The 144179-nt window shown below is 38.4% G+C and overlaps 1 protein-coding gene and 1 long non-coding RNA gene across 19 annotated transcripts; both read left to right on the forward strand.

Moving 5' to 3' along the window:
* Positions 1-9491: 9491 nt before the first annotated feature.
* LOC124213101 (uncharacterized) lies at positions 9492-115580 on the forward strand. Of its 18 annotated transcripts, XR_006881816.2 has the most exons (11): positions 10169-10661; positions 11330-11469; positions 11999-12539; positions 69521-69596; positions 80076-80202; positions 96497-96632; positions 97415-97548; positions 110091-110203; positions 110607-110680; positions 114697-114894; positions 115020-115580. XR_006881816.2 is itself a non-coding variant. In XM_046614004.1 (10 exons), exons 3-10 carry the CDS (start codon positions 12494-12496, stop codon positions 114780-114782), a joined length of 792 nt encoding a protein of 263 aa, XP_046469960.1. In that variant the 5' UTR covers positions 9492-9951; positions 10101-10144; positions 12158-12493; the 3' UTR covers positions 114783-115580. The 18 variants fall into 18 exon arrangements, 16 of the variants coding, with proteins under 16 accessions (XP_046469960.1, XP_046469947.1, XP_046469956.1 ...); XM_046614004.1 differs by lacking the exons at positions 10169-10661; positions 11330-11469 and adding exons at positions 9492-9951; positions 10101-10144 and having other exon boundaries at positions 12158-12539; positions 114697-115580; XR_011176299.1 differs by lacking the exon at positions 115020-115580 and having other exon boundaries at positions 10166-10661; positions 110091-110198; positions 114697-114711.
* A 16412-nt stretch (positions 115581-131992) lies between these two features.
* On the forward strand, positions 131993-134407 carry LOC124213105 (uncharacterized). Its single transcript, XR_006881819.2, has 3 exons — positions 131993-132205; positions 132538-132656; positions 134287-134407. It is a non-coding gene; the product is annotated as an uncharacterized lncRNA (long non-coding RNA).
* Positions 134408-144179: the final 9772 nt, after the last annotated feature.

Consider the following 144179-nt stretch of genomic DNA (forward strand, 5'->3'; position numbering starts at 1 on the left):
TTCAGCTGGTGATGTTTTCATAAGATTAAAAAAATGGTACGAGACTTCGATTTGATTTCAAGTCACAACAACGCGATGGTGCAAAGTTCCTTCTGCTGTTAAAGAGACGTGTTGCGCCAATATCGTGGCTGATCCCGACAATTTCGATATCCTGTATCCTGCTTTTTTCTTTCCTTTTTTGCGCAGGAAACGATTGAAATGGAGGCCATCTTGCAGGCAGGAGTAGGCAAGCGAGGGATAAATTGAAAGACAAAGATGCGCCCATTGGATGGATAGAAAGTTGAATCCGGCCAGCCGGCCAGCAGCCCCTGGGGTCTTCGCGATAGATTAACCGCCGAGGAGAACCGAGTTTGACCTGATTGTAGAACCAGCTCGCGTAGAGGAATCTTATCCACTAATTCCTTACCAAGTCCAACTTCACTTTTCTATCTACGAAGGCCTCAATCAATTTCTTACCGACAAATCGCTCCTCTTTAACTCGGGCTATTATGTCTTCCAATCACCGTGTTCCTAGACTTTTATTCAGGTTTTCACAAGCATTTTTTTCACTTTTGAGTGCAAAAAATCTTCCGCGAGATCAACATTTCACTTAATTTGAACAAAGTTCGGTATTGTTGCATTTGCATTCCGATATAGAGTGAAATCATTCGCATTTTATTGACGGTATGATCGGAGGTTGCGTCAAGGACAGCTGGCGGTGACTTTGGTACGATACACCACATGATTTTGTCAGTAAATTTGATTTTTGATAAAGTTTTACGATCTTTTAAATCGCATAAAAATTTTAGTAGGTAGTAACGCCAGCGGATCAGACAATATTTGAAACTGTACTGTGAAACTGTGTTACAAGGTGAGTGCACGGCCGAGATCCTTGGGTTGCAATATGATCAACGGGTGACCGATGATCTCATTTGAAAGGGTCATGAAGAAGAAGTTATAGCAGAAGAAAGAATAGACGGAAATGAAATAGAAGAAGCAGAAAAATAAGAAGAAGAAGATAAGAAGATAAATGAGAGGATGTAGAGGAAGCAGAAGCAAAAGAAGGGTTAAAAGTAGAAGAGGAAGCAGCAGAAGAAGAAGTAGAAGAAGAAGAAGAAGAAGAAGCAGGCATCATTGGGAATGAGCGACGGACGTGTATCTCCAGTGACGTTCAATTTGTCGTCGACATATCCATCCCCTCTTTACTAGCTCGATCCAACCCTCCTCTCCCTCTTCAAAGAAGTGGCACGGGGGTTGGTCTCACGGGTACTAACGACACCTTCTGAATCTCAAGCAAACTACATTATATAGCCTTTGCCTCGATCTCAGCCTTAGAGTCCTCTTCTTCCCGGAGACGGCCACGTCGCTTCTTATTTCTACCGTGAGCCAGGAGATGCTACGTGAGACCGGTGATAACGGAACGAATCTGTCGAAAATAAGCCGTATTGTAAATGCATCACCATCCTTGGCTGACCCGGCTCAAGTGGTAACCGGTTTACACCGGTTTCCCGGTTCGACGGAATTAAGTGACAAAGGTCCCCGGAAATAGAATGAACGTTCGGTAGATTGCCGAACCAGGTGACCCGGGTGAAAATTGATATTTGGAACCTTACCAAGAGGATTATTCAAGACTTGGCAGATGGTCAAGAGAACAAGCTTACGGCTAATTTGATGATTGCGTAAAAGCTTCGCCGTCACAGGTTCTTGGTTCAATATTGTAACGAACAACAAAAACGTTGGACCTTTGAATCGAGGACAGAATTTGAAACGATATATTCCAGAGATTCCGTGGAATAATTTGTCAGAGTGATCCTCACGTTGTTCGACTATCATTTATTCTAATAAGTATAATCCTTGGTAGTACATGGTAGGACATGCAATATTCTTGAAAACCATTCTTGGATGGTGCATTCTGCTCACTTCGCTTGTTCTAACACACAGAATATGCAGATACGGTAGCGGTTCACGATCAGTTTGTTACGGTAATAGTCTACCAAAAATGTTACGAATGGTCTCATTTTTACCCCAAACGGTATGATAATCATGCCCGCTGCAAGAAGGAATTATCCAAAGTAGCGGTAAAAGCCAAACATGTTAAAGAATGTCGACGTCTCCCCAATTTTCTAATTTTCCGCAAAACGTGAGCAGTCGCAGACTGGTCTGCAGCCGTTAACACAGACGATCCTTCCGTCTTGACGAAATGCATTACTCGCCGGCTAATTTGACTCGGTGTTTCATCGCGACTCCGAGTTGCTGTCGCGGTGCATGCTACACGGTGAATGGAAAGTCGGGACAAATAGAAATCTAAAACTGGAACCATAGAAGAAGAGTAACCTAATGTAAAGAAAGCCAAAGTGCGGAGAGACTGACAATGAGGTGCAGAGTTGGTTGATGAAGGGGAACAAAGCCTTTACTTTATCCAAAGTTGGAAACATATCAACCGTAACTCAACCCGGCCGTGAGCCACAGTGTCAGCTTACCAGAGATTATAAAAAGAGATAACGCGGAGGAGGACTGGTCTCGCGACTCGTGTCAACCTCCGGCAAGGACGAGGACCGTGACAACGAGTTGGCCGGAAATGTTTTTGCATAATTGATTAAAGAGCGTCACTGTATGCCATTCGCCATGTGGATGTGAGACCGTACGCGCGCGTTGGTCTCTCCGACGTCGACGAAACGGGTGTACGGTTTGTGTAATTAGGGGACAGAAGCTATCTGGCCACCCACCTCTGCCCCATCATTTTGGTCGGCCAAAGACCGCAAGGCAGGCATTCCCGACAAGCTGTGAAATCTGAGACGGGCTATTTTGCATCGCATGATTTCAACCGATGCATGTGTATACGGGACACCCGCACCCCGTATTAAATGGCACAGAAGATTATGTCAATGTTGTGTCTACCCGCGGTAAAAGGATTTCACGGACTGCAAAATTGGGTCGACTTCTCACAAGGGTACGTGGTTGCCTGGTCCCTACTTGGTTTGTTGAGCTCGACTCTTACGGGAACCAACCAACCGATTCTCAAAGCAGAAAGTGGCCTGTGTTTCTTTGCACATGTGGAAAAGACCTTCCCTTAGTATCAACGGGTCCAATCAATTTACGTGAGCTACGTCAGCGTTTGGTTTTAATTCGTTACGTATCTGTCGTTTATTTCCGTAAATAATACTTTGTATCGACATATAGATAGACGAACTTTGCCGTAGACTGGAATTTAAATCGTGCCAATGTATCCTTGTAAGGAAAAATACGAATGCGTTCACACACATGTAAGAGAGAAGGAGAGGCTTGGCTGAGCAACGATTATGGTCAGCTAGTCAGTTGGGTTTAAAGTCTGTAGCTATCATGCTTGGCCAAGCAAAGTATAAAATTTCTGCAATACCATTTTTCTTATATTCATAATTATAATAATTTCGATTTAAAAGAATTCTTTTGTATATACCCGGGTATATTCAACATTTGGAAGTTTCTCTACCAGTTTATATGTATGTGTTGTGAGGATGAATGAAGGTAATTAGTTAGATGATAGCAAAATGTCGGTTTTTAAACGAGCCATCACTGAATAAAGTTGATTTCAAGTAAATAAATACAGGTCTGAGAGAAATCTGGATTATTTTTAATTTCTTACGTGCATTATTTTAGTAAATTCATAAATTTATTCATTGTATATTATTTAAATTCGATTACAATTTTTTGTCGCATTTATTGTTAGCTCCAAAGAAAACAGAACTACGTAGTGTCGTATCGCGAATACGATAGGTATATTCACTTACACGATTCATTAAAGTGATCTGATACCGTTAGATGGTGGTGTCAATTGGTCCCGTAAAAAAAATTAGGCTTAGTTTCGTTCAATGAAATGTCACGTTGATCCTAAAACCAAATTTATATTGCTATCTAGCGGCACAAGATTATTTGCTGTGACAAGAATATTCTATAAAATATATTTCACGGTGGTACATTTATAGTCCTTTAGAATATGACACAAGGATGTTCAGCCAAACGATTATCTTTGTTTGTATGACGTTCTGTTGCATAGCGTCTGACGAATGATCGTGGCTCAAGTGTTCAAATGATACAAGTGTTTAGATGATAATCGATAAGATACAGAAATGCATTATGAAGACATTGAACGTTGTCGTTATCGTTGTTGCTGTTGCTGCTGTTGTTGTTGTTATATAACGATATTAAAATTGCTCGAGCAATGTAGTAGAACGATACCATTTTATTGTATTTCACCACCTTTAACTTCACTGCGAGAAAATCGCCAAAACTACGATCTTTCCAATCAGAATAATTATAATATTTGGTAGTATATTCGAATGATGTGGAGATATTATCCAATTGCGCGTTGAAATTTTAAGAAGGTATATTCAAAAGATTTTGGGCGCAATTAGTTTTCCTTGTCTCGTTTCATTTTCCACACAACGGATATTGAGTAAAATCGATTGTTCAAGGGGTGAGAACTATCGAGTGCGGTGCTAGGCTGACATAATGTTTGATACGGATGATGGATCGTAATAAAGTGACTGTGGAAACCGGGAATCGCGTGAGCCAGTGAAAATCAATTGCCTTGGGAAAGGTCAATACGATCATCAAACTCCGTAAAGAAATGGCGCGTGGATTTTTCAGCAATGCTCAGCACGTCATCTCGGCAGGCAGATTTCGTGCAACTTCTATGAATATGTTAAGAGGGTCACATCGCCCCGTTGGGATAACGACTTTTTTGCTAAGGCCATTGCTGTAGCGAGGAAGGAGAAAGGGCTAATGACGGCTAAGCGAGAGAGTCATAAAAACGCAATCAGCCTCGATCTGCCGGGCACAATAAAACATCGGGACTAAATAATGTCTAATGTGTATAGAGGGAGATAAGATCTGTAGTGGGAAAGTTGTGCGTCGCTGTTGGCAGACCTGCCTCCGTCCGATAACAAATACTCCACTTCCGGAGGACTGAAGATATAGAGTCGTACTACTTTGCATGGATAAATAGGCTCGCTTCGTTTCAGCCAAGATACTATCGCGCTCTCTCGCTGCCCTCTTACGTCGCGTCACTTCGCCTCGTTCTTTCACTCTTCCAGGTGATCGAGTTGCCTGCGCTGAAAAATATAAGGAGCAAGCGTTAAGTAGAGGCTACGTGAGCCTCCCCAAAGTGGCAACGGTTATCGACACGAACCATTAATCAAGAAAATAATCTCTTCGGAGTAATTACGGTGAACGGTTCTCAAATACATGTATTTGTTGCAATAGTTGTTACGACTATTCGTTACTTTTTCAGCTATAAAAAAGAACTCGCTTCAATTACCCGACACCCAGAGCTTGATGTTAATATTCAAGAAACTGAATCATTCTCACGTGATCGTAACTCAGTTAAATAACCACTTTCAATCGAATTGTGTTTTATTACATTCACCACTGTGTGAATTTTCAGTTCAGAAAAAAAAAAACTGCCAAATCAATAGCTTTGATTACAGATCTTGCCAACGGACTCTAATTCCGGAAAGTATGTTTCTCGCGTGTTTATCGGTTAAAAAGTACGAAAATCCAACGAGAAATTGAAAGTTAAAATGATGAAAAAAAAAAAACGTAATAAAGAAAATATCCATCGAAGACGAAATAGGGACAAGCTTTCATCCGAAGGATTCTCTCTCGCCTCTTCCGCATCTCTCAGTCCCCCATCAACATCGAGATATTCAATCTAACGGACTAATTTTACCGAGAAATGCAAAGAGGTACTGTATCAAAGAAACGCTTTTATCATCTGCATCGCGTTACGAATGATTCGGAATCTGCTCTCTCCGTCGTTCCGCCATTCTAATGTTTTTTTTTTTTTTTTTTATTTCATTTTTCAATCAAACTCAGCAGTCGCCTACAACCCTTGACACGTCTTTGTCTTCCAGTATACCATGTCTTCCGGAAAAGCTCGAACCCAAGACAAGGACTACGGATTATGGGTATTATATTTATAAAAAAGATAAATGTTACCAGCTATTGAAAATTACTGCTTCTGTTAATTGGCCGGCAGGAAATCTCGTCAAATAATGCTTGAATGAGCTAGGCATGGATTCAGCGGATCTATTTCATTCCGGCGCCGGTTATTAGCCGAGAATTATAGCCAATACGGTTCAGCGTGCTGGATCAGAAAAGAGATAAGCTTGCTGAATAGAAAAGTGTGGCTACGTCCCTTGTGTCAGCAATGTGGAGTTAAAAATCAATGATTTAATCTCACCGGTCGAACCGTAAGATGAAAAATTAATTGACCCGCGGATTACCAGACCATTTCAAAAGTTCGCGATACGCGCAATTGGAATCGAATCATTTTGCAAATCAAAATTTTGGCAAATGTTTTTCATGTTTCCACATGGTTCGATTAAATTGTCGGTACGATTTGTAAAAACGATGGCTTGACTTTAACGACTATTCCCGACGGAATTGTTGAACCTAAAAGTGATTTATGCGCGATTTTGCACGGACATAAATAACAACAGCCTTAGTTTGACCTCGTGTACTTCGAATTCACGAGCTCCTGTAATCAGTGGTACAGGTAGTACGACCTTCACCCTCAGCGAAGAAAGAGAAAACAGCGTAAACAGCACGAAACCCCGACGTATAAAACAAACCGTACTCCTCATTCAATATTACATAATATTTCTTTGTTTCTGAAATTGAACAATTTCGAAACAGCAGAGTGTATGCGTACCCTCATAATTTCCCCAATGGCTTACCTCGGGAGTGGGAAATTTCAACAACGCAAAATATCTGCGGTCTTCACTTTATCGTAACCGCAACGCCCCGCTGAAAGTCATCAATACCTCTGCCAGGCAAAGGGGCGCTTACCTGTCAGCCGTACGTGTACCGCGACTTCCCCAACTCCATTTTTCCGTTTTCAAATTGAGCTGTTTCACGAGGGTGCGCAGGTACGATGTACATTTTACAGGGAGAGATTGTTGCCCGGAGGTAAAATCTTTCCTCGACGCAGTTTCATTAAAGCTTACTCCATTGGTCTTTTCGGATATAACAAGCTGACGTTACAGATCCGAAAGACATCGCACTCGGATTTTGATGCATGAAAAGTTAGACTCGTAGATGTTGTTCTGATAAATGGAGTGAACGAGACGAAAAGGGTTCTATCGAATGTAATAGCTGTAATATTACGTATTGCGAAATTTCTCCATATTTCCAACGAAATTAAATGAGAACTGGATACACAAGGATAAGACTACATCTACATTCTCTTTTGTAAGACGTGTACCTACTCTGCGTCTCACAAGCAGCAGTTTATTACCCTTCGACTACGTAGGATTACGAGTGAGATGGTTCAAAGGTACTAGACTGCCTCATTATTTTCCAGCGAACTATCAAATGCTACTTTAATTGAACTGCTCTGTTGAAATATGACCTATATCGGCAAGAATCTTTCATTTTAATACATGTAACTCTTGTACAACGTAATTGCAATAATGACGTGACATCGAATATAGTGCTTGATTCGCTTGACTAAAAATTGTTTAATAACGGACTGCATTGCGTTATAGATTCGTTACCATTTATATCCTGAATAAATGAAATACCGTAGATAAATTATACCTACCGAAGCGAACGATATAAGTGATTTTCTCCGATCTAAGCATATGTTGACTTGAATATTTCACGAAAAAAATCTGTTGGCTGTTTTCAACAGTTCGTTGTTCCTTACGCTCCGCAATAGCACGACGATAATTGTCGTTGTTCGGATCAAAGGCAAAGCGCAAAATTTTGCATGATTGTCATCACCGACGAAAACTCGAATGTATATTCCGCTAGATTCTCGTTGTAATTTGCTTCGCGAGCACGTCCCACTAGCTTCTGTTTTACTCTAGTGTCACAACTCGATTACTGTGTGCAAATAGAATCGATAATTTTCGTTAGCCTGACAAAGCAGTATTAGGCGTTGCTACGATTGTGTCCAAAAGATAAAACCATTGTATTCCGGTGAATTTTGTTCAGTAAATTTTTCGGCGTAATTCCGCTGGATATTCTTTGCAGAATTCAGTCGATTGAGTATTTAGGTACTGGGGATGAAAATCGCAGAAATATTTAAAATAATTTTCCGATACACTCGGTATTACTTTCATTATTAACATCTCAACTCGCGATTTCATCGCCGGAATTATCGATATCATTTTTGTTTCCATTTTTAAATAGTTTTAGGTATAGTCCTCTGTACGACACTCCGATGCGAATTACGACTTGTAAGTTTTCAAATCTCTAGCATCGCAAAACTTCGAAATACTTGGATGATTACAGTTGTTTGTTTGAAAGGAAATGAAAAACAAACACCTGCTTACATCTACTTTGATCTCTAGGGTTGAATAACTATACTCGATTTGATTGAAGCTTGCTATTCAGATCAAGTGAAAGGCCAAGTTGAAAGAAGAAATTCGATTCATTGATCCTTTTTTAGTAGTACACTGCATATACCACATGGTGTAACAAACAATCTTAATTTCCTTAAACTCAAATCAGATTATTGCTTTCTGACGCGATAAACGACCATCCTTCAAGCCTTTCTAAATTCCATTACACTGGGTGATAACACCTGAACTCATTCTTTGCAAATTTGCGATTGTTGTATTTTCAGAATCTTCTGTTTGATGATATATTGGAATTGGTTATTGGGTTTACCGTCAATTTAATCTCTTGATAATTATTTTGTAAATCTACAGCAAATTATTAGTTGCCGAAAATTGATTCGAAAGGGAAGAGTGTGTTAATATTTTATATGATTTGTTTGCGTGAATGATAATGCTTCAACTTGTGGAGTTCAAATATCTAAAATCTTACCTAATAGATGAAAAGCTGTACAAAATTTGTTAAAAATATTCTTTGAACATTTTGACTGAAGAATGGAGAGCGTATGTTTCGAAAAATCTTACACAGAGTTCAGATTCTTTCAAGATAAAACGACGAGACGAATCTCACAAAAATATCAAGATTCTCAGGAAAAAAAGTAGCGAAACCTAAGTAATGAATTGATTAATGTTTCTTACTGAATCATGAAATCAAAATCGACTTGCAATCCTTATCACCGTAAAATCATATCAAAAGTCACCATAAAAACATGCCGGTTCCTCTTAGAATTTTCGTGAAATTTCTCACACTTTTTCTCCGAATGTATGCCAAACTTTGCGAAGCAATAAAAGATAGAAGTCGCATTTACTCGACGCGGACAATTCAGGATATTTTTCTGCTGCGGTCACCTTGAATAACAACGATAAGACATCGATAAATAATAATGATTTATTCTTTGGCAAACGAAACTTAGACGCAGGTATACAGTGTGAAAAGTCATTGGAGATAATTTGCCGGCCGCAATTTGTGCACTGTGAGTTTAACTCGCCATACATACCCGAGTGCCGCAGGTATTCGAGTAAATAGGATATAACTCAAGTGCATACTAAGTGCATGAAATTGACGAAGACGCAGGCGCGCAGGTGGATTTCGCAGGCGCCGCGGCGTCAGGCGTCGCAGTCGGCAGTAGCCGCTCCTGTCGACAACCTGCAGCGTTGCGCGGAGGACGAATCGAGCTTGAAAGCTTGAAAAGTCGCGTGCGCGTGCCGGATTGTTCAAACGTCGCGAATGTCCGTATTAAAAGTGATATCGATCCTTTGTAAAGCCGAAAATAATTCTGCCAGAATCGATGCGATAGAAAGAAATAAATAAATAAAAATCGCGTGAATTAGGCGCGTGGCGGGAATTTGGTTTCAGGTGAATTTCGGACTTTCTAATTCGTTTGGTGGTACACAAAGTAAAACACGAAACCTAAAAGAATAAAATTAATCTGTAATAATTCGGGGTCGAATTTAAGGGTGACAAGTTTTTAAATCGCCGGAACGAACGATGGGATTATAAACGAAGTACTGTACGATAAATGATTTCAAAAACGAGGAAATTATGCGGTCTCAATTTCTACTACGGCAAAGAAATTTTGATCCCACATTGGTATGATCGTTGGTATTTAACCGTTGTTCGTAATTAGTCCACGAGCATTTTCGATAGATAATTAAGAAAAATTTCTGTAGCGATCGACGGCTAATTTGAGGTATTATGTGCGATAGGACTGTAATTTTCCAATTATTTGTGACCAGCAGCTAACCTTCGTTTGAAGTATGTATTTTCAATGCGATGATCAGAGGTCAGTGAATAGATAACGATATAATAGAGGGTCAACGACGACGGAATTTTGTTTTTTATGCTTCACTCATTCGACTTACAGTGTTTGTAATGTGTACCTGTTGTAAGTGCGGATCGACGTCGTCAATTATTCAAAATGAGTCTTGACCAGTAACGAGACTGCACGGAATTGTGGAAATCTTTGTACGCGGAGAGATGAGATTACTTTTCATTTGAGTTCCGGCGGTTGAAAGAGAAACTCTCCGAATTCGAGGTGTAAAGCTTTGACTCAAAGCCACGTGGTTCCGAGCTCCGTGCAAGCCTTCCGTTCAAGACGAGGCGGGTGGCTTTGTAACGCCGAGTGATATCGGACTTACTTCATTCTTACTATTTTATTTTTGCTATTTACGAATCGCGCTGTTTGCTTTAGATTAAGGCTAAGAAAATCCCGAGTGCTTCTTCAAGAAATACTCAGACCAAATGTCGGTTTCGGTACGTGAAATCCGGCTCGCACTTCCACGTCTGGGTTTGAATGAAATGTAAATTTGCATCGTCTCTAAATCTTTAAGTCAGCCCTTAAACCATGTTTACATTACGCGTTCATCAAACAATTTGTTTCTCAAAGTAATTCGCAACTGCAGTGTAACGTTGTACGTTTATAGCGAAGCAGCCTTGTTCGTAAGTTAGAATTATACACCGCGATTATAATTGAATGTTTTTCTTATCGTAGCTTATTGGAAAAGGATTTTTTGAATTTTTTTTTTTTTGTTCCTTCTCTTTTCATTTATTTATTAATTTTTTTGCACTTCTGTAGATGCAGACTTCCCGAGGCGAAATAGGAATCATATTACTTGTAAAAAAGCCACAAAGCTTTGAACTGCATTTCACCGGCGAAGTCATTAGTCGAAATATTTTTAAAACGGACTCGCAATACGGAATTCGTTACGGAGAAGAATATATTCCCGGAATTTAAACGATTTCTAATACGGTCGTTCTTTTCGAACCGTAAAATATTTTAAAAGATCAATTCCGCTCTATTTGGGGAGTAGAATTTTTTTTATTTTCAATTTCCTTTCATTCCTTCCTCCATTCGGTTCACGTTGACGGCAAATGTGGTTATGGTAACGGCTACGACTTATTTGCGTCAAATATCGATCATCGCGGATTTAAAGTTTGGTGAAATTGATTAAAACTTTTTTCCCTGTAGTCGGAATCGCTGTGGGAAAATTGGAAGGTTAACAAATTGAAAAACATTCCACAGCGTATTTGCACGAACAACTTGATGATTAGATTAATTGAATCCCACGAATTCCCAGCAGGGGATGAGCAGAAAGTAATTTTCAAAAAGTAAACAAAAACCACCAACACACACATGCGGTGGTAATAAAATACCTTTCATTCACCACATTTGAAATTTCCTACAGTCGTGAGTTGGCTTGTTTTTTCATAAAATTCAAAACACCCACATGATTCACGATAAATTCGCGTCCATGGTTGGTTGGAATCCGCACTCTATTTTTCATATTTTCCACATCTGTTACTACTATCGTGTTCCATTGTTTTCCTTCCTCGTCCATTCGTGGCAAATGTGATTTCCGAGAACGCAACGGCGAGTGGAATACTCCGCGATCTTGATCCAGGTAGACCGTAAAAGCTTTTGATAGCCTTCACTGTGCTTTGTACATATACCGATTACGGCAACAAACATAACGCGACGCAGCCCGGAATGCTTTCTTGGTCAAAAAATCAGGCATTCGGTATACGGTATTTTATTACGACTGCGACGTATTAGTTTAACATGAGAATTATAACGATGTTTGATGGATGTATAACTTGCTTTCTACCCGCCTATCGCGTTATCCGACGAATGTACCAGGCACAGGGATTGGATTATGCGTTGATGAAACAGCACAACAAACAAAGTTATCATTGTAACAGTAAAGCGGAATAAACATTCATGTCTATGATAATGATAATGACAATTACGAGAATAACAGTACCAGCAATAAAAACGATGATATGAATTTGTATACAGGGTCTTAAGTACCACCGCGAGTCATGAAATTTAATCAGGGTTTAAAGGCCGGTGCATAAAGCTCTGTACGGAGGAGGGATTCCATTTTATTAAAGTGTGTGTGTACCGGTGAAGGTATCGAATGTTATCGATGCATTTTTAGAAATAATCAGTTTTCCGTTAAACGAAACGTGCACAAACAAACTGCAGTGCGTGTTTCGGGTTCTGTAATCTTGTGGAATGAGTTGAAAATCGCTCAGCCCTCGCAGAAACTAAAGCGACTAACGTGGTTATTAAAGAGACAGCAACTAAAGCTCGTAGAAAAAGCTAAAAAGTCACAAGAGTGTCATCTCAAAAATGGATTTCACCTTCGTTCTCTTCATCATTCTGCTCAGACATCAAGGTAAGCTTTTTACGGAAATATACACTGTGCGTACAAGTGTGCTGAGGTACGTATACGTTAATCGAGGTGTGGATGAGGCAGGCATATGAATTCAGCTTCCATGCCACGCCGGAACTATGAAATTTCATGGGCAAACATCCCTATCCGGCTCGCTGGAGGTCCTTTGACACGAACAAAAAACTGGCAAACAAAAACCTCTCAGCTGCCTGCTCGAAACAGCCAGTTGTGTGTGCATATCGTTACCATTTCAAATAAAACCTGCACGGATTCTTGAACCCTGTTACGGTTCGGATGAAAAATGAACTGACGCATACATGCCCGCAGAAATTAGGGATTGCACCTCGGAAGGTTATTTTTGTGTTTCAGCACACAATTTTGATATCAACACAACATATTCGCATAAAATGTCGAAACACTTTTACATCAAATAACAACGTAACGTATATCAACATAGATTTATATTCTATAATTCAACAATTCGATTATATTCTATAAGGTACTGAAGAGGTGAACTATAAAAAGTAGTTACTGATATTTGAAAAAAAAAAAAATCTGTAGAAAACATTTGTCTTGGCAGATAATTACATTCTAGCGATTTTTTTTCTTTTTAAATGGCAATTACAGCCTTTTTTAACTCCCGTCTTCAATTCCACGTCATATTCTTAAAACGGACACGCTGACGATGAGTCTGGGATTTTCTACCCGACTCCGAGGTGCAATATATTTCCCTATAAGCCATGTCAGTCCGTACCGCGCTGTCCGGCAGCTGCAGCCAGCACACATCTGACAGTACAATCTGCTCACTCGGGAGTTTCCAATTAAACAAGAGATACCTTTTTCGACAATGAATCAAGATCCAAAAATTTCATACACGCGTGATTCACGATTCAGGCTTTTCCCGTTTTGCAACTCTCACGATCAGTTGGTCGACAGATGTGGATGGTGACTAGACTGGGCAGCGTGGTTGCGAAAGGGCTGCGTATTGTTTAATCACAAGAATATAACTCACTTATTTCCCAATTTTTTACGACAAACAAATTCACCGACCCCCTACTACTTTCCAAAAGCAATTTCCGTGACCAATCCAACCAATTAAAATCACCTAGATGTGACACCGTTTCACCCGTTCACTTTCCCAAAACACTTTCTAACTCTTGCTTCGCTAAACTAACGTAAGACAGTTTGCATCAATGTTTCAAATAGACAACAATTGTCAAACTACTACAACTATTTTCGACCACCTTAGTACTTTCTGTGGTCGTTCATTGATGTCAATGAGAACATGGCCACAAATGGTGTAATCTGTTGAATCAGCTTTGATCACTCTTAGAATTGCTATTAAAATAGTTGATTATCGAAGTAATATCATCTACAGAGTAAGCTTTCGTAATAAATTCAATAATTGGATAGATTTATAGCACTAGAAACAAGTAAAACGTCATAAAAGGTGGCCAAAAATGGTGCAGTGGCCAAAAATGGTGTTTCTACGATATCTAATAATCAAATACCAAATGAAAATTCTGTTTGAAACCTGAATCAAAATTCGGCAGATAATCTGTTCAGCAAACAACATCTCATGTACATATAATGAACCGAAACTGTAACCAACCGTTGATACGTGCAATTTGTAATCCTGTGATCAAATCTCCCAAATTCAATATCTAAATATATAATTATATTTCAGCAAATTCCATCAACCAACTAATTACAAGAAAAAATCACCCTACTCCGTTTAAATTGTATTGCGAGACAAAGGACCTACAATTTGAATCGTGCTGTGATAAAATATGAGGGAAACTAGCAATTAGAAACAGGCAAACCAGTAATTATTACGAAAGATAAAATTAACATCATCTTTCGCAACCTGCCTTAACAGTTTGGGAAATTTGACCATTTGCACCGTGAATGTAGTATTATTCGTATATCGCAAAGAGGGAATATGGGATAGAGTGGATATTTGGCGGATATATCTGCTGCTAACGCTATCTCTCAGTTGCAAAGGCACGACTTTTCCTTATATTCGATAACATGGTAGGTATCGGAGTATATTTGTATGATGGAGTTGCCGGCGCAGTCAATTGTGTTACACGACATATATGTGAAAAAGGGGGATCTCATGCATTCTCAGACCCGATGAGTGGCCCTAAAATTTATACGTGAAGAAAAATTCATTTTGGCCTTATAGAAGTATCCACTTTGTACTATATACAGAGCGAACCAAAAAAAAAAAACGGACCAATGTAAAACGTGAACAAAATCTGAAGGCTTCAACGGATTTTTATTTATTTTTTTCTCAAAACGAGAAGATCAAACCTTTCGTACTGCGTCCGGAAAGCCGAAAAATCTTCATTCCTTACTGAAATACACACCCTTGAAAAACGGGTTTTCAAATACGAGTAGTCGCTTGGAGGATGAATGGAATGAATATTGAAAAAAGTTTTTGAAAATCAGTAGACGCATTCAGATTCTAGTCACGTGTTAAATTAGACACGTTTTTTCTCAGCCCATCCTGTATATTTTTTTTTAGCCATTTCCTGCAGCAACTAACAAGTACGACTCGCCAATATTTGTCAATCTTAGCATACTTATAAAGCCGTAAGAAACGTTCAAAAAGTGCTTTTCAATTTTGAGAGTAAAAATCGCTCATTCTTCATTTCGCGTTGCGAATTGCCGCGTAACTCGAAAACAAGGCATTTCAGAAAAACTATTTCACACAAAAGTTGTAAGGATTTAAATAACGAATCAACTTGTGGTATTCGATTGACTTTGGTCAAAGGCGTCAATGTCAAGTAAAGTTCAACCTCGAATACTCAAAGAGAAATTTTCGTTTTGATTATGGTTTCAGTCCCATCATCATTTTCAATTTTGTAAATGTTATCCGAACGTACGTCAAACTTCGATTTCTTCAGCTTGATATTTTTACGGACGATCAGCAATTTTGTTTCCGAAACGATAAATTTTTGCGAAAAACCTGAAGAGAGTCTTTTTGATCCCATCATCCATAAACTGAGATGATTGAAAGTCTTATGCGGTACAAGATCAGGAAGATATATCTCAGCGTATCTAGTAGTTTTTCAGTTGGCAAAACTTGTAAATCACTTGACCACAATATTGCTTTTTCGATATTTAAGCGTGAAAAAAAATCATATTACTTGAATCGTAAAAAGATCTACTTCATCTTAGGTGTATATGAGGCATTACACACCAAATCGACCCATGTATGTGTATCCATCGGAATTTAACATTTTTTTAACTACGGTTTTGAGTATACAAAAAACATCTTTCACCGGGTTTTGATTCTTGCTGCTCCCATTAAACATCACGATAATGTCTCGACAATGTCACAGCCTGCGCTTTTAGAATGTCTGCGGTGTAAATATTGAATTCGAACTGACGACGCTGGATGGTGCAATTGGATATCCAACCAGACCATTGTCTCGCTAACAACGCTCGGTGGTTCGTTTCTAAGCCCATGTATTCGAAAATAATTACTCCACGCTAATCATCCATTAAGAACACGTTGAGAGTTTTCTCCCGTAAATACCGATCCTCTTTTATAATTCGACATCAGCAGCGTATTCCTGGGAAATTGCAGGATTCTACTGCACTGTTGAAACATTAACCACTGCGACTGGAAGTTTTATGTACTCCATGCACCGGATTAAGGCAATATCGTGAACTCGATCAGTGTGTGAACGTTTTACAGTAAACTTTCGCGAACTTGGGGTTGTTTACTGGGATATCAGTCTGTTGGAACAGTTCATCCGTTGACATGTTCACTCTACGGTTTGAGCGGATGCCGAGGCTCCACACGAATGGGAAGTATTTGAAAATGCTTTCACCGGATGCCATCCGTTGGATGATTTCCCCCAGCACCGAAGCGTTACTTGTTTTCGTCGTGAGGTGAGGCAGTTACTTCGAGTCAAGTGTTTCCCTCGGGGTAACAAGTCACCGGGCATAAAAAAAAAGGAGACAGGATGGTGAGGGAAAAAGAGAGAGAGAGAGGGTGCGGAAGTTCCAAGGCAAATCGTATTACGGTAATTGACCATCATCGTCCGTTGAGCTTAGATATCGATCGATCTAAGCCGGAGAATGAATACGTATAAAGCGCCCCTATTCATGCATGGATGTGTACAATATGGGCGACGTGGAGTCGATGGAATAAAACGAATATTTGAAAAAGGGGGGTGATGGTAGGTAACCGATAGGACCACGGTAACAGCTTGAATGCTTTGGTATTCCCGAAGCATATCGACTCACGGGTAAGTGCATTGAGCCCCATACACATATCGATATCAATATCGATATTGATATTGCGATGGAAAGTAATATGGAATTTTAAGACGGGAAAAACTTTGCCGATGAGTTTATCATAAATAAATAAAAGATGAACCTTCGCCATATAATAATAGAGATCAGGAGTGCAATGGTTCACCTCTCAAAATTGAATGATACACCTAGCGTCACCCTTATGGGATGAACAAGTCATCTCCCATTTTTCTACATCCGTGAAATTTCGATTGCCTGTAAGACTAGACTTCCGCCTCGACAAGTTGCCTCCAAAGCTCATCGCCTATGAAATCAACTCCGCAGCTCGCATGACATAATTTACTATCGCGTCTCCATGTTCGGACTGACTTGCGTGCGAGTCTTGCCTCGTTGGCTGCTTTATCTGCACTCTTGATTATAAATTGCTTTATTTTCTCAAGGTAGTTATAAAATTAGCCTCACCATACACGCGTGCAACGAACCGACTAACAATAAGGCACACATCTTATCGGTCGGCACGGATTCGGAACAACATACTTGGGGTGATGCATTATTTTTTTTTTCTTGTGAAATATTGAAACCGTTCATGCGGAAAATGTGATCTCATGTTCAATAGCGACGAAATTTTATTATCGTTGATCCTCTTTGGTGCGAGATTTCACAAAATTCGACGTAACCTTGAAACGCTACGCAGCTTTTCAAGGTCTGCTACGGCTCAAGTAAGTCTGTTCTATAATTTGGACTGTGATTGTTTTCGTAAGGTTTAAAGTTGAAAAGTAGTTCGAAAACAACAGTCTTGACGATAGACCGAAGAGGTCTTGTGAATCTCAAGACAAGTGACAATTGGCTGCGGTTTGTCGTAGGTAAACTCAACAGTGGCATTCCTGGATTGACTAAGAGCAAAAGCATGAACGAAGCTTATTTTCGGCGAAGTAACCAGTTAGAACAACATTGATTCAGTACTACACTTGTGTTTCTACTTTACCGTTATTCTTGAAACTATTTTTTCTATAAAAACAAAACGTTTTTGAATAAATACAGTTTTTATTCGAATAGCGGTTTATCAAGGTCTGTAGCTCCGCAACTACCAATGAATGTCAGAAAAAGTGTTCCTAAATTTTTTCTTCCATTTGCAATGATTTATATTTATAAATGTTCAGGAATGGAAAAATAAAATGCTAAACTCAGGCAGCATGAAGATTGAAAGTTTCCCGATGAGAAATTTAGTCAGGGTTCAATTCAGGCCCTGGATAATTAACCACGGTTTAGGTTTAGTGCATAGGGAATTCACTTTATCAGTCTGACAGCGCTACAGCGCCCCAGCAGAACTGCGATTTTTGGGTGACTTAGTTTGTCAAAATGATTTAGTCAAGCGAATTCATTTATTCATCTGAAGCATTTCTTGTCGCGAACGAGTGAATTAGTGATTCGAGAGAAACTTTTGATGTGTTTCCGAAATAGAGTGAACTAAATACCATTACATTTAAAGTTTATATATTGTTCCTTCAAGTCGTATGTTCGTTGACAGAAACAATTAGGTACTTCGACTAAGATAAAAACATAAATCTAGCCAACAAAAAATTTACATCTATTGAATGTCAGAATTTGTTGATCTAACCGGAGCTTGTTCGGCGTAACTGGTTGAATCAGTTACATCAATTTATTTACGAGGTAAAAGAAACACATGCTTTGAAACAAGTAGAGAATATAATATTCGTCGTAATTATCAGTATACTAGTACTAGAAACGGCCACTAGGAGAGAGGGCCACCTCTCTCACTACGGAAATAGTATTAGAGATAGTTATAAAACCGGGTAGTCGGCTAGGAAGTTAGATACGAATAACATTAAGTAAGGTTGTCATCAGACCTATTACAAACGAAGAGAGCGTAATACCAAGTTTCGAGTCATTGCAATTTATATTGACGTCAAATAGACAAAAACTATTGACACCTGTTCAATTTATACTCCTACGTATACAACAATAATTTTTCGGGTTATACCCATTAAACATAGAATAAATCCCATTAAATTTGGACTCGACAGAATTATGAATAACTCTAGTGCAAAAGATTTTTGCAACCACAAATTTCATTACTTGCTTCAACCATTGAACTCTTGACGCAACAAAACCTAAATGAAATCAAGCTTCATTTGTTTTGATACAGCAATTCGATATTTTCCAGACAAAACAGTCGAGGTCCGTTCAATCAAATTGTTTTGACATTTCAATCATACATTTTATTGATACGAAATTCACATTACCGCAAGGAATTCACGCCGTGTTATCTAGAATGATTTGATAGTTTGCACGATTGTTCAAGTTGTCACAAGTATTTCGTCCGAAAAAAGTATTTTGTTTGCAGTAAGTAAATACTATTCGCGTCGCATTGGACTATAGCATTTAGTCGAATCAAACGAACATCACTTAATTCAAATAATCCTCTCCCTCCGCGCAGTACTCCCAAAAAAATACCATTTAGTGCCTCTTTTTCAGATGCGGCCATATTTTTTGAAGCGATGGTTCAAAAGCTAAAACTTCCATCCGAAAGTGTGAAAATCCTGAACGTCATGATTTTCCAACCGTCGTAACTTTAGCAGAATCAATCCATATCACTGGTTCTGCCTGATCAACGTTGAGTGTAGCTGGAGTCGAGTTATGGATGAACCAATTCGTCCGTGGAGTGTTTCCTGGCCGATTGATCTTCTTCGCCGCGCTCTAGTGCCTATAACATGGGAATGATTCGGAGCCAGCTCACGATTGCACAAAGTCAAACTTTGGAATCACGGGCGTATGCCTTACTAACACAAACGCAACTAGGTTACTCTGGAGAGCAACAGGTTGCAAGCTCTGCGGCAGCTTCTCTCGCCGTAGCGTAAACAGAATTTTTATATTTTCATTTTGGTTGACGGGGAAATTTCATTGGTGTGCATACGCCTTGAGCAAAAATTAAAGGTGCGAGCTACGAATGCATACGCTCCTCTACACTGGAAGCAGTTGCTTCTTGTGGCGGTGGAAAATCGTTGCTTGCTGCCTCGGGCATCCTGGCTGGACTCGAAATCACAGGGATGGGAGAGAGCCGATAACGGAATTACGCTAATCTCAATTTGATTCACTTTATCGAGTAATTAGTCATTCGGTAAAAACCTCCTTCCGACCCGCACCTCAACTCTTCCTTCTTAAAGCCGCGTCTTTATCGCGCAGCTACCCTCGTTTCTTCCGCAAGTTATTTGATAAGTTTATGAAATTACACCGCAAAGTTAGACACCCTCGCCGATGATTCAAACGTCTACTGAAATTAAAGGTTTCTTTTTAACCCTTGCATCGAATGTTCGACGATTCGTCGAGATTCTTACAGCCGGAGAAAAACTTATTGGCATTATTTTTCAGCCAAATATCTAACGTATTTGTCAACTTTTAATGCTCCAATAAACGATTTGAAAGGTGACTAAACATTCCTCAGCATAAAAATTATCGATCAGTCTATATTTTGTGGAAAACGGAGTCAAAGCACAATCGATGCCATTGAAATCTGAGCTATTCCGAGAGTTTAGAAATGTGCTCGGCAATTAAAGCACCAATCAATTTGCATTCAGTATTTATCACGCCACGTAGTTCTTAATAGTGGTTAATTCGTGTACTTAACGCTCTCTAATTATCATGATTAATACATAAGATTTTCCTGTCAAATGTCATTCGTATATTATGAATCTTAGTAACGGTTTTTCCTAATTGATCAATAAGCTTTACGTGTGTAGAATTGTTTAATCTCTTCTGTTTTTTGGTGGTGATGTTATCGCAATGATATTTTAGGTTATATTCTCATATACCATTGCATATACGTGGATTATAGTAATTCATGTTTCAGAATAATTTTCTTACCCTCAAAATATAAAAAAAATATATATAATATACATATATTGGAATATTCGGTTATGTTGGTAAAGATATTGCATACAGTTGTTTAGCAGTTACAATCAAGTTGGCAGTTCATTATACAATGCACTGACTTAGATTCAGTTAGGCTGTGAAAGATTCGTTTTCGAAGTAAAAGGAACAAGTTTTTCTTTTGTATTTGTGTACTGATAAGCTACGATGTGCAATACATTTTGATACAGTTTAACAGACGTTGCATAATGCTCAGAGTAATTTGCAACGTTTTTCACTGAATAATTTTCTGAATGTCTAACTGATTGCTTGAAAGTGATTAAGAAAACGAGGAATTGTGTACTTCGTCGATTTTCATCAGAATTGGAAACTCACTTGCAATTCAAGTTGTCCTTAAATTTCACTTGACACTAGTGAAAGCTAGGCTATTGTGTTACATTCAAAATTGATAATTTCTCGAGCCCGATCAAAGGATATCCGTGAGCCGAATACAGAAGCCTGTAGTTCTATAAAATTATCCTTCATCGTTTTTCCGACAAAATCTTCCTTAACCTTTAACTGGCACCTTTATCTGGTATAACATTACTGGCACCTTGGGGTCATGCACGGAAGCAACTTAATATTTTGACTTGAATGTTTTCTTGTTGGAGTATTCACTCAAGTGTGTTTTACCAGATCAAAAAACTCGTAACAATAATTTTTAATTTTAAGGTAGTAAAACACTTTTTAAAAGGCAGAAACTTTCAAGTCACGAAAATCACGCTTAAAAACCCTCAGGTCACGAATCACCCCAACGTACCAGCTAAAGGTCAGTGAAATTTGAACTGGATCTTGAATGCGGAGAAAAAGGCCCATACCTGAGGCATAAATGTACATCTGTAGTTTGGAATCGGATGCGAACCGAAATAGATAAAGAGAGGAAGCACAGTGTAACCTGGCGTAGGGTATTTTCCCCGAAGTCTGTGAAATGTAAAGTTGGAGTCGGTCTCATGTGCACCCATACACTGACATTCGGAGTTTGATAGTGTTTAGGAGAGGGTGACGGGTGACGGAAACACCCGCGGAAGCGAAAGACGGGGGTCGAGTGTCTGCAGGTCACCATCCAGACTCTAAAATATTCACGTGACCACCAGCTCCAGCCGAAAGGAGTCCCATGGGTGAAACACTGTTCGGCCGCATCCTGTCCCTGTTCCGGGCGGATACTCCGCATCTTTAGGAACGAGTTGCTCTCCCATGGTCTCTGCAGCACTCCAAGAGTCCATTCGTTCTGCGAGGTGGGACCTCGAACGAGTTTGCGATATTTGTTGAATTGACCGTCGATGGCCTTTAATGCCCTATACGAATTTCAGTGGATACTCTTTTCTGCATCTAGGCGTAAAGCCCCAGCATGTTTATTTATACGGTAACTACTGCAAGTTAACCAAAACAAGTGATAGTTTGGCGACGAGAAACTAAATTACTACAACTATACACGGAGGGAGAGGAATTCTTGAACTAATAAAATAGATTTTGTTGGAGTCCATTCATTCCAATCTAGTATCACTTATTTTTTCAAAATACAATGACTTCAGTTCAACGATTTCGATTTAGATAGTTTGTCAAAATGATTTAGTCGAGCGAATCCCTCGATTCAATGAAAGTCTTCCTTGTCGCGTTCGAGTGAACCTTTTGATGTGTTTGTAAAATTGAGTGAACTAAATATTATTTCATATAAAGTTTATGTATTGTTCCTCCAAGTCACATGTTCGTTTGTAGAAACAATTAGCTTCTTCAAATACAATAAGTATGCGTTGAAACAAGTAGCGAATACATTTAAGTAAGCATCAGTACTCTAGTGCTATAAACGGCCACTAGGCGGTGAACTTTCTCGCTGCGAAAGTAGCCTCAGAGACATTTGTAAGGCCGGGTAGACGACTAGGGAGTCAGATATAGATAACGTGAGATAAATTTATCGTCAGACTCATTACAAGCGACAGAAAGCTTAATTCCAAGTTTCAACTCATCGAAACTGGTATTGACGATTCGTCGCCGCGAGTATCGCCGAGTATCGACGAATTCTTTGAATAGATGAGCAAAATAAGTTAAATAAGGTAACTACCTTAAGTAAGAAGCGACTATACTCGGGAGTGACTAGCCCCTTGTCAGGATCTAGAGAATCGTCGCTTACCATTTTTGAGTGGACGTTCGTGTGTGCGTGCGTGCGTGTCTGTGATTAAATATTTGAAATAATCAGTAGTAGTTTTCGAGTCACATAACCAACCACATCAAGGAAAAAAAATTATGAGATGTCTCGAAAGTGGATCAACGGAATTTATTGATTCTGGGCTCAATCGACGCAGTTTTTCTTGGTTTAGGAAGTGAACATTTTTCTAATTGAATAACGAAACGAAAAAATTGAAATAATTCCATTTGTAAATATTTCGTTAGCCAAATCAACTACTTATTTACTTTTGTACTGCACTTAGTATGAACTGACATACACAGCCATCGATAATGTGATAAAGAAGTTTCGGGAATAATTCAGAACGGGAGTCGAATAACGTTAACCCTTTTGTATCCTATCAGCAGCTGCGATACCTGTAACGTATTGTTAATTGCATGTATAATTGTACAGCAGAACACAATTGCAAATGAGACACATACCTAATTTTAAGTAATAGAAACCAGCGAGTCTCAAAGTAAATTTTTCGTTTTCTTTTTTTTTTTTTTTTGTTTTTGTTCAAATGAGTTTGAATCACTCAAATAAAATACGTTTCACATCTGTGCTGAATACGGTTGGCTTTGTACATTTCTCGTACGAATAATACTTCATAGGTTTCTATAAGAGCAATTTCTTTTATACGACGCGAGCATGGCTTGCGGACTTTTCCATGCGTGCTTGCCGTACACAAAGTACCCGTTTCTATGACGGTCGAGTGAATCTGCGAATGCGCTGTCGCGAAAAAATCTGACATTACGCGACCCTAACCTCAATTTCGTGCTTCGTGAACAAACGCGTAACATACCATTGTTATGTAAAGAATCGTGCGCAACAAGGAAGCAACGGTCTTTTCGCCTCGCGTGCTTGCAATGTTCGTTTTCGGATCACTTACGACTCATATTGCTAACTTGCACTAGACCCTCATAGACCGAGTTTACCTACTTGCTACACGTTATGCTATTTTTCAGTGTGATCTCGTATCAATCAGCCCATCATATTTTAGGATATGTCCAGTTCAGTTGCATGATCGCTCGTTAGAATAGACTCGGACACTGATCATGACGAACGATTCCCATCCTTAACGCGTAATGATCGGTCTAAAATATACATTACGAGTATATGATCATAAAGTTGGCTTGACAAAGACAAAATAGAACGAAGTTCACGTAAATCGATGTTAATCGTCGAGGCACAGTCTCGACTAACCTGTGGCTGATCATTACTGCCAGGAAGCTCGAGTGCAATGCGCCATACCTCGGAGTCTGACGATGGTATAACTCCAGTAGAAAAAGTGATTGTATAGTTGGACGTAAATATGTTTACCCTGTTTGGCATGATTGATGGCATGTAATAAAGTCGGAGTGGATTTTTATTTGAATTATGTAGAGAAACCGCCAATATACAGGCGGGACGCGATCCTCTTTGATAAATTCCACCCTTGTACGTTCTGCAGACTCTGTCATACCACGCGCGTCATATCGACATGAACGTTGTTAAGCTACTTTACGAATGAGCACAAAATTCATTTCCACCAGTTAATCTGCCGTCTACGTTAAACGTTGAAAAAAAAAGAGAAACCGATCGGAGAAAGAAAAGTGGCTCCTTTTTCATTTCCCATTTGCCTTTTTCGATTCTACTTTTATTGGAATCTGCGGTTGATAGCTGACCGATGAACGCAGGGTTATTCATTGTGATGCCGGAGTGACTCCATATTCGCTGATTCGAACGTCCGTCACGAAGCTCTATTCGAGTCGGGACGAAAATAGCTGATTCGGAAAAAGACTGGTTCGATACTTGCAAACGAATCGCGCAACGTTGTACCACGTACATCCGTACTTGTGCTGTAACTAATGGTTCAAATTAATCATCTATTCAATTGGCCTCGATCTTACCCAAAATTATCAAATCGCCAAACTGATTACGCCTCACAATCGACGTTGCAGCGCGTTGTTTTCGATATGGAGTCGATCCGGACAATATTGTGAACGATAATTCAGCCCCAGCATCCAACGTGCGAAACATAAAGAGGCCCAAATTGAATTATGAAAATCGGGAAGCCGACTATTTGAAAAGCAAATGCGGACAATATCCACCCGGCTTGCTCCAGATATCTGCCTGATAGACTATTAATGGCCTCAGGCATTCTCCCCATTACTTTTTTGTTTTATCCCCCCGGCTCTGGAGAGGTCTTCCACTTTTCTGCTCTACTCGGCTCTTTATTTTATGCCTTATGGCTGGAGATTTCGGAAAAATGGGACGCGGTTATCACCGTTGGGTGTAGCTGGGGTGTCTTTTTCATGTCATATAGCCAGTTTAATTGCCACCTATGTGTTTCCCGTTTCGTCGGTGGTTCGCGGGGCAATATCTTGGATATGCTTGTTACGCTGTACCGACGAACTCGTAAACAGTTTTTTCGCTGATAAAAGTAACACTTCGCAAGTCGCAAAATATACCAAGGGGCTTTCAAGTTTTCATGAAACAGGATGTGGATGTAAATTGGCTTTTCCCACCGATGTCGGGAAGCTCTACAGCCACGTACCGCGAACGGCACTAGTCAACCCGCGTGAAAGACGCAGGTTAGCCAAATCGCCACAGCATCCACAGATTATACAGAAATCTGTAATAACTTTTATCTCGGAACGGCGTTCACATTGTTCCTGGAAGGACACGCCGAATGAAACAGGAAACCGTGGAGAAATTATATTACCTCGAGCGGAAATCAAGGAGGGTTCCACCGGCTATTCAGCCAGCCGAACGCCTGCGATTCAAGGGCGGTCAAGTGTGTGTAGAGCAGATGCGCGAGGCGTGAGATACCGAGGGGTGACTCGGGGTCGAGGCGACGTTCAACCCCAGACATTAGACGTCTTGGGACGTAAGAGATTCCGGCGTGCACCATTGGCTGAGATTTTAATCTCGACTTCATTGAGCTTCGCGTGCAGATTTAATTTTACTAGCCCTTCAGGGTGGGCTGATATTTGAAATGGTTTCATTCTCAATACGCAGGTAAAATGGAAAATGTCCTTTCCTATTTTTCATGCATTTCAAATAATCTCCGATTTATACCGTTTAAATAGGAAAGTGCTCGCTATTCGATTTATTTTTTAAGATCTTAGAATGGCGAATGGTTCTTTTAACCGTTAAAAAATCCAAATTACTTGTACGTATATTGAAACATTTTTCTTACACACGAAACGTTATATGTTCTGGTGTAAAAACCGATGTAAAAAGTGTACGACAAGAGTGGTGTCTTCTTTCCTTTACGTTGAAATATTTATGAAGACTTTTAGAGGATACTCAGAAAATTTCAGGGGGTTTTCGAGAGATTACAGGACAACAAATACTCATAACATATGCGTAATGCTCTCGGTATTGTAACACTGATCCAACCCACTTCTAAAATTATGCTCTCAACATCTGCTGCAAGATTGAAATTGCAGTAGTCTTCGTTAATATTCTAGATATGGCCACTTGAAAACAGGTCTTAAAGATACTCAAATTCAAAGTTGAAAAAATCTCAGATCAAGAACTATGAACAGTAGATTCAAGGGCGGTTAAAGAAACCAATAAAAGCGGACGGAACAACAACAACGAATACAGAAGAATAAGAAAACTGCACTACGGAAAACGTCCATTCAATAGTCTTAGAAACAAAAGTAATTTGCAAAGAACTTTCAAAATGGCTTTTAGAATTCTCGCAACTCATCTCCAACGGCTTAGCTGTGCAGAAATAGTTTCAAAAAAATGATCAATCAAAATACCCTGGTCCTGATACATTCAGGGTCAATTTTCTGTGGGCTGAAATGAATCGAATTGAATATATTCAATGTTCTCGATGCCCGTTGGACAGTGATATGCTCCGCACCGCGCCACGTTCGATATCCACGACAAACTGTTATTGGCACTTGATGTCATGGCTGGACAACCAACAACGTCCTGAACGCTCTTCATATACCCCAGACCGCATGAGGCTGACAGAGATGACACTCGACAGTTCTCGAAATTATTGCCCCGCGCCGTTTTCCTCCCCAAATCGTTATTCCGGTACCAGGGGTGTAATGGCTTGCCATAATAATAATAATCGATCATCGCTCAAGTGGATGTTATTCTGCACGAAATGAATTTTCGGCAGGGCTTGGGTTTCGATATTTCACTCTATAATTTTCGATAAAATCAAGCAGCTGTTTTGCGCATATTCTTATGCTATGAATCATTGCTGCATGGAGTTTAGCGTCCAGTATTTATTTAAAGGATCCGCAATGTCAAGAAAACCGATTATCTTGGGAGGCAAATATCGAATTTTGCTCAATAGTGAACGCGTATCGTCGACGTTTGCTGATTAAACATCATAAACCACGTTTTACATAATATATTTACTGGCAGTATAAAGTTCAACGCATAGGCACATTTTCCTGGTTTAAAAACAGTTGGTTGTCGTAAAGTCGAAAGTGCATCGTCGGTACAATTTTACTTAACAAGGCGCGTATTTGCCAGAAAACATACCATTGTCACTACGGTGTAAAAATCTGCAATAAATAGTCTTCATAGAAAATACCGTCCGCTTCCTATTGACGAACAAAATTCCCAAGAAAATACACGTTCAAACGCATCAAAGTGTCACAAAATAATTAAAATAGTTGTTGGATCACAAGTAGCAGACTGCCGTTAATATAAGAAAAACTCAAATAAGGCCGTATAAGAAATACGAAATTTAACACGAAACTCGATCTACAAGAAATGCCGTTCACTTTTTACCTAGCAATGGATTATAGGGATAAGTGTTATTCAGCTGGTGCCGTGATGTATTTTTCGTTTCATCGTTTATTTTTATGGATTGACGTGGCTATTCGTCTTTAGTAAACGGTAAGGTATCTAAGGAACAGAATTATATAGTTGTAGCGAGACTTTTTTTTGCCGTGAAGACGTTCTAAACTTATAAAGAAGTGAAAATGTAACGCAAAGTCAAAAATTTGCATGAAATTTTGAATTATAATGTCATTTAGAATTTTTCTAGGAACAAAAAAAACATGATAAAACAGTCGAAGATGAAAAAACAATTGATATCAACGTCTAATTCCATCATATGCTTGGACGTTATGTAAAGCAGAAAAGTCTCGAGTTTTACCGTTCGTTGGGTGAAAGTATCGGAAAAGAAGATACCTCGCTGAGAGAAAAAAAAAAAAATTAACGTGAAGAATAAAATTTATTATCAGATAAAAAAACTCTTTCCCAAAAAATGCGACTGTGATAAATACGATACCAGTCGGGGCCTTAACTCTGAACGACCTGCACAAAAACAAAGTGCCTCACTACATTTCGCTTTCAAGATGAACTCGCCTTTTACTGCGAGTAGGATTACATTATTAAAATTCCTCACCAAGTGTGAGTGCAGGTAACTTTACGGCGTGAGAGAAAAAAAGATCGAAAATAGCGCAAAATATACTTTAAGGCTATTATTACGAGACAAATGATAAAAATTACCCATTCAGAAGGTACGGGTGTTACGTGTATATAAGTGAAGTTCATTAATTGGTACGGACTTTCGGCTTCGAGCCGACTATCATACCAACATAAAAGATGAAGAATACAAGTAGATAATAATTCTCGACCATGACAGGCTTTCAGCAAGGTTGCAAAAATATACGCGATGTATTATAGGCTGATATTTATACGGTGGATGAAATTGCTTGTCAGTTGTGAAAATCTGGTAGCGATTACCCACCGTGTGCCTATAGCACCCATAATCCCACCGCCCGAAGAGCAGTCCATTATCCGAGCGAAGTGGGGGGATACATGCGATTTGCTCTGGTTGATTTACTCTGGGGTATACTTTTCACCTACCGCCATGCCACGCTGTCACACACATCTTGAGGCGTGTGCGGAGCTCACCTACCACGGTATCGATATTGATCAGAATTTAATAGCAATCTCCCGTACGAGATTCAGGGCATATTCACAAATACCTCCTAGTGGCTAAAATATCGTTGCGAAAGGAATTTTTTTTTTTTTCCTAATCCTCCTAAAACAGTAGATTGCCCGCCACTAGTGCGCAAAATAGATGATTCCCGCACGTGTTGGGCTTACCGTTTTTTCTAACTAAGAAAATTAGATTTCTTGGGTACGGAAAATCGAACTTTGTACACTTGGTTAGGAAATGCCTATATTACGTTTCAGTGAGCCGAGTTTTTCGGCACGTATTGACCGGCCCATTTATAACACTGGACGCTTTCGAGCAATGCCTTCTCGATTGCAGACAGGGATTTTTGTTACAATACTTTGTATTGATCTGTACTATTATATTATTATTATTAAAACATTTTTATTAATTCACTTTTTTTTTTGTTTGTTTGTCTATTCGGTTGAAATTTCGCAATCGATTTTAAATTAACTTCTCGATGAGTTAGATACTCGAAACTTTAAACATTGCTCCGAACTGGATGACAATGCAATATTATTCGTTTTTCTGGAGCTCGAACCCAGATTGTTCGATTATATGTCGAGGGCCCTGTTCAATTGAGCTAACTTATCGAGCTCTTTTCTCAATTTATCTGTAAGCTATTATTTAATCAATTTTATTGTCATTAAACTAATTAATTATCTATTGCATGCAGCCCACGGTTTTCGTTTTGTACCGTTATTTTATACGTCTAAGTCTGTTTTAATAATATTTGAAATTGGAAACTTTATTTTCAATCAAATGATTGTTTTATTTGTATACCACACGACGAATCGCGTCAACACAAGGGTGCGTTTCACGGAGAGAATTTATTTATTGTGTTTCTTTACTTTTTCACAAAATAACGCACGCACGCTTAAAAAATGGCAGTTTGTTGTGAGCTGAAAATTTGTAAACATGGTAAAAGTTACGAAATTAATTTCTTATTGCACGCGTATGCGTCGATGAAACTGTATTTCAACTAGTAATTATTAATCATTTGCTTTGAGAGCACGCTCGAGAAAATGGTTCATTCAAACGGAAATCTGTGTCGTGGAAAAAGGTCTTTTAATTCTTGATTCAACTAGTTCGTTACAATTACGCAAAATCCGCACTTTTTGTTCACTGAAAACTTAATCCTGCAGTTCTTACTTTGATGCGAGTGTAAGTGGCCTTCCATACCAATTCAATATCTTCTACAGATTTTTGTTTTGCATCGTTTTCTCGAACGTTATACTGAGAATTTCAATTTTTTACTTTTGAAATCACACTCGGCATAGAATTCGCACGAGAAATCATTGAAATTTATAAATTTATATCGCAAAATACGTAAAATGAAAATGTGGAAACAAAGTCCGAGAACTAACTTGGTTCCATGGAACGTAATAAGAAACTCGCAAAAAGGGACTTGGTACGGAATGATCCATGAATAGGATCTCTATCCGAAATTGTCTCTTATGCATTATTATCACAATTGACGTCGAAATAATGTAAAAACTACGGATTAGACATAATTGCGTATTTTTATTAACTTCGAGATTCTCACTTCAATCGATAATTACTTCCTTGAAGTTGATGTAAAATTTTTTGGTTGTATAAAAATAGTATGTAGACTACGACAGAATAAATTATTCACTACATATTTTTTTTTATTGTGCTTTCACCGAGTACTACAGTTGCACACAGACGTAAATCCGGGTGATATTTACCGAGCGAATAACCTGCAGTGCTAATACTGAAGCTTTTTCTGTTGTTTGGGTGAGCGGCTTTTTCGCCTCTTAACTTGAGGCTGGTCTTGCGAACGGATGGAATTAGTCGGTTAATCATAAGCAGGGTAATGAATTCTTTGGGTAAAGACTGATTTACAAAATCAACATCTTAATTTACATTCTGTCGCAGCGGCACGTTTATTCCTTCATTATACATTTTTCAATATTCAATTCATGTATATTTATTCATTCGTTTTTCTCATTTCATTCTCGAATCTAATCTGTTTCCTTTCCTGTATCCTCTCCCAACAAAATGATAGCGATCAAACATATTCGCAAATCATGCTCCATGCTTTGGGTCAAAGCTGTGCATGGATGTCAATCTACTCAAAGAGTTTCAATGAAATAAAGTAAACAAAAAGAAATGTCAATGTTGGACCTAAAGTTGATTGTAACTTCATCGCCTTTGCACAGATAATTGAAATTAATGAAGGCTGAAGAATGATTCATGCTACCGATTTATTTCGTCTGCAATTCGGAGTACGGATGTTTCCAAAAAAAATGACACAAGCGTAACGAAATACTTACTCATTCATCACGCATAGAATTTTCAAATTTTTCCCTTACCTAATGCGCAGAATGAAGCAAAAATTTGATGAGGAAATGAAATGAGAGTACAAAAATTTCCATGTCCGTAAGATACACGTATAAATTTCTTCCGTTTCATCCGCACGCAATCACGCAAGAGAATTTTGACTGTGAACGGAAACGCTTGCTTCCGAATCGTGTGTACACGTATCATGCAGCAAAACGAGCGTTTCTTCGGTTCACTTATACTCATGCGTTGTACGTGCGCAAACCACCGCTTTTCATGCCGCCTAAATCCATTGTCTCAACTTTAACGTGGTTCATTTTTATTTTTTTTCCCCCATTTACCTTTTTTCTTCGTTTCGTATTTTCATCCTCTCGACAGTTTGCCAAGCGCAAATAAACCTCGTGTAGAAATACGTGCAGCGATGGTGCCTGTGCCTACGGCATACGTAGGTACACGCACCTTCTTCATTCACCTGAAAAATTATACCTACCCTGCTCGAATATTACACGAATAAATATCTCTCTGCCGTTGCACGCACGACCCTGAAACACGAGGTTCATGCCTTCTGTATATGTTCACTCGCATCCGCAGTACTATCAGGTATTATACCTTGAATGTAACATGAAGAAAGTGCGCATGCTAAAGCTCAACGTTTGAAAGTTGGAAGGGAAAAAAAGAAAAGTCGATTATTTTCATCCCACTTTTACGCGTGATGTCGAGGGAGCTATTAATTGAACTGGTCAAAAGTTACGAAATAACGTGTCACAGTCCCCAAACTCAAATACACTTCCAACCAACACTGACGGTGCACGTTGTACCTTTAACGACCTGACATGACATTAATGACCCTGGAAAGGTAGACACAATCGTTTGTGGCCGGAAACTGGGTGTCGCAGAGCCGAACTTCACCTTTGATTAAAATAGTCATGGAATAGTCTGATGGAATGTCGATAAAATGCTACGACGCTGCAGAGCACGAACTGTTTTGAACGATGGGATACCAGGAGTTGTTTTGAAGTGACTTTAAGAAGGAAGTTTATTCTTGATTCGGACTAATGCTATGCCTCCACGTGCCAAACTTGCACTTGTATTTTGTTTGACGTTATTTTCTTACATTTTCATCAAGAACTTTCGAACTATTTTCACAGTTTTCTTTTTAATTTTCACTAGTAATTCTTCACAAATTTACAAAAGTAAAATTCATTCGTCTGGACTTAACTGTGACGTTGAATGAAGATACGATTTCGAGCCAGGCTTAAGAATGTATTCAAAGTATTCTTGCTTATTTAACTGATTTCGAAAAACTCCGGCTAGATAGCATCGTGTTTTAAGAATGGATGAATCGTTGACGAATATTATTCTCGAAAGAAATCGTTAGAAGACTATCATTTTATATCTAAAGAGACATATTTTTTTATGATAATATTTTCATCAATCCTCACTGAAACATATTATTCTCGACAATTACTTTATATTGAAACATCGAAACGTCCGTTGACGCTCAGTTTGTTGAAATGACCATAATCGGTAAAAGGTATCGAAGAAATAATCATACCGTTGTTGAAAATGACTCGAAACAATAATTACCTAGCAGAGAAATTTTGAGTCTTTATTACTACATTACGAATCCAGGCCTTCGGTCAATATAAGAACAGACCAGAGGCAAATGAAGTTTCAGAAAAAAGAAAAGTTTGACGGCAATCTAAAAGTCAAAACACTGGCACAAAAGGATGAGTATCAGTTTCGTGAAAGGCAGAATTAAACATTAGTCCACTTCGCACGAAAACACTCGATGTTTTCTGTCCAAATGGCAGGAGAAACAGATGATTATTACAAAGAAGAATGAAAGGTTGGTATTCAGCATAATGAGAAGGACATTTCACTGCGTGGTTACTACTACAATAATTGTAACCCGAAAAATAAATAAGATATCTCACGGTATCGGTAAAATTTGAGGAATCCAATCACAACCAAAATAAAACATGTTACAAAAAATTTATCGCCCTCGTGTGTGTCTCGTTGATGAAAACTCAGTCTTATTAATTATGAACAAAAAGTTCCGTCAGATCCAGTAAAAATTGTTAGAGACCGAAATTTGAACTTCCGGTGGTCCGATGAGGAGAAATTTTACCGTCGCAAATGATCACCGAAAAAAGCTTCTCTTTCATTTTACTCCCCGTTGTTACGAGGCTAAAATTATACTTCTCATTTTCCTTCCTCTCCTTCCGTTATTGTCCTCGTTGTTTTATCCGGTGTTTCCTGGTTCCTTTTATATTTTATTAGCAAGAGTAGAAGGCAGGGACGGATGGTGGGGGAGGAGGGGGGTTAAAGGTTTTTCACATAGGATCGTGAATACTTGAAAAGCTTCTCACGTTTGTGAGCGGGCCGCGTCGTCTGCGGGATAAATTTTTCCAGTCGGCCTTGCATGTGAGCCGGTAATTAATATTAATGCTGCATTGTGTTGTAGCAATTCTGCGCCAGTGTGAGGGCTCGACCAGTGCGTGTGCCTTACTCTAAGGGTGACTCACAGGGGTGCAGAACCGACGGTTTTTGGGTGGTTGAAACCGGCGCGACGCCTCGGGGACGGGAAAATCGATAGTCGTAAAACACGTGAAAAACGGTCAGTAAAACGCGTCCGATGTTACACCAGAGGTGAAATGTTCAACGGTATTATAGCTATAGTCACGCTATAAATCGGAAGTTCGTCACCCAATCCCAGCCCTCCCCCCCATTCACCCGCCCCTAGAAACCTGACACATCAACGTCATGCACGTCAACATCACGTGCGAAGATAAGCGGTTGAAAAGAACGTAGGAGAATGAAGAAAACCAGATTAGATTAATGAGGGAATTAAAAATACAGAAATTATTTCACCACGTACATGAAGGGTCGCCATCGTTTGTACCACGTCGCGTCCTTTGTCAAAATTTTCTTACTTCAATTTCTTCTTCATTATTTTTCCCTCCGCTTATTTCTTCTCTTTTACCGGCTTATTCACGTATTGGACAAATTTTCTCACAGACGTGACAAGTATTCGTTCACCTATGTTCAACCGGCTCAGTGTCGGACTGCGCATGCGCGAACATTGTTATTTTTTCTAACAGGCTGGCCACCGCAAGCTTCAATTGCCAAACGAGACTTTCAGAGGTTATGTACGAGATTCAGCGTTTTTTTTTTTTTTTTTTTTGTTGCGCTGCGTAGTTTCTGAATAATTTATGCAGTGATTCGAGATAGCTTAGCAAACTTTTATCGTCAACACTGTCTGATGACTGATGATTACAGACGAATCACGACACGTTTTGAGTGAGTGTCGAAAATTGTACAATCTCGCTGAGCGATAGATTTCAATTATTCTGCGCATGAACAGTTAGTCACTCAGATTGTTGAGTTTCATCGTTTCCTTTCGGTATCTAAACCTCTTCTTCAGAGAAGTAATCGCATCTGTACCATGGCATTAATTTCTCATTGTTAAAAACGCGTAGATTTTTTAGAGTCAGACGAATGTTTCTTGAGACTAAAATTTTGTATACATGCAAAGTTTATAAATTTATTTTTTCGGCTACGCAAGTTTCGATTAATGGATACATTGAGAAGAATTCGTAACCAAAATTTAGGACATAAAAACTGGGATAAATCAGAATAGTGATGGTAAAAATAGAAATTGAAAGAAGTCAAGTTGTACGTTCTATCTTGATTTCTTACTCTGAAAATTTTCGCTTTAGAAGCTGGATTCTGCAGCTGATACCGCTATTTGACGAGAGGGCTAAGATCCTGATTGTTTTCCAATACGGGATTCAATTTAACAAACTTACCGGTACCTGCACAAACCTACGATGATGATACGATGAGGATCGAGATTTTCGATTTCCGCTAAGGAGCCCTGAGAATTCTGTAAATCGCAATAGTAATACTATCAATGATTTGCCCATGACTAATCAAAGGCATTGTCACACAATTTGACAGTTCACATCTTTTGTTTCGAAAACTTAAATGCATTAACAAATGCGCACCGAGGTCTTAAAGCATGGAGCACAATAAAAAATGTCTAGTCATCACGTGTTTTCCGAATTCTCAAACCAAGGTTTTCGGTTCACAAAAAAGCTCGTTTTTCGTTATGCTTTAGTGGCGAGTGATCATAATTTACAAGATGAATGATCATAATACATGGATATTCAGCCATAAACATCAATGCAACAAAGCTAAGGTCTTTATATCACAACAATCCATTCTGTAGTAAAATGAACATCTCAAATTTGTGAAATTTATAAGAAAAAAAATTAAAAAAAATAAATATAACAAGATAATTGGAAAAAATAATGAAGCAACTTTTAGTTGTTTCGAGACTGCCTATTTCAACAAAATGATTTTTCCCATCAACTTAGTTGTCGGGATACTGCATTTACTTACCGCCGCTGTGAAAGCGAAAGATTCGTCGAGTAGACCGATGCTGTATTTTGATAACCAAATGTGGCTATTACGTGAACGATGAAGCGAGTAAGTACCTTGTTTGAGAGAAAAAAGTCTTGAGAAAAAATGAATAAGTAAACAGAAAATCTATTTAAATAGAAAACGCGGTCTAGACGGTATTTTACATATTTTCAAAGGCAAAAGCTCAATCTACATACTGGGATCAAATGGAAAATAGGTGCCCGGTAGATACTTACAATTATTCCCGGCAGAAAGTGTTTAACTGATGGAAAAGATTTGTTCTCTGCACACGCGTGACACATGTGTACGATATTTCTGATACGCATCAACGTGGCGTAGCGTAGAATTCCATTCTCCTCGAAAAACGATATCACCTGTGCTCTCGGGGAATGAAAAAAAAAATGTATACACGTATATCACGTATATATACGTGTATGGGCTACGGTGTGCTAATAAAAAATTGATAGCTGTCATTTGAGGTGCGTCGAACGCCTGGGCATGAGGGTGATGTGGAAGTATACCCATAGTATCAACAAGGCTTATATTTTCACCGTAATCCGCTCGTTCGTCTGGAGGTTATTTACCGGATTTCGATATTGATTATTGCGTTAACCCGTACATCATACCGGGGGAGAGAGAGAGAGAGAGAGAGAGAGAGAGAGAGAGAGAGAGAGAGAGAGAGAGAGAGAGAGAGAGAGAGAGAGAGAGAGAGAGAGAGAGAGAGAGAGAGAGAGAGAGAGGAGAGAGAGAGAGAGAGAGAGAGAGAGAGAGAGAGAGAGAGAGAGAGAGAGAGAGAGAGAGAGAGAGAGAGAGAGAGAGAGAGAGAGAGAGAGAGAGAGAGAGAGAGAGAGAGAGAGAGAGAGAGAGAGAGAGGATATGAAAACAAGAGGCTAAAAAAGAAAGAGAATCAAGGGGAGGAAAAAGAAATTTTGATAAAAGTAAACAAAACTGGGAAAAAGATAATAATAAACGCATTTGACCGGCCATCGCGGTGGTTACCCATTCTATACGCGCACACATGGGAAATGTAGGCACGATCGGAATCGTTTCATGCACGCAAACTATTTACGGGCAACCCTCCGCAATCCAAAACATTGGCACGCTATGCACGGTGCTGCGCCTTTGTACTTTGGCCGTATATTTTGAAATGAAAACGAATAAAGAGGATGGCTACAAAAATATTTATTTCCAAACGCAAGGGAAATAGTATTGAACTCTGTGTACAAGATTTATCGGCAATCCATTTCTCCCTCTTTCTTATTCGATTGACGAAAATCGCCAAATGATTGTCAGATTGAATATTGATGCTTTTCTCTGTATTTTTATACTTAACCGTAGGGTATTGTGGCAGAAACGGTTTTAATTACCTTTGATTACAAAGAAATAGTATATTGTGTAACAAGGAGGCAAACTCGGAAGCTGGAGCTAAGAGAAATATGCGAGATGAAAAAACCGTTGCTTCCTCGTTGCAAACACTTCTTTACATAACAAGAGTATATTGCGTGTTTTTTAACGAAGCATAAAATTGAGGTTAGGGTTGCGTAATGTTAGATCTGTTTGCGACAGCGCATGCGCGCAGTACAGAAAAACCACTTTTGACCATTAGCAGTTGAAAGTGGTCCTTTCCGTACTTCGCTCATGCCTGTTTGCAGATTCTCTTTACCGCCATAGAAACGGGTAATTTATGTACGAAAAACATGTAAAACATGCTCGCGTTATATAACAACATATTTTTGCATTTGAACTTGCCAATAAGTAAAATACTGGACAGATCTAAGTAAACTTAACACTCAAGTCAGCATGCGCCAAGTTTATCGTTTGTTTAGACAGGCTGGCCAACTCAGTACGCTGAGAAAAATTTCGTTTGTCGTAGTAACTGGAAAAATTCAGTAAAACAGGTATCGTTGAAAAAACTGGTTAAATATTGCTGGTGTTGCGAAAAACGAGGTACGCGTAACCATTTTGCGATATTGTCGATCCTTTTTTGGTAATTGCAACGCAAAATCAGTGTTTTCGGTTTACTCTAATTTTTTAGTTAAATAAGGCTTTAACGTCAATTTATTGTTCCACAAGCATTAAATTTTCGCAACAGTTGCAAGAAAATATAGTAACAGTGATCGTATTGAGAAAAAATAGTAACTGACACTAGACTTTCTGGTAACAGCTAGGAAACTAATTTTCATTTTGTACCTAGAACTATATTTTTCGATTATGGTAAATAATGAAAATAATGCAACACCACCTTCGTGTACTTGCAAATTTGAATAGCTAAAGATCGGCGCGAATTTGTTGAATGTACTAATGGAATCTCGCGATTTGGCTCATGCCTATTTGGGTGTTCAGTTTCCTGAAACTGTTACCGTATATGTGTTCGTGTTCATTGTCAAAAATTTATCTCAATTTTGTTTCAGCACAAACCAAACGTTGTCTACTCCAGAAATATATTTGTCAGTGGAATTCTGGATAGTTTTGTTGGTCATTTTCAAACCAAATACGTAGAGCAAAGTGGTTTGCAACAATGCTTTTACCTATCGCTGCAAAAACATATCCTGAACACTGATCGAGGTGCTGTTTTGTTCAGAACTAAAATAACCTGACCCCAGAGGTCTCTTGATAGTTACACATTCGGATTTCCAATAACATAAAAGGAACCCAAAGAAACATCCAGTTAAAAAGTTGTTTTTTGCCTCAACGAGTTCATCTTGGGTCTAGACGATGAAATTGAAGAACAAGGGTGAAAAGTAGCTATCGAAAAAAGCTGATAGCTACGAAGCCGAATAAATCAGCGAAATTTACATGTTCGCATCTATTCTCCCTAAAGAACCGCCAATTTACTGGGTAAATTTTTTGAGCATATTTACCTTTCGGAGGTACTTTCAAAGATGTTAAACGATACGAGTGGGCGGTAAAGAGGGAAAAACACGCAGAAATAATAACCGAACTTGAAATTTACGGGTTGAATAATCACGGTGGATTCATCCGCTACCGATTGGTACAATAAATATTCCACGACGGTTTTCGGTACCCACGGATTTCTAAACCACTTCAGCCATCGTTATTCGGCTTTCGGCTCATTCGTCACCGATTTTCAGCACTGCAGCCAGTAAAACTAAATAATGAAACGAGTGGAATTGGGCCAAGATAATACATGTTTTTTTTTTTTTTTCCGAGAGCACTACTCAAGGTGTGGGAACCAGACGGTGCAGAGAGGCACGTTCCTGCATTCTCTATGTATGTGTGAAAATAATTCTGCTGCCTCATGACAGTGATAACGTGAGCTATATTTCACCCCGGCAGCGTTCCTCACTGCTGCGTGAAATCTACCCAACAGTTATTACACGTATATACTTCGCTCGTATAAGTGAAACGCGAGTAGCGTGCTGCTCACGAAATGTCCGCCTGCCTTATGACTTCTGTCCTTATGTAAGGCGTCATAATTCATTGATAGTTCGGACCTTAAATTGGATTCGTGCAGTGTTTGATGCTGGCTAATAAAGATGGTAGTTTTATTCATACGAGAGAAAATGTTCAAATTACAAATCTTACCTGTAAACTATTCCATTCGTTAGTCAACCAGGAATTGTCCTGAATTAGTTAAAGCTAATTGACGAACTTGAACGGAATTCACTTGTAGAACCAAGTATTCAATGAATATTTGACTCGCCGTAAACCTTTTTACTCTTTCGAAACTTCAGGTCACAGGACAAAACCTCTCAGAATCCTAAAACAATGAGGTGTAATAAGTGAATGAGAAATTGAAGGTGAGATTAGAAGACAAAGAGATTTTTAAGATACTTGGCGAATCACTTGGATGCATTATTCGTGTGGTTAATGGAAGCACAGTTGGGACTAGAAAAGAAGATTAGAATATTTTTCTGTTGAAAGTCAGCTCATTGGTAGTTGAAGGTGGAGAAAATCGAGGTCGAATGGCGGTTATTTCTAGATAGCCATCCTAAGCCGTTTGTGGAAAATCTTCACCCTGAAACAGGTGAATAATTAACGAAGATCGTATCCAAAGGTGGACGAAAACTGTCCCCGACTACTAACCCAAGCTTGGCTTATCCAAGCGACACCTGTTTAGCGACACTTTCCCGACCAACGACCACGCCACTCCGTGACCATATAATAGGCCGAAATTAGGGGACGTGGGTTTCGCCAAACGACAACCGCGTATCACCGCTGTTATCCTCTTAGCGGTAGATGTTGACCGCCTCTTATCGCTTTGAGATTGGATGGCTTGATAGGGCTGGGTTGCGTATACAGTCTTGTGGACGAATGTGCGAAGCTATGGGGTAAGGATGGGAATTGGAGAATGCCAAAAACACAAGTTCGGAAAGAAGTATGGGAAGTGATATCGAGTCAAGAATGTGTCAAAGTGAAAATTTGAATGAACAAAGGTTTCAAAGTGGGACTGAAGACAATCAAGTGAAATATAATTAAAAATTTAAGAAAGATATGAGAAACATATAATTGAAGCTTCGAATTTCAACCGTAGAAGACTTCGTATTAACGAGGTGAGGGAAAAATATTCAACTATTATTGAAACCAAGAATCCATAAATTCGTCCGATTTTGATCGACGTGAGTTTATTTTACTTATAAACGCATGTACCAAAGACTGTCTGACGATGAGGCAAGTTTTTTATTGCTAGCTCGTTAGTCGGTAGGAGCCCAATATGTAAGTACATTAGTTGTAATTTACAGATGGTAAACCTTTGACTTAGCAATACATGCAACATTTGTACCCAAAGCATAATTCAGAAGATATATAGAAAATTAATTCACGGTAACTCGTCAAATAGCAAAATTCTACGAAATGAAATAACAATGATAGTATCTTGAGAATAGGTGAACGGATTTGAATAAAATCTGTATAGTCGAGTTTTTTCAGATCGGTGATCACGAATCTGAAGATAAAGATGCAAAATTTAGAGTTGCCATATTCCATATGCTGAAAAAAAACTAAAAATATTTAGATTTTTTTAGAATTTTGTTGCCGATTACGAATCTGAGATCAGATTTGCAATATCTAATATGGTGGAAAAAAACATTAGCTCAATTCTCTCTACAAAACAGAACTAAATTGTGTACTTATACCTAGCACTAGATGTTATCCGGCTAGAATAGATACAACGCAGCGGCAAAAATTTACTTCGACGGGTATAATCTGATAAACATACCTACATATGTATGCGTAATACAGCGAATCGTGATTTATCGCGAAAGGTGGTTCGAATCAGGAGCCAGACACAAGAGCAATGTTGGTTATACCGAGGTGCACAAGGTGAAACTTTCATTCGCCAGTAAGATCTAGGAGTTCGAGAAGTACTTATCGACTTTTATTCAGTCTTTTCGTGTAGATAAACGGACGGGTATAAATCCGTCGTACGGCACAAGAGACAGGAGCGCCTTTTTTACCGAAGAAATAAAACCAACTTCATGCCCGACGCCAATGGAAAGAAATTTGCCATTTTTTCATAACTTGGAACTGAATAGAGAGGATCACTGAAAATGATCATACGCTGAGGAAAATTTCATTTGTTACAGTAAATAGCAAAATTCAGTGAAACAGGTATCGTCAAAAAAAACTGTTTGAATATTGTTATAATATTGTTGTTTTCATTTTGTATCTAGAACTATATTTTTCGATTGTGGTAAATAATGAAAATAGTTAAGGACCGAGCGGTAACCGGAACTGAAAATTTCTCTCATTGTCAGTGTAGCTTACTCAAACAGATGATGAATGTCGATGACTTAAGAACTTTTTTCAGTCACGCTTTTTGTTTTTCGTTTCTATTCTTTCTCCACAATGAGTCACATCGGGCCTTGAAATAATCTAGCAAAAAATTTCACCTTCAGATTTTTGGCAGGTTAGAAAATTTCTTTTTTCTCCACCCGACGCGCCAAATAAGTCTTTGATACTAGGTTGGAAATTATCAGATAAAATATCGTACGAAGATGATATTTACTTTCGTTGTTTGTAAAAAGTAACGTCGTCACAAAAAACGGACACACGATCCTTATAGGTATTTGTCCGCAAGGGGATAATAGCAGGATTTATCGGACTATCGGTAAGCAATTAAAGATCGAGTTCACACTCATTTGATGCCGCTACACCGCCAATCAACCCTGTTGTTAGCTTCACAGCCAATCTGCTAATTGCGTATTCCAATAATGCAGTATTGAATAACGGCAGTGTATTACCTGGCGTATACCGATAACCATTATGCAGATAAATTCTCATTCAAGTGCACACGCAGCCATTCGGTGAATATTATCATTCGATGTTACAACAACCCGGAACTCTATGCTCGGAGTGAGGTCTAATTGCAACTTCGATTACGCTGTTTCGCAGTTTCACCCTGTTGAAAAATTGGCGAAGGAAATAATTTTGAAAAAATTACAAGTCTGTCACTGATATTTTGAGAAAGCACTTTTTATGCCTCGGAGAGCCAGTATTGTACGAATTTACTTTATGCAGTTCTCTTTACTTACCTGCAGACTGGACTCAGGTAACTCGATATAATTATAACCAAGCAAAAATTAGTTCCCGGACTTAATGAGCAGTTCCGTTGAAATTTAGCGCCTTTGATGTAACTCTGCAACACTTTATTTTTTTTTTATTGAGCATTCTTTGCGAAATTTTTCATACCTTCGTGATTTTCTTTAACTTCTGGCTACGGTGAAGATAAACTGTCCAAACAAAAATGATAAGCCAACCGAGATTCACAACCCTACGTAATTTTTTCACCCTCAGAATTTTTTAAGGCCTAAGATTTTTAGAAAGAAGCTCTTATGGGTATATTTGACAGGTTTTTATGCACTCTTTAACCCCAGAGTAGTTTCAAAAATGATACATTTCAAAGTGGATTTGAAAGCAGAATTTTTATCCCCACGAACGGAAATCATAGAATCAAAATTCCAATGTACCACACGAAAAAAAGCTTTTGTTAAGTGAATCGTTCTCCTCCGTTATGAAAATTATTCAGAAAGTATATCATTCGCGTATGAAGCGGAATCCTACTCGTTTAATTAAATGAATAAATACATTATTCCGCTGGGGAGAACATCACGAAAAAGATTTACGATCAGATTTTCCTCTCCTTCCGTTTCCGTAACTTCAAAAAAAATCCCCAAATAAGCTGAGTTACGGAAGACTTCAAGTCCAATCGAGGGGCGAAAGAAAGTTGACCGATAAATTATCAATTTTCGTAACCCGTAAAATACGGGAAAAATATATTTATATCAGAACAATGTATAATATATGTATATATGTAACAATCTTAAGTACAGCAAGATAGCGTGGCTGATTTAGTGTGAAATTTATTAGTGAGAATAAAAACAAAGGTCGTTCTTGTAATTTTAGCCCAGCTCTTAAGGCACTGAGTGCGTGAGTTTACCATATTTTTTTTACATCTTTATGCATGAAGTTGTGTCGCACTCCGGCGTATCGCAATCATGGTATGTATAATGGTGGAGGTATTTTAACTTATGATTTTCCCCCACCTTCTTCATCCTCCAGAAACTAGTAAAAACCACATGTTTTACTAAACTACGCTGATCACGAGAAATGTAAATTTCTAGAAGCTATAAAGCTTTTTCTCTATCATCCTTCATCAAAAACCGATCTTCTTTCACTTGCTTAGCTGTTCAAATACGATAAATTGTGGCCCGATAAACGGTAAATCTATACACAAACTAAGTCTACTTCCGTTTGATTTATTTCGTTTCATCATTGAATTGAAGTTTTTTTTTTTTTCGACATTTCCATATGAAATTATTATTGTATAAAATATACGAATTTTGTTATTCTAATTGAAAATAATTTCACAACTTCTTTGAACTTTTCCAAAATGCTTGACAGTTATGCATTTAGTAATAGATACAATTTAAGAACTTTATTTCATAAGCTTTTAACGAAAATAGACACTTCTCTATTTAATCGTATACAGCTGTTTTCAACGTAAAAATATGATCAGTTTCAATTTTCAGACGAATAGTTCACATCTTATTCTTGGCGAACGAACAATTTTATCCAATTCGACCTGATTCCAAAATTGCTCTAAAGGTAGAAACGAAATTATCTTGTATTGAAATCCGAAAGTAACATCAATTTTTCACTATACCTTGTTCTTTAAAGTCAAGTCATCAGAGATCACAGAGATTAACCTCAAGCTTCGAGAGTTGTTTGATATATCAAATTTCAATATATGCATGATAGTTGAATATTAAATTTTCGTCGATACTCGCCCACCGCGGGTGGATCCTTTTGAAATTGGTGAGCAGGAATGCAGCGAATTGATAGACTTCAAGTTGCGCGATCCTTTTCGATGAACATCCTGAAGTATCCGCCCGGAGAAATCTGAGAGGAAGATAACGCCACTGTCCTTCCTGGAACTAGATGAGAGTTTTTCGGTAGTTAGTAGACCGAAGTAACGAACGCAGACATGATCAGCTTTATCGACACTATCAAGAGCTTTAGGGGCTGATGCTGTAAATTTCTCTTCTACGCAATCACTGTATGAAAAGGAAAGAATAAGTCCTGCAAAGCTTTCGACATGATGGAGGGTTCGAAAATTTTTCCCAAGATCGAATAATCGTAAAAACGGTCACACACGGTATTCGTGTCAGACTGGAAATTGCTATTCAGTGTACTTAAGGTACGTGTTCGAGCTGATGTTGTGAAGATGTTTAGTCAGGAATTGTGTTGCAACTGCAATTATGCTTCCGATCTGACACTTCGAGTAAATCCGAAGAAAATTAATTTTATGCGTAGCATAATTCCAAAAAATTTACCACGGATCCTGCTGAAGAAGTGCCGAGAATTTTACAGGAAAAATAGTCCAACAGGTTTCCAACCCCCTGTAAAATCCTTTCAATAGAAAATTTTATTCAACTCCACAGGATGTCGCAAAAATTTAAAGTTGCCAAAATCTCTCTGATAAAATTTTATAACAGAGGTAAAACGACTCAAATTAAATAATGAATTCAAATAAACTTTTCCAGTGCACTCGATGATACCAGAGATATGAAATTCGTAAATAACTTTATTTATTATTCCCAAAGCCTTCTCCTCCCCTTTCACAACAATCCCGTGAAAATGGCGTTTTTTATCAAACTTGAACTTATTTTCCATCAATCAATCATTCACAAATAACTCCAAATTAATTTAGAACTAATTTACAAACTATAAACCAAAGAACAAGCCCTTCCTACACAACTATACTTTGATCTAATCTCTTAATCCAACATCAAGCCATCAATTTTTTCAATTTTTTGTAACGCCGATTCGAGTCATGACCGCGAAATGATTCTCCGAATTTTGGTTTTGTTGTTCCCACGATGTCTTACGGTCAGCAAAATATTGGCTGTCTATTTTGGCCGTAATCCCTTAAATTACCGAGTGTCCAACATTGCGCGATGCATGCACGGAGTTGCATCTGCCTCCGGAACAGCATACTGCAGGCCAATGTGTGCTCTCTGACAATTTGCGGTACACCGCTGGGCTGTCACATCGCAGGGTTTACTGTTTAGCATTGAAACGCGGTCAAACGGAGTCGGGTTTGCATTCTAATTAAACATCACGTCGGTCATCTGAACCACAGAAAACAATTTGACGATTAATTCCCGGCCCCGTCATACCCGGGTCAGATCGACAGCTGTGGCTTATTCCGCATCCCTTCACTGAAAATTTCATCGAGGCTTTGCAATGGGGCTTAATTCAAGCCCGCTATGATACGATAATTCTGGCATTGACATACCGAATATACCAAGGTGTTATTTGGGGGCGTGATTTTATCGGGTCAGCTGATCAAATCCGAGCCAGGATTCGTACTCCGTTTGGGGGAGGGGTTGAAATTCCGAACATGAAAGCTCCGAAAGTGTCAAATTCTGAATTTTTCTTGCGGTGGAACTTAAAGTGAAGAAATCAAATTTTGCCGAAACGTCAAAGTTCCGAATGGTCCGAAACCCGACGCTCAAAGTTCGGAAATTCCAAAGTTCCGAAGGGATGAAATTACGAAAGGGCACAACTTCGACAGGCGAAAGTTCCGAAAGTGCAAAAATGAGAAAATTAAAAAATTTGAATCATCGAAATTTTGATTGATCGAACAGTTTTAGTTCTGTGAATTTCTGGTTTGGTGAAATTTCACCACTTTGATTTTTCTTAGTTTTGGATTCTCGATACTTTTACGTACGGAATTCTGGTCATTCTGATTTTTTTCACCCACTTGCTGAGAGTGATGCACAAACTACACTGTGTGAGTATATTTTAATTTTCGGAACTTTACTTTTCGGCACTTTTCTCCATCTTAACTTGAATTTTATTAACCTTGCATTTCGAAACGTTGATCTGTCGGGTTATCGACCATTCGCAACTTTGCTGTTTTGTAAGATTTTGATTTCTTTACCTCAAGTTTTGCCACCGAATAATTCGGAATTAGGCTCTGTCCGAACTTCAACCCCGCCCATCAACGTGCGGTATTGTATTCACATCATTCTGTTCATTGGAACGTTAATGGGAGTGTAGTGCGATTCAACGATGCAGTGAATATAGCGATGAAAATAAATGTTACATTTCACTAGACAAAGTTAATAAAAACTGCATTTATTACAGTTCATAAGAAAAGATCTTAGTAAAATTCAATCGATTTATAAAAAAATTTGGCACAAGTAACTGTTTACTGTAACTAGAGTTGTGATTTTTATATTACGGTAAAAAACAAAAGTATATCTACACAAGGATTGTACGTAGTTACCACAACTATACAGTTAATATTGCATCACTCAACAAATCCGCGATCTTTCGGAAATCGACAGACTAACTCAAAATCAAACATGCCTATTATGAAAATCTGCTATTATGATAAGACCGAACGAAATTCACACGTCCAGAAATATTGGGATCCAAATTTCCGTGTGGGTAAAGCAGTCGATACACCGACTCAGGAACTCGCGGCAGGGTGAAAAAGTGCTTCTTAAGAGCCCCAAGTGCCCATACGGGCTATTCCGCGTCAACCGGATCAGTCATCTCTCAGATATTTTTTTAATTTGGCATGTGGATTGTGTAAGGGGAGTTAGATTTTTGTGCCAAAGCGCGAATCTCATAATGCAAAATTCGATTTTTTATTAACAATAACAAATTAGACTCCCATTTTTTTCAAAAATTCATAACTTCGGCAACAAATTAGATACAATTTTTTTTTTTTTTTCAAATTACGCGGAAAGCTCCATAGAATTTAAAAAAAAATACGAAATGGTAAAAAAAAGTTGTTATCAATTGTTTATTTAACAATTAATTTTTCAAAGATTTTTAAAACAGTGACCGACACGATCAAAAAATTTTTTTAAAATTCTGACATGTTCCTTGAACTGTACTACAACCTGTGAATTAATTCCAGAGGGGTGTTTTTCTTCGTTTTCGAGTAAAAAATCATTAAAGGTGTCGATGCGCATGAAATTGCGGCGCGTCGAGTCTCTACGTAATGGCGGGCGGCCGGTTGCCGTCCACCGCTACCCCGCGGCGGCGTCGCGGCGTTATTTTAGAGTCATTTTCACGATGTAGGACATGATTGAAAAATCTGAAAAAAATACTGTACCTTCACAAGGCCTGCTCAAAGCGATAAGTGAAGTTTCAAGAATGTGTTTTTCACCGTTTTTTTATTACAGAGATTCGAAATTTGTTATGACGCATTATGATTCAAACATGAATTACGAACACAGGTCAAGTGTTGTTCCAGGATATGGAATACCTGCACCTGTGCATGCGTCACCTAAATCCTTCACTATCCAGGTAGTCCAGGTAGGGTCACCACCTCGATTCCGCGAAGGGGTCATTTGGCTAAAGTCAGGTACATTGAATTGCACCTGCATTATGTTAGCCCCATTGGTGGAATTCAAGCAATTAGAAGAGTCGTTGGGTGGGTGAAGCACTATATTCCAGGATATGGAATACGTCCACCTGTGCATGCGTCACCTAAATCCTTCATTATCCAGGTAGTCCGGGTCACCACCTCGATTCCGCGAAGGGGTCATTTGGCTAAAGTCAGGTACATTGAAATGCACCTTCATTATGTTAGCCCCATTGGTGGAATTCAACCAATCAGAAGAGTTGTTGGGTGGGTGAAGCACTATTCTGAACGAGTATAAATTTCGAGCATTTCAAAATGCATAACATTCAATCGAATACCAGTGTAGCGATCAGTGCAATACATCGTCTCATTCTTCACACAAGTAATTCATTTCTGAAAGCAATGTCTACAACAGATGTGAAACGGTGCTGTAATCCTTTCCAAAGAGTTGGCCATAATTGGGTGCGAAATTTGGTAAAGCCAGTGACACCAGCATTACGGAAAAAGTTTCCGGACCTAGGAGAATATGTGTGCATGGATTGTCGAATAAAATTGTACAAATGCAACACAATTACTCCATCTGATAAAAACGAGGTAAGTGATATGAATCATAATTATGCGAGTGGTGACGATCTTGTTTCACCTTCACCAATTAGTGAACAGAGCAGTGTGGAAATGTTTCTTGAGAATGATATCGGGCAAGAATTGTTGTGTGATGTGAAAGAATTGTTTATCAACGCGAAGTGTGTCGCGGACAAAATTAAATATCTCACAATGACTCCTCGTAGTTGGTCCATCAGAGAATTGGAGTTACAATTTGATTGTTCATATAGAATGGCTCGTAAAGCTAAAATATTGCAAAGTGAGCGTGGATTTGGATCCTCCCCAGATCCAAGACCATCTCGCACTCTTTGTGATGATGTTGTCTCTCATGTAGTGGAATTTTACTGTTCTGATGAAATAAGTCGGATCATGCCTGGTCAGAAAGATTTTGTCACTCTTCGCGATGTGGATGGTTCAAAACATCAAGTCCAAAAACGACTTGTTTTGTGTGATCTGAAGGAAGCTTACGCCGCGTTCAAGCAACAGCATCCGAATGATAAAATTGGATTTACAAAATTCGCGGAACTCCGCCCAAAGCAGTGTATTTTAGCTGGACCAACAGGAACACATACAGTTTGTGTTTGCAAAATTCACCAGAATGTGAAACTTATGTTGGTGGCGGTTAGCTCAATTTGTCAGACATTCAAAAGAACGTACCACGATTTGATAAAACAGATATCGTGTGACTCTCCAAATCCTTTGTGCTATCTCGGTGATTGTAGTAGTTGTCCAAGTTTTGATATGGTTACACACGAAATGGAAAGTTTATTCGACGATAATTTCGTAGAAAGTATTAGCTACAAACGGTGGACTCATACGGATCGATCTGTTTTAGAAACGATCACGCAAGAAACGGAAACGTTCCTCGAGACGCTAAAGGAACAGACGATAGCCCTCAAGAAACATGATTTCATTGCTAAACAGCAAAGTGCATATTTGAAAGACAGAAAACATCGTCTACAACCAGGGGAGTTCTTAGTTTTGGGTGACTTTGCTGAAAACTATGCATTTGTTGTTCAAGATGAAATTCAAAGCTTCCACTGGAATAACAATCAAGCTACCATCCATCCTTTTGTTGTGTATTATGTTGAAAATGAGGACTTAAAGCATAAAAGCTTCGTTATCATATCAGAAAATCTACAACATAATACAGTCGCGGTCCATCTGTTTCAGAAGAAACTAATCGGTAAGCTTTTTGAGTTCTTCGGTAGTGAAGTTATCAAGAAAATGATTTATTTTACTGACGGTGCTAGTGCACAATATAAAAATAAAAGCAACTTCATTAATTTGACTCATCATTTTGACGACTTCAATGTCGAGGCTGAATGGCATTTCTTTGCAACGTCACATGGAAAAAGTCCATGTGATGGCATTGGTGGAACTGTGAAAAGATTTGCTGCACGTGCAAGCCTACAGCGGCCCAATGAAAATCTTATTTTGACTCCAAGGCAATTATTCGAATGGAGTGTGAGTGCATTAAAAAATATCGCATTTGACTTCTGCAGCAACAGCGAACACGAAGAACATGAAAAATTATTGAAGCCGCGATTGAACCAAGCAATAACGGTTGAAGGCACTCGACGATTCCATTCATTTTTACCTCTATCTATAAAAACTGTAGAATGTAGGGTTTACTCTTCCTCTGATGAGTCATTTACCCGTAAATCTATGCGCTAAGATAGCCATGTAAGTTATGACGAAAACCTTTGCTCACATTTCTAAGTTTAATGCCCAGTTTGATCAAAGATTAATAGATTGTATCCATAGAATAAGCGATTTATTTGTATGAAATATATAATTGTAAGTGCGTTCATTTCGCAGCTTCCACATATCTTCGGGGGTGATTATAAGTACTAAAATAAGTAGCAAGTTATGTAATTATTATCATTTATGTGCACTCTCATGGTGCGTAACTGTTATTTTGAATCTCTGTAATAAAAAAACGGTGAAAAACACATTCTTGAAACTTCACTTATCGCTTTGAGCAGGCCTTGTGAAGGTACAGTATTTTTTTCAGATTTTTCAATCATGTCCTACATCGTGAAAATGACTCTAAAATAACGCCGCGACGCCGCCGCGGGGTAGCGGTGGACGGCAACCGGCCGCCCGCCATTACGTAGAGACTCGACGCGCCGCAATTTCATGCGCATCGACACCTTTAATGATTTTTTACTCGAAAACGAAGAAAAACACCCCTCTGGAATTAATTCACAGGTTGTAGTACAGTTCAAGGAACATGTCAGAATTTTAAAAAAATTTTTTGATCGTGTCGGTCACTGTTTTAAAAATCTTTGAAAAATTAATTGTTAAATAAACAATTGATAACAACTTTTTTTTACCATTTCGTATTTTTTTTTAAATTCTATGGAGCTTTCCGCGTAATTTGAAAAAAAAAAAAAAATTGTATCTAATTTGTTGCCGAAGTTATGAATTTTTGAAAAAAATGGGAGTCTAATTTGTTATTGTTAATAAAAAATCGAATTTTGCATTATGAGATTCGCGCTTTGGCACAAAAATCTAACTCCCCTTACACAATCCACATGCCAAATTAAAAAAATATCTGAGAGATGACTGATCCGGTTGACGCGGAATAGCCCATACATATCAGGGAAAGTGGCGACTTGAATATCATATGAAAATAGTCGCGTTTCGCGCTCCTTATAGCCGGGTTAAGGAATTTCGACGGCAATAAAAGGAGGGCACTTCGTACGGAACGCCAAATCGTAATCGACTTTCAAATTTTTTTTTTTTCTTTTTTTTTCTCAAGGTGAAGAATTTATATATCTTTTCAGGTTCATGGGCACTTTTTATTTCGTAATTCCAGTTTTTAAAACAATTTTTTGTGCTTAAAAACAGTGAGAAATGACGGAGATATAACAAGTCGGCGTGAAGTTGTAAAGCTGAGATTTTTAGTCGGTCTTAGATTCATCAATTAGACATGAGTATCATAAAAACTTGTTTCAAACCTGAGCTTGATCTGTCAAATAGTTTTCGAGTAATCGTGTAGACCGATTTTGAAAGTCATTGAAGAAAAGTTTCGAGATAATCGCGTTCAACGCCTCAGGTACAGTATTTTCGTATCTTGATCTTTCAGCGTTCGGATTTCAGTTTTTCCTTGTAGTTCCGGGGACGAGGAAGTCAATACTTCCCAACTTTCGTTGCCATGCCTTCCTTTTTATTTTGTACGAGTTATATTTCGAATTAGAAATTAACGAGAACAGAACTTAACTTCCGGTCCATCGATCATCAGCGGTCAGTATTATATCGCTTTTCAAGTTCCGCAAAGTTTTTCGTACTGAATTTTTGACCGCAGATAACATCGTTATTTCAATTAGGGTGGTTTTCAAAAAAATGAAAAAATTCTGATGGTATTTTTATTTTTTTTTTTGACAACAAATTCAACGCAACTTTTAAAATGTGTTTGATCATTTCGAGTAGTTTGTTGTTAGTCAATAAATAAATACTTGTGACGAAACTTTCGTAAACTGAATCATTTTCGAACTGAAGTCTGCATTTCGGAAAAATTTTGAAAAATTTGATACTTCGAGTATCACAGTAGATTCTGTATTGTTGGCTGAGTATCTACCCGATAAATTATCGTTGAATGTTCAGCTGGTTGAGCAAATGAATTCCAAGTCCATTCTTTAAACGCCTCCTGAATTGATTTTTTATTGATTATACAATTTTGAAAAATGAACGCTCTCGCAAGGTGTGTTAAAAAATCTGAAGCAATGCTTACTCGCTTACTCATTCATTCCCATCGAGGTGAACAAATTTTATGAAAAACGTCGGAAGCGGTTATTCATAAAACGCCATCCCATCCCGTAACAAAATTTCTCGCTCTTTCCTCCATCCCTTTCTTTCTTTCAGAAGCCCAAAAACGTGAGACCAATTCCAAATCGATTTCCATCCACGTGACAATATCTTTGCCAACACAGTGCACGTATAGATAACCATGCAAGACGGAGAAAATAAAAAAGATTGAACAAAACAAGAAACGATTTTCATCAATCCGGCTGACAGTGCATCGCACCGACGCGGAGTTCAAGTCGTCTGTAAAATTGCCGAAAGGTGAGGGAAATTTGCAAGGCAGGGTTCACCCTCTTGCCACCCTTTCCTTCTCAACTCCTTCGTACTGCCGACGGAATGCGGGCGTCAAGATTTTCAGATTTCCAGCGTCGCGTCGGAGGTCCAGAGACAGCCAAGGAGGACTGAGAACCAGACAAGAGCCGTCCGGATGTAATTTAATCTTGAGATCGGACTGATTACCGACTTGACGGACGTCTGGGGTGATGGTACGGCGTAGTTTTCCAAGCTGGGACTGAGTTCGCGCAAAAAAATAACCCCGCGTGAGTCTTGCATCCGCCGTTTCACGTCAATGGGCTGTTATTATAATCCCATTAAAGTTGACAAATCTATCAATAATTACTGGCTGCCCACAGTGCTGAGGTGAAATTACGCCGTAGCGCGCGGTTTTAACACCGAAAGAGAGAGAGAGAGAGAGAGAACACCGGGTTGGCGGTATGGCAGCCATCTTTGCCTCGACTGCACTATCTCGCGTGAGATAACGGCACGGGGTTGTAAATTTTCTTCAGCGAGATTGGTATTATTTAATGTACGGTAGCGGTGTACTTCGCTGATGGTTATCGGGTGAAGAACGATTCGAAAAAAGAGTCGGGCAGATTGGGATCTGCTGAAACCGTACAGCCACTCGTTACTGAATTTTTGAACGTCAAGTCCAAAACATGTCCCAGAAAGCACCTAGCAGAATCCTTATGGAAATTGGCTGGATTTTCAATATGCCATGGTATATATTCTCCCGATTGAAAATTCTCATGGGCACAAGTCCCAAAAATGCACTAAAAAAAATTTCATTTGTTACAGTAACTGGAAAAATTCAGTAAAACAGGTATCGTTACAAAAACTGTTTGAATATCGTTGGAATTACGAAAAACGAGGTACGCGTAACCATTTTGCGCTATTGTCCATCCTTTTTTGGTTATTGCAACGCGAAATCAGTGTGTTCGGTTTACTCTAATTTTTTAGTTAAATAACAGTAGAGTGTGTCGATTTTTTGATATTTATGAATAACGCGATTTTTACAAATAACAAAGCTTCAGGGGGACTTGAAATCAAATGTATCACTCAAAAATTGTACGGTCGATTCGCAGAGACTCCACACACGCGTGAAAAACAGGACGAGTCAAAATTTGACGTCGCATCTCCTTCGAGAACATCAGCGAGTTCACGTATAGGATCAATCACAGCTTCTTGCCTATCTTTCAGAATCAACCGTGCAGTTTTTTGAGTGATTTGTTGGATTTCAAGTCCCCTTGAAACTTTGTAATTCATGAAAATCACTAAATCCATAGATATCTAAAAATCTCACAGCTTTCTTCCGAAGTCTGTATCTCGGAAACTACTGATTCTTGGGACTTGTGTCGATGAGAACTCATGATCGGGAGGATATGTATTATGACATGCTGAAAATCCAGCGAATCCAATTTCTATAAGAATTCTGCGGGGTTCTTAGCCAAAATATACCAACCACGAACCCTGAAGAGAAACTGTCAAATTTAATCTTTAAAATCAAATGGATTAAAGCGCGGGTGACTGTAGTTCACATTTCAAAGTCGAGAGACATGAGAGTTTAAATGTCAGTTGAACATCAGGTTCGAATTATAGAAATAGCTGTTCCACCAATCGTCTACGTGTTAGTGATTTGGGGCAGAAATGTCGAATTTCCCACAACTTTGATATTTTTTAGACAGTTCCTATTATAAGCGGGAATCCCGAATACGATCTAAGGTTTTTTCACGCAAAAAAGTCTGAACTAGACCGTCAGAAACAATGGAAAACACGTTTGTTCGATGTTTCCCAACTTTTGTCTCGGATTTGCTATTTTTATCTGAGAGCTAGCGGTTATTTACATGAAAGACTCATCATCCTGGAAAGTTCTAGAAATGAGATCATGGCGGAGGCTATAATAGATTTTATGAAGCATAATTTTTTATTTCTTTTTGTTTGGCGAGACATTTTCAATGTTATTTAGGTAGCAAAATATATTAATTATAGTCAAATTTTTGAAACTACATACAGCTACAAATGTAACGAAAATAAAAATGTTGTACAACTTCATAAAGTCAATTGTAGTTTCCAGTATCCTCCAAAAAAATCAATTTTTCACGTGGAAAACTGCGACCTCCCTAATAAAAATGGTAAATTTCAAATTGGAGTTGGAGAAGTTTTTTTTTTTTTGTTGAAGGTTTGGACTGAAACGAATTCTATGGTTGAAAAAACCAGATGAGCTTCCTAAATCCAAGACACTTTGAATAATCAATTTTTATTCCGATATAAGAGTAGTACTATATGGAAATCAATCTGATGAAAGTTTAAAAATTTATCCTAAAGGATTTTCACATCTCAATACGTGCTACGATATATAAAATTTTTGAATTGCAGTATAATATTCAAATCGAGACATCAGTCGTCTTTAGGAGGTTCTGAAAATATCTGCATATACAAAAAATAATAATTGTTACTCTTGTACACGAGGAGAAACATCCCATCAAAATTCCTGGGACGAGTCAAATTATAGAGGCGAGACCAGTGCTCGGAAGAAGAAGAATCATTGGCCCCTCACGTCAGCGATCCGAGTGCACTCTATCTGGGTAGGAGTAAAAAATCACATCTGCAGGGAAACTTTTTTATTAATAGCACGGTCGAGTAGAGGTGCAGGTTCGCAATACAGGCGCATGCTGCGGGGAACAGAAACTCTCAAATCTGCGACTATACTGAACTTTCGACATTTATTATACTCGCCAAAGTTGAAAACTGAATTTACGTGCGAGCTCTGCTGCACAGGGACTACAGCGAATGGTACACGGGAGTTATGCAGTTTGCAAATAAACCCAGCACGTTCGCCACACGTTATGCAATACTCGACATCTGGCCTTCAATGGTGACACTAGTAATTCACAGACTTCGTGATAATCCAACGCTCAGCAGTTACGAAACCGAATTATTCCCTCCCATTTTATACTCGAAGCTTTGAACGATCGAATCATAAATTCAATGTACGGTAAGCGCTGTCAATACGAAAAATCAATTGACAATAAAGCAAAAATGTGACTAGTCGCGGGATTAGAAATTCTCGCTAAAGGTTCAAACAATGAAAAAGTCGATTTTACTCGAAAAAAAATTCCAAACCGACAAAGTTTTCATGTAAATACGCGATTGTGATAACGATTTTAGAGAATTAACATTGATCTGTCACTTTGCACCGAGAAAATCCTCGCTGCTTGCCCGATTCTGTTTGATAACATCGCATTTCAACCGTAATAAACAAAATGAATTGTAAGTTTAACATTTGTAAATGTTAATGATCGCAGCTCATCCGATAATCCTTTACGAAGTAACGAGCTCAGAAGTATACTCATTTAAATATTAGTGAAATAAACTATTAGTCACGAAAATCGGACGAATTACACGGATTAACGGACAATAACAGAATCTTTACAGTTGAAATCCAGGATTTGTGTATTTTTTCTGAATCACAAGGAATTTCAAATTATATCTAGTTCAATTAGCTTTAGATTTACTCTTCGAACCGTTCTCGTGTCATGTTTTCATCACAACACATTTTTAGGCTGATTTCCGAGATTAAAATAAGCTCTCACCGTCTTAAACGTAAACATCATGTAAAAAACATGCAAAATAATTTAATGTGATCCAAGATAAATGATGAAATATCGTAAAAATCGTTGATTCATTCTTTTTCCAAAAATTCAACCTCACTCGCTCAAATAAATATCTGTTCTTCATCACGCGGTATTGCCATATTCTTTTCTCAAATACTTGTGTTTCAAGAGGTACTCAATCAATTTTTAAAATATTAAATATTTAGCGAGTTACGATTTTTTGAGTGAATGATACATTTTTCGGTATTTTATTGTTTTTTGAATTTTTTCCCCTGAAAGTAACTAATTTGTTTTGAAACACTATAGTTAAAGATTATCCTAGAATTTCTTCAAGTTATTTAAATCGACATCTCCGTTTTTACGCGATGATTTTTGATTTCGGGTCTCCAGCGACTCCGGTGAGACACGAGTTTTATACACAGGATTTGTGCAACGTAATGGCCAACCATGAAAGCACTCGTGGAATCCTAACTTAGAAAATTGCCATTCATGTAATGTTTCATATCAATTGACTTTCGAGCACTTCATAATCAATTGACCCGTATTGAACTTTCAACATCCGTAACCATTACTGACACTTCTATTCCGCCGTTCCGTATTATTTATGCATAACAGCCGATCGCATTTCTGGAAACGGCGATAACTCAATAATCTTCCCAACTGTCCAACTACAATTATTTCCCAATCAGATGCGGTGTCCATTATTGAGGAACCTCAAACAATGGAAGTAGAGCAGCCTACAAATAGTAAGAATTTGAGCATTACTGGTTGATATAAGAGCGGCACCTGTGACGAGAGAAAAGTCAGTTGTTCGATGTTCGAACCTTGTTGGAAAATCTATTTACATATTCTCTGGTAATTTTAAATTTTATACAACTGCAGATTAATACAATTGAAAAAACTAACGACTCGCACTAGAATTCAAGCAATTCAGCTGCAACGAAAACGACGCTTCTAAAAGATAAGTAAATACATTTAATTGTTAATTGTCCAAAATCCTCAATTCACAAATCAATGTAGCTTGTAATAATATTTCGTTAACAAAACATGAGCCGTCCTTCAGTTTAAAATTCATTCGTTTATTCATTCCATCATTCATTTCAGGTGTAAATTTTTTGAACCGATGTATATTGTTAAAATTGCAAACAACTGTCTTTTCATCGATACACTTGACTTTTGGATTTCACTTTAATTTATTTTGATTCTTCCTTTCAAACAGTCTCTCTATAATGTTGATACTGTTTTTGGAGTTTTCACTTTTTGGGTTCGAAATGTCCGTCTTGATGGTAACTTTGCTTTTTATAACACGTTAGTCGATCTTCGGTATCTCATGTTCTATTACCGAGACTATAACCTCCGTACCTTGTTCCTCTAAGAGAGTCGTTGACCAAGAGACCCGCTTCTTATAAATATAGTTGAAACTGGTGAAGAAACACACCACGTGTCCCACTCCGTGATTTAAACTCACATCGGCTTTCGTTGTGTCCATTAGGCGGGTATATTCGAATCATTTATGCAGACTCTTCACTCAATGTCTAAAAAAAATCAACTGACAGAGCTGAGCAATTATCACGTGATCTCAATAAAAATTATTACAGTTTCAAGAAATTCCTTACAAAGTACAACTTCTTCACTCCCGTTCGAGCGTTTAATTTCGCGATATTTCAGGCGAAGAACAAAGAAACAAGCGTAACATTTTCGCCACATTAAGGTTCCTGGTCCGCAATATCGGCGCGGATAATCGTCAGGCATCCAGGACCCGTAAGCTCGTATTCCCACGGTTTATTAGGGAGACTGTTAACTCCCCATTAAAGATCCTCCGCTGAGTAGCTGGCGGATGTATCGGCAGGGGTTTCTCCTCGCGCATTTCCCTCGTTGGGGCTCGACTTCCTTCACCCTCGGCTCTTGGAGCTCTTCCCTCTTCTCGTCCTCCTCCTTTGCGGGACACTCGACTTTCCGCTTTCCGCCGGCCCATGAGAAAAGAAAAGTTTACCTCGTAAAGCTCGCGGGCACAGGTAAGCGCCCAGGTGTGCAAAAGCTCGTGTAAACACCCTCGGATCAATAACGACCGCACTTCTCGACCAGCTGACGCTGATTTTGGCACTGCAGTCTCAAGGTGCCGGATTATGCCCAACCAACAACTCGGATACTCGAGTTGGAAAACATCTTGGAATAACTAATTAAACTCGAAGCCGACGCAATTAACGGCCCTGTATTGCTGATATGCTTTTCTGCTCCGCGTCTTCATTCTCGTCACTCCGCGGATCGAATCGTTGGGATAAAAGTGAATCTCAGCTCGAGAACTGTGTCATCCTTACTCGCATATTTCTGGGTTTTATTTTACACGTATTTCTATTAATGAAACTCATATTTCTTGTTCATTGTCTGAGACGTCAATTTTTGAATTAAAAATACATGTCTGGCATTTCTCATTCGTGAATCTTACTAAATTATTCGTTCACGTGATTTTTGGTAGGAAAATTTTCTATTTTGAAAAAATTCCGAGATTCACACGTGAAAAAAAATATTCTTCCATGGTAGGAGGATTTTTGCGGATTAGGAGAATTTTGTTTTGAAATCACAGTCGAATAATGTTTAAGGGATTTATAACGAACGGTGCACACTGATGAAGGGAATATTTTCTAAATGTCTTTGGAAAGATAATCAGGCAAAAGCAGGCATCTGTGAATACTCGCTTTCCACGCAGCTGGAGGCAACCGCAGGGAAAGTGGTTTTCGTATAAGTTAGAGACCACATCGTTCATCTCCGACCCTTGAAACTTTGTACGAATATTGCACTCCAACATTTCGGACCAAACGAAAGGTCAAATGTGAAACGCGATTTGTCTTCTTTTTGAGCATTTGTGTAGCTAATTTTTTATTTCGCGCTCTGTATTATATGTTTGGTAAATTTTGTGGGGAAATAAAAATTTCATCGAGAATGTGAAGAGGCGTGAAAAGTTTAGTTCGAGAAAACAGAAGCGCTCATACATACACCATCCGTGTTTCTTAAAGTTGAGAATTTTATAAGATCTTATGAATCCAATTTATTTATAAGTCTTAAATAAAGATTCTCTTATCTGCTGGAAAATTGTAACTCTGAAAGTTTTTGTTGCAGGGTAGAAAAATTTTTCTTCGGAAACTTAAAACCTTGGTGAATATCAATGCGATTAAAGCCCTTGACTGACGAAAAAGTGTATTTTCATCGTAATACATTGAAAGATTGATAGCTTGTAATAATTTTTATCACTTGATACCCGTGCACTTGGTATTTATCAAGTTATTATCTTTCTAAAAATACTAAAATAAAAAGTATTGAAGTCATACCGAAAAATTTCAAACTATTTCCAAACGGTTAAAAATTTATCAGCTCCATTCGATTCAATTATACGATGATTCCTTTCATTCGGAAAACTATTTTACACATAGTCACTTACATGCAAGAAATTCCTGACAGCCGACAAATACACCGAATACATGCCAAGGCGTGCTCGCAGCCCAAACGAAGCTCCGTGTTCCACTTGGGCAATTAACATTGAACGGTTTGAATGTGAGATTTAATGCCGGTCATGAATCAAGCGGAGCGGTCGTCTCGTCCTAGGGAATAAATCACAATAATAATTACCTAACTGTTATTTATATCCCCCTGACGACCTGCCCGCACGGCGTGCACATGCGATTTCAACTCCCAACCCTCTTTCCTCCGGCGCGGTTCGCCAGACATCCAGTCCAGAGAGCGGGAGGGGCGAAGAGTGAGTGACCCGTGGATTTTTCAATTCAAAGGAAAAGGCGCTGGTTACACTTGGGTCTCACCCTTGGCGTGTATCTCCTCTCCCAGATCTTGAAGAGGGTTGAGTGTCGGAGCTGCTTGCACCCGGGACAATAAAGCCGCCTGTTCTTGACGCCCCGAGATGCGAGTCAAAAGCCTATCGGAGGGATGACATCTTGTTCAACGAGCACCGAGATAAACGTAGCGTAGCTCAGCTCTCGGGTGTTCGTCATTGCCCCGTTGGCCCTTCATTTTTCCCATGTTTATGCATTTTAAACAGATGAGGCGTGCGCGAAATACGGAAATAATCTGTTGAAAAGGTGGATTTTTTTTTTTTTAAGTAAAACGAACCTCACTTTATGTGACATGTTGAGGTTTTGAAACCGTATCAGGTGAAACCGAAATTTTTACGTATCATTTCAAGTCTTAGCAGATGTTTACAAACCAGTGAATGTCAAATTGTTCTGATATTGGAGATCAGTGACGCTGATTTTTAAGTGTATACCTGCACAAGGTGTTTCCGAATAATCGTTGCAGTATGTTGGGTTGCCTACCACTGAGGGGCATAAATGTCGTTAAAACAGACCTGCGGAGTTATCGGTAAGTAACGCATTAAATTAACCTGTTCACTTTAAAATGAAAATATTCACTCAAAATTCCTTTATTTAAGTAACACTGTTTTGACAATTTCGAGATGTTTTTTGGCACGTTTAAGAAGTAGAGTTCTTCTTCTCAAAATTTTGGGTTTTTCTCGCAGCGAGAGAATAATTCTACAAAATAAATAGCAGCAATCGATTTGTAAGAAAATCTTACCCCTATTTCATATACTTGAGAATTATTTGATATGCAGTATATCTCGAGAATATCGTAAAAAACGATAATCAAGGTCGTACATTATAGTGTACAAAAAAGTGGATGGGTTGAAGTTCTCACGATAAGTTCTCTACCGATAACCCGGTAGGTCTGTCTTAACGATATTTATGCCCCTCGTGATCGGCAACCCAGAATAATGCCACGTTTACTAGGAAGCACCCTGTATATGCGGTGCACATTTTTCGTCGAGTTGGTAAATTGTTAAAAACCGTTTAGATTCCTATAGGCTCTGTGAGATTTTTAAAAATTATGCGAACTTTTTTGAGAAATTTACGGCTCGATTGGTATTGCAGTTATGAGAAAAATTTAAATCTGGCTCAATATTTTTTTAATGGTACGGTGGTAATAATTAATCGTAACATTATTTTACTGGAGATAGATTGTTTTCTACTTTGTTAGAAAATTTTTAATTGTCAAAGCAAATGTGAAAGCATCCTTAAGATCTGCCAGAAACATGTGTTCTCAGATTTTTATTAGCCAAAAGTTTCCTCAAAGAATTTGCTCTGAAAGACTCTACCACACACGCGTTATTTATTATTACGGATAATTTTTGTCAAACGCCTAAGAATTCCCAGGCGTTGAAAAAACTGAAGCATATTTCTCAACGAAAGCATATTTTCACTAGAAAGTATGGTTCAAAATGATTAGTTAGTTAAGTTAAGTGAGTTACTAAAAATTCTCACGTGTCACCAATTTGTTGATTTCTTGTTCAAAAATCACATCCAGTCTTCCAGTGCGATCTTTACCTTCAGAGAGAGATCACTCATTCAGGGGACCCTTCAATAACAATTAGAATCCCCACCACACCAAGTGGTAGACATGGTAGATTATGTCAATAACCCAAGGTACGACCTTCCCTAGATCAGGACTAAATCCAGGGTTTAATGGATCTCTGAATCCTTGCGGTTTCGACTGTTTGAACTCCACAGTAAGTGTGAGCCTTCATTTTATGTAATTATAGTTGATGTGAAAACTCGCCACATTCGTAATAAACAATTACCTTTTCAACCTATCTAGATTCGATAATTTAATGTTTGGTGTAACTTTTATGAGGTCCGGACTATGGCTCACTGCAGTCAACATGGAGACGATAATCCGAACAGTGGTCAACAGTTTGATGGATTCTCTGTCCAGATCTTGACCCTTCGGGATATTGAACGCATCACTGTCTTCTACGAGTCGTACGAAATTGATATTTGTCTTGTTCACTGAAGTATTGGCAGATATTGAGACTGATGAAATGATCCCTGATTTACAATACTCGACCAAAATATGTCACTGCTCGGGTCCACGATCTTTGAGTGGTAATTTCCCGTTACTGAGAAGGTGCTTGACGGGATGCTCACGAATCCGTAATCATTCTGCGTTGAATTTTTGTGAACAAGCGCGTCAAGTATCTGCGGATAAGCTGATGGTGCGTAACGTAATATCCCCCTGAAAGTTGGTGCTTGAATGATCAACCAAACCAGTAAGCACGGTCTTTTGCTCCGCTCTTAAGTCACATTATGCAAGCTCATCTCGAATATCTTATCGCGTATACTATTAATCACAGCGATAAACGTTCTTATGATATTTTCAATGGTTAAAGGTACCAGTTCAGCCTGATTAATTATTCTTCGGATAATGCTAATCCAGTCACGATATCACTTTTGTTAATTCGATAATTTCTCGAGCAATTCTGACCACCAGTCAATTATGACCTTCGGAAAATCGGAAGCTGAGTATTAATGACATCGTGTATTACAGGAATTTAAATTTGTCCGATCGATTTTACCCGATTTTAATCGCGAGGTATCGAGGCCCGATAACCCAACTGCGGTCAACAGATTCACTGTAGGTATGTATAATTGTCACGCGCTGATGATGCGGAGCTTAACGGGGTTGCAATATGGTAGGAAACCGAGGGTCGAGGTCTGATTTGATAACTCCGTATTATATACACAGATAAGCCGGGAAACATTCCCGGCGAGAATCCGGTCGATAATTACCCAAAGCATCCTTGTCCTGTCAGGTATCCTTACGGACGCAGGATGCAGGGTTTCTGGCGAGTCGGGCGAGCTGCGCGACCTTTGCACTCTGCCCGCTTACGCGAATGAAGGAGGGTGAACACACATGCGTACTTTGAGATGAGGGAGGGCTGAGTCAACTTGAATAAGTAAACTTGTCCTTCTTGGGGGTGCGGAGGCGGAAGTGGAGGCAGCGGCTTGCCTACTACTTCTGTTTCTACTAGAGTCTGCGGCCCAGTTGCTTCGGGCCATCTCTCACCAAACTCGGCTACGTGCTTCAAGGATGGCTGAATAATTCATCCCGTTTAACATTCTCTGTATATATACACTTTTTGGGGATCATGCACGCGCATAAAGGCCGACGCTCCTTAGGCTTCGGCTTCATTGGAGTTGCGCCTTACCCCGCCTTACCGCTATCTCGGTAAACATGGGATACGTATTCTTCAAAAGCAGCAGCGTCTTCTACGGCAATCGCATCGCCGGCAAGTCTTGCCCGCAGTCACCCTGAACTACACGGTTTGGGTGGATAGTATTTCGGTTTTTAACACTTTTAGTTACATGGGATGCTCAGCGTCCAGCTTCAAAAATTTGCTTGTCCTAGCCTTAAAACACTTTATTTACAACTTCCAATGATATCTGTTACTTTCTTCAACCCCGAAAATCCCCGAGTAAACAAGTTTCGGTTGGAATCATCGAATTTTCATAGTTTTTTTCGAGTTTACATCGGACAGATAGGAATCGCTATCTTGGATTTAGAAACTATCAAATTCTTGGTTCAGATTCGTGATCAGCGACCCTGAATATCTCCGAACAACAGAATTCGAGCCAAAATATTGAGTTGATAAATGTGTCACTGACAGAGTTAAGAAGGTTGAGAAAAATTTTATTTGTCGTAGTTTGTACTAAAAAATTTTTGTAAAATGACCAACGTTACACTCATATACTTTGAGTAGATGTTGTAAGAATTGTAAGGGAACGTAGTTGAAGTAACTGCTAGTTCGTGTGACTATAATTATCAACACCAAATTTATAGTTATTGCGAGAATCAAATCTGTTTGTTCAATTAACTACGTTCTTTTAGTTAAAGGGTCGTGGCGTTAGTTTATTAATGCATCAATATCAAATCATCCCAATAGTGACAAAAGAATATAGAACGAGCAATCATAACAAACAGAATAGTTGTATATATTGTAACGTGGCATTTCGGTTAGGCATGCCCGTTACAAGGTACTTCCTGAACCTTGGGCGGAGTCCAGGAATAAGGGTTTCTGAGATCGAGTCGCGAAATAATAACAGAGAGCGCCAGAACTGGAGTCCCGCATCCGAGCTTCGACAGGGACGCAACAGCGAATTACGACTAAGATATTGCAGGCTTTTGTTTTTATTTATTTATTTTTTTTTTTGAGTACACCGGCCACAAGCCAGCGACAAACTCCGACGCCAAAGATATTTCGAGGCAAGGCAAAACCGCGGAGATTTCGCGTGAAGGATACCGAGGCTGCGGAGGGGTAGCCAACGCAGATCCCTGCAGCGCGGGAATCCAAGGCGGACGCGATTTCCGCTGGCGGCCGGCGCACCGCAGCCTCCCCCCTTACTCCGCCTACACCTGACCGAGGCAACCGCGAGAGACCGGCTAGCGACGAGGGAGCACCACCCCGTTCAACCCCTGGACACCGTGGAGCTGCGCGGAAGACGAAATCGCGATCTAGCGTTAAGTTCTGCGCCGCGAAGCGACGACAGCTGCGCGTCAAGCTGCGCAATCTCCGAAATCGATGACAGATCGATTGTTGCGCATTCCAAGGGTGACGACGTCACGAAGGATTAGCGTGACGGCCGATCGGCCATCTGAGATCACTCTAGTTCTGGCGGTTAACTGCAACGGTTACCCCTTTGACTTGGCGTTTGAGTTCCGTTCCTTTTTGAGTAGACAAGGGTGAAGTGTTGTTGCGAGGCACGATGGACGGACACGGACATGAGGGAGTGGGAAGCTTCGTGAGCTGGATGTGGAGCTTCAGCGTTGCTGCTATTCTTGCGATCGTATTTCGAGAGGAATTGAGCGAGGGCTTGTCCGAAAAAAGATAGCCATTTGTAATTTGCGTGTCGAAAAATCATCGAAATTCGTTTGCCGATTCTCTCGTTTGGTGACCGTAGCCTGTGTTGCGCGGAATAACGTAGAGCCGATTTTAGGTTCTTTTGTTTGTTAACTCTAAGTAACTGAGTATGAATCGCGAATAGCGAATTACGAATTAGTATTTCTATTGTTTAGCCTTTCGAATCGCGAAGAGCGACCGTGGCATTATTATTTCTCGTTTGTATTTGGAGTCGCCACAAGCGACATTTGAAGAGTTATATTTTTTTTTTTTTTTTGGTTTTGTATAATTTTTTTTGTTAGTACTATCATTGGAAGAAAATATATTAGTTGATTTTATCATTACTTCATAAAATAACGTGTTGGCGTTACGTATTTCGCGATATTGTTTTTAGGTCCAGGATACCGCGCGGACGCCGATTCATTGTGCACGCGGTAAGTTCTCGGTCATTTGCTCCAAGTGACCGAGGTGCAAGAAAAATCCACGTCACAATATACATATATATATATATATATAGCAGATTTTCTGGTTACGGCTGAAAAACTTATATTCGTATCGTGCCGGAACTACATCGTTAGATTATGGTGAAAAATGAAAATAATTGAGGGCAATAGTAACCGCAGAAGTAGAAGTTTTGCTCGATGTGGTAAAATTGAACAGATCACGGAGTTCTCTGTTTCAAAGCTTTTACCCGACATGACAAAATTAGCCCAAAAAAGCTCTGACTAACGATGAGTTTGACCGAGTTGAATTAATTTGACGAGACATCTCTTTGAGCTTTTCCTTCAGTTAAATGCCTTTTTGCAATTTCCTCAGCAGGAGCTTGATTATCTGTACATGTGCGTATACCACTGTATACTGCATAGATATAGTTCAGAAATTGTTGACACTGAGAAACAAAATATAATACTCAATAATTTGAGGTAACATACGCGACTTGAACTGTGAAATTCAAGGTGATACTCAAGTGGTCGTAGTCGAGAAAGAGGCAAATCTTTTTTTTACTGGCTTTCACTCAGTTTGAGGATGACTGTGGGGATTATCTTTAGGGCTTAACGAATACCCTGTGAGTAAATAATCGTCTGTGACGTACAACTGTCTGAAAATTTCTCCATGTTTTGTTACTGGAATTGTGCGCGTTTGAGACGAAATTCTTTTAGTTAATTTGTTAAGGTTTCACGTAGGTAAAATTGACAATTATGCTCGAGGATCCCATAAATAATGTCTAAATGTTCGGTCTTATACGTATGCCTATAAAAAAGAATTTTTAATTGAGCGATTATTTCCGCTTAATTTTTCGATTATAAAACAAAATTCATGTAATTCGATTCTTGATACCATAGGTTGAATCTTATGCGCATTACGAATAGTTTAGTGGCTGCTTAAGTAACTTCCAAGTACATATTAAAGGGAATGTTGCTGAAAAAAAGCCTTCATATAGGAGTTCGGCGATTATCCTTATTTACGCTATTGTTCCATTTCTTTAAAATTAAAGTTCAATTATACTTTCATTCATACACTTCGTACTATACATTTATATTTGATGTTTAGAACTATATCAAGTCAGATTTGATGGCTTGTGACGACTGGGTATATTTTATTTTTGTTTTTATAAACTTCTCTGGTTTGAAATCATGAATAATCATATAAATAAACGAATAATCTATTTTTTACACACTTCAAACTATTTTGTACATTCTTATTTATTTTTCCATTTCATTTCATTTGAAAACCTGCAAAAAACTCCTATACAACGATCTTATGTTTGCATTGAAATATTTAACAAACATGAGAGTATCTAAGGTTAGCAATATAAACTAAATTTTCAGTTCTGTAAACTGTACATTGTCCCCTGAAGTATACATGAATACAATTTGGCTGTCTACAATGCAGACGTATCGATCCTCTGATTTAATAGAAAATATTTATAAAGTGACGTTATTAAAACTGTATGTTTTGTTTTCTTCAAAATTTCTGCCGACTAGACATTTTTTTGTGCGTTGTCTGGAATTATCAGAGCCTGTGACATATTGACTTTGCTTCTGCCAAATGTTTACTTACAAGGCTGGGGGGTACAGCTTGGACGGTCTAAAATTATACCTATTCTTAAGAGTTTTTTGAAAGAAAATGAAAACACTTGGAGCAATTTCAATTTGAGGGCTTTATTATTTATAGTTTTCAGACCATTTTAGAATTTTTTTCATTGAAATTCATCACAAACTGGCAGCATGGCGCATATAAGTAGCGAACGACCACGTTTTCAATCCCGTGGCGCAGATAACTGCGTCACTTTTTATCCGATCGACTTGAAATTTTGACACAATCTTTAAAACTTCTTTATCGAATCGAGCTCGTAGGTAGGATACATTTGTTTTGTTTATAATAGTATATATTTGAAAAAAAATTTGTTTTTAATATTTGGGTTACGAGCTTGAATCCGAAGAGGTGTTTTTAACTTGAAAATTTTTTTCCACCTGTTACAAGTTGGACCGTGAAGACAGGAGAAACGCTACCGCAAAAGGTCTCGAATTCGAAGTAATTAACTAATTATATACACCATGCCGCTGTTTTGTTGATAATTTCAATGAAAAAATTTCAAAATGTTCTTGAAACAATGAGTAATAAAGCTCCAAGGTCAAATTGCTTCAAGCGTTTTAAATTTCTTCGAAAAAAAAAAGAAATGGGTGACAGAAATTTAATTTCCAAACGATAAGCTGCGTTTTCTTCTCATTTATTTGACAATCAAATTTGAAATTTCTCAAATAATGTACAAAGTTATATCTCAACTTCTACATATTCATAGATGATATTTTTTGACAGTCGATTTCGGCGAAGGACTACCTTACAATAATAATTTCCCATCCGTTCAGACTCAATCTAAAAAATTCCAATTTTTCACAATTTCAGAACAATTACACCAAATTATATCAGTCGAAATATGCTCATAGCCTAGAATAGATTCGAATTGATTTTATTAATTTTCGTACACACGTTGGACTGTTTTGACACAATTACTCTACTTTCTCATAATAACTCACACACACACGCACACACACACGCGAACGCAGACACCGTAAGCAAAGTGTCTCATGCATAAATCAGTCCTGTCCTATTTTCCTATCGATCTTCGCGCAGCAGCTTAGAAATGTGTCCGTATCTCTTATTGCGGAATTTTTCCGTCTCTTTCGAGGCTCGCGATTATACCTCGAGCATCCCCTGAACTATATATAATACATGGCTGGCATCGCGAGGGACAGATAACACCTGCTGTGGGGTTTGAATGAAACAGAAAACTGTTCTTCGCCAGCCTGCCCGCTGGACTGATCCCTTTACCGTACCCAGATATCGGGATTCATGGTCCTGCAAACACGATGCTTTCGTCTCACCAGCATATTATATATGAAATTTTATTGGAATAATATCTGTGAGGATTTCAAATTTAAGTGGAATCAATTTGCTATTTGTTGTATCGAAGGATTAAGAAATTTATAATTCACACGAAATTGTCTTTTCTGAAAAAAATTATAGCACGTGTGACTGGAATTTACACTGAGAGAAATTTTTAGTTCCGGTTACCGCTCAGTACTTGACTATTTTCATTTTTTACCAAAATTGAAAAATATAACTCTAGGTAGAGAATGAGAATTTGTTTTCTAGCTGTTACCAGAAAGTCTAGTGTCTGTTACTATTCTTTATCATTACGATCACTGTTACTATATTTTCTTGTAACTTTTGCGATAATTCAATACTTGTGCAACAATAAATTGATGTCAAAGCCTTATTTAACTAAAAAAGTACAGTAAACCGATTTTCAAGGCAATGTGTCCTTTAAATTATACAGTGAAACAAGTGATGGAAATACATGCTTCTATTCGCACTTACGAAAAAACTATTTCTTTTTTCATCATTCAGGATGAAATGGATTGGATTTCTTTTTGAAACCTAAAATCGTTTTGTTCACATTTTGCAATGAGGGAGCGAAGATGAGGGAGTTGAAAAAGAAGTCAACCACTATACGAAGTTTTATGTACTGTTTCCATTTCCTCGATTTTGAAGATCAGATATTATACATACATATACATATGTGTATAGTAAATAAACTTTGGGTGCTTATTGTAACGATTGTGATCCAAAAAAAAAAGAGAAAACTTATTATTTATGACACAAGACTCAAACAGGAAACAACATTCTTCAGACATATACTCATAGATGTAAAATCAGTCAGTTTAGTTTTATTATCAATTTTGAGTGAATTTCTTTCTTTTTAGGAAACTGTATAATTTTCTTTTTGTTTTATAAGCGAATAAATCACAGGTGTATAAACTTGTAGAAACAAAATTGTCATTATTAATTATTGTGGATAATTCATTCATCTATTCATTCCTTGGCAAGATTAAAATACGGTTTTTCTGTATATAAATGTTAATTTTCAAATTTAATTTGAATATTTTTACGCAACTGGTCTTTTATTTAAACATTACCAGTTTTCTGTTTTACTTAGCTTACACCTACTTTTCCTTATTGTTGTCGGAGCAGGTTCGTAGTTTCTTCGTGAAAACGGAGGCAGATATTTTAAGACGGATTTTGTCAAGCCGTTGAACCACATTTTCAATTTATATTATATATTTCGTTTCCGTCGACTGCTTTTCACTCTCAACTGTTATAAACTTGTTAAAATTGCTACGATTTCACTTACAGTTTTAGAAAAAATGTAGCTAGACTTTGTAACATGAAAAAAAATAAATATAGATTGTAAAATTGGATACATCTAAATGTGCGATAAATAGATTGAAAATGTGGATTACGAAGTATTGATTAGATGTTGATTCTTCGGCGCCTTCTCGCAGAGTTCATGAACCGGTGGTAATAGGCGCGCTATTTAAACCGTTACAATCTCTTTTATAGCGAAATATACACGCCGACGAAAATCTGATTCTTAAATTGCAAACTGTTTATTAATCAAATGCATAATCGATGATAATGATCGTTGTGAACGATGGGCTACGATGCTCTGCTTGTGGCTAATTCTCATTTAATGTTTTCTAAAACTTCCTCTCATTTCTCTGTTACAGCCGACGCTGTCAAGCTTCTCCATATCCACGTACCACCTTATACTATCAAGGGGGAAAATGCGATTCTTCATTGCAGGTAAGGACTAGTTAGCCAATGGATGCGTGGAGCTTGGTGTGAAGAGGTGATATATCATTATACACTGAGAGAAATTTTTAGTTCCGGTTACCGCTAAGTCCTTAACTATTTTCATGTTTTACCACAATCGAAAAATACAGTTCTAGGTACAAACTGAAAATTAGTTTTCTAGCTGTTACCGGAAAATCTAGAATCCGTTACTATTCTTTCTCATTACGATCACTGTTACTATATTTTCTTGTTGTTGTTGCGAAAATTTAATGCTTGTGCAACAATAAATTGATGTAAAAGCCTTATTTAAATAATTTCTCGTCAAGATTCTTAAAAACGATGTATTGTCTTTAACAATCAAGCTATTAAAATAATCCGGTTATAATTTGTGGGCATTTGTAAGTACATTATGCCGAAAAAATCCGTAGGCTACGCTACAAATATTAAGTGAGAAACCTTGCACGCAATGAATTTTCACCGTTTTATACTATATTAATATTTCTCTCTGTGCATCACCCTGATACATTTAAATGAGGAAATAATAAGGCAAATTCACTCTAAACGATCTAAGAAATTCATACTTGAAACCTCTAAAATTTTTTTAACTTTTCCTGCGTGAGAAAAAAATTAACTCTAATATCCAGGAATTTCCGGAAATCTCTGTAAATGCCCCCTTAAACGCTCTTAATTTTCCGCCCTACTACGGTACCTTAACACCTGACTCTTCTACCATCGGTAGGAGGGTAGAAATGAAAAGGAAATTCTGTGACGATGCAATAAACTTATGGTTCAGTCAAAGGAACGTGAAAACAGGTATAAAAATTGAACGAAGATTCCCGACGTGGAAACAAATTTCGTAAGATTTCAGTCAATTGGAAAAACATTCCCTGTTAAGCACAACATAAAAAGAAATTTTCCAGGGAATTCCGATGGTAAAAGCTCTGTTATTGAAGATTTTAAGCAGTCAACATAAATTATTCTGCATTTCCATCATGTCAAAAGGGCATTGTCGGTGTTACAATTTGCGTAGATTAAAATAAATTTACCGAAATTTGAATACATTAAACTGAATACTGCGTATCTTAGCGTGTGTCAGATCAATTTTTTGTACAACCATATATCGACAACGAATGAAAGGATTTGGTTGATTTTGAGCTCAATCGATGGGAATATTCTTAACTTAGCACTGATTAGATTTTGCATATGATTGCCAGAGTAGTTTTTGCGTTACTTGAATAAAGAGATCCCCCCCCCCCCCCCCAAAAAAAAAAAAATAAAAAAAAATTATGTCTCGAGATAGTCCAAGCGGATTTTGATGATTTTCGTTTTAGTCGACGCGGCTTTTCCTAGCCTAAAACAGGATGAATTTTGGATTTTATCGGCCAATTAGTTATCGAATTATTCGAATAGCAAGATGGAACAGATAAAACATTACATTTGTTAATGTTTCACGGGCTTGGATTGCATTAGAGTCGTAATTTTTTCACACGGCGATAGGTGAAACTAGATAAAAATATGCTCAATATCTGATAAATTTTCTATTTAAAGTTGCAGTTCGACTATTGTTATAATCTGTAACGGTAGATATTGAATACGACTTTTCTCACAATTAAGAAAAAATCAAAACTCACCACAAGGCTAACTATCCGCGAGGCTCTTTGAATGCAGATTCGGATCTTGTGCTTAACTGCAACTTTTTCTTAGACGATAAAAAGACAAATCCCTGATTGTGTATGCTCGTCACTCGTAAATTATAATAGATACAGTGGTAATGATGAAAAAAATTGAATAGAATAATAGTATATTATGTAACAAGGAAATAATCAACTTTTATTCCTGTGTTACATATAAGACTTTATTTCCAACTCAACTCTGGCCAGATTATTGACTTGAAAGTGTTTTCCTTCAACGTGCGAGTGTTATCTATAAGTCTTAAAATTATTATATTATTGAAAGTTTCTAATTAATACAGAGAGCATGTAGTTAAAAATGGAAACGAAAGAGAGAAAACTAGAAAAGACAGAAAATTTATTGGTGAGAAATATGATATTATGCATATTTCCCGCTAATTTGAATTTGCGGGAAATATAAGTTCATATTTCCCGCAGATGAGAAATAATAGTAAAGAGGGAGTAATGTATCAATTCCGTCCCGCTTCACGGGTAAAAAAAAAAGTGAACATTCGTTGAGTTGAGCAAAGTTGAGTCGAGAATAAAATATAAAAGAAAACGTAGCTTCGGAGAGATAGAACTTTCTACTTCACGAGGGTCAGTGGTGGTCTCAGAGTCCCGCGGTTCAGCTCACGCGTTTCTGTAATTGCGCGATTGGATCATAATCCCCAATCCCAACTAATAACGTACTACTCGCGTAATCCGGGTACCAATAAGTTTTCTCGTGCGAGTTCCTGACAACTACAGTACCGCCTACTAATGAAAAGGAGAGGAGGTATACAGGCTGGATGGAGGCAGAGAGTAAGAGAAAGAGAAAGAGAATGAGACAGGGAGCAGGAAAAGATCTGAATTTTCATTCGGGTGGGATTATGGGTCCGGACTCTGGATCAGGTCAGAATTAGGCGGAGTATATACAGAGAGACTAATTCTAACGTCCACCAAGTTCAAATCCCTTCTCAATCTTCCTGATTATTATCCCCATTGATTCTCGTCCGCACAGTTACACGGGGGTATTTCGGTATAGGGCTGATCACTAATGCATTAGCTGCGTCCTTGAGCATATAACAAGACTGCTGATACTTGCGGGAAACTGAGGAGGAAAGGAGACGGGCGTAGGGGGATGAGAATAACACAAACAAACGACAACGAAAAACCGAAAAAGCAATAACAACAAAACAGCACACCGGAGCTTGGAATTTCTCCGCGTTCGGTACGTGCCTTCTTCTAATTGGCAACCTTCTACAGCGAACATGGGCACGTTTCTCGCCAATTTTACCACCAAATCGATTTCGCAACTCTCGCTGCAGGGCGAGAAACTGTGTTATTACGGCCAGCCGGGAAAAGATTGGGATTTTTAGAAAACCGGAATCCACATACCTATACGTTCGTGCCTTATTCGAAATACTCATGGGGAATTCAAATTTGGCCTCGTGTCTTTTAGCAGTCGCTGCAAAAACTCTGACGAAGATACACATAGCGATAGAGTGAGGTATTGATTGATTTTTTACTTCATCACTCAGCGATATTGAAATACTAATATATTATAATCTTCACGATATTCTTACAATTCCATTTTACTCCGTACAGTGATAATTACGTAACTTGAGAGAAAAATAATCTGTTTTTTTTTTTTTATTTTATGGCAAACCATGTTCTGTCCTAATATGAACAGGAGATTCACAAAAAATTATACGGACAGTGAAATAAAATAATGTATGCTAATCACTGACTCGCGATACAAATTTCGAGCTTCTGCGGTTCTGTGCTGAAATATTATGACCATGCGAAACGTTATTACTATTTATTTTATGCACTGAAGCAAGCACTTCCGCTTAGTTTCATGAAATTTGTTATTTTCGAAGTCAGAGTCAGAGAAATATTTTATAGAAACGCTATAGTTTCTGCGGAATGGGGAAATATAAATAATACTGAAAAAAAAAAAAAAAAAAAAAAAAAACAAGAAAGAAATATCACAAAATTCGTTGGAGATTTCCGAAATAATGAATTTCCTTTCTAAATTACCGTCTCCAAAATATTTTGCCTTCAAATTGAAATGGTGAATATCTTACTGACAAATGTAGATAAGTTTCAGTTGAAGGGTACGTTTGAGGTTTTGAAATAGAAGATAGAGAATATATAATATTATGTACGTAATCCAAGGTATTAACTTACGAAACGTTAACCTTTGTGAAAGTATTTTTGTATAAATACGATGTTTTCAGCGCGATAAAATCAATTTCAATAAAATCAACAAATCCTTTAAACTCATACCTTGAGAATTAAGAAATATTTGGATCCCTAAAATAACAATATATGTATATATAGTAACAGTTACTAAACAGAAATGATAAACTTATTATTATTTTTATGGGATCGTTGTTGCAAGAATAAGAATAATATTTTCTCATTCACGAGCAGTTGAAAAATTTATTGAACCAATTAATTCAACGACCACAGACCACCACTGAATGAGAATTTACTCGCTGTAATAAAATTTCATCGTCAGTTGGTTTTACCGAACATCTATTTACGCACTGATACCACTAAATAAATCAACCGATGTTCAATTCCGATAACTGAATCACTTATTCGGCAGACCATGATCGTGAATTCAATGCGTTCAACCATATCCATGTACTCGATGCAGCCGCAGTTACACCAAGCGTAATAGACAGTCATATTCAACCAAAGTGACAAAAAAAATGTACTAAATATCACAAATGACTGTTCAAATAACTCTTAAATATTTATACAATTATTCTCACTGCAAAATTCACCCAATTTTTTCAATACCTGTCTTCGTACAACTGTGTATCGATGGAAAACTGATTAGGATTTACATTAATAAATAAGTAAGCGCTGCCGAAAGAATTTCTCTCCGACAGTGAGTGAGAAGATGAGGACGCCTAGTTGACGCGCTAAAATTCGGACATTCGCGTGATTCGCGTTGCAGCAGCCATCGGTGTGCAGATGCATCTGGCAGGAAACGAGGCACGTATCGACAGAACGAAATGCCTCGGTTGTGAATAGCAGACCAAAGTCAGCATAGAGAGAGAGAGAGAGAGAGAGAGAGAGAGAGAGTTTCGATCGAAAGCCTATCCACACTTATCGCCGATCTGGTTCGATGCTCATCCGGAGCCGGCGGAAGTTGCGGACGTTGTCGTTCCCGGGATCTCTCCCTTCTTCTCTACATGCTGCCAACGGCAACCGGCTTATTTTACGAATTCTAGAAGCGTTCCTGGCTTCGACTAATGCAGTTGGTGTACGCGAAATGGAACGACGCGACGCAGCGCGGAAGGGGCGAACGGAAAAGGGGAGGATGGGGTTGAACGGCATGGAAGAGGAGCTGCGCTCCGCCCTTACCTTCCATTCCCTTCCCTGACCTTCTTCGCCGCGTCTCGGGCACGCCTGACAACGTCCTCCTAAATTATGATACAATTATCTCAGATTTTTCCATATACCATCCGCGTGCGCGAGCGCAAGAACCGGGGAGGCAGGCAGTCGAGTAATCTGGTAATGAAATTTTCAGCCATGTCTTCAGCGAATGCGACTCACCAGGCATCTAACGAACTCAATAACATCTCTTCTCGTAATTTACATTCCCACCCGATCTCTCGGTCCACCTCAGCTCCGATATTCACGCTTCAATGTAAAATGATCTCTCCGCAATCAGTTGCGGGATAGGAAGGATGAGAATTCTTGGGTGCAACGGTCAGTTGCCAATAATAAGAATACTTTGTTGACACGTTTCGGTCGGAGCATTGCCTGCCATCCTCGGTTCTGCGAATAGTGATTTTAATCGCGTAAGGTTGAAATTTATTTCAACGGAAATACTACGATGATCTGGAATTGGTGGAAGGATTTCCTTATACGACTTTTTATAATCAGTCAATAATTACGAAAATCGTTTTTTGGACAAAATTTCACCAAAGTGTCCTCTTACAATATTTAACCCAAGTTGTCGCACACTGCATCGAAAAATCAATCAAATTTTGATGTATCCTGCTGCTTGTTCATTTCCAAAAAAGGTCAGTCTGAATCTCTGATTTACTGTTGATTCCTGGGTACCAGCTAGTTCTCCAATTTCCTATTTTACATGTTTTTCATCCCACTTGTAACTAACAATAAGATTTTTATTTGTGTTGCACAGTTATCGTAAATTTGGAATCAAATGAACATCTGCAACACTTTTTATACGATGAATAAGAGATCTACCGGCTTCGAAGTGAATCAATTTCGCCTCCAGACATGATAGTGAAATTTATTATCAGTAACACCAGCGTAAATGTCCTCATTATCGGAGCGCCAAATTTCACATGAAGATTGTAGAATTATCGATATCGTATGTGGAAGCAGATTTTCATCACTGCATTATGTCGCAGTGTTACCGGTGCATTGGAACGCACACAGCATTGTCATGACAGTGTGCGATAACTAGCATAGACGAAATGCCTAAACATTACGAATGGCACACTGCCAGTGGTCTTTTGGTAGTAGACACATTTGCCGAAACAATTATATCCAGAGAATCCAAAAGGATCCGAGATGGTCGGAAGAGTACCGAGTGTCCCGACAATCCAGTTTCAAGATAGTCTTCCGCCAGCTCTCTGGAGTGATTCTATACTTGCCTAAACTGTAACCCGTTTGCAATTAAGTTTTCTCAAGAACTCCTCGTTCCGAACGACGAGCTGAACAATATGGCGTTAATTCCTCGATCCTCAGCCCAGCTTCCAGCTTCGTTGAGACTTTCGCCTACACTCACCGATTCCGTCTCGGTCTGATTCACCCTCTCTTAGTTCCTCCGTCTCTTTTGACCCGGCTGTTGTACAAGCGCTTCTTGCGTTTCTGTCAAATTTACACCATCTCTGAATTCTGCCGTCGCCCTGACGCGATCGGGCTTCCGCGATATATATATATATATATATATATATATATATATATATATATATATGTTAGGTTACACGTAGACGGACGTATAATTTGACGTCAGCACTGCTCGTGGCAGATTCCGCCTACTTCGGCTCTCTATTTTCTTAGCCGCGGGGGCTCTCTTATCTATATGATCTTCAAGACGGTGAAGCGGCGTCAGCAGTACTCGGGTGAAAAATAACACGCGCCCCCAAGCACGTACACGATGATATGAAAGATTTTACAAGCGCCCCAGCTCTTCTCTCCGCATCTATCAGCCGCGGATTGTGGACCAGCACGCGACTCGAAGGCACGTAAAACCGTTTTGGGCGTAGTGTACACAATTTTCCATTCCTCAATCCTTAACTAACCACCTTTACGGCTTGCGTTACAATCCGATAACGTAAATTGGGGGCTTGATGAGACTGAATGCTAGCCGAAAAATGGTCATGGTGAAGCTTGCTATTCGAGTATCGAACCAATGAAGAATGCAGCCCGATATCAAAACGGAAAATCCGAAAATGAATCACTAGAGTAAACCTTTGGCATGAACGTTGGGAAACGTATTCGTGAACACAAAGTCCTTCAAAGCCAGAGTGTCAAACTCGAGTGTCGTCCAGTTTTTATGGGCTTCGTAGCGTAAAGTGCAGTCCAGGGATTACCAAGCGACCGTTTGTAATTAGCCGTAGCCGCAAGTGCAACAGTTTCCGAGGTGAAAAGAGCTGCGTCTGGTATTCTGCACGTATAGAAAGCCGAGTTCCCATTAAATCGGTGAAAATTGTAGGTGGAACTAACGATTGCAAGAGCAACTGTGGATCGTCAAGGAACTTGTTTCACATAAGCATGTGCTTGGGGTAAAAGCTGTTTTTGGAAAGCAGAAAAGTCGCCATTCAGATCGGAAGCTTTGGACCGTGGAGAGCTCACGTCACATAATAATGGATCCCAGCGATCCATGCAGAGAATTTTATAGTGCGACGTTCATCCTAGCCGGTAAAACCGCGGGCAACAGTTTGTATAATATCGCGGTATATAATGGTACCGCGAAGCTGTATTTCAATACTGCATGTTCATCAATTGATGGTCGGGTTGAACCACCTCTGGGATGTGACCCGGCAAATAAGCCGGAGGATGCAAATCAATTCCAGTGTAGAGCGCACCAAATTGTGCGCCCGTATTCACGCCTCGATACTCGCGCACGATTCACCCACACATTCCAGGTTCCTCGATTCCCTTTGTATTCTCGTTGCACGCCCATTCAACGTCCCGTTGCAGTTATTGCTCGCGATTCGACTTTTTCTAATAATTTATTGTTGCACTAACCGCGTTCGACACGGGCCAAGATCGTTATGAGATTGTAAGGCACGTAGCCAATCGGAAATTAAATAAACATAAAGTGATTTACGTCCTCCGGAGCCTTGCGTGCTGGAAACTTCCGGAATAACATATTTTTCTGTGTATATACGTGGATAATATATACCGTGCGGAAACGAAGCTTCACTGTAACCTAACTTCTAGCCTTCGTTGCGAGGGGTGCACCACCCTTGTGGCTCAAGGCGATGAGCCTTCGAGTGCGGAAAGCCAATTAAAAATTGACGCCCCCTAGGTACTGTTCTCTAAAAGCCTGTTTGTTGGCCATAGACAAGGTCTTGGATGAGCTAAAGACGAGCGCCTTGTTACAGTTTTCTTTTCGCGCGAAACATTGACGTTCCTCGGAGGAATCATCTTGTGCGATGATAATGATTCGACTTCTTAGTTCCACTCTAGTGCTCGATGCTCGCAGCTGTGTGTCCATCTACCACCAAACTTTATCTTTCGAGTAGAGTTCAACGACATTCATCGCGTGCAAACAGTTTGCAATTACTATTTGAGTCCGAAGTATTTGAACCCAGAATCTGATGCCTGGATGTGGTGATCCAGGTACTACAGTCGAAAGCCAACTCGGAGGGAGACGAATCTTGTTATTACGCAAGCGCTGAACAGCAGGGGTGAAACTTCATCGACACATATGCCGATACTTATTCCAGGATCACTTTGTATCCGAAATTGAAATCCATTTCAGATACTGCGAATAAACCATGTGAGACTTCCAAGTGCAGTTATATCGAGATGCGTCAAAAGAGTACGAGATTAACTTGGGTAACGTCCGTTTATGGTACCGTAAATATGCGGAGTGACAAATTCTGAGGGTTGTAGGTCAATCTAATTGGAACGTTGAAATTTATCACAACCCACTTACGTATTGCAAGATTTATTGGTTCTGAATTGGATTTGGACAACATCTGAAAATCTCTCTCCAAAACATACGTGAAAACTGATCTTCGCGATGGAGCCAACAGAGGTAATAACTGTTTCGCTCGTCTCTATTCGTTGGGATTCTCGGATACACGGAGTACGGAAACACACATTCAGCTATTTCGGAGTGAGGACCAATTCTGCGTAAGGCATCATATTCCAATGCAACTGCACAGACAAAGGCTTCACCGTGGCGCTTTCTGCGGGACGCTGGTGCTTTGTATTGTTATTCATGTGGTGCAGTAGCGGAGATATAGGAACGTTCTCCAGGGAGGTTAACACCTAGTAAGGCAGTTCTGATGGTGCAACGGTGGCTTTGGAAGTCGGAACGACCGCATCAGATTTCCAGATGATGAATATTACCCACTATCCACACTCGCACCCTTAAGCAAACTGCTCGGTGACTACAGGTTTCAGTTGTTCACAGCTCTCCCGCGAGGAAACAAACTGTTCACATCCATACGTGTGCATGTATTTGTCTAACAATCCACGAATTAATTAAACCCTCAGAAATACCGACAGTGTGTTTTTCTTATTATAAGCAATTTTTATTCGTTTTATCCGAGGTATTCCACAGGATGTCATTCTGTGTCGCTTAAATAATAAACGACAAAATTCTGCCGCAACTTTTTTGTACTGAGTATTTTGGACAATTTTTCGAAATCGGAAACCATTTCGCTTGTCGGAATGGGTAAGAACGTAGATCGAGAGTTTCATGCGATTTCACCTAGCGTCAAACGGTCACTGTTCCTCATTTTTTGAAACTTTGACACAGGGCAGTATCCTCAAATCAAACTATTCACATTTTTCTCACCTATACGCTATTTATCATTGGTTAAACTACCTGATTATTCACTGGCAGCTCGAGCTACTAAAATGGATATGATGTTTGACCTTAGTTTTCATTTTTTGGAACAAATTTTCAACTACAGAATATCACCAACCAGATTTTGAAACTTTGTATTGGGCTGCCCCAATATTATAAGTGTGTTGAACAGACTGCTTAGAATTTCTGGAAAATTAAATGAGGCTTTTTTAAATTCAGGAATCTTGTTTTGAAGTCGAACCTGTTTCTTGGACTTTCATTAAGGTGCTAATATTCTGAAATTTAAAATCTTGGAAATTGAATCGAAGCTCAGTGCAACCTTGAAACCAACTTTTCATGAAAATCGAACCTGGTTTTTGGGCTTTCCTCTATCCTGACAGTCTGAAAGAGAGCTCTGACCCGGAATCAGGAACTCAAGAAACACAAGACCATTTAATCGAAAACAGTTTTCTCTACACACGTTAAAGATTACTGCAGACACTCATATTCTTTCGCTCTGAAAACTCTCGTCAGACACAATTGAGAACGCCTAAATTCTTACGATCAAAATCAAAATTATAATCACAACGTGTCGAAAGGAATTTAACGGCAGAAGGGTCGAAGGTATCAGGTAGAAATTGGCTTCCACTTCGTACCGCGTGCGATAATCTCACTAGACTTGTTAAATCGAAACCCCGCGTGGTGAGATAGGTACAATAACCAGCGTGAGAGACGTTTGGTGTCTGTTGTGCGACTCGAATTAATTTCACGATTCAATGTAGATTAACCCTTTCTAACCCTTTGTGTTTACAGATACGACTTGGGCCTAGACAAACTCTACTCAGTGACGTGGTACAAGGACCACGAAGAGTTCTACAGATACGTGCCCCGGTCCAATCCAACCCAGCACAGTTATCTCGTCGACGGGGTTAAAGTTGACGTGAGTATCCCTGCCCGCCCTTCAGGCCCCCGGGACTATTGGCTACGGACAGTCACTTCTCCATCCGTTTTCTCCCCCACTCCATCCCTTATTCCTCCGCTACAAACACGTTCACCTACCGCACCCACCACATCAACGCCCACTCGCAAACTCCCTACATGTGTCTTTGACCCCCGATCGGAACGGGTCTTCCATTCTGTGGCGTGAAGATGTTCCCCGCCTTTAACCTGCTATCAACTTCTTACACTTGCACGGAAAATCTTTTTGAATTTACTCCTAGACGCACGTATCCGATATTCGAGGTACACAGCTTTCCGAGAACGAACGATTTCGGTCTTCGATTATTGATAAGATTGAAGCTCCACTGTGGAACATAATTTATTAAGTTATGAGAATCCGTCAGCCAGAATATGACACTCGCGGTTAGTTTATGAACAGACAATTCAACGGTACGTTTCTAATCCAACTACGCTATAGAGGCAAGGATAAAGCGTTTTCATACATTATAATGATCCAACTATGTTATAACTTTTCTTAGGAACAAATTCTGACTGCAAGACATGTGTGTCCAAATGTTATCAAAGAGACTATAATACCCGACAGATCAGTATATTGTGTTTCAAGTGCGGAACGAGGATGATTTTCGATGGTATGAGCAAAAATGAGCGCTGTAATCACGCAAGTCTCTCTTCGATGACTTCTCGTTGTTGATTTTAGTCATGTGGGCTGGACAGTGCAACACTTTCGATAAATCGATTTCTCTCAAATTTCCTTGTAAATTGTTTTTCAATTTCTTTCATGGAAGTAGTTCCAATGAAATTATCTATTTCGACATCAAATTTCATATTGCCCAGAAATTACCCTAAAATTATGCTCACGTATACTGCATCGAGGTGTTATTTATCGCGAAAATTAGCTCTGGAAAGCCGTCTTGAAAAAGCAATGATCAGATAAACGGATACTAAACGCAGCTGATGATTTAAAATTTATGTAACTTTCGATAGTTGTTACCCTGCCCGTACCGAGCATGTTTACGTTTTAGTTTTAACTCAAGTATGAATGTGTTCGTCTCCAGTTGTATCAATTAAAATATTCAGGATAGAGTAGTTGGAGGTGGCATGTTGGATCTCTACGTATCCCAAGGCTGATTAAGAATTCAATGATGGTGTGTGAGACGGAGTAGGGTTTGGTTAGGATGGCTACCTTAGGCGATACCTTTACGGACTTTACGGGAAACTTTTCAGGGTAAAGCAAATGTGCACCGAAAACGCCGAGAGTCGGAACATTGGTGAATGGCACGCAGTTATTTTTTATGCTATAATTTCGAGTCAATTTCACGAGTCATGAAATAAAATACAGTTGGGATTTGTTTCCTTCCCAGGTATGCAGGTCCACATATGAGAATCGTGAATTTTACATATGTGAAACGGGTCTCCGATAAAATAAGCTGAGTACAGTAAACACAGAAAATATGGGGCAAAATGTGTATTTTATAAATACATGCTCTCGTGTTAAAGTCTTGAGAGTGACCGTTCAAAAAAATACAGCCCAGCAGTTCATCTATTTATGATAGAAATTCATTTCTAAGGGCTGAGATTTCCTTCTATTGTTATACAGGGTGAGAGGGTACCTTTGTAACAATATGATATGCAAGATGTTCAGTTCTGCGTACAGCTTTTCATTCATCTTTGCTTTCCTTTCGACTTAAGAAAAATAGAGATCATCAAATATTAGAGCCACGCGATTAGTTGACTTATTGTCGACAATTGATTCGTCAACTAGTCGGTTAATCGAGACTTTGACTAATCGATATTTAGAAATTTTTTCTCATTGGTATTTCAGAGTTATCGTTCTCTTGATTAATTGAGTAATCGACCCTTTCAATTGATTATTTTTAATGAAACTGTTTTTCTTTGTGATAATCGGAACAGAATACGAAGGTATGTGTTTTAGCATTTTTTTTTTCAAATACTATTGAGAAATAATACTTTTAGTCTATCTTCTAAATGCCAGCAATTCTTAAATTCCAAGACAAATGTGTTCTAATATGACCGTTGACCTTAATTCTCTTGCAATCAACAGAATTATTTTCTCAAAATTATACAGATTCCATCAAGATTTTTGCAATAAATAATTCCTAATTGTTCGTTTTATGAGATTAAATCGCTGATTGATTGTATTCAAATACTTCACGTAAATACTTCTGAAATTTCAAACAGTTGGCTGCCCAACTTCCGATAACGCAGAATTTTGTGCATTTGTTTAAACAAAATGGCTGCAGCAGAGTTCAATTCCAATCAGCTTATTGCTTTCGAAGAATGGTGCAGAACAAAATTATATTGGAACTTTCATACGAAAATCATACTTATGATTTGCTTTCAATTGCTTAGACCACTTTATTATTGTTAAGATTTTCACGCAGGCTGCTAATGAGGAGATACAGCCATATTAAGTAAAAGAACTAATGTAATGACTGATTCGGGAAACCTCAGTACATAGCGTAACGAATCGTTAATCATGACCAAAATCTAATTGACTGTGAGATTATACACCTGGTGTAAGTGAAACGAAAATAAGTAGAAGAGACTGACGCAGGAATAAGAATATACCATATTTTATTGTTAGTTAACTCATGAACATTGTATATTGGGAGTTAAAATTGCAATGCGACACTACCGGGCAATCCGCAAACTAACAGTAGTGCGTTTACACGCGCCTGCACGATACATAACGAATTAATCACCTTTTGGCTTTCAATCACGTTCTGTGATGATGGCATCGCTTTCGCAAAATTATAAGTTATATTCGAGCGTGATGACAACATGATTGTGATTTTTGTTAATTAACAATACACTATTTCCTATCATACTCCCATGTAAATACATTCCGAAATGTATACTCCGAGCAGTCATATTGACCAGAGTCCCTATCATAGCCAATGGTATCAACACAATCTTAAAAACTGTCTTTAGATCCAATAAAAATTACCAAACATTCGCTAGGAAATTGTATAACCTTGTTGACGGATAGCATCGTTAAAGATACGATCAGTTATATATATATATATATATATAGATTGCATGGAAAACTATCTCTGCTACGTCCACGGTTCTACCCTTCTATCCGCATTCGTGAAATCATGTTGTGCAAGTGTGCGGTGTAGGCGTATTCGTGAAGTACGTACTTCACGCAGACATGTGTGTTTATATCGTTATATGAGAACTGCAGGGTTGTGTACGATTATGCACAATGGATGGCGAGTGGAAGCATGTCCGATCTGGACAGTGCGAATAATTAGGTCAATTTTGTTCAACCGCCTGAGCCGCAGATCCCTCGGCTCAACGGATGCACATTATACGTACGCGGTGAATGAATTACGGATAGAATAGCAATTTACACATTTTCACATCGACCGTGGTTACCAGGGATTCCATCCGAGGACTAGAAGTATAGGTATACAGTGATTCAGCTCATCATCCTCGTCGCTACAGCTCGTTCTTGTTTCTCTTCTATTCATTGAAATATAACCTCGTTGGAGGCACCGGTACAAATTAAGACAACATAATATTTGTGCAATTCTCGTTCGAAGATTAGCTCGTGTGAATCGACAAGTTTCTATCGAATAAGCGTACGATGATAAAAAACGTTTCACTTATGAAGGACCCCAATCCTGTTTCGCAGTGGTACACCGAGAGAAATTTTTAGTTCCGGTTACCGCTCAGTCCTTAACTATTTTCATTTTTACCGCAATCAAAAATATAGTTCTCGGTACAAAATGGAAATTAGTTTTCTAGCTGTTACCGGAAACTCTAGTATCCGTTACTGTTCTTTCTCATTACGATCGCTGTTACTAGATTTTCTTGCAACTGTTGCGAAAGTTTAATGCTCGTGCGACAATAAATTGACGTTAAAACCTTGTTTAGCTAAAAAAGTAGAGTAAACCTCAGAAACTGATTTTGCGTTGCAATGACCAAAAAAGGATCGACAATAGCGCAAAATGGTTAGGCGTACCTCGTTTTTCGTAATTCCAACGATATTCAAACAGTTTTTGTAACGATACCTGTTTTACTGAATTTTTCTAGTTACTGTAACAAATGAAATTTTTCTCAGTGTATCAGACTCGTATCTTCTCTGGAAATGAGATGGCTATGCCGAAAGAAATAACTTGACATTCATTGAACAGTGTCCCCTCCTTGTCGGTGGTCATCCATACCTTTGACGTCCGAGAGCAATTACCTCTCGAAAAGAAAACACTCTTATACAATTCGAAAACGATTCCCATGCGAATACCGGAAGCTCTCAATCCAGACTCCAACTCACGGGGGTTGCGGTTGGCGTCGGATTGGATTGGATGAAAGTCAACAACGAAAAATTGTGACACACGTTAGGCTTGGCTCGCGGGGAGAACTTCTGATCTCAGTGATTGCCCGAAGAGTTCGCGGACTTTTTGTCTTCGGAGATTCAGCAGGTTGGGATTCGTTCAAACGGTTATCGGCTCATCCTTTTCTCGCACTTCCGTTACCATTACCGTTACCGTGGTTATAGCTGTAGTTCGTTCTTCGTGTCCGTCTCCTATTTTTTTTCCATTCTCTGTTTTCCTCCTTCATCGCAGTACAACCCACTCGCATCACCGCCAACTTATTCAATTCGGCATTTCGGCACTGCGGAGAATTCCGGATTTTCCGATACGCGTATTTCAATTCGATTCAATCGCGGCCACGTGGAGGGATTACCCGTTCCATCACACTCCCAAAAACTACGTCAATAGTCGCTCCGTCAAATAGGACGCAAATTCGACTCACTGTTGCTGAATCCTGTGCTTAGAATCGGTTCTGGATTCTGGCGGCTTATGCAGGGAACACTTTTAAAATTAATGCGCCGAGATTTAATGCTGAATATTGTTTAAAATAAGATCGAGTGAGCTGGACAGCAAAAGTGTATCCCTAACCATGGGAGAAATTTTCATCACAAGACAAATCATATCATTATACGGAAATTTACCTCAACTGTTGACCTTCATAATCGAAAAATCAACGTCACGTATCCCGCCACTGTCCCGAATGTGTTACGATTCATTTGGTCACGCCTGGTTTGTTGTAGCTAAAAATTGTTGTCGCATGGTCAATATTTGAAGGTATTTTAGTAATTGAACGTAGCTGGTGACATTAATTAAAAATTAATAGTTTGTCGAAGCCGACAAAAATTATTGTAACCCACTCCACAAACTGACTGAAAAAACAAATTGAAAATTTTCATTCCAAAATTACTCTGGATTAATAAGTTTCATTACATGTATTTCACTCCAGGAGTTTGCATATTTAAAAAATTTTTTTAAAAATTTTTTGCACCAGAAATAAATTGATATTCTTTAGCATTCGGCGGTTATTCATTGCACAAAAGTAACAATTGGCTGACGAAATTTCGCGAAAAGGTTTCACATAGTGTATATATACGCGTATAAACCGGAAACGGCGGCACTTTTCCAGTCTGACAAGTAGCCCCGGTAATAGACTTAGCTCCCTATTACAAGATAGATTTGTGCTGTAAGAAGTCGATCAGTTGGGGGTTGCCCAGTCAGGCAGCTGCGAGCCTTCCAATTTGGTGGAAAGGGGCGCAGACAAAGTACACCTTTCCGGCTGATGTGTGGCCTCAATCTTCTCGAGAAATCTTCAACCTATAACCAATACCCGGCAATAGCTGTCAGCCTTTATTTCCTGGTTGCATTTCGATTTATCGTTAGTGTTCGCTACGAGAGAATAATCCCGCCCGAATTCATTTGCACTGCGGAGTTCGGAATGCGTTTCACGATCCTGCATACGCGTTCGTATTTCTAGTTTTAAACTCAGCCCGCGATAATATAGTCGTGAGGAAAGTTTTACCTTGGTATTAACTCAATTTCCTGTTGGGGCAAAAAGTTTCGTTCGCCAGGGAGAAAGTCTGGTGCACACGATGATGTAGCGGATAGGGCATGGATACGCGTAAAGGTGGTTCATGGTTGTCATTCCCGCATGCACGTTATAACTTATAAGTAGCGTAAACGACGCGGTTGTGACTGTAAAATGAAACACTGTATCGTGACACATGAAATGAATAATGTGCCGGGCTGGGGAAGGAATTGCTGCAGGAGCGTTAGTTTAATTAAGAGACTTAAGTGGCAGGTCTCTGTAGTAAATTCGAGACAAGGTTTCGCGTAATTTGAGCTCAGATAACCGGAATGGGTTCAGTGGCTAAACAGCAATTGATAAAGCAGCTTGTAGGAACTTTTCTTTCTCTAGCTGACTCCAATCCATGCATCCTGACATCATTAGTCACGTGCGGAATTATCGACGTACAAAATAGTCAATGTTTTTCTGAACGTTCACTGTTAAAAATTTCTGTATCGAAATTCTTACACTGCATTAGACGTTTTATTCGGATACGGAACAATGAATTCACCATACATTTACTGTGTATACAATTTATGAACACAATAAATTTCCTACAATATTTAATGAAATCTACAATTTCAATTGTAAATTTCAAACAAATGCATGGTAATTCACGTTGCTGAACTGAACTTGTAAATTTACACCTCTTTTGTACAGTAAATGTTTAGTAAATTGAAAATCATTTTTAATGGTGCTGTTTAGTGTTTTGAAAAACATAGCGTTAAACTGAACCCTGTCATCGAGGAACTAACGGGGCTGTATTTTCTAAATTGGGCTGAAAAAAAGTATGGAAGATCCATAAAAAGAGATACTTGGAATGATAAACTGAGAGTGCAAACTAATAATCATAAAAAAATATAAAAAAAAAAAAAAACGTATAAGTTAATAAATAGTAAATCAATCAACATTGTATTGTGGCAATAAAACACAGGTATTTCGATCATGATTAGACGACAAAAAAATATTTTGAAGATTATTCTAATACTCCGAGCATATTCACTCAAAGTCAAACCTGAACCTCGTCTAAGGTTGGTGTTCATGTCGTTATTTCCGCATGAAAGCTTGACGGCGAATAAGGAGAATGAAAAAATTCAATATACGCATCATCCCTAAGGTTCATCTTTCTGTATCCTTTTCTTATACACTATTATTTTTTGACAATACTGTACAGTGCGTCTGTTGTTTATAGTTTTTTAATCGCATCTTATCGGTGCTTGCAATCGTAATTGTGTGCTCGAAGAGCACAAGGAAATGAAGTAAAAAATTTCAATGAGCTGAGCGAATTATCAACGTTCAAACCATGTTTGCTCGTGAAAGTGACAAAATTACATGCTCAATCGATCGTCTGCTATATCTAGAATAATGGATTACATAAGGTGAGCTCGGATCTGAAGTCGGACCGTAATCACGTAAGGACATTTATATATATATTTTTTTTTTTTTTTGCAAGATCGTTAGTAAACAGCCTTATACATTGTGCATCGCAATAAACTTCAGTTCAGGTTGAAATCCTAAAATCACCTACGAAGTGCATTTTAGTACTCTAAAGAGAAAGTTAGAAAGTATTTTCAGAAGTGGATATATGTTTGCATGGATTCCTTGTAAGCCGGATTCTAATCGAACTGCGGAACCGATTAGGTTGAAATCTGGACACAGCATTATTTTTGCCACTACATCATTTTTCGATATTTTCAAACGAGCTTTGGAATACGGTCTGTCAACGTTGAAAAAAAATTACCGAACTTCTTTGGATGTTTTTGTCTCACGAGTACGGGTATGAGTTTTTTGTGAACTGGATTTCAGTAAAATCGCTAAACTGGTTTGAAATAGCTTTGTACGGGATGGTATTTTTGTTGTTACGAAGATAGGCCAATAAGGTTTCGAGCTCAATCGCATCTCCGGATTTGAAAAGGTTATCGATATGACTCATCTATTTTCATTTCGAAATTATGCAACGACCTTTGCAATGCAATTCAACAGAGTTATTTATTAACTCAAAAGTTTCTTGGACTAGCCGCTCGAATCGGGCGCTACAATCGGGGAGAAACGAAACGAGCTGGAGGTAGCACGATGATTTTCAGATTTTCAGTTGAGCTCTAGACATCGTGACAACCAGAAGTGCTCGAGACAGTTAAGTAGATATCGGTTTCCAATCAACAGCGATACGAGGGGAGGGGAGTCCGTCAATTTGAAGTTGAATACGAGTATGTGCTGATGCATATCAGAAGCGCCTGGTTCTCTGCGGCGTAGACACCGAGATGTTCATGTGACCGCGTAGAGATCCCGGCGTCTGATTATGAGTAGATTGCACGTATCGAATCGGCCATTGTTCCGGATTGTTTTCATCATTGAAAGAAAGCTTCAACCCCTCTCGTGGCTAAATATAGAAAAGTCTTTGGGTTTGAGGCGTGTGTGCATATGTGTGCCGGAGCTCTTAACGCCACGATTGATAAGTCAGTGGCGACGATGTGGACTTAATGTCGATGTGACTGCGTTGGGACTTCGGCTTGGTGCACGTTGTGTACATAAGGTACGTTTAGAATTTGTAGCTTCTTGATCAAGAATCAAGACATTTGGATGCACTGCCGTGTATTGTGACGATCGTGTGTGACACGTGTGTACAACAGATTGTAAAGAATTATGTACACCGGAATAAAAGAGTATTTGGACAAGATTGAAAGATATTTTTGAATGTAACGACGGCTCTCTATATTATGAACCCGTTAGTCGGTGACGTGGAGATCCTTGGTGACCTGATTCGAGAGCATCCCCTTGCATATAACATATGCAATTGTCACTTTTAAGTGGAATTAAAAAACATGCCATCATTATTTTAACGTACTTGAGCAAATGCGCATATTTAGATTCGAAAACAAATCTTAGGATGTGCTGATTTTTTTAGATTGCTTCATCATTAGCAAGAATATCAGGTAAACCAGCTTTGAGTAATCGTGCCTTTTGCAAACAAAAACTGACGAGCTTTTCAGCTGAAATTTGCTCGTTAACCGTGAAAAAAAAAAATTTTAATTTTGTAAAAACGTCAACATCTCGACACTCTTTACATCTAACGATCTAAAATCTAAATTGATTTTGTGTGAAACCTATTTCACTGGAGTAACAAATTGCAAAACAGCGATACATAATTTCCAGCACAGTAAAGAATCGGGTCGGAAAACTAAATTGTACACTTTTACCTTCGGATGTTAAGGCGGCAGATTTCTAGTGCCAATCCAGTTTGGCTGGGTTACTTTCGAACGTGATGCATTGTGGTGAGGCTGACGGAATGCCGACGAGGAAAAATTCAATACCAGGTGCTCGATCTACTTTTTTCTTCCTTTTACAATCCCTGTGTGATTTTCTCTTTTGACTTTCCCACCGTGTAAAAATAGTGCATAAATTAGCCTCGTTATAAAATTCCACCAAGATCAAAGGCGCTGCACCTCACCTGCAATCTCCCACCACCTCGGGCAGCTGTGTGAAATCGTAGTACGGTACAACTTATCCGGTGCGTTGGCGCCGACTTGCAAAATTTCCTAACGAATATCTAACGTCGCAGCGCAGTTGGTTGCAGCATTGAATTTCGCCACGGTGGAAAAGTGTTTGACGATGGAAATAGGGGGATCACGCTGTGCGGTGAACATCCCTGCAGACGTAATGAGTTCTACGTGGGATGTCTGACAACTATCCGGATCCCTGAATTCCGAAAGAAGTTACATTCGCATCCGGATCGCCAAATCTCACGTTGAACTTCTTACGGCTCTCTGGGGTGTTGATCAGCCATACTGCGGAAACTCTTTTTAACAGTATCCATCAGACTCCATTTCTTCACCTTGTTCTTTTTACCGTCATGCTTTCCCGTACAATATTTACTTCACGAGAAATTCATTGAGGCCTGAGAACACGTGACGTCGTGATGAATCTATCTTATTTGCATCTCAGATATTGCAAATCTGGTGTGATTTATATAGGAATGAAAAAACGCTACAGGATCTCAGACGGGCATCAGACGTAAGCGAGCAAATATTTGCCAAAGTAGGCCAACTGCAATTGATTAGTAATGAAAATAATGTTACAGAGATTGTGAAGCGCAGATCTGTGGCAACAGCTCAAAACGGTATAGATAGGGTAACGTTTAAACTTTATAGTTGAGAGTTTACAAGAGATTTGTAAACAAAATAGAGTATTTCCGGTGAAATACAATTCCCCAATAGTTTTGAAAAATAAAAATATTTCTTTAATCATTTTTTGGAGGAGTCCGTCGTGCTCTGGAAATTTTTTTTTTTTTTAGTTCAAGTTATGGCAATATAATGATGAATTTGTTAGAGATATATCAAAACAACTTGTACCCGGTGCTGAAAAGCGACAAATAATAATTAGCGGCTTAGTGGGTTCGTCGTATCCCACAATACCCCATATAAAATATGTTCGAGTACCTCTCAAGTAAAACTTATTATTAGGTAAGTTTCGGTTTGTTACATTCGTAATCTGAGCAGCGTGATTTGGAAAATCGATTTTCGTAATTCCAACAATATTCAAACAGTTTTTTTAACGATACCTGTTTTACTGAATTTTTCGAGTTACTATAACAAATGAAATTTTTCTCCATGTAGATTATATCGCAACACTTTGGACTTTGTATGTTTTCAAATTTTATTTTTAATTCCGATGTCATGGACATATTTTTGGGTGGTGGTTAAGACTTGGAAGGGTCAATATTTCGAATTGCCGATACATGAAAATTTCAAACATGCGTATATAAAATAACGAAAGATGTATTATTCGAAATCTTGACTTTCGAAAGTGTCACTGATCAGAATCAAATTCCACAGTACCATTCTTCTCCATCAATGTCAATCGTGAAATTCTTTTTTAATATAGATGCGACGGGCTTGACAGTTTTTGGCAACGAATTCATTTGTTTCTACTATCTTTTCACCTTTTGGTGTTACTTTGTCTTTCTGGTTTTCTTCTTTTATCTGCAAATCGTCTTGGCAGTTCGTAACGAAGACAATTTCGATTTCTTGACTTTTTTGTCCTTTGGTTTCACCTTTTGTTTGTGGTTTTCCTTTTTCATATGCAAGTCATTTTTATATGGACTGCTAATAAGTTCTACAGCACGTTGTGCTTCTTTCTTCATTTTTTCTGATTGTATCAGCTGAGGCAGAAGTGTTATTTAGTATCCCGGTACAATTTACCGGAACAGCATTGGTACGAATTAGCCAACTACGTGTTGTTTTGCGAAAACATTTCGCATTTGGCTCATAGCAACTGTAACGTAAGTACCAGCGCGGTAAAATAACCAGGAAGGATCACACTTTTGATGTATTAATACTGAAAAGCATTAGGATTTACTGTCAAAAGCCTTATCGAGTACTAGTGAAATAAATAATTATGCGAACCTTTTCGAGGATTGCATCCAGCAGCGTCTAATTTCATTTTCGCGCTTGTCAACATGGTGGTGGTACGACATAGCCTATTCCCACCTAAGAGAAAACAGAAAGTAGCAAAAGTAATGATGGATATCTAGCTACAGGAGTGACTTAAACAAGATGAATATTAACGATGGCAACTTATTTAATTATGAAATTAATATTCTGGTAGTATACTTAAACTCCTCGACTTCTACATCAATTTTATCCCAAAGTAATATTCCAAACACATCTTCGGAAATAGTATCGCGTAATAACTTTTGGGCAGAAGTATAACTAGTTTTCTGTAAAGAATTAAGTCTAAGTCATTGTGCAAGTATAATGTTTATATTTTCATGATTCGTTATACTGGAGAATACTGAAAACATTGTCAACATTCAATTGCGAAACCGTAAACTTGAGTTTATCGTCGACTCCATCTTATATCAAATCAACTGACCCACCGTAGGCAAACTTATTCTCTTAAGAAGAAATAACGTAATACTATAAAATTAGAACATTGTATTATGAAGGTACTGGTTCAAGCATTGGAAATCGTTCTCACACACAGTTCTTCAATATCCTGGTCTGGATCCCTTTTCCTGTTTCGAACGTTTTTTTTCTCGAGTCACTGCGCAGTCTTGCACTCCCACACTTTACAGCGGGTAGGCACTATCATTCTTCTTAAGGTTCCACTTCCAAGTTTCTGCTCGCGAGTCCCCTGCAGTGAACTTCTTGAAATCAAAAAACTGAATTACAACTTTAGCCCCCAGCTGGTCGGAAGATTGAGGAGCATGGCTGTACGATGACGACTCCCCTGGGCAGCACAGCATCCCTGAAATCCCAACACCAAGCTACACAACGAGCGACGCGTACATTGTACTTTTCGATCGGACACGCAGCGACCACGCAGAAACCAAGAATCGGTAAAAATAGGAATGAAAAATCCATCCACGGTTATAGATGGCGTGATTTACTCTCCGCTAAGGTTGTGATTGTCAAGTGATTTGCTGCGAAGGATGTCGTATGACGTCTTATAATTGGATTGGCACGACGAAACCCACCGATCCGTGCGGACTCAATTTGCGTAGAAGGTACACAAGCGCGTGTACATCGATTTGCCGTGATATCTTCGAGTCGATATTGCTTATCGAATTACACCTGGTAGGTTACCAGCAATATTGTGCGTTGTGTTCGAGTATCCTGATCTTGTCGAACCACGCCTCGGATAAAGCAGTTCAATTAGACTTCATAGGTGAATTCCGATTATCCGTAACTGCTCTACTAATTGCTGATGCTGAAATTAGCCCAATTATTTTATCTGAGTAGGCTGTACGTTGCGTGTTCGAACTCATGCAAATACCGCGGATATCAGAACACATACTAACTGGATATGTGGTGATCCATAAAGTAGGAACTGATCCATGTTGGACATTAGTAACCGTCCTCTTGATCGGGGAGTGCCAATCGATCCAAGGATAAAAGACAGCTAATTGCAAGAGGAACGTGCCTCTCTTTTTTCTCAGCGATTTATTACTTTCAGTTTCAATATTTCCTTTAAGTGGTTATCGAGTCTTTTTCACCAAGTGCCATGATTTCCCGTGGGTCGATGATTGAGTAGATTGAGGATAAGTGATGCAAAGCAGCCTGCCATGTTACTTGGCCGAAATGTATTTCGATTGCCTACGTGGAGCGTCGCGGTTTAATTCAAATGTCCAAGGCTCGTTATTGGTGCCGTGTTTGCAGAGTGGATAACGAATTTTTACCATGTACAGTAAAATTGTTGTTTTTTCAACATGTGTTCACTGATGATGATCTGTAATCGTAGATGTTTTTAATGATTCAAAAATTGGCGTCATCGCATCTTCCGAACTGAAAGTCATAATAAGTGGCGAATTCATATTGTGAGTTGGATTCTCGGCATTACAAACATCACAAACTCGACAAATTTCAACCAGCCGTAGGTACTTGCTTTATGTTAAAGTAATTTGGAATAATGTTATCAGTTTTCTCGTTATCTAATTACTGGATAATATACCAAATAATACTTGAGACTCAGGCTGTTAGTTTGGTTAGACAAACACTTGGTTTTATAAAGTACCTGTAATTTGCAGACTTGCTTCAATACTTATACTGTCAATTAATGAAAACGAATTATGAAATTTGTGATCGGTAGAAAATCGGAACGTCAAGCTTCCACAGATTTTTTATGAACGGCTTACTTCGCCAGAGGCTTGTGTTTATGGACGTGTGGTTGATGATCTAGAAGATGTTGAGCAGTTTCGCTTCTTTCGATGAAGATTGTGGTAGCAAGATCCAGGAATGAATTTTGTTATCAGTGTTTTCATTTAAATCGATAAAATTTTTTAAGTGAATCTCGTCATTCGCAATGAGAAGGTACGACTACCGTATTTGGAAAACTGTTTCGCGGTCTTTAACCAATCATTGCTCCGTCCCCGTCAGTCTGTTAGAAAAGAACTTTTATGATGCTCGACAATTTACGCCGTTCCACATTTGGGATAATACCTTTTTTTTTTTTTACTTGTGTTTATATTTAAATGAACAAATTTTGATTCTATAGAACGAATAATAACCAAAATCTTGATGCATGAAGTTTGTTTTTGTCTTTCTTACGTTGATAAAAACAAGTCTTGAAGTTTTCGGTGCACAGCATAAGGAGCAGGTAGCAGCACGTTGAAATAAAGAACTTTATGTCACAAAACTATTTTTCCTTTATTAGTTACGTGGAAGAAATGACAATTTGATATATAGAACCCAGACTCAAAATTCATGTTGACCAGTGTTATCGGCGTGTATATAATTCAACGCACTCTGACACTCAAAATCGTAGTACGTCAGTGAGTACGCGCTACTGGCACAGTGATACCTTGACATATATCAGCTCTGGCTCTTCAGCGACGGATCCAAAGTAATCCACATCCCTTATCCCTTGTCAGGAAGAAACGTAGAAGCCCCCGATCCCCGGGTTGAGATCCCCAACTTCATGGTCAAATTGTGACGCTCTTTGAAGACCCCGCGAGAGTCGCGTGATGGTCAACAACGTACGAAAGTTATATAAAATCGATCAAACAATACGCGAGTATCGATCTCATCAAGGTGTACAGAAAATAGATTTCGTTACCCCGGTGTTTGTTTTGTCTGCGGCACCGTATTTGCCAAACGGTGCTTAATCGATCCCGCAGTTTTCGGTACAACTACGAAATCACACTTGCATTATATTTGCAGTGGATGAATCTTGATACAAACTGCCAAAGATTATCGCAATGAGATCCATTTTGCAACTGCATCGAGTTTGAGACTTTTTCAAACGGGTTCAACGACGACGTTACTTTGTGGCACGGTAGAAGTTTGGTAGAAGGTGGCGAGACACTTCCAAATTATTCTCTTTATTTTCAAACGAGACAAATTATTCCGGTGAATAATTTCCATGGCTTAACTGCGAGAATTATTTATTCGATTTTCTCGTAAAGGCTACACAGTATATTTTGTCGTGATGAAATTGTACCTAATTGCATTTCGTTTAGGCATATCGTTGATCTCGATACGAATGTATAATTTAGCGCACAAGTCTGAGTTCGAATTCAAGTATGAACACCGTTTGCGTATTTTTCATCGTATCTATAAATTAATGCTAAACACTTACTTTTTCGCGTTGGCTGTGAAGTGTGAACGACATACCTCGTTATGTGTTCAATTCTTTAGCTTGAATTTTTACTTATAGAGGGGAGGAATAGTACGGTATACCCATAAATAAATAAATAACAGAAGAACGAGGAAAAGAAAAAAAAGTTTACACAAGGGAGCATTAACCTCTCATAATTAGTCAAACTATATCAAGGATCACACGATCTGTGATGATTCATTAGCATCTAAAAACAGACGACAAAATATTGATTACCTGCAAAAAAGTAGATTTATACAATGTTTATTTGTCTATACAACAGTTGGTGTTATTGAATATATCTGAAAACGTTTTGTAGGTCTGAAATCATTGCTAAAGAACTAATAATGCTTTCTAGAACGTATCGATGGACAGTAGCATTTGAAAAAGTATACTTTGTAACGATGGTGAGTAAAAATAACACTTATCTGCCTAGGTAAAATGAACTTACGTTTTTTTACACCGCTGTAGGAGAATAACGGAATATTAGAAGTAACCGGTGAAATGAAGGAAAAAGATTTCTTTTCCTTTTGCATGAGATACCAAAACCGCATCATGAGTCACAATAGCTCATAGGTTTCTCAAATGTTGAGATAGTAGAAATATGAAAGATTGTAACACCAAAAGCCTTTATGGAATAGGTACTTCAAAGAACAGTTCAGGAGGGTGTGTAAAGTAATAAAATCATAGAGGACGCGACAGTTTACGCAGGTTTACGGATAATCGCAGAAATTCAATCAATTTTCATCAAGTTTAACAAAATTTGCGATGTTTCATCAAGTACACACCTCCACCAGATTGATTGTTCAGCCAAATTTCAATCCAATTGCTCCAGGTATTTTTTAGAAAGTCGGAACGAAAAATCTTTTCTGTACAGATATACCTACAAATGTGTAAAAACAAGTTCAAAAACAAACCCGCGTGTGATACGAAACAGATTTTCAAGCAAAGAAAGTCATTACAAAGACAGTCGCAGGCACTTTGAAACTGATGCAAATTTTATACCATGCGAAAGCAACTCAAAGTAGGTGGCTGAGTAAGCAGATTAATTGTCAGGTTCTTGTCAATCGGCTAATTCAGCATGGGCAAAACTTTTTTGCCCATGAAATTGGCTACATATAGCCTGAAGGGAAGGTTTAAGACACAAAACAATTCGTGCAAACCCTAATCGGTCCGACCAGCTGCGTAATTGTTCACAGAATTTTATCGTTTCTCACCAGCGGGACGAATGCCTCAATCGCTTTAAATTTTTTCAAGAATCCAATCATTTGTTACAGGCGCACATGTCGGACAGCCAGCAGGTCTTCTTGAGGCACGTAAGCTTACGCACGAGTGGACTCTACAGATGTGAAGTGAGCGCAGAGGCGCCGAGCTTCACTTCTGTTCATGGCGACGGCCACATGGAAGTTATTTGTGAGTATAATAACCATTGGATGACATTGGATTTAACGACAATGAAATTCTCACGATCAATCAATCGCCAGTGAGCAAAGAGATGGGACTTTGGTGTTCTGCAAAACATAAACGCAGCTTCTCATTGGACTTTAACATGAGGTGAAGACTCCCTTTTCCGAGTACTTCGGTGGTCAACAGTAAAACTCTAGACCGAGGCCTTTGTTCCATTTGAATTTTTGAATTACGATTCAAAGCACCTAATCACCGGCATCGTAATACACTGGAAAAAATGCAACACCACATATTCGACTACTTGACGTTGAACCTTAACCAATTTAAATTCTGTAGTCTATGTTCTACAAGTGACTCTGTTTAGGTCGATCTAAGTGTTTCAATCTACAACATGACCTTTTCACACAAGAACATATCCAATTCACTAACAAACTGCTGGTATTCTTTTTTGGTGGTAGTATTTGTTCGTGATATACTCTTTTCCGAAGCACAATGATGGCTGTTGTATTGTAGAAGAATTTCCAAATAGACACTATAAAATTACCTATAAGAGTTTATTTACTTTATTTTTTATTTTTCTTTGTGTAGTTTTTTTTCAAATACTAGAGTAAAGTAGAGGCAGCTTCCACACTTAGATTCATTTCCCTGACAAACATTAGGAGTCAAAGCTTGGAACCAGGACTTTCTAACCTACATCTCAAGCTTGTGAAACGATATTTCCAATGAGCGCAACAATTTAGCATAGTTATATATGCATGTTGTCAAATATGTGCATTTCCTTGTTACAGCGCTCCCTCAAGAGGATCCGCAGATCACGGGGGAGGAAAAAGTCTATGCCAGTGGGGATATCCTGGCGCTAAATTGTACGAGTAGCAAATCCTTTCCACCAGCACGGCTCAAGTGGTTTATCAACGGCGTTCCGGTAATATTTTAGATCTATGCTGCATCACATTGCATTCTTTTTGAAATCTTTATTTGCTGTTTTCACTTTTCGTTAACCTTAATAGCATGGTGATCACTTTTGTCCGTTATGTATACAATTTTTATCCGAGATAATAATCTAAGATACATTCACCTCGTTTTTTATCTCATAGATCATGATGACACAAGTTGAAAATCATTTATCATCTTCGTCTACATAAATCTGCAATCGCAACTCATATTTTTTTCTTGTAAAGATAAGATGAACTGTTTACTGAAACATGGGCGACGCCATTGAAAGTCAATTTAGTACACCGAACAAAAAAAAAAAACATTGTTTCAGCAAAACATATTTGTGTTAGCTGGTGACGTAGAATAGTATATTATGTTACGATGAGTGTGAAATTCGCAATGTGAGCCGCAAAGGTGAGTGCTGAGTTTACGGTATTCTGTCCGAGATCTGAGAAGGAAAATTTGATCTGAAAAGCAGCGAAGGCGCCACTGACAGCGCGTAAAATTGGGGTAAAGTAACTTCTGCTGGGTTATACAGCGCGTAAAATCGAGTAACTCGAAAGGGCGCATGCGCCAAGTAAAGTCGTGGAGTGTAAAATTGACTGCGCGCATGCGCCAACGTTGTTTCACTGCACTATTCGGAAATAGGGTACTTTTTGCACGCTCGACAGGCTTCAAAAATCGACGCACCCAAACAGTAAATTTTTCATTTTTTCAACAAAAAGGTATTCGTGGCAAAAATGTATGTATCAACAATGTTTTTTTCTCTGTGATACGAAGAGTCTCTCGATTTTGTCGTTATCTGTTTGATTATCCAGATGAGAATGAGGTTAATATTATCTTTCATAGAAATAATTGCGAGATAAAATAATTTTGTTCGTATCCAGATGAAACTTCGCATGAACAATCTTGCCTTCATCTGAATAATAATACTTATCTTATACAATACCGGGGGTGAACTGGGAAAAGATGGAAGACGTGGTCGCGTAGAACGCGGGTAACAATACGGGTTTCCGTTTGTTGTCGCGGAAACCGTTATCGCGATGTTCGCCGATAAGCCCGCTTCGGCAGGGGGCGAGTAACACGAAGCGAACGGACACGTGGGTGCTCTGAAAACACCCTGTGTATCTATACGCGGATGTACGGAGGGTGCCGTTTTCCTGAGAATATTGGGACGTGATAAGGTCGACGATGCGGTTGAACCTGTCGATAAAATTGATCGAGCGCTCAGTGAACCACCGAGCTGCACACTTCCGATAAAATAGATTTTACAAGCAGCAAATCCTCTCCGCTCTCTCGCGCTATCTCCGATCCGCTCAGCTCTTCCTCAGCTACGAAAGTGAAGAGGATTGAACCGCGCCGCGGCGTAGAGAAACCTTTTATCGACCATTCTCGGTACCTCGCAATTTTTAATTCCCACACCTGTCTATCCCCATTACGTGTGTGTATAGACGGCTGCAATGGCCTTGGAAATGTATCAGTAGAACTGGATCAACTTGATATACCCGCTGGACTAGGAATATTCTAAAGGCGTTCGACTTGCCCCGATCTATGCATGCGTATTGAGACCACCAACTACCAAGCAACTTTTCAGGATAAGCGATTTGATTTTTCCAGAACCAGTATGTTATAGGATAATATTCATAATATTTATGACATAAATATCGATAATAGATTGTTCCAAATAACGTGAGTGAACCTGAATTGAACGATTTTGCACATGGTGTCCCAGAACCAAGTGCAGAAATTTAAGGGGGCACTAGAAAGTATCGAACTGAGTAAATTGAACAACAGAACACGTGATCACTCCAGTTGACTATATATGCTTGTCCGAGCGCTTTCAAATTTGAAAACATCAAACTAAAGTACTCTTAGTATCAAATTTAAGTTAAAGAAGAAACCAGTCGTTACAAGATTCGCTTAAAATCACGTTCTTCAGTTTTGACGCACAATTCACTTGTATGAAGTAGTGACTGACGCATCGAATCGATAATGTTATCCGTCTTTTTGTTCGGTTGCATCTCGCAAAAGCTGCTTTGGAGACCACATGTTCTATGGGACAATTTACTGAGCTGGGACACCGTGTATACAATAAATTGCATCCTCCGGTGAAGCTTCGCCTGCTATATTTCGAGCAGAGTTCGGAATGATGTATGTCCAATAGATATTTGGAACGCCGGAACGACTTTTGACCTACCGCTATCTGGCGAAGGATCTTAAACTAAGACGCACTTACCACGAAACGTCTTCGACTATCACCAAGCTGTTGAATATTGTTGATAATAGCAGCTTCATAAGATATATAACTGTAGTTTATACCTTCTATAGTCATCGGCAGATATTGCAGAAAATTCTGTTAAAATATAATAATAATCGGCTTAGCAGTTTTTTAGATCATTGATAACAAACACAAACGCTCTTTCTTTATAATGGTAGGGCAAGACATGCTAGTCTTCGCAACACCTGCACAGGAAACTTAAATTTGAGAAGCAGACGAATAGCGTAAGATAGCTTAAACGAAGTAGAAGGCTGATTGTGAGCCACACCCACGATCAGTAACGTCACTGACGCATAGCGGTGCGAAAAGTGATCGTGAAAAATTGCCATACTATGAAAAGTTATGTAGAAGGTTTCTTTTCCGCACCGTTTAAAAAAAGAGTATTTTACGCACGCTCTATAGACTCCGAAAATTGAACCTTCCAAGCAAGTATTGCAAATGATTGATTTCGAAAGTTCAGGTTCGTTTTTTGTTCTAGATCCTTTTCCTCTCCCGTAGTTGCTTCTTTGTAGTTTTCTGAATTTATCGGATTCAACGATGCTAAATTTTCTGCGCTGTCGTACCTATCTTGTGGTACTCCTACATTTTTCGGTCTTCTGTTTGTTTTTCTCGTTATTCAGCTTTTTTTTTCTTCAGCTCATTCATTTTCATCTGCTTCATCTTCATTATTCAAATTTATTCAAACTCGGTTTCTGGCTTTACTTCAATATTCTCATGCTCATCATTATGTTTAATCAATCCCTTAACGTCACTGCTGATCGTGACGTAGTCATTATTTTCTTTCAATATGCTTTCAATTTTTTTGCATATCCGTCGGAAATTAATTTTCCCACTTTTTCGCAAATATTTTTGATGTAATCTACTTTATTACAGAAGAAACCATTTCTTTGCGTACAATTCTAATTCTTATTTCATTTCTTCACTTGAAACTGTAACTCGAATAGTTGTTCTTTGAAAATTTTTTTCATCATTGTATTCAGGCCTCTTATACTCGTCTATGAGTTTATGTTTGACTAATTCTAAAGTGAGATCTTCCGAAGGTCTACTCTGTACAGCAATGATGGAAGTATTACGGGATTGAAGTAGATTACATAAGAAAATTTGCCACTGCTATTTCTACCTTCAAAGTTTTCCCGAATTCCGTCAGCTGATTATTCAAGTTTAACAACGTATTTCTGTGTTCCGCCATATCTCCTTCCTCCGATAATCTCAAATTACAAATCCTTTTCATCATGTAAACCTTATTGTCAAGTATTGCCTTTCGGCGCTAATGGCAGAATTATTATCAGCTGCTCGTAACAATACTTCGCTCGGAATGGATCCGACTCTATTTAATCAAAAGATGTTTTTCTTGTCGTACGCTGCATGCGACGTTCAAAAATAAATCCATGTAATTAAGTGCAAAAGAATGTAGCATCAAAGTTGAAAAACGCGTGTTCAATATTGCGTGCCAAATACATTATAGGCTTATATAATCTTTCATGTTGATTTAATATTCAGTATTTATTCATGAATAGCCTGCAAGCTCAAGATGTAAGACTTTATTATTTGTATTATATGCTAAGCCTACTTACGTCGGTGTCTTATGTCGTAACGATTCTAAATGTAAAGAAATTGTGTTGTTTGTTTGAATTATTATTTTTTTCGTTATTTCGAGAATAAAATAACACGACTTAGGAGTACTTTATTCTGGGAAACTCTGTACAGTTCGCATGAAACTTCTCAAACAGGACAACAGGTCAAGATGTAAAGTTGAACTCAATGGTATCAATAACTCTAACTTTGCCATCAGCTACTACTTTAATTGTGGAAACAAATAGAAGACTAATATCATGTACAAAACGTGGGCAAAGTTTTAAGTCGTAAGAAAGACCATCGGATTCAAGTCGCAAAAACCTGTCCTTTATGTCGTGAACTTGTCTGCGAATTCGATTTTCACATTTACACATTTTAGAGAACTAAACCAGTGAAAAGCTTAAACTTATTATATAAGAATGTTTGAATAGCGTTTGAAGTTCATGGGTCACCAGTGTAGCCCATTGATCTCTAAAGGATTAATTTACTATAGTTTGGAATGTTTTTATGAACTATTACTTGACAGTTTTCCGGCTTTAAGCCTAACATTGGCAACAAGATGTTTTCAGCTAATCAAATCATTCTCTTCACTATCGCTCTATTCAAGTGATGAATAGCCTGCAATTTGACATTTCTTCGTACGTCCATTTTTATTCGGTATTCTTCACTCCACTCCTCTGCATGTAGATGATTACATGAAAAGGGCTTGAAACGAGTGAATTACACAAGCGTTGCCGGCAAATTGCTGATGTTTCACCAAGCAGAACATGAGTAAAGCCAACCCCCTTTCCATCATCGCTCTAAACCGTGCATTCAAGCTTTCGCGTTTTGATCCGTAGTGACAAACGCACTCGGAGTGAAAAAGTAGCGTGTACCCTGAACTGAAGATAGTAGGTACTTGTTTTGAATGTAATAATGTTACACAGCCCGTTGAGTTTGATTGAAAATTGTTGACACAGATGAAAGCAAAATATACTATTGCTAATATAAGTCGAGATTTCGGTATTATGTGGGTATGAATACTCGTTTCGTCTATTCAAGTATCTTCAACTAAACTTTGAAGTCGACATTCCCCATTCTACCACATTTTCCCTAAATGCGTTTGCATGGAAGAAAAACGTCAAAGTCACAGAAGGGATTCTTAACAATGTGGTGTACCAGCCGTTAGTCTTCATTGTTTGAGAATATATCTCTTGGGATCATTAATCACGAGTATGTGTATTACCTAGCTCACCATCAGTTACCGAGTAAAAGAACCAATGTCGTTTAACCACATCAATCAATACATCGTCATTGACTTTGTTCATCCGTTATTCTAATCCTCAATGAAATTATGAACCGTCACGATCGTGTTACGTCTTTATTTGACGTTCGGGAAAAGGTGTCAAAATTTTTTTGTTCCATCATACAAACGACTGATGACGAGATCGCAGATTTTCAGCGTAGCCTTTCACCAGATGCGTCGCAGATGATTGACTACCACGCGGCTTGTCTTTTCGCCCATGAAAAAGTTGCACCTATACACTGACCGCGTCTGGTTCCCTCATTGCGCCCTCGGCTCGGGAGATTACAATTAACTTTCATCCAGCAGCGGGAGCGATGAGGGCTCTTTTCGTCTCGGCGTTTTTTGATCAGATCGATTCTGCGGGCCTTAATGAGGCGTGGATGCCTCGACTTCTTCCTTTCCTCCATTCTTTCTTATCCTGCATCCATCCTTACGCACGATAGAGGATAACTTCAGGAGCCACTTGTCGGGCCTTGTTCAGGGGTCGAAAATAGCTCAGCTGTCACCGTCGAATTTCTGAAGGAGCCCGGGTGGAGGACACGATTAAAATATGTCTCGGCGCTACTTAATAGCTAATCTTTTAACCGGTTCTGGAATTGATCCTGGGGAAATTATTACCAAAGCTGTTAGAAGAGTCTCGAGCTAATTGGCAAAAATTTTTACAGAATTATGGAACATTATTCTTAGCTGATCCGTACACACATGTATACACCATTTTCAAAATTAACCGGAGATCAAAGGACCCCGACGAAAATTGTCGATGCTAAGAATTTTCACCTTAATTTCCAAGGCGATTTAAGCTATCTCCTCGTAAGGCTGCTACGTGAACCCAAACTCGGTCTCTACGCGCTAATTGGGACTAAGCTTTGGTTCATCAACCATACCGGCACTTCCAGTGGTTCAGAATATTTCCGCCCTCTTCCCCATGGCTCGCACGCTTGTTGGAATAGACTCTTGGGGCCCCGTGATATAACCCGGTCTTCTTACTCCTAATGACGACAGGGGCGTGTCAGTTGGTAAATTCTTAAGCGAATTGAAAAGAGTCACTCGTCAACTTGAATCAGACGACGAAGATGACGAGGATGAAGACGAGGTGGGCTCAAACTGATTGCTGTGAGATTATTAAATATTCTGACGACGCTGCGTCTTATTAAACTCGGATTTGCTGCTGGAAATTTTTAAATAACACGACCCCCGGCCCCCTTTTATCTCGCCTCATTCCATACCCATAAGCGAAATTCTACGATTTTATTTCATTTGGTTTCATTTCACACGCTCATCTTCCCCGTATTCTATGTGTTGCCTTTATTTTACTTATCGATTTGCTTCTGCCTCGTCCGTGACCTTTTCCTGCCTTGAATTTATTCATTGGAAATTATTAAAAATCACGATGAATATTTCAGACAGCGATCATCGTGATCAGAGGCACTTCTCGAGTGCAGGAGAAAATGTCGTTCGAGTGATGAAGTGCTTTTTCATTTTACTGTTCTTAGCAAGATTAAAAATATATACTTTGTCTGTGGTATCAGAGTTTATAACCTTAGTAAAAATTATTGTAAAAAATTTTTCAAACTTTTTAAATCCTAAAAATTGTGATCAAATTTTTGCATCCATATAAGGCTAACATCCCAAATGAAATGGCTATTTTGTTCGATGCTCCAAAATTGTTTTTGAGAAACATTGATACAAGAAAGATCGTCACCAAACTGTTTCCTTGGTTCACAGAATCGATGCCTTCTTTCGACAAGTTATAGAGCCAAACATTTGAATTATCTCATCGATCGACTTTGGACCTTACAAGACTGCTTCGATCACCGAGTAAATCTCTCGAAAAACAGTGATTCGTTAATATCCGAGCAATTAACATAATCTTAAATTACTTACGAAATGAATGATCAAGTCTGGTTCCTCTGGTGAGTTTTTATCGTAAACTTATAAGTAAAAATCTAATTAAAAAAAAAAATTCCTTTCCCCATTTGTCAAAGCAAACTTCATACCGGTTCCCCGTAAATTTGTATTCAAGCATAGCGTGGGCCGTTAATCGTTCGCCTCTTCCACCCCTGCATAAGGCTGCAGCAAGGCACGCCGATGTAATTGAATTTTCGTTCGGGGCTCCTTATTTAATTACCATAAATCATATTACATCCAAATAATTCAACTGATCCCGGCTCCCCTCCCACTCGTTTTGCAGACGTCAATATCGTGGAATAACAAGGCTCGTTACGAACCGGCTCATTCTAACGTCAACCAGACACGCCAACTGGTGAGGGCTGAACCAGTCCTTCAGAGAATCTGGCGGTCGAGATTCAGATATTAGAGAGTTTAGACTCACCGGAACTCCATCCATAATCCGATTAGAAATTTTAACGGGCCAGTCTGATGTCCCAGCCCAGTACCTGATCCGGTTGAAATCAGAAGTGCCTTGTTAAGGCAGGATGATCAGGTTAATATCAGTCACGTATAAGTAGGGCATGCTTGATCTGGTCCTGAGCAGGCTCAGGTCAGGCAAACTCTACTACGGTACACCTGATCCAACCCTGACTAAGCCTGGCGCATATATTGCAAGTACCGCGAGCAGCCGCCAGGTGTCGTGAAAGTCCTTGGCGTTCTCATTAAAAAAGACTCGGATGAATTGTAACAAAGTGTGGCCATCCACTTGCAAAATCAATAAACCTGATCAACCGTTTCCCAATTCTGATCAGCTACCGCATTTATATGTTCTAATCGAATTCTGATCAACACCTGATCTGGGTCTGACCAACGTACTTGAATTCAGGTTAATCACGCATTCCAGAACGTGTTACGTTACATTTCTGCTCAGGCCCCGATCAGACGGTAAAGCAAGCCTGATCATGGCCTTATCTCTAAGCCTGATGAAAATCTCTACTTGGATAAACTCTTTGAAAGAAAAACTGAACTGAATAGAATTTTAGCTTTTGAATCGCGTGGATGTTACGGGTATGTGTATGCGGGTACTGACGGGAAATGAAATGGAATCAGTTTTTGAAAGTTCAAACATCTTCGTCTCGCGTAGGAGATGGACGTGTGGGCGGTCTCAAAGAAATTCAAGTGAGCGCGGCTTGACGGATAGTTGCTTTTCAGGGGATCTTTGCTCGACGTAGAATGATGCCGGTCCGAGCCTCGGGATTCCCAGAACCACGGTCAGGTCCGACAATCCCAACTTGAACGTCAAGAGACTGCAAAGACGCGGTCGGCTGCCTTCTAGAGTTTCCTTTATTTTCAATCATACTATAGAATTCAACCTTTCACATTTTCCTCTCAAAGTTTACTAGTCGTACCCACTTTTCACATCACTCGCAATCAAAATTTAAACGTCTCCAGGCTTCTTGGTCATACGGAGTATGAACGATTCTTTGAATATCGAATGGCAGAGCAACTTGACTTTTATCTTTGAGAAATGTTATTTACATCGTAAAGTCGCATTCCGTTCCGTCTCTTATACCTAACTTGAAGTTATTTGAGTATTATGTACCAAAGAAGTGAGTTTAAAATTGGACAATTGCATAAGGTCTTCATTGATCAAGACATCGCAATACCGTTCAGAAATTCTTCCCGTGAAATCACATTGTTAATAATGTTCCAATTGTAGAATGACAATTTTGTTTCGAAATTACCATCATTAGTTCTTGTTGCAAATTCGTAAACTTTATTGAATAAATAACAGTGATGGGTGAATTTTCATTTGTCAGCTGATTCAGGCGCCATTCACGAGTGATGTTAAGCCGATTTCCAGAATTTTGCCCTCCCCCCCCCCGTCCTTTCGCATCGTCAATTTCACTTTAACGTTCGAAAATATGAGAACCGTCTGTATTTGAAAAAGGACCTTCATTACAATTGCAGTATTCAAATGAATAAAAATATGAAATAATTAACTCATGCGTCACGATGTTTAATGTATATTGCACATAATTCGGAATAAAACGAGATTCTCGGAGTCATACGTGTAGGGCTTATGCAAACTAGTTTTTGTATTTGCAGTGTGATTGAGTCAATAAACAATGACCTAATTTGCTAAATTCCGAAGGTTAATAGAATTAAATTGAGCTGATTCTTGAATTAATTGAGAATTGCGTCAGACAGAACGAATTGAAACGTCGTTCACTGATTTCTCATTTCGAAATTAAGATAAGTTACACGTGCGAGTAGCACGCATAACGTGACATCACGCTAGGCCAGACCCTTCAACCCTTGAAGTCACAATTTGTCATGCGACCAATCCTCCCACTCACTTGTGGGTGTGACATCATTGGTGAATTTCAGTAGAAGGTTATAATAATCATGCATCAGTTATTACGACAAGATTTAATCCCGAAATATTTAGTGAAGGAAGAAAAAAAAAATAAAAATTTCTGCTAAAAAATGCAATATATTTCAGTGGATTATTGTACTTGATATTAATCCTTCACATCAAGAGTTAACCAATTTCAAGTGAATGTGCAAAAAATGAAAAGATTTTTTTTTGAATATGCCTGTGGAAAAGAGGGAAAAAACTGATTCATTCTCCGTAAAAGATTTGAAGCGAGAATCTTCGGCTTAATACACGTTAAGTCTCTGCGGCTAAAATTGAGTTCTTGGTAAACGCAAATTTTCGTGGCTGAGTAAAGGCCGCGACATAATTGATAGGAAAACTCTTGATCTTCCATAGCGAACCGAGCAATGAGTAGGCAGATTTCGAGTCTTTAGAAGCGGATAAGATTTTAGTACAACGTTTGGGGTTAGCAAGAGTCTGGCAGAAGTTCCGGTTGAACTTTGGTAAATTTAGCGTCAAAGTTTTATCCGTATCGGATAAACCCGTGCGGTGAACTTTCTCAAACATTCCTTAAACTATTTCGACGGTAAATTTCCCGCCAATATTGCTTATTAGCTGTATCGGACGCCGCGCTGGGCCCGCCTGACTATTTTGGAAAATTTGATTCCTCCTCCCTCGGCTCAGAGCTCGCGATAGTAACTTGGGATAAAATCCCTCCACACCCACTCACCGACCTACTACAGAATTAAACTTTTTTTTTCCCGCATTTTTCGCCAACTCTGCGCACCGCTTCCATTATTATACATTCCCACGCGGAAAATTGCTTCCCTCGCTTATTCTTGCCGAGTCAATTAATTTTAAACGCCCCTGGATTCTCAAGAATTTATACCGATGAATGTCATCATCTCGAGTTAACAGTTTATTCGAAAGAAAATTCATTTTACCCATAACGCATTTTCTACATTATAGAAAATCATACTTCACGCCGATGTAATTTAACTTCCAATCTGAAATCAGCTTTCCGACAATACCGAATATCCAAGATCATAATCGGAAGTCGAATAGCAATCCGACTCGAGATATACGAATCGAGGTGTGCAAATGCGCGAATATACAGATACATCTCGAGGAGAGAGAGGATGAGAGAGATTCGAGTAAAATCGCAAGCAGAGCTTGAAATTAATGATATCCTTAACTGGGTTCCAGGGTTCGTTTGATACTCTGATTTCCTTGCAGTAATGTAGAAAGCTTAAAAACATCTAACGGCAGGATAAAGACGAAATAAAATGATGAACGAGATGAAAAAAATAAATAAATAAATAAATAAAAATACATCAGGCTAAGTGCGTTACCGACGAAACCAGAAATTAATATTTCTCAGTATTTTGCTAATTGCTCCATCTCATTATTCCTTAATTTTTTCTCATTTCACTCAGTCTCTATTTGCGTGGGATTATTGCCGGCAGATTTCACGCTCGAGATTCACTGATCCGATATTTCATTTCAATAGCTTCGCTCTAGCAAATGAATAATCGCGTATCTATATAGTTGGGAAATATCCTCATGGCGTCGGAGCCCATAACCTAGTTTTGTACTCATTCAAATCGTCGCTTTTTAAGTCTCATACCACCAATATCGCATTCAATCATTACACATAACAAATAATATACTTGTTCAAGCAAACCGCACGCAAAAGAACTCGTTTTTCGAACAGGGCATTTCTTTCTGGTGCAGTTTATCCTCATGGACTTTGAATCCAAATCTAATCGCGATGAGACGCAACATAATTGTTCCAGATTTATAACATCGTTAGTCAAGATTGAGTCAAAATCCAGAGAAGCCGCAGATATTTTGAAAAATTATTCTGAAATTCAAAACCATTATTTTTTGTCGTTTAATTTTTTTGTTATTCTTTCTCCCGATTGTGTTATCAAGCCATGACTTTGCTAAATTTAATTCGCGGTTAGTAATTTGAACGCAAGTTCTGCACAATTCTACTTCGGTAACAAAGTTTGAATCTTTGATTCATTTTTCTTTAGAATATTCTAAATTTTTAATTGAGTGCGGATGTTTTATTTCTACCCTCGAGTTGCTGGACTGTGAAATGTCTTTCGGTAAACTCTTGCCTATATTTTGACCGGTAAACTAATAACAGGAAAGTTTCGACCTCGGACAAACTTGTAAATTAAAGTCAGGGCTGAAGTAGAAACACAGCGAAAGTCTACCCGTCGTACTTTCCGCGCCTATGCGCAGTAAGTTATGTTCTGACTTATAACCTTCTGCTGCTCGACTGCGTAGGCGTCACGTTTGGATAGTTATAATTGACTTAATTAACACCATACACACTCGTAAATACACCCAGAGATGCTGATTAAACTTCCGGTGAAAAGGTACGAGAAGATAATTAGTACTACTTTCAACAGATATAAAAACACGTAAGAACCGAAGAAGTTGAACACTTGCAGTTGTGAAAAACAGTGCGAGACATCATCGCGCACTTACAGACTGTCGAAAATGACTGGAAATTTTTTTCTCTCTAACCAACTCCTTTACGAAACTGATTTGAACTTGGTATATTTACGTAAACTCTGTGCAACTCCTTTTTGTCCAGTTAACGAAAATCACAAATTGAAACAACTTTGAGTAAAATTAAAATTCTCTACAAATTAGAATCACTTTCCAATAAATACGCCCTACAGTAATACTAGCACACGGTACGAAATTGAAATGTTCGTTTAGCTCGAAGAGATAAGCACCGGGGACCAAGTTGATTTCAATTCGAATTGAAAACAGCGGAAATGTGGGGGAAATGAGCAGAACATTAATTTCCTGTATGCAGCTGCCGGCTGCTAGGCCGAAAGGCGTTTTCACTTAAATTTTGGAATTTGAATGCATCGCTGCTACACGTGTAGTTGTAGTTGTCCAAGCAAGGTTAGTCGGTCATCTATGCATGGGGATCCATGGAGAAGGGAGTAGGAAAAAATTGGTCACAATTTCGCCGTCTAACATTCCTTTCTATCGATATTATCAATTTCTGAAATTCATCAATCAGCCCAAAACTACCCTACGCAATTCGTTCAATTTCTCTAATTTCTCTTTATCGCCATTTCCTGTATTTTTCAGGCACGCTCGGACTACGAGGCGCTGATACAACAGCACGGTTTGGTTTCGTCCGTGTCGGGTCTTCGTCTGGAAGTTGGACCGCATCACCTCACGGAGGGAAAAATAAACGTGAGGTAATATTCCAATCGGTTAAATCTGACCCTCGGAAATATAAAAGTACGTAGCGGCGAGGGAAAATGAACTTTGTTTGCCAATTTATCGCACTGGGAAAAGTGGATGATAAATAATTATATCTGAAAATTGAAACTGTCTGATTCACCTTGCCTCGTGATTGAAAATAACAGAGAACTTTTCGTACTGATATACAAAGTAAACCTGAATTATGACACAGTGAAATGCGCAGAAATGAACAGGTTCTTTTCCTTTGTAAAGTGTAGACAATTACTGCGCATCCCTCGGTAAATTTTCTACAATGAATTAATTTTCCGCGGTACTCGAGCCTGTGATAACGTAATATCTTGAAGCAAACTAACATTGATTTTTCTATCATCTCCTTTTTACTTCCCTGTTATAAAGGTGTGAGGCAACAGTGCAATCAAGTCGTCCAATCAAGGAGCCGCTGATTGATTATCGAAAGGCGCAAGTATTCGGTAAGTTTTAATGAAAAATTAAACCTACCATCCAATAAAGAAACATATATTTGTATACTTCAATGAAACATTTACGACTTTCAAGATTTATGGTAGATCCAAAAACAAACTTATTCCTCTTGATGGCAAAGTTATGTAGGACATAGTTATACTTTATTTGATAAAGAAGTGGGAATAAAATTTTGATTTTAAAACGGATGCAAAGATCGTTTTTTTGTTGTTTTTTTTCGGTTTTGTTTTACTGAATGAGTACTTTGGCTAGTAATTTCGTAAATACGTATCACTGATTCACAGTATATTGGTACAAGATGCAGCATTACTTGTTCAATGGTTGCGTAAAATTGACGTTGCTTTGACAGAAAAAAAAATACCGCCACCAGATAATCGAATAACGAATAAAAAAGTTCCACCGAACTTTGCTCTCAAAAAGATCGTTAGGATGCTACGGCTTGTTAAGTACCAATTTAGCAAAAAACGAACTTTGTTTCGGTATAAAAATAAAACGTAAAAAACAATCTCTACGTAATCGAATTAGGAAGTAAAAAAACCTTCACAACTTTCCTCTCAGAATGGTTATGCACTAATTACTGCTTGCCAAAAGTTCATTTTTACAGATGCAGAAGTCTTGAATATCGTTCAACATTTTTATGATCATAATTTGATCACATTTACCGTAAATTCATATGATTATCAGAGCAATATCGCGGAATGCATCCAGCCTATATCATTTTCTCATTAACGTACACCGATGGAATGCACTTTATTCGCAGCTTATAAGGTGTATCTAAGCTTTGGCTGTGTATGTTTATGTATATATTGTTTATACGGGTTGTTCACAGCCCAGTGTGTACGTTATACAGTTTACGGCTTAATCAAAATCAAGAGACTCTAGTTGCACGGTGAAATTTATTCATGACATTTGGTTAAATTTATTCACGGCTCTGGAGCCGTCGGCGTATATACCAGCCGGTCTTTGCCCGAATGCGCTGATGTTCATAACGCTGGGCTAAATAAGTAGCTGAACCCACCCGGTCCCAAAAAGTTGCTATAATTACCCGCTCGTGTCAGTTTTTGAATCAGCAACTTCTGAATATTACTCCTTAAACTGATGCCGAAATTGTGAAATAGCCGCCACGCGCACTGGCTGCAATATCGATTTTTACGAGGGGGAGTTAACTTGTTGAAATCGCCATTCACTTTGGAAAGAACTCACTTTAGAATCGCTTGAAATTAGTTGAAACGATAGAAGATGATAATGTAATTGCGTGAAATGACACGTGTATTCGCTTTGATAAAATCGCAAATCACTTTGGAAAACAGTCATCGTTTGTTATCACTTGAAATCACTTGAAATCGTATGAAATCGTATGAAATCGAATGAAAGTGCTTGATATGGCATAAAATTACACACGTATTCACTTGTCGAACTCGCAAATCAGTTTACAGAACAGTCACTGCTTGAAATTACTTGAAACCACTTGAAATCATATGAAATCACTTGAAATCGTGTGAAATCGCTTGATATCGCATTAAATCGGACGTGCATTCGCTTATTGAAATCGCAAATCACTTCGGAAAACAGTCATCATTCGATATCACTTAAAATCAGTTGGAACCGCTTGAAATTATTTGATATCGCATGAAATCGTGTGAAATCGCTTGATGTCACTTGAAATCATTGACATCATTACAATCGCTTGTCACCCAATTTACGATAATTTGATTCCCCCCTCGCTCTTTTATCTTTTTCTGAAATTTTCGTTTCCATCCTCCATGTCAACGTCAAATAATAATTATATTAAAAAATTTCGTGATAGATTATTATCTGAATCATCGCTGGCGGATCATGATAAAGTGTAACGGACGTTTGATTTCCTCTAATTGTTGTTACTATTGTTTGTAACGGCACTAGTAGGTACGACCGCGGGTGTGATTTACGAACAAATTCCGACCCTCCGTGACCATATTTCTCAATTCTAACTTGTTCTTTATTGCGCCAGTGAACTGTACGTACGCTTATAATAAGACAATCTGCCACTGGGTCTAATTTAAGAAGCAATTAGGCACAGCGTATACATTTACCATAGACAATACGATTGAAGAGAACCGCCGGCCGAGAATCGGAGCATACTGAAACGGGAGAACACCCTGCTCACCCAAGGGTTAATTAATGTTACAAATTCTCCGAGAAATTTCAATATGTCCACGTTACAGGCTAACTAGCTACGTATACTGTATTATATGACTGTCTACACCCAGTGCTAGCGGCTATACTCATTCCCTCGATGCCAAAAAGAAGAAACTACTTTTTATCGTTACTTGTACCCAACAAAAACGGATCAAATGCATTGCAATACAGTGTTTTTTTAATATTTCTTATTAGGTTTATAACAACAAAAATATGTTGTAACAAAAGATTGTGGAATATCTCCATCAGCAGTACCTAGTTGAACAAATAGCTTCATTACATCTGGGAAAATTATAACGTCGTTGTTTTGTAACAGGTTTGAAAGTGAATAATGACTGCGTTTTTTGAGATTTGTTGAGATTCGATCGTCATTATTCGTTGTTCGTTTTTTTGTCTCTTCACTCGTCATCTGTTACGATTTGGTGACCACATTACTGTCGCGAATTATGCGATCAATGATTGTTAATGTTTCACAATCTAGCTTACAATTTGCGCGTAATCGATGATCTGCTCTTTTAGTTGCATCAATAACGAAGGTATAGCTGAAACTGGGCCACTCATTAACTACAGGATGTAACACTGTGTTAATTTATGTTAGTAAATCCGTGCATGAATTTTGAAACAGTACGGCCTAAATCTATTGATTATGCATGATTGTTTAAAAATAACGATACCAATTCTTTCGGTGAAATTGACATAATTTCGGGAAACTCGTCACTGTGAGAACAGCAATCATTGAGAAAATCTTTATTGAATACCTTTTCTGTCTGCTTTCATAATTCCAGTATTGTTCATTTTTGCATTTTCAAAGAATTTTTCATAGCTTACAAATATTATAATTTGACAAATCCTGAATTACGTACGACTATCTTGTAATGAAATAAACGATTAGTAACGATTGTTGGCAAATGAACCTCATTCATGTCGAACAAGTTCACGAGTCATTGATCTTTCTACTGAATCATTTTTCCATTTTTCTGTTCATTTTTCCTCTGTTATCCTCATTGGGGCGACAAATAAAGTGAAAATTTTATACAAACGCTAGATCGCCTGATTCGCAGGACAACGATTTGAAGACCTTTAAACATCATTTTTTATAATTCCACCTTGGGCGAATCATACCGTTCCGATCATAAAATGCAAATGAAATTGGAATGATGTTTGACGCTGTAATTGTTCGGGCGTATACATAACGAGTCCTTGCAGAAAAACATAAATCGTCTCCATTCTACCAGGATGAATCTGATGGGGAAGCTGCGAAGCATTCTCATTGGGTACAAACGTGTTCAACGTTTCCGTAACTTCGTCTCCCAGCTATGTGGCTGCGCTCACGTACACGTAACGAACTTTCATTCCACTTTTCACCCATTATATTGGCCTCTCCTCGTCCACACAAAGATCTCCCATTGTTCCGAATTACCTCGAAAAGTTGAACAGCAATACCATTCGAGGCGCCCCATCCTTCATTCGGACCGTTGGAGAGGCCCAACAGCTTTTGTATAAATAATTCTTCGAATTCACCACTGTATACAAAATTTTCTTTTCTTTTCCATTTTTCTCTTGGTATTTATATTTTCTCAGTTCATTTATTCCGAGATGAGAGAATCGTCTATTCAAAGCAGGGAATAAATTTGTCTGCAATTACTTGGAAACGAGTTGTTGAAATGCGATTACGTATTGTCTACTCAAACCTCGTCTAATCCGATCAAATTTCAAGTCGACTTCTCATAAAACTTTTTTTATACGGGTGTTGTCAGTTTCTGAATAAAAACACGTTGGGCAGAATGGAAATGTTTGTATAAATCGAATACGTTATTTTATTTTACAGTTCAGGGCAGCGCGTATCTCCCGAGGCCATGCTTGATGTTGCTGGTTGGATTTTTGACGGTCACTCGGCTACTTGCGCTTTCGTAAATTCGGAATGCGAGTACGGTGAGGAAGAACATGAAGAAGAAAAAATTCGTGACTAAAGACAATCAGAGCAGCTGCGAAAAATCTAAGTGGATAATCATAGAGCTGCGGTCAGGTTAATATATCAATAATTATATGTATATATATATATATATAAAACATATATATACGAAGTGTACAGAAAGTACGTGTGCAATGTGGATAGTTGAATCGTCATATCAGTTTTGTAATTAATTATAGTTGACGGTATTCCTGTTCGATCTAAACGAAGAGTAAACGTCGTGCTTTTCCTGAATTATACGAGGCTTGACTTGGCAGAGAAGCTTGAATACGAAAATTTCTACCATGAATTCGGTAGGATAATTTATCCGAATTTGTTCAAATACTTCCGTAAAACGTGTTTTGTATTGTTGTAGGTTATAATCTTATAACCGGACTGAACATGATAAAGCTTTTTGACAAAACAAAGCTGTGAAATACAGGTAAGGAAATAAGTGGACGAGTTGTGATGATTTTTTATGTCTTGAAATTTTTGTCACAACAATGCTTGAAAAAAACGACAGACACTGTAAAAAAAGAAATTGTAGTAATAATACTTTGGTTGATCGTCTTACGTGGCTTTGTGATATATCTGCGCTAGACATTTAATGAAATAAACATATCTTCGAAATCATGTATACCGCGAATGAAACCAATTGTGTGTATGTACATACATGTATATTCTGTAGTGATATTATTGAGGGTGAAATCAGCGCACACGTACTGCATAGATAAATAAATAAATATATTACATATATAATATTCATAAGCGAGGAGAATAATCTGCGACACATGCTAACCGTAAAACGCTGTACAACGTTAAGCCTAAAACAAGCTCTGTACCTACTCACAGGATGTAAGAATAGGGGCTTTTTTTTTTTTTTTTTTTTTAGGAGCCCCGAGCATCGAAAAAGCGCCTTTGCTTTCTTTTTTTGCGTGACGATTTCACCTTAAGCCTGAAAATATGAATGTCGTGGATTTAGTATTTGTTGAATCGTTGATACAAGCCACCGAAAGAGACAATGTTGAAAAAGATTGTATGTTGTGTTACGTCCATCCACGCTTGTGATACACGCTATCTTTTCGAGCACCTGTGAAGAAAAGTTTCATTCGAAAAGCAACAAAGATACCACTAACAGCGCGTTAATTTAGGGTCGGATATGTTACGCTCAATGACGCAGTGCGTAAAATTGAGTTGATCGAAAGTGCGAATGCGTACGAAGAGTAGGCGCTAGTGTGTAAAATTGAGCATGTCGATGGTGCGCATGCGCCAACGTCGTTTTACCGCGCTGTTCAGAAACGGGATACTTTACGCACGCTCCACGGGCTGCGAAAATAAAAACTTCCAAGCAGGTGTTGAAAAATCATATACAGACACGTCTCGAGAACAAAGTTGTACTTGTATTTGACGTACTGCGGAAAGATAAGGCGAACAACAAAAGAGAGATGACGGGACCTCTTGAAAGGGAAGTTTTTCTAAGGAATTCATTTCATCAAACGCAAAAGCGTTATATTGATATGATAATAGAATGAAACGTAATTAGAAATAGATACATAACGAATGAAACAAACTAACGAATAACTCTGATCGCCCATTGGTTCTCATTCCGAAAGAGCTGCAGCTATACACCATAGACACGCATATTTATGTATACCTATCCCTGCGTTAAAGTAGTTAGATCCTTCAATAAATATGGAATTGTACATGTATATATATATGATATGTATGGTGCATATAATATACATATATGTATGCAATATATACTTATGTGTACGGCCTAATGTATATAATTCGCAAGTTTAGTAATAAATCAATATTTCATTACAGCTGCAATGTTCGCAGATCAATTGACCAAACTTCACCCGAATCCGAACAATATTCAGTAAGCAGGACGATAGTCAAAGGCGGTATTAATATTTCAAGGTAACTGCTAAATAAAGACGTTTTTCTTTCGATCTTTCAGATATTCCGCAGGATTGATTTTACGTTCGTAACTTTCAAAAGCAGAATCTTAACTGTGTTGAAAATTATGGGAATATATATTTAGACGATAAAATAAGAAATTAAAAATTACTTTCCTCCAACAGAGAACCCTGAGTGTATTTTGAAATGGTCTAATTTCAATCAAGACACTTCTCATTCTTTCGTATTATTTAAAAAAAAAAAAAAAAAATTATGCCGCAGCCAATTTCACGATATTAAAAGACATCGGAAACCAGCGAATGAACAAACCGATGAATTAGTACAAGTTGTCGTGAATGGGATCAGCGATTTTCAATAACGTCGACCAGCGTGCATATCTCGTCGTTCAAAGTCATTAGGCATAAATCAATAATGCCCACTCGGGTAGAATCACGAGACGCTGAATATCTTCGGAAATGAACGATTGGCAGGAGATAAAGTTAAATGAATAATTGGTGGATCCCTAATATTTGCGTACCAGGCAGCGCTTCGACGCTGTATAAATCCGAAAGCCCAGCGTTACCTTGTCGGTAAAGAAGATATCCGATACTTCTTATCGGCTGGAAAGAATTTCATTTCCACTGTTTCAGAAATCGGGTGGAAAGTTCCAATCCGTGACAGGTTTTTTTCGCCGTTTTTAATGTTTCAGGGAAGTCCCATGAACGTATTCAGTCTCCTGACGTCTTCGATGGAATAGAAGAAGTTGGAGTTTGAACGGAAGAACAAAACTGGCCGGTCCACAATTCGACGTAATAATTTTATCTTGGCAACTGATCACCACCAGTCGGGCTTCTGTTCTTAATTCCTGCGGTATTCGTCACGCGAGGGGTTCACAGTAATTCAATTAATTTCATGAATTATGAAACTTATAGGGGTTGCGTGACACTGATTTAAGCAAATACGAACCTGATGCAAGCTCTGAATTATTGATTGCAACAACTCGACTAAAAATAACATCAGCACACGTTATAATATTCGGGCTCCAACCGCTGAGTTTAGATTAAAAAAAACCCCCGCGGCAAAAACATTCCCCGCTTATAATTGGTTATCTCGTTCTTCAAAATGTTTTTAGAAATACAAGCACTGTGCGTATCACATGATTTAAAATTCGTTGATTCGCCTCTCTGTTACATATTTTCGGTAATTAGAAAACCACGACCAAAATTAAAATATTACGTAAAGTTTGTAGATCCACGTATTTTGATACCTGAAGCGAAGCAGAAATGGTGCACTTTTGTAACACTCGTCCCTTAGATCGGCCCTTAAAACGCTAAAATGGTCACCACAAGATATGAATACAGAAGGCTCACGAAGAGGGACGAAAGATTTTGCAAAATCACTCGTGCCAAAGTGTTGAAGTAAGATTTACTCGTAAGTCGTCAATGGAGCTATGTCTGTAATACTTTTGCTTTCTTACTGAAAATTAGAAAATATGAAAAACGTGTCGATTCATCAAAAAAGCCAACTGCGTTGGGTCCCAAGTTGTTTTATTAATAGTAAACGGTAGGTAATAGTAAAATAAAATTTTACCCTACGTCAATTTTGGGGTAAACAGTTTTTGGACTCAAGAATCGCAAAAATTAGGTATTTGCAGTTTCCAATTGCCAGATAAAAAAAAAAAATGTCACGATGTCGACTCTAAAATCAAAAGCTTTTGGTCCTATAAATTTCGAAATTAGTGAGGCGGATTAAGGCTTCTAGCAACACAAAGCTCTAAGCAATATAAAGGACCTTTGATATTTGTTTGTACGGTAGTTTTGAATTTTTGGGATCTCAATTGGTGGCAGAAGGTCTCTGTAAATAGGTTCGGTGGCTAAAGGTTTGTCAGCCTGAAAAACTTTGACAATTAATTGTAAATACTGAGATTGAAGGATTGTGAATATGCCTAAATGAACTATTTAAGACTCTATCTTTGATGGAAAAATTTTATAGTAACGGTAACTAAAATTATAGTTACGGTTACCAGAGAAACATGGTAAATAAGTAACAGGTTTGCCATTTTGGTGCTCCGAAGTATGCAAGCATAGTAACTGTTACCGCGTGATACGCGTACTATCTGTTACTATAGTCACATAGTAGCTAATCCGCGTCACATTGTGGCGGTTACAATATCGACATAATTCCCGCAACTTCGCACATAGTCTTGGCAACTACATGTTGCGAATGTATAAAATCTGCCGAGATTCCGTATGACGGTAACGACCAATAAATTAGGAAAGAACGTAACTAGTCCATGATATAAAACTTGGCTGACTCACGAAGTCCCACAAGCGTAACCGCCTTTATAAATTCTTAGTTAACGATTCAGAGATTACGTACTATAATATTGATGATACACGAATTTTAGTTTATTTTCATTATTCCGGTTAGCCATAAATTTTCATCATCCATGTGTCATTCACATAAAATAAAACAAAATTATGTTCAGTTACTCGATTCGTTTAAAGAGAGGCCGTTGCCCGCGAGAGTAGGCCGAACGAATGGTATATAGTAGAAAAAGGGTTCAGAACCGAGTAGCTAATCGTAAACACGACCTGACCTATGTAATCAGCGCCACGTTCGGCTAACCGGATGAGCCGACAATATCTGCTCAGTATTGCTCCAAACGGCGCGCCAGCAAGTAGTAAGTGCTGAAGGAAAATTTGTCTAGGCATAAATACGCGGTCAGTGTGGCATTGCGGGAGTGAACGGCTGTCGGCGTGTCGATCGGGACGACTTGCATGATGAAATTAATTTGCTGCTAACCATGAGACGAGGGCGAGTCTGTGCGGAGTACGGGATTCGCGGGCTGGCCTCCTGGGGGCCCGATACGAGGGGTTACGCCAGGGTGGTTGACACACGGGTGGAAATTGTAGTCCGCGAATCGGTAGTGGAAGCGAAAATTATTGGCGCGGGTTGCCCTTCACGAATGGGTCTCGCAACCGCGAGGAGATTCTCGTAATGGTTGACATGCTGGGAAACCAGCATGGGTATGTAAACCGAGACCTTCCCGGAGCTTGGCTCTGGGGTGGTTACGTAGCCCGCGGGATAAGTAACGGTAGCGACCGATTATGTTCGGGATAAACTTGTGCCAATATCATTTACCGACACGCCGCATAGACTTCGCCAGTTAGATTTCACAATCGGCAAAGTTAACAAAGGGAGAACGTGTGAGATTGGTAGGTGATGTCGTTTTCATTAGAATGTTACTACTACTTGGAGTATTTTAATGTGCAATAAACACAGATAAATTCACTTCACCCTTAATTGAATGCTTGAAGTTATTAAATTATTAGCGAGATCTGTTCTCCACATTGTTGTCCTGAGTCTATTAGTATATCGACGGTTGAATCCAGGCCCGTCGTTAAGACGTACCTAAAACAAAAAAATAACATTTATTCCAAGTTTTACATTACGGAGCTTTCATAAATTACGCAACGCGCTCGCGGGCGGGAGGGGGTCAAGAAATTCGTTACGCTTTAATTGTTACACGAGGGAAGGGGGCGGCTTGATATCGTTGTTGCGTAACGATATTTTCTCGTTGAACAATTCATTTATCTATTATCAATAATTAGCTTCAAACTCTTCCGATAAAAGGGGCTCATTGACGAAATGTGTTATGTCACATTGGGAGGGGGTGGGGTTCAAAAACTCAAATTTTCGCGTTACGTAATTTATGGAAGTCCCCTTAAACAAAGTTGATAAAATTTCAAAGTAACATTGCGTAACTTGGCATAGTATCTGTTACTACGTGCCGATAGTAATGATTACTGTATTGGACAGTGAAGGTAATTATGTGGTTGCATAGTATCCGTTACTATACAAATGGTACTGTTACTACATTTTCATGAATTGAACACTATAATCCATAATTACACCTTCTTCACTTGCACGTAGTATCGATTACTATGTCAAAATAGTAAGCGTTTCTACGAAATTTTATCAGTGTTGATGCGACGATCAGATAGAAAGCGATGGCTATTTGTGGTTGTTTAAAGAATGTCGAAGTCTCAGTCAAAACATAGAGAAACCTTTAATTTCTATCCCATTGGACGGACCTCCGTTGTTTCAGTTACTAGTACAGAATTTCCTGGGTTCTTATGAGCTTAAAGAGGGTTTTCAAACTATTTATATTATACAGATTGTAATGTGGATTGCGCTAGCATAGATGACAATGATGAAAAAGTTGAGACGCAAATTTGACTATTTCTCTGAATTCTTCCGTTTATTATTGTTCCTTTTTTTTATTGATTTATTATATTGATCAGGCAATTATACAAAGTGAATTCTATAAACTCCAGACGGAATTCTTGTTCTGATGACATGATTTTCATAAACATTGGAAAATTGACGATTTTCACGCAAAATGAGAATATTCGCTTTTGTCTTGGTATGCGAATGTTTTATGACATGGTTCCCAATCAGGTTAAAATTGAAGAAGAATAATACCTACTTCGTCGATTTAGATGTAAGACATTGAATTCCATCATCGACAGGGTTAAGGACTTCACGAAATACGAAAGTATAACGCAGCTACATTGATTCAAATAAAAAATCAACAGGCCTCCTCTAATACTATTTGTGATTGTGATGAATCAATATATTTTGATTGAATGCATAATTGATGAAAATACTGGATAAACATATATGTGTTTTTTTTTTCGAATTTATAGTTGCGTATCAATAATCAGTTTGGCAACTGTTTCGAACATTTCCTAATACGCTTACTAAATATTCGTCTCGTGGAGTAAATTCTTACACCTTTCAAGCATTCGGAAATTTTACTGAAATTCAAAAATCTTTCAGAAAAGATACTCCAGAGAAGTTCAGATTATTGCAAGAACCTTGTGAAGAAACTTTCGCGGATTTGTATTCATAATCATTATTCTACCACCAGAATTTGGCACATTCCTGTTAATCCACTTCTATTTCACTCAAATTTTCACTGACATGTCCCATGGAATTTCTGCGAATAACCGAAAGTGTACCAACCAAAAAAACAAAAAATAAAGCACATTATAGAAGGCTATTATACCGGGCGTATTTTTCACGTAATTTTTTTCATCTAATCGCATTATGACAAACCTTATTCCAAGAAACTCTTTTGAAATATTACCAGGAAACTATCTGACAAACATCAGAAGCCGTTTAGGATTTGACAATATTACAGAACTGGTTTAAAATCTGCGAACTGACTCTAGCTTCCCATCATCGATTCAGAAGTGATGTAATTATCTAGTTCATACTGATTGTAGAATAATTAAAAGCAATATTTGAATCAGCGGCGGCTGATATCCGGTTGAATAAAATAGAACATGTCGGATGAAACAGCATAGAGGATGCAGCGGGAAGTAAAATAAAAACGGTAAATCCTAGAATGACAAACTTATGCGCGTGGGTGTAAAGGAGGGTGACTTCATCCGGGTGAATGTATCTTGGTTTGCCTATAGATCACCCAGGAGAGACGCATGGTATATTGGAAAGTCGGCGAATTCTGAATCCTCTTATACGACCTATTCCCTCCTTCGGTTGTCCACTGCTCAACCAGTGATTCTTCTCTAGTCCACTGTCGAGGGTTGTTAGGAAGCGGTGCGGCTAGAGATAACGAGCGGCAAGGTTTCTTCGTTGGTATCCAGCGCCGTGATATGCCAGATTTTATGCCTGTGGTGTGATTAAGGTTTAATATACGATTAGTTTGGCTCTGTACGTAATCGTCTCTTTCAATTAGTTAATTAATTTGGTTGTTCGTCTCAACGATTATTGAGTTAAGCAGGATTTTCAGGGGCTAGGCTGGAATTCCTCCTTTGAAAATTTCCGAAAGCGACTAATTCCGAATTATTTGGTAGCGAAGCTTGACGTGAAGAAATCAAAGTTTTACGAAATATCAAAAGACTTCTTTCCAAAACTTACTCAAATTTGTAGTTCAGTAATGAATTCAGCATAACTAAAGAAATCCCAATTCTCGTCAATTAACACAGAATTTCATAAAAGCTCCCATAAATCCAAAAGAAACCACAAATTGTGCGTCTAATTTAGTTAACATGCTTGTTTGTTGTTAAAATTTTTTTGCATCCAGGAACATTTCACGCTCTCGGTAAATTGGGCCCGGCAATTCTATCGCTGTAGTTACGCTGCTGCCCGTAATACTAACAATAAGTTATCAGCGATAATTATGCCCGTGGGCATCACGCAGGTCGAATGAGACATCGGTGAAGAAGTTATAGGACGGTTTGTCACCTTGGTTCGCGGCGTCCTTGAGTTGGTAGCAAAAGTGCAATATCAAGCCGCCGCCTGGCGTTATACGACTTGTTAGAAGGCAATCCAGCCCGGTTTGCCGGACAGAGACATTGCAATCTCACGGGTTCTTGCGCGTAAACGGATTTCCGAGGCTCGACTGAGTACTCGGGCATTCCGCGCATCGTATCTCATGCAGCATTCTACGATTAGCTATGCTGCGTCAAGTGTACAGGATGGATATTCTCTGATCGTTAACGTGCCGCAAGGCATCGAGGCGATGGGATAGTTGTGGCAGCTACGTGCGAGAGGAGTTAGAACAGAGGTGGGAAAAATGAAAACTTCAGCAAAATTTAATTCATACTTTATCGGTCCATTTGTTTCTTGTTTCCACTGGTCGTTTGATAACGGCATCTATTTCATAGTGTGTTTTCAGAGTCTTGAATGGTTGAAAAGAAAAAATGAGAAAGTTTCTCATCGTCTTTCGAGTTGATAAAAAAAAAAAAGAAATTTGGATCCCAAATCATTTGTAAGAAATAAGTAGAAATAAACTCATACTATTTTCGGTCTACGGATAATTTGAGTAAGGAGTATTTGAATTCGATTTTAAATGTAGCGATAAGTCAACGTGTAATTAATTCAAAATATATAAGAGTCCAAAGAATACTACACACATCATCAATATTGTTGAAGGTTTTGACGAAAAAGAAAAGTGTAGCACTCAACAACAGTTTAGTAACATATTGCGAGGATTAATTCCACAACATAATCTCGTGCTTCGGTAAAGGTATTTAATTAAAGTCAACGTCTGCTATTGGGTCGTTCTCCGAATTCTTCAAATACTATTTTCCCTCACCCCGACAAACTTGATTCTAATTTTTGTGTAAATAGTATACATCACAAAGTATAGTTCGTATTTTTTCAAAATTTGATGGTTCTTCATTTCGTCAAAACAGTGACACTAATTTTTCGGATAATCGAAATCCTGCGAGTCTTCCAATTTTCAGTAAATTGGATTTGAAAAGTACATTTCGATTATTCAAAACATCGGTAGTATGATTCTGTTGAATGGAAGCGTTCGGGTGAACAGAAAGTGGTGAGGGTTTGGACCAAGGGGACCGGATCGGAGCCACGAGAACCTAGCTATCGACTTGTGTTTACCTGAAAAGTCTAACTACGAAGTCCAGTTCCGGATCGCTGCCTTGCTATATTATATAAAAGCCAGTTGTCTTCGCTAGAGTTCAGTTCAAGATCGTCTCTAGACGAGATCACATCTGACGAGCGATCAAGTACGATTATTAGTAGTGTTGTGTCGAATTATCATTAATAATCAAATTGGTGGGGGTGAGGTACAAAAGGGTTCTGATAATTCGAAAAATGACCCCATTACAGAAAACATCAATATTGTACAGACTGACATGATATTCTTGATGGTGTCTGTATAATGTGCACCAGATACGTTCGTAAATATTCGACACCCTAAATATATTATTAATCTACTGACCATAAATGTAAAATATTGTGTAAGAAGGGCGGAAAGTAAGCGATTTCCGACAAGTGTGAAGTTTGCAGCATAAGCCAAGCTATAAACAGCACAACACACTCTTTTCTTCCTACACCCGTAAAGGAAAGTTCGATTAAAAAAACAAACGAATTTAATACAATTATTTGTAATAAGTAAATTAAGGGCGATCATGAGGTCCAGAAGCATAGACAGTTTCATGAAACCTAATCTAAACATGCAAACTTCGGAATAAACTCAGCCGAATGATGTCACTGGTGGTGCGTAAAATTAAATTATCGGAAAGCACGCATGTGCCAAGAAAGCCCTAGTGTGGAAAATGAAAATTTCCAGTAAACGCATGCGCAAGCGTCGTTTTACCGAACTGTTCAGAAATAGGGCATTTACTACTTAGAAAATTTCAACTTTCCGAACATGTGCTACAAAAATGTTTTTTCATAGTTTTTCACACAAATAACTGATTTGGTCAAACACAAACGAACAAAAGTCCGTCACAACTAGTCAAAGTTTTGATTCCTGTTTTCCGTCTGAAGCTGATGTATTTTTTAAACAGGCATCTCGCAGTTTGCAGCTATATTAATGTAAGTAATGTACCGAACTAAATCTGTCTGAAAATTAAGTGTAATCATGATCGTCTAAACTTTGAGCGAATTTTACTTTCCATCGGCAGTCGCCTCGCAATACAGAAATTAGCCGAAGGTTGTGGGCGTGCCTATGTTCGGTTTTCGCAAAAAGATGTAGCGGTTAGCAGTTGAACAGTTATAGTGATGGCGCAGCTTGGAGCGATTAATGGTAATGAGGAGGAAAACGGGGCAACGCCATTTGAATATATGCATATTCCGATCGCGAGCGAAGCAAACCATTCGAAAAGTACAGTGTGGGAAATGTACCAATTTATACCCACCATTCGCATGGGTATCTCTGCTAGATATTGATAGTTCCCTGCGGTCTTGATTTCCCTCCAGTTTGTTTTCCCGTTTCAATCTTTACCTCGCGTGAAAAAAGTTCTATTTAATACGTACGCTTGCATGGTTCGCTCCAGAGACTCGATGCTTGTTTTATTTCGAAAATGTGTGTAACCCAACTTATGAAAGAAGCAGCGAAAGAACGCCTCGATGAACAAGGATTTACTCCAGGTTCCGCTAGCACTCGGGAATGGAGATTTTGAATCGTACCGGCGCAGAAGTGACTGTCTGATTTCCCAGAGCAACTTTGCCAAAAACTTGTGCAGTTAACCTCTGGAATGTTTTGGATACGTGCTTCGAGTGCGCAAATTCTGCGCCATGCTTGTTTGACGATTCACAGCATTTCCTACGCTCGTCAATGCCGGTGCGTCATTCCAATGTACGAATTTTAATGTACTTGGTTATTTTGCGAGAGATAAACGAGTGCGGAAAGAGGTGAGGTAAAGTATCGCGAAGAAAAACGGCGATTGCGAAAAGAAAGGTGGAATTTGAGTTCGAGCGAAACGTCACGTAGCGTGTTGTAAAATTGGAACAACTTAACCCTCGATAAAATAATGATCGAATGATTAAATACGGAGATTTAACGAGACACTCGCTAAACGCGTTTATTTATTTGATGAATATTCGCACGAATTACCCTCGGGCTGGCTCGAATTTGCGAGATCGATCGAACAAATTAACGGAGGATGGATATACTACCTCGGTACATACGCTGAATTTAATCTGTCTCACACATACTGCAGGGACTCACGCTGTTGGACACAATTAGTACGAATTAATTTATCATTTGCTACTCGGTTTTATTTAGGATACGTAGCTGTTCGATATCCACACAATATTCTTCGGCTGATTGCCAACGGTTTATACGTTCATCACAATGATAGGAAAGTTTTCAAACCACGAATACAAAACAAAGGTCCGCATATGCCATCACTAGGAAACGTAGAGAGCATAAACTGAAAAACTTGATACTGATTGGTGGAAGGAAATGCGAGAAAAATATGTATGAGGAAGATTATACTGTGAAGTGTGAGGGATGGAAAAGTCCAGTCTTGGAGTTGGTTGATTTCTAGGTAGACTTTGGATACGTCGTGTTACGGATTTCGAGGTTGGTTTTTGCGTCTGATCCCGCATCTCAAAAAGAATCTAAGTACGCATGCCATAAATGAAGTTACTCTCAAATTTCTATATTCGAATCTTGACAGGACGTCAATAGCACACCGTCGAGTAACCGGTGCCTGGACTGAGTCGGGGATGCAGGTCTTATCTCGAACCAAACGTCATTTGCCAACGGATCCGATAATATCTGGAGCTGCATCGCTGGTACACAGCATTGAGTTGCGATCGAATAAAGAAATCCGTAGACCGCGGAGGGTTGAAATTGGTTCTCGGTTCGAGAGGATGGTGGTAGGAACTCTTAATGTGATTGCGATTGTGCAGGTCCGTATGCAGAAATCGACTGCAGTAAAATTCGAATATTCATATTGAATCCGAGCCTCGAGCATTAATCTCGTGATATAGAAATTTTTACTTTTGCAATAAAAGTTGCGAGTTCAGAGAAAGCGGCAAACAAGAAATCATACATTTTTTAGTAAAGGAAACTCGTGAAACTGGTATGGCTGCTGCGTGTAGATCCTGCACGTGTTATATACAGTGTATTCAAAGAAAAGAAACTTCTCGAAGTTACGGTACACACTGAAAAGAATAATGTACATTACTGTATACTTTTAATTCGGAAGGAATTATTATACTTCTTTCCAAGAGTTGCTACGAACTTTCCAAGAGTTACTCAAGTTGGGGGGAAGGGTGGGTCGTCACCCACTTTGAAATAAGACCAGCTCGTCTCAAGGTACGCGTATGCGTACGTGTATTATTCATAGCACACGTCGTACCGTATTCCTTCAAAGTTGGATGGTCTTCTCGAAGGTTTAACACTCAGTCGTCCTCTTGAATATACAGGCACGTGATATTAGAGCTTTACTCTTCACTTGACGCGATATCAATATTCAGTTAAATGTCACAAATAGAAAGAGGCTACGTATATGATCTCTAGAATATTGAAACATGAATCGATTGGAAACCTGGATATATAGCAACAGTGACAAATTCAATCCGTCTCTGATATCGAGTAAAAAACCATTGTCAGCAACCATGACTCGAAATTTGAAAAATTCCTTGAGTGGTGGTCAAACTTTGAAGCATCGGTGTATTTTGTAAAGTAATATTTCTGACAACTAGGGAATCTTCTCGAAAGCTGGGAAGGCTGATGTATGTATTTCTTTGACAATGAAAGTTATCAGGATTCTGATTTCAAATTATTTATAATTATCATGCAATAAGCCTCGATAGCTAAACAATCTTTAGAATAGCTTTGAAAACGTTTCAAAACAGCGCATAAGCATCTTCAAAACGCATAGTTTTTGAGAATTCATGCATGGAAAGTAAGGAAAAAAAGTTTGAATATCCGATTATGAGATGTTTTAATTTAACCTTACAAACGAGGTGAGAGCAGGATACGCATCACGTGCATAGACGTTTGAAGCGTAAAGGTCATACGGAGGGTTAACGTTCTCAGAAGCCTTCTAAAGTTCACCATGCCAAAGCTAAGCTGCGTTTACTTATACTTCATGGACATGTCTTCATGTTTCATTCCCTCTTTGACAACCATCGTCTCTCTTAACTATACCTTAAAGATGGTTCGGATCGTCTAATGATTAGAGAATAGTGCGGCGTTTACCGAGTTCTGCATCTTCATGATTTCGGAAGTTTTGTAATAATAGAAATTAATAAAATTACATTCATGGAATAAATTGGGGATAACTGTAACTGCCTATAAACCTGTTCGTGACAATTCAAGTTCGCATTTGAGCACATAAATCAAGATATTTGCTTGCTTGAGGAAGATCAAATTACGGGTGGAAATAGATAAAAATCATACTTTAGCACAGGCCAGTTTTGTATAGGCATGCACGTTAGCTAAGCTGGGGCGGGATTGAATTCCGAATTTGGAAAGTTCCGAAAATGATAAATTACAATTTTTTTGGCGGGGAAACTTAAAGTAAAGAAACTAAAATTTGTCGAATCATCAAAGTTTCGAATGAACCAAAACCCGACAAATCAAAGTTCCTAAAGTGCGGAAATAAGAAATGTGAAAAATTTGAAACATAAAAATTCCGAATGATCGAAGATTTTCAGTTCAGATCTATATTTTAATTTTCGATATTTTACTCTATCGGAACTTTACTTTTCGAAACGTTGCTAGATTGTAACTTGAATTTTCGAAATCTTGGTAAGCTTTAAGTCGTCGAGTTTCCCACCATTTGAAACTTTGTTGTTTCGTGAAAGTCTTATTTCTTTACTTCAAGTTTCACCACCAAATAATTCGGAATAAGGTGGTTTCGGAACTTTTCAAAATCGGAACTTCAACCCTGCCCCACTAAGTTAATTCTACTATTATGCAACTTTGTCGTGTTGTATTACAGAAGAATTCTCAGATGAAAAAAAAATTTCAGTTTCACGACACCGTAGAAACGCTGAATAATGATAATCTTGATCAATTAAGGGGTTACATGTACCTGGTACGGCTAAAACTAAGGTTATATTTCAGACTTTTTTTCGTCTATAAAACTCTATTTTATTGAATAACCATTACATATTTTTTAAAGTATAACATTTTATCTATATTGTTTGAAAATTTCAGTCATTCTTCTGGGACGGTTTTGTTGATAGCGTTTGCGATGCCAGACATGTCTCCGCCACTTTTTATGTGAAAACAAAATTTCATATAGGTAGATAAAAGTAATACTTATTCAGCCGGATTGTAAAAATTTAATTTTTTCGAATAAGACACACGATTTTTCGCCTCAAAATTGTTCAGTACTAACGATGAAAAAAAAAAAAAAAAAATAAAAACTAAGCCGGGGATAGAAAAAACGGTTCGATAAATACTGGATTATAGTGTGAAACCTAACTGTGCAAAATTAGATCCCGATAGATCCAGTAGTCGCGGACATATTTGTGGAACCGATTTTGAAAACACTGTTTCGAAAAAAACGCGTTTACAGTTTTGAGTACAGTTTACACTGATAGTGAAATAACTGGTTCATTCTAATCTTGTATAAAACCGTCGATTCCTAGGACACATGATGAATCTTCCTGAGATGTCGATGATTCCATTAGACCTTTTTTCTATTGCTGTGTCAACCTCATTCTTCCGTTTTGATGCCTTTGTGGCTGCTCAACGAATCGGTTACAAAACGCTATAACTTCGTCATTACTGCGAGTTTTCCTGGCGAAATTTCTAGGTTAGACACTCAAAGGATGGTACTTTCGATCGAACACTTAAAAAAAAAAATCAATTTGTTTTTTCTACCTACCCAGGTATATCTAACCCATTAACAGAGATGCAGTCGGAAACCGACGACGCGAGAATGCATGCAAAATTCATAGACTTGAATATAGGGTAAGTGAACTCAGGAAGAGTAGTTGGAATAGGGAGAATGAGGCAGAAAATAGTTAGAAAGCCGCCAACATAAAATAATTCCAGTGATTAGGTATAGCAAGTACATATATCACAAAGAAACCGTTGAAATCGATCAGAGTTAGAATAGAATCGTCTTCGTTTTGTTATTATTTAGCTCTTTAACTCATTATTTTTGTCTAGTCCTTCGTATAGGTAAAACAAAGCTATTTCTTATTTTTGTTTATGCCATGATAATTCGGAAATTATTTGATCTTTTACACCTGGAATCGAACACGTTCTGGGCTGAAGAACATATTCAAGTATGGATAGTTTAACATTACTACCAAATCGAAAATACTAACGATTCAAATTGAACTTAGACGCCCAACATCGCTAACACATCCTACCCAGCAGCCCCAAATGATTTGAATATACCAGCGCAAGCAAATATAATACATGCAAATGATTATTGGCTATAATATTCTTGCAAGTGCGTGGCAATTGGTATTAGTCAATCGGGTTTCATGATTTGCGTATAGTCATTGCGACCTTGACAGTGCATCACGGAGGTACACATACACGAAACACTCGACACATCTCGTTTATGTGCAAGGTGTTTCCAAGTGAACAACGTCGTATGTTGGGGTGCCTACTACTAAGGGGAACAAATATCGGTAAAACAGACTTACCGAGTCATTACCATTTCAGTCAAGTCATGTCGAATAAGTGATTTAACGTTTCGCCAGAACGCAGTCACTGAACGGTTCAACATAAGTTATAAACAACGAAACGACTGCTTGGCCAAATCCGCACAAGTTGTAGTGTATTGGTATGAATGCGATGAGATTTTTTAGTATTCGAAGTGGAAGTACTCTTTTTCAGCCTCGCTTCGTTTCACGAGCTTTTTGTTCGATCACTTTCAGCTGTACAATGTTTCGCTGACAAACTCATGGAACCCTGAAAATACCCGAATTGTGTAAGTCTTGCGAATGAAAAAATTGACTGACTTCGAGTAGCGTTTAAATCGACACCGATTAACGTGTTACAATTCACAACGTTGTTAATTATGGCCTAAATCCGCTACTGCAATTATTATAATCTTTAAATTCCAATCCACATCACTTTTAGTCAATTATGGTTCGGGTCAATTTCGGATAAGACTTACACTTTACACTCTGAAAAAAAAACCAAAAACAAAAAAGAACCAGACACAGCATAGAAATGACTTCGTTCAACTTTGCCAAATATTGATCGATGCAATAACGGCACAGATGGTCACATGTATCGATACACGGATTGACGCTAATATCCTCGCATGATGTCGGAGTAACAATTCTGTTTTACAATTGACGCCTGTTGCAATTTACACTGGTATTGAATATGCAGCAATTCCGTGAAAGAATACTTTGGTATATGACATTGACTCCTGATTACAATTGTTATTCAGAGATAACATTCTGTATCAACCAACCGTGATTTGCTGTAATAATTGTGTAAGCCTATTGACGGAACTTTTCATAACTAGGGGTTTTTTTTTTTATCGGTATTACAATATCAAAATATGGAAACAATAAGAGAAACGACAAACTCGTGTGAATTTCGAATCAACCCAATGTTTTTAGGATAATTTTTTGGCGAGGCCCAAGGAGAATACGTACATTTACTTTCCCTTGCAACGCCATGGGCATACTACAGACAGTAATGGAGGAGTTTTCTTGAAGTAATTCAGATACTCTGAGCTATCACAGAAGGGCAGAGTATGATGCAGAGGCTGTTGATCGGACTGCCGGGAAGTTTGAAGTGGGTATACAATATACATACATAGGCAAAGGCGGGCAGTATTGGTGAGTATATGAGCTTGTTATAAACTACCCATATTGGTTCGCGCATGTGATGTGGAACATGGCCTCGCCTTTCAGGAGAGCTCGCAGTTTGCTTTCAATAAATTTCTGAGGTCAGGGGGGTCTCCACGGTTGGGGGAGGGGGGGCGAGACAGACTTATAGCCTTCCTCAATCGATATCATTCTCTACTTCAAGTTTCAATTTGCTTGAAACGAATCGTTGAAGAGCTACCCACGATGTAGAGATTTATCAAATTCACATTCCAGCTACAGACCCCGACTGATATGTGGTCTCTGAAATCTCTCTGGACGCCGAAAATTTATCATACGCTCAAACTTTTACCCAACATATATGAGGTGAGGTACTGCCGTGGATTTTTTTACCCCCGGACTACCAACGTGAATCGACGAAAATAAATCGGTGTGTCTTCGAATTACATCGTCTGTATAGACCTAAGAGAAAAAATTATATGCGAAGAATGACATGCGATATTTGACGGTAGAAGTCAACGTAGGGTTGCATTGGTATTTGATGATGTTTTTGGATACAACCTACACCGTTAGAAAGGTAATGTTATCTAAAGTTATTCGTAATTTTTCACTGATTTTTTAGAACGCAGATGCAGAACGACAAATTGAATATTAACGGTAGTGTTTTTATAATTAATCCTTTTCAAGCCAGTGAAAATAATACTTCCTGCAAGGCTTGAAAATATTTCTAGCTTTGCGTAGAATTCATTGTAATTGTTTCAGATTTTGAAACATGATCTGAAAGTTGAAAGTTCAGCGGGTTCTGGTTTCGTTGTGGTGAGGAACGTCGAAAAGAAAACGGCGGTTGTTGGAGTTGAGAGTCCGACCATACCTATATTGAAGTAAGGATAAAATTTGAACGCTATCTGAAACCTCGAGAAATACTCCTTGTACAATGCAAAATAATGGGGAATCGGAATTATCACTTTCCCCAGAAAAAGAAAATGCTTTGTATTTTGCCAAAAAAATGTTCACGGACCCTCTTTTTTCAAATTTGAATTATTGTGCTGCCATTTGTTGGTCAAATGTATTTAAAATAATGTAAATTATGTCACGTGCTGAACCTAACTTTCTAAAAACGATTTTTTGAAGTTATACTTCTTTAGGCGCGTTATGAAAAACTGATGAGAGTGAAATTTCAAGATGCGTGCGCATCACTGTAACACAAAATTAACAGGATGAAGTTGCCCACTCAACCGAATTCATTAAGTCTCGAAAAAAAGCTAATGTTGGTACGCCTGTCGCCTCTGATCACTGTTTTCATATTTATTTATAATATTTATCCACATGGTTTTAGTTTTTACAGTCACAACACGTGTTTTATTTTCATACAAGTGCGAATTATATATGTGGCAATAAAATATATTCAGTAGTGATTTAAATTGAATATTTGGATTAATATTATTTACTATTTGTGAATATTAGTGAAAAAATTGTGCTAAAATACTTTTTCAAGTGCTCCAATATAATTGAGGTTATTTATCCGTATGTATTATTTATTGATATAAATTAAAATATCATTATTTAATATAATTAATACTAAATATTATTAAATTATCAATGTTGAATATTTATTATTGGTTTTTTAATATTTACAAAATAAAGAAATAAATTTAATAGAACATTTAATAAAAAGTTCGTGACAAAAATTTAATAGATTATTTAAATATAATGTAAGACATCCGTTATTTGTTTTATTGTTTTTTAATGATGCCAAAGAAGTATAACTTCTCACGCGCGTACATAAGTACACGCACCCATTTTTTTCATCGCTGATCGTGCTTTATTGATTGTTCAGATATCGATTAATCTTCGTTCACGCTTCACGAGGAAGATGAGGATCTCGATATAATCAGTAACAAAATGAGTAAATAAACTCTTCGGGTTGTATTGAATTATTTTACCGCTCAGATCCTAAATCATTAACCTTCAAAATAAATATGTTTTTTGAAACACACTGTATCAAACGATTTTTTTTTAAATTTAATATAACTTTCGAGTACCGTATCGAAATTTTGCGAAGTAATATTAAAATTGCAAAACTTATAAATTCAAGAGTGAGGATCCACGTTCTTTTGCAAAAAATGTTATGAATTTATTTCAGACTAACAAGACAGTATTTTACAATTCATTCAGTGAGAACATATTTTCCAATGTTCAAATTGTGTCTGTAAATTTTTTCACGGCAATGTAATACGTCGTCCTGCCCCAGTAATCGCTCCAAGATTCCCCGGGTCAAATTGAACCGGTGTAATCAGTTTGAAACTGTACTGAAGTGTGATCATTACGGGTTAATATACCTAACCAACAGATCCTTCAAGATAATTTGATCCTTCCGTAGGTTATGACAGGTTAGCATAGACAAGAGCAAGGGTATACATTTCTGTATCTTTGTTTTGCTTTTTCTCTGGCATCTAAAAAATCTTGAGATACTCAATCTGAACACCTCTCACTGGGGTTTATTTCGTTAAGCTTCAGAGTGGCCGTTGCAGTGTTGGAATGGCTAGGTTCAACTCGACCGAATAGAATTTCAGTCTATGAATAAAACCGATGCGATAGACACGTAAAAACTCTCAATCTGTCGAACTGTCAATTGGAAGTGACATGTGGACTGTCCAACCAAAATAATACAATATTGACAGTCAGATTTGACCGCATGCATTTGTTATATCTTTATAGATGTATTATATTAGTATATTTGTCTTATAAACTTAAATGACATGTAATCGGAAAAGATTCCCATCTCTCGCTATTCCATGCAAATTCACCAAAGATTCTAATCAAAGATAAACGATCAACAAAAGACAACCGAAAACCTCATCAACCTATGAAGTTTGGGATCCGAAGTGAATTGTACAACCACGTCTAGGATGTATCATCAGTCCTGGAAGTCTGGAATCTAACCCATGCGTGCTACCAAATGCGTACCTTGAATGATTTATCACCGATATCGCTTCGTTACTTTATGAGTAAGTACTTTAACGTTCCTTCAGTCCTGGCATGCACAGAGTCGATGCTCTGTATGAGGTGAAAATTAGATGCCAAGCGTGGCACGGATTTGTTGACGGCAACAACTCCTCGGTTCTTTTTTCAACACTGATTTTAATTGATATGAAAAATATCATACACCTTACAGATAATGCCAATCGGGACTTTTTGATACTCTGAAATTTTTACAAACTAATGCATACAATTATTGAAACTGATCGAACAGTTTTGTACTATTTTTGGTCGCATCCTCATTTCCATACAATATACACATTATTACACATATAATTTATACGACCGCAAATGAATCAATCGACGGATATTATTGTTGCATAAACTAATTTGGGAGCTGGCAGATTCGCGTTACAGAAATAACTGCAATTTTTCTCCGTGACAAATCGTACCGTCGATCAAGTAACTCGCAATAAATGTACCGCAGGACCTATCTAGCTTCAACAGTAATCTGTACCAGTCCCCCATTTTTCCAGATATTGTAGTAAATTCAGCGACAATTTTGTTTCCGTTGTGACATCGATATTTTGCATAAGATTTGTTTATAGCTTGCATTTACATCAGCATAATTTGCATACTTCAGCTTGTTGAAAAATTATCAATAAATAATGGAAGCTTTCTTTTAATGTGGGCATGATATTTCAGGGATCAAAGCTACGGCATCTTTTATTTTTACGTCACATGCTTCTCTGTGGTTGTCACCCGTATAACATGGTTTATATACTACATGAATATTGCATGAATCTTTTATAATTCTGAAGGAAGAATATGAATTCTGTCCCAAACTGTCATTTCGGAGTCCCATGCATAATGAAATTCTGAGGTCAACAATAGTGAACAGCGTTTTTGGATGCGTAATTTTCTATCGTATTAGATAAAAGTTCATTTTGATTCAACGAAAACCTCATTGATGTGTGCAGAAATCCCAAGTAAAGCTAATTCAACAAACCAAGATTCTTAACTGAACCTGGTTATTATCGAATACAGCTAAATTCCAACAGAGGCTAATTTATTAGGTTTATGTGACTCCATTCAGCCAGTCGAAAAATATTTCTCACATTGATTAACTCGTTGAGTCCAAAAGGATAATCCCTTGTTTCAAACGCATACCATTCAGCCTGGAATCCACTTATATATCCACTGGGACAGGCAACCATCACACCGTCCGCGTAAAAGATACCAAAGACACCATAGTCAAGTAATTTCGTACGTGGTCAAGAGGTATAAAGGCGAATTCGAGACGGACCGATACGCAATTATCGACATTTAATCGACGACGCGCCAATCTTTTCGCGCGTCACCAACGCCGTTTAGGATAATTATATCATCTGCGGCGTGTGATCTCCTTTGCTGGCGGTAACGAGCGGTTTAGCCCAGTATTTACTCAATCTCGTGTGTCACTAGAGTCATTGATTAGAACGTGTGTACCAAGTTTGGGTCGAATTACTGCCGGCTACGCGGCTAGGAAATCATTCCCTGTTACGCTACGAAATTTTATACTCTTTTATCAACCCAATTCGCGGTTTGCTCAAAATTATTTACCCCAAAACAAATAAACAGTGGTCGGATGTGACCTCAAACGAGAGGGCCGCATTCCGTTTAATAACCAAGTGAACTCTGGAATTTTTATATTTTTATCTACAGCTGTTTCGGAGGTAATCAAGTTCATTTGAAAAACGGTACGACAGACCGAGAACCGATTTGAAAATGGTGGACACTGCTCCGACATGTTTCGAGATAATTTAACGCAGTCTGGAATACAATTTTTTGACGTTGAAATATGTTTTTATGCACGTCATGTACATATTTAGATAAAAGATTATAAAAAAAATTCGGCATACATCTCTACTGCACTTAATTTCTATGATTTTTGCTATCATCATCCAAATTGTGAAATACACAAACGAAAAACGAAAAGCAAAGCCTTTTAGCCAGACTGCTTTTTTTTTAACTCTATTTGAAGCGTGATCGGACCACTCACAATCAGTTTCATTCGACTTGATGATTTTTTAAATTTAACGAGGCTCAACTCTACATCGGACATGGAGCGGATTTGTATAACTAAATTTTACCACTTTTCATCCAGTTAAAACATGATTTCTCTTTGGGTGCTCGTTCCCATAGACCAACACGTTTCACAATTATTAGTATTGAAAAATAGATATTATAAAACCAATGCGTGTTACTTTCTTTCATCGAAACCACGTTTTATAATCTAGAACAAAGAAGTACCAAAACAAATTAAAAGAAACAAATAAATATTGCCAAATAACACAGTCATATCGATGTGAAGGGGAGATATAAATGGAAGAGAAAACGAGATCGTACGGAGATCGACAGAATGTCTGTACTATTAGTGTAATAATTTTCCAACACAGTGCGGCAGTTACGAAGCTTTGTGGTAATAAGTTTTTGAAGTTGTTTGTATCGAGTGAGAAGTCAAAACACTGTTGTAAGTTGGGGATATTAAATTTTCTGCTCTCCGATTGAAATTCGTTTGAGCAAAAGGAATCGTATAACGATAATAATAATCAAAGTGAAACAAAATTAAATTGAAAATGCTTCATACACACAGATAGAAACAAGCCAAGAGGCTTGTGCGGGGAGGAACGGACGCTTTTTTAATACTGTGATAGTGACGGTGATTGCGCTTCATCGATCGGAATGTAGCCACATTTTCCAACATTATGCCAGCCCTTGAATGTTATACGTATACCTGTACATATGTACATATTTCCAACACCTGCTAAGACAAATCAATTTTCGAAGTCTCCGAAGCGTGCTTAAAGTACTACATTTCTTAAGAGTGCGGTAAAATGACGTTGGCGCATGCGCACAACTAAAATGCTTGACTTTCTACACAACGGCTTTCTTTAACGCGTTCGCACCTTCTAATGATTCAATTTTAACAGCTATCAAATGTACGGCCATCTTGTGATAATATTGGTAACAATTATCGATCTTCGGTTAGGCAACTTTCTCAAATTTATAGTATATTAAGATTTTTGCGACATAATAAGCACAGGGATTTTGTCAAATTTGGTCGAAACTCTGGTGTAAAAAAGCTCCGTCATTTCTGTATTGTTTCTCTGAAAAACTCTACCAATGAATAAGTAGAAATAAAAAACATAGTCTTAAAGATATCTGAACTCTGGGAAAAAAATCCAAAAATGCTACTAAATCTGTAAAATTCTGTTACAGGATAGAGGGATTGGTATTAACAAGCGAGTATCAATACGCTTTCACGCCCACCCAAGATGTTGTTTTGGGTTTCTTTGGGTTCTTTCTCGTCAGTACCCTTGGCTCGGGGAAAAATGGAAGGAGCAATAAATGAGATTGAGAAGGTCAAATTGACCGCGTAAACGATTTATTGAACTACTGATTGTCAGTCTAAATGTGTAAACGAAGTGAATTTTGGAATAGATGAAATTGGAATTTGTAATTAAAAGTTCAGTTGGTTGGACGTAGGAATAGAAGTTGATTAGACGAACGTTGGAATTGAAGTGTATTTGATGAAGGGTGGATTAGAAATGGTCTTGAGAGAAAGAGTATGAATGCACGAAAGATGCGAGAATCCAGAATGGTGGGAAATAGAATAAGGGTGATAACGAGTGGCGTAAGGCTGGATGGAAATAGGAGGATCGGATGGAGACCATAAAGTTACTACATGAAATGTGGAAGAGTTGGCAAGTAGAGGGAATACGTGGAAGAAGAAGATGGGAAAGATGTGTGGTGGTACGCTGGACGTAACAATTCTGTGAAAATCAGCCAAGTTTCCCAAAGAATATATCTTGAATCAAAATTTTCGAACTACTGATGTTCCAATTAATTAACGAACAATACAAAAGTTTAACTAAAAAAAATGATTCATACTCTATAATTTTAACTTTCAAACATCAAGGCCATCTTCCAAATACAGTTTGTCAAAAAGATTGTTTATTAACGAGTAGATCAAAATTTTTGAGCGTGATATCCTCTCTCGCAGATGGTGCAATATTCCAAGCTCAGTATATATAAAAGTTTCCAAAACCTTCAGTCATTTTTATATGTATCTACGTTTGAGTTAAAAGTTTAAAGTAAATGTGCAATGTGTTGTATTAGTTTTGTGGTTCCATACGATTGACAATTGCAGAGACATTTTGCAGCCTTTCATAGAAATGTTTTAACCAGTGATATTGAATAGAGTTTTGAAGAAAAAGTTTGACTTTTCTCTGACAAATATTCCAAACAACAGACGAAAGCTGAGTTTTCAGCAACGATTTCCACAGAAATTTTTATTCACCAGGAAAAGCAGACTGGGAATTAGTTTCTCTTAGTAAAGTGCCCAGAGAATGTTTGATTTATTGTTGCCAGGTACATATTTTGAAAAATTTTATTCGTCGGCGAGCAGCGTTGAGTTTACACGAAGCTGTCAGTCGATTGTCTGAAACATTTGGAAGGTGTCAAATTGAAGTTTTTTTTTTTTTCCATTGTGACCTATGTGGCTAGGAGAGAAATCCGACTGCTAGCCTTGGTGACACGTGCGTGTCGTGGAATACGAACTTCGCTCCTCTCTTATCCTTTTCAAACTTTATTTACAGTCATTTTACATGCGACATACGCTCATCTCTACCATTAAACTTGTTCTTCATCTCTTCTAGTGACATTTTTTCCGGCAGAGATGAATAGACAGATAACTATTCCCACGATAAAGCGATCGCTTAACTTCAGATGTAGAGTGGACATATTGCAGACGAATATATGGCACATGTCTGGTGGACAATGGTGGGGAGAACACTATTTTTGTTACCACCTACAGGTAACACAGCTCTACAAAATAAATACTTTTTTTTGTTGCTCTGATTTTTTCTGTGAATCCTGGTGTTTGAGAACGTAAAACTTACGAATATAATTATGATTATATTAGATTGGCTCTGGTTTTTATGTTATTGTAGTATTGTATTCGAGATGACTCAATGTTTAAAGGCGAATTTCTCTTGAACGGTTAAAGTTCTATATCAGTAGTTTTTTATAGAGCGTGAAATTTCCTATAATAATCTGTTAATACAGATAGTTTATTAGATGTACGTTTAGATGGTTTATATGTCAGACGTTTATGAGATATATTTTTTCCTAAATTTTTTTACCTGTCATTTAAATGGAAAATGGAAAAAAATTAGTATTAAAAGCTCGTATTTGGCTGAGATATTCTATATAAGATGCTCTACCGAAAGTTTGATGCGTGTTTGAGAGAAATTTTTTAATTTTTTTTTTTCGGAACACCCCAATACCCCCCCTTTCGAAAAAACTTGTTGTGCCCTCTTTTTCATGGCGAGAACAACAAAGTATTATATTTCTTATATTTTTTATACTTCTGCCCGAATAAAGTAAGCATAACTAAGGTTATAGATAGTATTTTTCTGATAAACTTTAGATATTAAAAAAAAGAAATCGAATTTTTTACCTAAACATTGCTTTTTTGAGTCATATATGAAAATGTCGATAAAATAAATAACTAGAGCCAATTTCGAAAAACCATGCTTACTCCTAAGGTCGTTGACATCGAATCTTTCTAAGACGACTCAAATATCTAGAGCAACAAAACCACTGTTGGCCAGTGTAATAAGTGAATTTTAATTCTATTCGTTCCACGTTACAGGCAGAAACTGTGAAACTGAGCAAAGCTGGTAGCCCATCTCACCGGTGAAGTAAGAGGTATTTGCAGAGCAAGGTATATTTGCAAAGGCAAGCTCTGCCATGCGAGCCCGGAACCGACCTGTTGTTTCGATCCTTCTCAGTTCATGGTTTTCATCTGTGGTTTAGAGATTAACTACAAAGGTTTGAAACGTTACCGCGAGCACAGATCTGTGTAGGTGTTGGTCGAACAGCCCGAACGTAGAACGAAATTATTTTCTCGAAACACAATTTATCTTTCCTTGGCAGCTTTCTGTAACAGCTACATCCAGACAGATGGATATTTTTCACATTTTTCGACTCAAAATTGTATAGATGAACGAATGATTGGATTTCGTTTATTACGCCCTGGCCTCGAGATGAGCTAATGAAAGGATACAGTGAAATGCAGGCGGGCTAGAATTTCAAATAAGAAGATAAAGAGAGATACAAATTTAAAATAAACTTATAAGAATATGGGATTGAAATAACAATTCATCAAAGTACCAAAACGTAACAGTGCACAATTTACACATGCAAAATCTTTTTTCTTTGAATTGTATAGAATATCACAAGTCTCATTGTACGAGATCTTGCCGATGATTGTCTCGAAAATGGAATTGCAATCAGTAGTGAACAGGAAAAGCTGTGTAAAAAGAATCAATCTGTTACAGTTCAGGCCTTCATACATAATCTAGTTATATCCTTGTTTCATGTTTACACATAATTTCCGTTTCCGTTCCCCGGGATGGTGATCGTTGTTCGTTCAAGCCTATAGCTCGCCCCGCAGGGAACGTGAACCCGCTTTCCGATTGCTTTGCCATTTACAAATAATAAATGAGATTGCCAACAGTCAACAATTGCACTACAGTGCAAATTTCATCTAGCCCACCACAACGCGCATACGGTTTTCCACCGGTGGACTGATCATCAAATCAAAATTACATAAATCATGTGAAATATCATATTTAATCTTTTCAACTTCGTCATTAAAGTATTTGAAATCTGTGGCAAGGCTGCGTTGACTTACAGCACGGCTGAAAAGAGTGCTAAGTAAATAATTGTTAGCAAAGTGCTAAATGGTTAGAATTTTCCTGAGAATTCGAAGTTTTTCAAAGATGCGAGTGTTTTAAATCTTCCATAAAAATCCACTTTCAGAAACCCAAAATCATACGTTGTGAAAAATCTTTTGAAACCACTTGAAATCACATGAGATGATCGAGTGTTAGGTAAAGTCGATCAAAGCAACGTTATGAAGTCATTCAAGTTGTGCGGTTTCATTGTGAGTCGTAAGGAATTATATTAAGTAATCTGAATTCAATAAAAATCAGATAAACGAAGTCATTTTTCTTTTACTAGGATGAAACACGGTCCCGTGTACAAAATACCCCGACAAAAATTGTGTATTGATAATCGCACGGCGAATGGTGAATATCACACATCCCTGGTATCTAATTGTAGGTACGTATGTGTAGATATAATCTCCTGGTTCCTTCGTTCACTAGTAGTGGCTGTAACAGTTGAATTTAGCCGCCAAAGCAGTGACTACGGGACTCAGTAATAGGTAGGTCCGTAGGGAGGGGGGCTTTCACCTAAGCGGTTAAATGACATATGTATAGGCAATCGATCGAGAAGTGTAAGCGATAGACGACGGATGAGCGGTCGATCGTCATCAGAGTGCGCTCTAAAATAAAGAAATCATAACGAACGAATAAATACAATCGACGAAAAATGAAGTAAAACGCATACGGATTCTATTGCGAGAACGAAGGACTCGTAGCAGCGACCCATCTTTTACGGATTCCCGATCAAGGAAAAACCACCTAGATATGACGGACGAGGGGATTCAAATTGGCCGGGCACAGAATTAGCGAGCGCAACTGAGGAAATGGAAACTGGGATTTGAAGAATATCCCCAAAGACACGCTTATGATAAGTTTTATATTCTGACCTGTACTATTTTTATCTGTAATTTTACGAGTATGCCGTTTATGGAATTGTTATTGTCCTAGATGTCCGCCGTGCACATTTTATTTATACAATTTATTTATTATTTTCTCTCATATTTATACTTTTCTTTTATTCGGTTTCCATTTATAGATGCATGTCATTCGGTCATACCGACATCCGAAATTCCGTTTTAAATAAAAAAAATAAAAAACAATAAAAAGTAAATTGATAGCGGATGATTCTTGTTAATTGCGAGAGGCTCCGCAGTTGGAGTTAATCCTGGTCGAAGCAAACCGCGAAAACGAAAAGACCGTTACATGGCCGAGTGTACAGGATGACATTCCATTACGACGATGAAACACGATTCGGCAACGGTAACGGATATTTGATACAACCGTGTCGTAAACTTTTCCCAGAGGTATTTTCTGTTTCTTGTATTATACATGTTCGTACACGTGAACGACGTACCATACATACATATGACCGAGTATCTGAACGAAAATACCATCGCATGTGTACAATTCGTCCTGATACGAAATATGATTGTTGTGGTGTTTTCCAAGTAAACATTAGCTTTAATTTCATCGCGAGCCATTAATTCTTCCAATAAATCAATCGTACCATTCACAGGCCAGTGTTACGAATTATATCTAAAAGCACCGTTACAGCCGTCCAAGTGCCAATTGAGAGAAATTAATCCGTGGATTTGTAGGATCTTCTGTTTCCTCGGGCAGGTAACTTGATACCATTCAAGAAAGATAATTTTCTCGAAGTTAAGTAAGCTCCTTAGGAGTCGAGTTCTTCGGAGAAGGCTAATTGGGATTTGGAAGTAAAGAAAGAGAAACAAATCAACGGCCCCCCACAGCGTCACATATATATATATATATATATATATATATATTAGAGTGTTTCAAAAAAACCGACTATTTTTTTTTTTTTTTCGTGCATTCCGTATATTGAATTTTGTCATTTCGACGTTGAATTCGTTTTCAGCGACTGTGAAAACCCCCGGTCAACAAATTTCAAGAGAAAAAAATCAATTTTCATATTTTTTGTCCACTATCTTGGATCCGCCATCTTGAATTTTGGAATTCTGACGTCAGATTCATTCTCAGCGACCCCGAAAACCCTCGTATACTCAGTATCAAGGAATTAGACTGTTAGGAAAAATGTATGCTTCAAAGTGTTTCAGGTCAAACTTTCGGATGCGCGAAGACGTATTGTACACATTATTATACGTGTATTGATCTATGGAGAGAACAAAAAGAAAAAATCAAAAAAAATAGAAAAACGGTAAAAAAAATGTTAACTTTTTAAAAGCTGAGGAACTCCGCGGGCATGTGGAGCGGTAAGTGGAGGCTTAACTTTTGAAATCGTATAAAAACAACGCCCAAAGAATGGATATAGCTACGTATGATATAGGTATGCCGGGAAAAGGAAGATAAAAGTATTTCTCAAGTAACTATGGGTAAAAGAAATCGCGAGTAGAGACTCTCCTGTCTGATACTTGAGCGCCGAACTGAAGTCTCATGAATTTCATACCAGTATCCGCTTCCCGTGCTCGCAATTATTGTCAAATCGTTTATGTGTCTCGTTGTCAGTGATTAATTTCATTTGGATTCAATCGAAGAACAGGACACCAGAGAGGTCAGCGCATCGAACGAGCAACTGCGTTTCCTTCATTTTTTAAAGTGTATTTAAGTACAGCTGGATCTCAGTCGGTCAATTCACACAATCGGATGTCAAATTTAAATGTGATACTC

This window comes from Neodiprion pinetum, chromosome 2 (genome assembly GCF_021155775.2).
Source record: "Neodiprion pinetum isolate iyNeoPine1 chromosome 2, iyNeoPine1.2, whole genome shotgun sequence".
In the NCBI taxonomy this organism is placed as follows: domain Eukaryota; kingdom Metazoa; phylum Arthropoda; class Insecta; order Hymenoptera; family Diprionidae; genus Neodiprion; species Neodiprion pinetum.

Excerpts from the sequence above, each read along its gene's own strand:
- LOC124213101 (XM_046613991.1), top strand. The coding sequence starts at position 12,494 with ATGGATTTCACCTTCGTTCTCTTCATCATTCTGCTCAGACATCAAG. Across the intron at positions 69,597-80,075 it reads AATGCGATTCTTCATTGCAG|ATACGACTTGGGCCTAGACA; the intron begins GTAAGGACTAGT and ends TTGTGTTTACAG. Across the intron at positions 110,204-110,606 it reads GAGGGAAAAATAAACGTGAG|GTGTGAGGCAACAGTGCAAT; the intron begins GTAATATTCCAA and ends CCTGTTATAAAG.